Here is a 108070-nt window from a genome sequence, read left to right as displayed (position 1 = left end):
GTTTAGATTGGAGATTTGAAAGAGTTTTTTCACTGAGAGGGTTATTAGACACTGGCACAGGCTGCCCAGGGAGGTGGTGGAGTCACCATCCCTGATGGCATTTAAAAGATGCATAGATGAGGTGCTGAGGGACACAGTTTAGTGGTGGGCTTGGCAGTGTTAAGTTAGTGGTTGGACTTGGTGATCTTAAAGGTCTTCCAACCAAAACGATTTTATTAGGATTCTGTGATTTGGTTAATTGTCTCCTTCACTCTGTGTTTCACACTACCAGTCTTTTTCTCTGAATGTCCTAGTTTACGGGGACAGGCTGGTGGTTTCTTTTTTTGCTGTCTGTGTGGCAATGGCACAATAGTGCTGCTGCCCATGGAGCAGGGTGAAACATGCTGACAGTCCCAAGTTTATTACGACTGCCATGACCTCTGCATTAGGTGGGGAATGTGCTACCCAAATTGCTTAGTAGCATGGAGTTGCTGTTTAACTTTCTATCACATCCACAGCTCTCTCCATATCCACACCCAAACTTAAATATTCAGCCATGCACAACGAGATGTGAGGGAAATGGGGAGATCAGGAGGTGGCCCATGCTTTTGGGAGCCACATGCACTCATACGTGTGTGCAGACAGTGAGGCTGCTGCAACCCAGGCACACAGACCTGCTTCGCATGCCTTGCACGCTGACCTGTGCATCTACTGCATTTCCGTGACAACATTGGTGAGCTGGACCTGTCCATCTCTTCTCATTTACATCCATAAAACCACAGGGATGTGGGATAATGAATGCCAGGAGAGACCTCAGGAAGTTTCTGGTCCAGCCTCGTGTTACAGACTTCCATGTCCATGTTGCTCATGTCTGGAAGAAGGATAGCAATACTCCAGCAATTCACTTCTGTTCATCATGACTGGAGAAACTCAGCAAAAGGTAGGTGGCTCAGTGAGAGAAATAAAATCTTTTGGAACAGACGATGATGATTTTTTAAAGAACCCAGAAAATGTCTAAGAAATCAGTAAAAGCTGTAGTCTTACACTCAATCTCCAGTTTATCCCAATAACCATTTATATTATGAGCACAGACATTTTCCCTCAGTATTTAACATATCCCCATATCCTGGATCCAAAATACCCAAATAGGCAGAAGGAGGTAGCCTCAGTGACACCACCAGACAACCTCATGCATATACGGTGTTTGGAGGAATCACCTAGAGGAGCACCCGAGACACCAGCCACACTGCGAGCCTTCCACTCACTGGGACTCACTCAAGGAGACGCTGAGTGAGCAGCCACGTTAAGGCTTGTCTTTGGCATTTGTGCAAGGTCACTTCCCTTCGGAAGAGTCCCTCGCTCCTGCCCACTGTAAGAGGCAGTGGAGCATGATGTCTGCCGGCTAAGCAGAGCCTGACATGGACATGGAGGGAAAGGAGCCAGCTCCCTCGTTCACAGAAGCGCCTGCACCATTTCCTTTACTCTCAAGATTAGTTGCTAACATCTCTCTATTGAGGCCACTAATCGACCCACTAGTGTCAAAAAGGGGAAGACCCTTTGGTTAAAGGTGCTGAATATTTCTGTTAGGACATGGTTGCCACATAGGGCCTAAAGGTTTTGAGTGTCATTTGTGCTTAGAAATATGTGCAATATACTCTGTAATGATTTTTCCTTGATACTACGTTTGCTCCAGGCCTCATTCCATCTGGGTTTCATAGTGCCTTCACTGCAAATGTCAGCTGTTCCTCAAGGACAAGTTCTCTGGTAGCTGCTGCCAGTTGCATTAAGTTAAATATTTCAGAATTTAGCCGTTCTGTGACCCTACATGAGTGAGGTGTTCTGAAGACAGAAATTGCTTCTCTGCACTTGATTCTCTTGTCACGAACTATTTCTGTCAACCTACTACAGATCTGCTCTCAGACACACTGTAATTCTGATGTGACCATTAAAGGCATTGCTGTCCTATTCCTCCTCCTCCTGGGTATGGAGAGCTGCTGCAGGGTTTCCTGCTGCCCCAAGGGTTGGGATGGGCAGGGGATGAAAGAGACAGGGCTCTGATGTGCACAGCTGAGGCAACACATCTCAGCAGAGGGTTTAGGCAGTGAGTCCCCCCGGTACAGGCTGATGAAGTGAGGGATCTGTGGTGGGCGCCTGCTGGTGGCTAAAGCCCAGATTCTAGAGGAACTCTCAGGGACCAGAAGGCAATGCCAAGTGAGGGGTCCCAGTCATCCCTCCTGCACCAGGGAAGGCCCAATGCACTTCCTTGGGCCATTGGAGGAGGGTAGTCATTTCATGGCTCCTGGGCAAACCCCATGGAGGAGCCTGTGCAAACATCCCCTCATCAGGCTGACAGGGATGGGCATCTACAGGGATTGGGACTCACGGGATGCTGCAGGGGAAAAACATATGGGGACGTTGTACAGCTTCTGATGAGATGCTTTAAGGGGACTGTGGGAACATTAAAAACTTGTAATGGGATGTCTAGGGGAAGAATCAAAGGCAAGGAAAGCACGGGATCAAGATGGACTGGAGAGAAACCATGTGAGAAAACAGAAAGAAAAGAGGATAAAGGTGTTGGTCTGGGTAACAGCTGTCTGGTCTGTACGCTCGTCTGACCAAGCCCTGCACTCGATCACCGCAACCAGCCCTACAGTCTTATCAAAGAATTGTATGCAATGCTGTAATTAACTACTTACTATTAATACTAATTACTCTTACATTCTTCCCATCTGCCTTCTGTGTGGGCACAGCCTCCATTCTGAGCCTGTGTGAGAGACCACCTGTGACCTTCAAGCCAGAGTCTGCACAGCAGCATGAGAGCCAAGTGCCGGCAGCAGAGGGTCTGGGTGCCAGCACCGGGGGAATGGGGCCTGGGGCTGGCACTGGGGCAGGCTGAGGCCCTGGCAGCCACCAGAGAGACCCGTTTTCCATGTGTGGGTCTGTATTTCCCCAGCAGCGGTCCATCCCAGCCAGCCAAGAGGGACAGGACCTGCCGCCTGCACTGTCCAATGGTGTGTGAGTGGCTGCCTTACAGCTGAGTCAGCAAACAGTTTTGAACGAGAAGGGGGTTTGTTTTTTTTAAATGCCAAGTACCCCATTAGCAGCTTGCACAGAAGATGTAGTGTAAAATGTTTTGAAAAGATGTAGGTTAGGAGGGAGGTGATCGCACAAACTTGTTTATCTGAAACAACATTGAAAGTTCCCTGATCAGAGCTCGGGGTCTGCCTTGGTGGGGGTGGTAGAAAGGCGGCATGGCTGTATCCAGGTGCTTCATCAGTACATCTGCTTGGAAAGGGATGTCTGACACTATGTCCACAAATGCCTTCGATTCAAGGAATCTGAGGTGACCAGGGAGCCAAGGAAGTTCATGCCCAAAGTCACCATTTCAAGCAGGACCTGGTCTCCACGGATGGTTGTCACTGAAAAACACTCTTCATTTCTCAGGCCCATTTGAGCACTTCTGTGGCATTGCTATCCCTCTAACTAAATATCCAAATTATTGCAGAAATGTCCAGCATCTAAATGACATCATACTTCTCATGCAGAGGTAGCTTGAGTAGTCTGGAAGGTCAACTTCAGCAGAGTGCCTGGGCTTAAATGTGCAAATAGTCCCAGGGAAGCCAAATAAGATTGTTTACGTGCTTAAATTCCTTACTGGACTGGAGCCCATGTGCCTATTTTCTAAATAAATCAGAAATCGTACCAGATGTTCCTGCATTGCTGTAAAAATTGATCCCTGTCAAGTTGCCATTTTCAATTTAAATTTTATTACAGAGATTTATCCAGTATTTTATAAAGTTGAGACTTTGAAAATATTCTTTCACTGTGTAAGAGCTAAGAAAAAATATTGAGTGCTTATGCTGCTTGTCTACATTTGAAGAAAAACCAAAAAAAGAAGAATTTTTCCCATAAAATGTTTGGCAAAGCCAAGGTCTGATTTTTTTTGGCTTTTTTTTTACTGTGGGATATGAGTTTACAGTACACTTGTCTGAGGTGTGTAAATTCGACAGCATAATAATTGGTTTATATTACACAGAAACTGGAGGCTTCAAATTTGCCAAGAATTTTTGCTATGTAAATTCTTCACTTTTCTCACCTTCAAAAAGGCCATAAAAGCCCCAGTTCTATGAATGGGTCTCTGTGAACAAAATTCCAGTGCTACCTCATGTTCAGGAGACCCACACGATGCGGGTGCAGAGCAGGCCCCTTTGTAAAATGGCTTATTGGTCTGGACCCATCACTCCAAGGTATTTACAGCTTCCACATAGTCCTCGTGCTCAGCTTCCTGTTAGGAATGAGCAGGCTCTCATCTCATAAAGGGATGGATGTTCTCAAACCTGGTTTTCTTCTGAGAATGGTGCAGAATCAGGCCATGAAACCTATTTGTTCTAAAACACGTTTTGTTGAGGTCTGTTGCAATGAAGGGGAGAAGTTGCAATTGGTTTTTGAACTCCCAAACACAGGGGATAACACCTCTCTGCTCTTCAGATCTGTGTCCCTAACTGGGCTGGGAAATACCTCCTGAGAAGGGATAGGGAAAGGATGGCCCTCATGAACACAACATGGATAGACGTGGCCAGGGACACTTGGAGCCAGGTCTGGAATGAACACTAATCTGCTTCTGTATCCTTAAGGCATCCCAGGAGACCTTTTGCTATTTGTTTGCAAGACAAACGTTTCAAAATATTCTGTCCTAAACAGTTTTCTGAAAAAAGGAAATAATCTCACAGCAGGCAGCAGTTCCTGCAGGCCAGAGCATTTGACCAGGAGCTGGCACATGCGTGGACTGACCCTGCTGCAAGACCCTAGGTGCTCAATCCCCTTCCCTGGGCTGTTTCTTGGCTGCACTTCAGATACATGGTCCGTGCGGGGCTCAAGAAGGAACTGTTTTATGCGAACTGGTGACAATGGATGATGAGAAGGCTAAGGTTAGTCAACAACTTTTTTCCCTCAGTCTTCACTGGCAACCTCTCTTCTCACACATCCCAGGTGGATGGACTGCAAGACAGGTACTAGGGGAGCAAAATCCTTCCCGCTGTAAGAGAAAGCCAGGTTCATGACCACCTGAGGAACCTGAACATACATAAACCTATGGGACCTGATGAGATGCAAGTCAAAACAAAAATGCAAATGTCCCACATCCTATAAAAGTGACTTCAGGAATGGAGTACATTCAGTGGAGCACATTCAGTTCCTGCGATGGAGAAATCCAGCTCTTGCCCTCTCCTCAGCCTCATGTCCCTGCTGGACACCAGCCAAGGTGTCTGAGTGCTTTCTTAACTCAGTGCTTAGAGGGCAGTCAGGCAAGCACCCAACGAATTTGAAATAGCACCTCAGGTTTCAGGCAAGTGGCTGGATTGCTTTGATTTATTTTCCTCTCAGCAAATGTGATTACAAAATAGGTCAGCCCAACTGTTATGGATTCAACCTGTTCACTTTCTGATGCTTGATTTCAGCTTCTTTACGTGAATGTTATTGATTGCAAGGAACTGACAAAAACACGCACCTAAGATTTCTTCTTCTGTCAGCTTAGCTATTTCCAAAGGACAAAAAAAATGCATAGAATCATCTTTTCAGACAGAAAATCGAGCTTTTCTTACAAAGGTGACCTTATTCTTTGAAAGAAATAAGCAGACAAAACAAGAACAAAAATCAGCAAGGAAAAGTTTGTGCTAAAAGCTTGGAAATTTATGACTTTCAAACATGCATTATTTTACCATGAGACTTAAATGAGAGATTTAGTGACACATTGCTATGTGCCCAGCATTTTGGCTGTTGGCTGGGGAATATCTGTTCCCAGCCCAGGTCTAACATCCCCCATGGGGAGCTGTCCTTGAGAAGTTCCCCCAGTGGCCAGCAGATTTGGGTTGTCATTGCCTGTGAATGTACAGAAATACAACAAATACTAATGAAACTGATGTTTTTGACAAAAACGCACAGAACAGCAACTCTTTCTGGAGGGGGGAAGGTGAGGACAGGCCTGTATACCTGTGTGGTGATGAGACTATTCCTGAAGGAAGAGCCTCCCTGCAGCACCTGGACTGGAGCTGGAGCTGGATCTGATGCTGCTTCCCTGCTCCCTCCTCAGGGGTAGCCAGTGGGGATGTGGGAGAAGGTGACCAGCCACAGTGGCCTTTCCTTCCTTACATCAGTCACGTCTGATCATTTTTGTGTAGATGAATTAGGCAAAAAGCTTTTTGGGTCCACGTTAGTTTTTGTCATCTTGAACCTGCTGGCAGCAGTAAGTTCACTGGTGTGCTCTGGCCACACAAAAAAAGGCATCCTGGGGCTTGGTTTCAAACCTGTCACCCACAACAAGGTGCTGATGAAGGGCTGGATAACATTGCCACCCGAGTGTCCCCAGGCCCAGGGCATCTGAAAAGCCTTGGGATCCAGAAGCAAACAGGTGTCAACCTATGTACTGCAGGACCTTGTCCTCCTCAGAAGTCTGGGTCACATACAGCCTGCTGCTTTCTGAAACAATGGAGCTCATGCTCTCTTTCAGTAATTAAATCTCTCTGCTTTTCAACATAGAGCTTCTCACTGGTTGAGGGTGTAGGGGACAGGATTTATTTGACTGAATATCAGGAAGTGGATGTGTTTTGTAGGTAACATTGAGCCTTATACCAAAATTGGTCCAGAATGATGTAATTTGTATATCTTATTTGCAGGCTTTCCATACATAGGAGTCTGAGCACATATGAAAAGCTCCATACACATATGCACGTATGTGTATCCATCTATGTGCACAGATGAGGAACATGCTCAGCATTGCCTATTGCCTTCTCTCCCATTAAAAGGTTTGCTCAGACCATTAGCAAGAATCTGGAAGCTGTTGCTCTCCTCCTGCCACCCCCTCTCACAATCAACAAACCACACGACTAGCTGTGTGCTCTGGGTTGGTTGCCCAAATCATTGCAGAGACACTGCTGGATATGAAAAAAAAGGCATCAAAGAAAGCAGCCTGGGCTCATAAACACACACACACACACACACACACAAAAAAAGGACTGTATTCAGATAATTTATTTTCAATGAATAATTCAGCCAGCTTTTGGTGTGAAGCTGAATTAAATACAGAGCATTAGGCATACTGAGATCCCCGAATAAAGGGCACTATTCACTCCTAGCACAAAGGAATATTATTTACTATCATTAATTAACTTCCACACAAAGCCACAGCCGTTTCTTTAGGTTCTGAGAAAGAGTGAGGGCAGAACGTGAGCACACAGCTGCTATAATTTCCCTTCGTTTTTCTCCTTCTCCACAGACACACACTGGCTGCAGGCAGAGCTTGGCTCACAATGACATTTTTGGCAACACCGTGGCCATGCTGGAGCGCTGGCAGGTTGCTGACTGTAGAGGGGAGGGATGCATCCTTGCCCCTTGCAGCCAGGCTGTGCCCGGCGTCCAGCCACACGCTACCACGGTGCTGAGCTCCAAGAGTGATGGCCATGGGGCAGTGCCCAGGCCTCCTGGTACTCATACAAAAAACTGGTTGATGGTATAAACTGTCATTCCCTGAGCGAATGCAGCTGAAAGGATTCAGATTGCTCTGAAGAAAGGAGGCAGAGATGCATTTGCCTTTGGGAAATGGGTTAACGGCCTGAATGCTCCCTCTACCTAGTGAGAGCATTTTTTAGCATTTAATGAGCCTGTGTGCTAATTAGTTCTCTGAAGTCTGTCGTTTGAAATACCAAGCTTTAGGATAACCAGACATGCAAATTCTTTGCAATATCTGCAATTATTATTACTGCTGCAGTAGTGACTAGAAAGCAGCTCTTTGCGAACACAAAGGAAGATATGAGGTTTGTACCAGCTGCTTACAGAGCTTGCCTTCAGCAGATTCAATGTGCTGTTTGCAGGTGATATTGTAGATCACAAAAAAATAGCTGGCTGGAGATATCTGGTCAAAATAGTTTTCTTTTGGGAGATGAGGATGAGAGTTATATTGAAACATTTAATAAACACACATCAGTTTTGCATAATTCTTCCTGTTTAAAAAATGCTGAACCCCTGTACCCTTTATCCATGAAAGGCCACGTTTTCTTCTGGCATTTTAGATGAAAAAAGCAAAATTAAGTTTTACAGTGTAAAAAAAAAAAAAGCAAAAAGTTTTAAAAGGCCAAATGAAATTCTAAGATTCTACAGATCTTGCTTCAATTTATTACAAGCTTTCGGAGAAGTCAATAAAAACGTCAGAAATTTGATAGCTCAGGTTGGATTAAATTTGATTCCATGCGATTTCCTCTGTTTTCTGAGAAAAATTCAGAGCTTTGCAGCTTGAGCAATGTGCTAGGAGGAGGATGTGGGGTTGCTGAGCTGTTAGTGTTCACACAGTGCTGCATCAGCCAGACTGGTCTGCATCTGAAGAGCCACCCTGATGATGAGCAGGGCAGGGGAACATCAGGTGTCATTTTTAATTGAAAAAATATCTAGCTAGGATATAGTTGGAAATAAAGGCCTGGCTCTCTGCCCTGAGTCCAAGATGGTCAGATAGTCCTCCTACGCTGTGGTCCAGACAGCTATCCCACTCTGGATGTTCTACAGCCTCTCATGGCTGAACATCACCTTCCTGATGTCTTATTACTACTCCAGTGACATCAGGTCCTTTTGTATCTAGATTTTCCTGTTGGGACTGCTAGAATTTAGACCCCTAAATTCAGATGTCTACATGTGTGTCAGGCATTGCAGCTCCCACTACAGACTACAGTCAGTACAGTCAATAGAACGCAGATTGCAACTTGGTCAACAACTAACAGAATTTAGCTGTGTTAGCAGATGTGACATGCATCTATAACAAAAGCTGGAAGGAGGATCCTGGGAACTACAGGCCTGTCAGCCTGACCTCGGTGCCAGGGAAGGTTATGGAGCAGATCATGCTGAATGCCATCACACAGCACCTATGAGACACCAGGTGACCAGGCCCAGTCAGCATGGCTTTATGAAAGGCAGGTCCTGTTTAACTAACCTGATCTGCTTATGACAAGGTGACTGGCTTAGTAGATGAGGGAAAGTTTGTGGATGTGGTCTGTCTGAACTTTTGTAAAGCCTTTGACACTGCTTCCCACAGCATCCTCCTGGAGAAACTGACTGCTCATAACTTAGATGGACATATTCTGCCTCACATGGAAAACTATCTGGATGGCTGTGCCCAGAGAGTGCTAGAGAATGGATTTAAATCCAGTTGTTGGCCGGTCACCAGTGGTGTTCCCCAGGGCTCAGTGTTGGGGCCTATTCATCTTCATCTTCATCAATGATCTGGATAAGGGGATCAAGTGCATCTTCAGTAAATTTGCAGATGACACCAAGCTGAGTGGCAGTGAGGATCTACTTGAGTTCAGGAAGGCTCTTCAGAGAGTACTGGACAAGCTGGAGTGATGAGCCAAGGCCAATTGTATGAGGTTCAACAAGCCCAAGTGCCAGGCCCTGCACTTGGGCCACAAGAACCCCAGACAATGCTACAGGCTTGGGGCAGAGTGGCTGGAAAGCTGTCCAGAGGAAAGAACCTGGGGCTGTTGATTAACAGCTACCTCACCATTGAGCCAACAGTATGTTCAAGTGGCCAAGATGGCCAAGGGCATCCTGGATTGTATCAGAACTCGTGTGGCCAGCAGGACCAGGGGAGTGATTAGAATCATAGAATCATAGAATGGTAGGGGTTGGAAGGGACCTTGAGAGATCATCTAGTCCAACCCCCCTGCAGAAGCAGGGTCATCTAGATCAGGTCGCATAGGAACATGTCCAGGTGGGTCTTGAAGACCTCCAAGGAAGGAGACTCCACAACCCCTCTGGGCAGCCTGTGCCACTGCCCCGTCACTCTCACAGTGAAATAGATTTTTCTTATATTTAAGTGGAACTTTTTGTGTTCCAGCTTCATCCCATTACCCCTTGTCCTGTTGCTAGCTACTATAGAAAAAAGGGATGTCCCAAACTTCTGACACCCACCCTTTAGATATTTATAAATGTTAATAAGATCTCCCCTCAGTCTCCTCTTCTCCAGACTAAACAGCCCCAGTTCCCACAGCCTTTCCTCGTATGAAAGATGTTCTATACCCTTGATCATCTTGGTGGCCCTGCACTGGACTCTCTCCAGCAGTTCCCTGTCCCTCTTGAGGTGGGGAGCCCAGAACTGGACACAGGACTCCAGATGAGGCCTGATCAGGGCAGAGTAGAGAGGGAGAAGAACCTCCCTTGACCTGCTGGCCACACTCTTCTTGATGCATCCCAGGATGCCATTGGCCTTCTTGGCCACAAGGGCACATTGCTGGCTCATGGTTAGTTTATTATCAATCAGGACTCCCAGGTCTCTCTCTGCAGAGCTGCTCTTCAGCAGTTCGACCCCCAGCCTGTACTGGTACATGGGGTTGTTCCTTCCCAGATTCAGGACTCTGTACTTGCCCTTGTTGAACCTCATGAAGTTCCTCTCTGCCCAACTCTCAAGCCAGTCGAGATCCCGCTGAATGGCAGCACAGCCTCTGGGGAATCAGCCAGTCCTCCCAGTTTGGTGTCATCAGCCAACTTGCTGAGGGTACATTTTGTCTCTTCATCCTTTTATTTGGATGACTCTTAGGGTAAGAAATTAATGAGAAAGCAGAAGAGACAGATAAGGAATATTTTTTACAATAGATTTTTCTGAATCAAATAATTGTTTTCCCCATATTTCCGTTCGTGTTTGAATAAGGCAAAGTTTGAGCAGGAGAGACAAAAGCATCCAGCCTGCATGTGTGTGCATGTGGCGCAGGAGTGCTCAGTTGGGCTGGGCTGGAGAGAAACTGCTCCCAAAACCATCATTACTCTCTCCCTCACAGACATTACAGGGAACTTTTCACCACAATAGTGTCTCAGGCTTTATTAATTATTTCTGTCTAGTCAAATGAATTCTTCCTCCTTAATTAAGCTGGTGAGGAAATGCTTCAACAGTGACCATTAGTTTGCACCCTCGGCAGCCAATGATGCATTGAACAGCATCTAACAAGGCAAGAAGAGTGAACATCTCTCTGTCAGAGAAATGAGCCCAGACAAGGAGAATGAAGCAAATTCATCTCACAAAGCTCTAAAACAATAATGTCAGAACTCTCTATTCAGCAGCTTGAGGCAGTCACTCTCATTAACCATGAGGGATGGGTACCCACAGCCCAGGATATACCCCCCATGCCCCACTCATACACTGACCACATCTGTACACTGCTCTCATGGATACCCCCTGGGGGGGTCTTCAAGCCCCTCCATTGTTCCTGCATCCTTGTGCGCTCCCAGCAGGTTCCTGCTCCAGAGCAAGTGGTGTGAGAGGTCCTGCAGAGATGTAGGGCCTCTCAGGAATGATGTGTATGTCCCTGATTCGTGAGCTGGTTCAAGGCAAAGCTGCCTGGCAGCTGAAGGAGTTACAAGACTTGATCCAGTCCATGTTTTTCTCTAAAGTTATATTTACTTTAAAGCAGTTTGTTATACAGCTTTGAACTCCAGAATGGAGTGACAAAAATGAACACTTCACCATCCTGTGAGGCTGTGCTCAGACATCAGGGAGGGGGAACTGATGCTAACATACAGCAGAAACAGGGATGTTGCCTCTTCATACTCCTTGAGATGGTACACTCTTCTATTTCAGAGCATTTCTGCTTAGATATTGTTTAAGGGTGTCAGGAAGGTTGTTTCTATTTCAAGCTGTACCCAACAGATCCAGATCTGATTTGACCTGAGTGAGGGGATAGAGTGCACCCTTAGTAAGTTTGCAGATGACACCAAGCTGGGTGGAAGTGTTGGTCTGCTTGAGGGTAGGGAATCTCTACAGAGAGATCTAGATAGGCTGGATGGCTGGGCCAAGGCTAGTTCCATGAGTTTCAATAATTCCAAGTGCTGGGTCCTGCCCTTGGGCCACAACAACCCCCAGCAGCGCTACAGGCTTGGGGAGGAGTGGCTGGAAAGCTGCCAGGCAGAGACAGACCTGGGAATGTTGGTTGACAGCAGCTGAACATGAGCCAGCAGTGTGCCCAGGTGGCCAAGAAGGCCAATGGCATCCTGGCCTGGATCGGGAACAGTGTTGTCAGCAGGAGCAGGGAGGTGATCATTCCCCTGTACTTGGCTTTGGTGAGGCCACACCTTGAATACTGTGTCCAGGTTTGGGCCCCTCTCTACAAAGAGGACATTGAGGTGCTGGAGGAGGGCTGAGGATACAGAGGTGGGCTGCCAAGCTAGTAAAGGGTTTGGAGCACATCTCATGTGAGGAACGGCTGAGGGATCTGGGGCTGTTTAGCCTGGAGAAGGCTCAGGGGAGACCTTATTTCTGTCTATAACTACCTAAAAGGAAGTTGTAGCAAGGTGATGGTCAGTCTGTTCTGCCTGGTAACAATCAATAGAACGAGAGGAAACGGCCTCAAGTTGCACCAGGGGTGGTTCAGGCTGGATATGAGGAGGAATTTCTTTCCTGAAAGGGTTGTCAGGCATTGGAATGGGCTGCCCAGGGAGGTGGTGGAGTCGCTGTCCTTGGAGGTGTTTAAGAGACAGTTGGATGTTGCACTTAGGGAAATGGTCCAGTGGTTGATAGGGCTGGAACAAAGGCTGGACACAATGATCTTAAAGGTCTCTTCCAGTTGAAACAATCCTACAATTCTATGATTCTATGATTAACAGCTCCCCACGCAGGAATATGTGCTGTCTGGGGAAAGGGAAGGGAGGACATTCTGGCTCTACAGTTGACACACTGTGGCTATGTCTTTGGCTGCCAGTCTCGTTTTCTGAAAGAAGATAATTCCAGGGAAAGCACCAAGCACTCCCTTAACAGGCACTTAACTAACCATATTGATCCAATTTATTTACATTTCTCAGATCCTTCCCTCCAGAAAAACCACACTGGCTTCTGTCTGGAGAGTTAACCAAGTGAATCTCCATCTTTCTGTTTCTCTCTGCCATAGGCTAAAAGCAAATTGAGCTGCTATTCTTCCTTCATTTCACATTTCACTCTCTCAGGTTGGCCACAGGATTCTGTAACCCAAATGGTTTCTGTGCTTATTAAAACCCAGTGAAGCAACTCTCTGGACTGAGGTGAGCTTAGGTGAGAGAAGGCCACTCCCTTCCCCCAGAGCAGAACATTCTATCTTCACCCACTCCCAACTTTAGGCATGAGGAAACTGAAGTGCAGTCAAGGAGACATCTCCTCAAGTGGGTGCCACGCTGCATAGGACTAGACAGGAGTAGTGGTTTCCTAGGATTTAGGAGGAATTTAAGTGTCTTTAGGGGGAATTTAGGTTAAATCCTATTTTAGATGGGATTTGAAAGGACCTGCTCTAGCCATGGTTACCTCTGTTTAACTGAAGAACACTGAAAGGCACTGGGAGGACTTTTGTGCATTGCACATCCCAGAGGTTGCCTACAGGCAGAGACACCTTTGGCAGGAGCACTGTAGCCTATCCCTTGGCAATGGCAGCCATCAACAAACCACCTAAACCCTGTTTTGAACTGCTGAGGTGGGTATAGTCTGCACGGGTGCCCTTGGAATCCCTCAAGCTGCCTAGCTGGGAGTTTCTTTTTGTCTTTAGAAGTAAGGGCAAGGGGTGTATGTGTGAGGGGGGGAATTGGACAGGGAGAAACATGTCACAGAGCGAAGGTCAGGTGTTCTCATGTTCATCCTGTCTGACCCCATATAAGACCTCCGTCGTTGCACTGAGCTTCTGAGGCGGGGAACGAGATGTGATTTTCAAGAGTAATTGCCTGGAGGATATATGAATTCTATTTTTATCTTTTGCTGTAACAAGAGCTTTCCAATAATGTCCTCATTACTCTCAGCGTTACCCACTAAACACATTTAAATCACACAATTACTGTATTATCTTTTGTACTCCCTGCTTGCTGCTTGGTATTTGGCCCAATAAATAAATGTCAAGTTTGTCTTTGCAAATCTATCATATTTGTATGCTCTCAAGACACCTCCCAGAGACCATTTCCCAAGACGGTCTCTGCTGTGAAAGGGACTGTCCTAACCTGGAAAACAAAAAAGCAGCACATATCCACTCCTAAAATGCACAATGTACAAAACAAGAGATTATGGGTCAATCCCTCAATATGGGTGGAGTTTCAAATTCCATTTGAACACCATAGATTAAGCAGAGAGGATATATTAAGGATATATTTACATAGTCCTTGATAAAGATGGGATTAGTAAATATTTTGAGCAGAGGGATCCATCAAATATGAAATGTAAAACCACTATACACCACACCCAGGCACAGGAAACCCCCAGGGAGAAGAAAGATTCATTGTGAAGTACTGGTCTGGATCCGAGCTGACTATCATGCTTTGTTAATGCCCCACTCCCTCAATAAATACATTTTTTAAAAGGATCTTGCCAGAGATTACAGAGAAAGACATGAACTGTAAAGGCCCTTCAGATCACCCCTGCCCTGCATCACTCTCATGGACTCGGTCAGACAGAAGGTGCTGGAGCAACATATATACCATATGTTACCCTCCCCAACCTGTAGCCTCCCATGGCAAAAGGCAGGGCAGGCAGGGAGTAGGGAGCAGACGTGCACCCTATCAAACTCTCTACATGCAGACAACTAAAACAGCCCAAGGTCTGCAAATGGTCAACTCATCAGCAGTGGCAAATGGACCTAATAGCAGTTCCTTGTCCATGATGAAGATGAATCATGAAAAAAATATCCTTGGGTGCAGAGCCAGGGGTGATTAAAAATGTCTCTAATCCTCCCACTCCAATTTCCTTAATTTCCCAAGACAAACGATAGCATCTGAACATTGACATATTTCCTGTAGACTGACAGGAAAACACTAAGGCCCATCTTCCCACCCAAGATGATAAGTTTTCTCCTCCTTCCGGGTATATCTTGAAAAATCTTGGATAATTCCAACTTAACTGAAAGATCATACCTTGAAATAACTTTTCTTAGAACCACCCTTTTACCCTCTTTTCAGCCCTTCAGGCAGCTCCCACCCATTCCAGTCTCATCACCAGAAGCAAGATACTTCTTGTTAAACAACCAACCAAACGGAGACAGATCCTGACAGAGCACACACAAAACAGGCTGCTGCAGCTCTACAATGTGAGATAGAAACCCCAAAAGCCATGAACGATAGTCATGCTCAATCAACATGCTTTTGTGGAAATTATCTGGGTGAAAACTAAATGACCATTTGTTACCAAAATTGACTAACTGAGAGAGATGATAAAGACAGAAATACCTAGTTACCTGCAGGAGATGTGCACTTATAGCTATTTCTGGCTCTCAGCTTCTGATTCACAAGGGATACAATTGTCTTCCAAATGGGAAACTCAGAAGAGAAATTAGTAACTACTCCAGACACTAAATATCATGGACTCTGTGAACATGGCTGGTTTTCCAACAGAGTGGTTCCTGACAAACATTATTTCTTCTCCTCAGCCTTGATCTCTGAAGAGCTTTTTCAGGTTTTCTGTTCTTTCACAAGGACAACAGTTTTGCATGTCCCTGTGATGGCCACTCAGCTCACATCAGGGCAAGACACATTGGGTTTACATACATCACACTAGAAACTCTCCACTAAAACCAATCCTTGAACTAAGTCTTCAACTGAATCCTTTCTCCTGACAATTATATTTCTAAAAAGCAGCAACAAAACCACTTCCATAGCCCAAGATTCTCCAAGCTAACCAAGCAGCTGGGGACAAAATTACTCTTTATAGTTTTGGGGAAGTTTTAGACTTATTGGCACTTTGCCTTTCCATGAACAAACACTGTTGAGAATCAGCAATCCACGCTTAGTTGTCACTGGGCTTTTTTCTCTGCAAACTGCCTGAATGGCAGATGACTTTTGCCAGTAGACTTCAAACCAACAGCTCCTTCCTTTAAACCTATTCTTCCTGTTTCAATCTCTAATACTTTTTACTGCTTAACTGCTCAAGCCCTCTTGTACTCCAGCCACTTCCAGTCTACTGGTACCAACAAGTCCCTGAGGTGGCTCATGCCCTCAGAAGTGGTGAAGACACCATTCAACATGTTAAATCTTTCTGCTACCCTACAGGACAGTCAAGGGGTGTCTAGTGGTTGCTTGCTATGGGCTCATGACCACTCTATCCTGGATCTCCAGCTTCAAACAGCCCTTGGCCAGGAAGATGGGATCCATATCTCAAGTTCTTTTTGTTTTATTTGTTATACTTATTTTTTTAATGGAAAAAACAAGGTAGGTTTTTTCCCCGTACAGATCAAATTGAGAAAATGTCACATATGGGCAATACACCTGGTATAACACTAAAATTTAGCAACAAATGTTAACGACGACTGTTTTATAACGTGTCAGAAATTATTTAACAGATTAAAGTGATGAAGTCTGTGAAAGCACACCAGATTTCAATGCAATCAATTTCCTCAGAAAAGCTGGACAAGTTCTGCAATAAACTTATCAGATAGACCAGAAATTTTCCTCAATAAACTTATCAGATCCATAAAGTTTATGCAGTTGCCCAATCAAGTATGCAGTGACCTCTGAAGGACCCTTCCAACCCAAACTGTCCTCCAATTGTGTGGCTCCCCAGGCAAATCTTGGAAAACACTGTAATGTTGGAAAATATCTTTCAAGGCCTACACTATTCATGACAACTTCAGTAATTATCAGATTTGGAAAATGCTATGAACAAGCTTACCAGAATTAAAAGGTGGCACATTCAAACCAACAAGGTTTTTTTTTCTGCTGGTGCCTTTTAAATGAGCAGCTTTTGCTGTATGAAGAGCAACACAAACCCAAACATATTCAGATTTCACACTCTCTTCGAGAAGAAGTTTTATTCAGCAGTTTATTTCACATTTTCCATCAAAAAATAAAAGTAGCAGTTGTGAAAGTAGCCTCCAATTCAATTTGGAAGTCAAAAATCCCCTGGCAAGGACCTCGAGAAGTTATTGGCAATGGGGATTTTTTTTCCAAATCACTAATATCAAGGCTCTGAAATTAGAAAAAGAGCACATTGGCACTACAGTTGGTGTGAGAGCCACAGATAGCCTGGGATAGAATGTAGATGCAGGCTCATTCATCTCTTCAGAAATAATTCTGGTGTTTTTTTTTTTTAAAGAGGTTATCAAAGTTAATAGCAATGGAAGAGAGAGCCGTGCCTGACAGGGCTTATGAAGGACTCAGCTCTGGATGAAACTGGTCAGACACCAGGTTTCTGAGTAGTCACTGATTAAATTATCTTTTGATGTGTACCCTCAGCTGTCCAATACATCATCAGCACTTTGCAGGAGGAGCCTTGGCAAAAGCCACACAGCAGAAAGGTAAAAAGTACATTTTTGCAGGGTATATGATGTCTCTCTGACAAAGAAACACCATAAAAAAGAGGTAAATTGAGCAGAAAAAAACCAAAACCCACTGAGCAAGTGCAAGCCATGAGGAGCTGGAGGTGAGGGAGAAGGAGGGTAACAGTCAATAAATCAGGGGCTCTCTGGCAGGAGCAGCATAGGAAGTAAGAGAGGAGCGGGTTGGGAGCTCAGCACATGCACCAGCAGGGCCTGGCTAGGTGCTTTATTTTTATATCTAAATATTCAGTGTGCTCTGGAAGGAATATTGCTGTTTTCCTTCCGAAATAGTACTGTGACTCACATTAAATGTAACTTGGTTCAACATTTTTTGCTCAGCCAAAACATATTGATCTGTTTGTTTTGGAGAGGTGGGAAGCAAGTGGCAAGGATTGGCTAAAGGCTCTTTTTCTTCCCTCAGTGGATTTAGGTCAAGTGTTTATGGATTCAGATCTCTGTCAGGGCAGCATCCACCCAAATTTGCTGCCAGGAATGAGCTCCTTAAATAACACGGGCCTCCTCCCAGGCTTAAAGGTGACCCTGAGTTTTCAGCAAGAGGACCTTCTGGCATGTTTTTGACTGGGCTCCAGATTTGAAGAAGCGAAAAAAAGCCCTATTGGTCTGCTAAATGACATCTCATTGCAGAAACCATGAGCTGTGGACTGTATCTGCACCACGCAATATGGCAAGTGCTGGGGAAGTTGTGCCTGAACTGAGTGTACCGGAGCTCAAGCTCACTTTGGGCTCAGAGCTGGGATTCATTTTGAACTCAGTAGCAAAATGATTTGGGGAAATTATTTTGCCAGAGAGTAAGAATTTATGGCACCTAACCCTCAGAGGAAGGTCAATGTTACAAAATTCCTGGGATCTAGAGCCATTATAGAGGCTCTTCATCTGGAAGGAAGCAGAAATGGATTAAATGTATTATTTATGGTGAAGGTAGGACTTTATGGTACCCCAGTAGACCAGTGCTGGGCAGCTGACAGCACAGATTAATTGGTTATGTAAGGAATTAAATACCATAACAAATATCCTGCAGTTACTCTGTACTTTTATTCTAAGAACTAACTCCCATTCCCAGGTAACTGGTTTTCTCCCTTAATTTTTGTGTGCTGCTCTAAAGATCTCTGCTGTCATGTGCCTCATTTAGGCATTTTTACCTTCAAAAGGAAGTACTACAAACAAGCAAATCAGGAGCTGAACCTTTCCCATCCTTCTTATCCAGAGACAAATAATGAAATGCAAAAGTGGTAGAGAGTAAACACAGGCAACGAGGTCTTTAATTGAGGTCATTTTTAATGTGAAGCTCACATTCAGTGCTCAAACATGGGCTGTTTGAGTTGGAAATACAACATTTTCTGTATTCATCACTCAGCAGAGGGAGACTCCAGTCTCCTGAGCTTTCCTGCTAGGACAACATTCTCCCTCAGGGCAGCTCTGCTCCACCACACCTTTGCCTCAGAGGTTCCTGTGCTGCCCTTCTCCTCAAAGGACTGCCTCAGAAGGGCAGGAGACTCCAAGGCAAGGGACATTGATTGTTTTTTCTTCCCCATGCCAGGACAGAATGTATTTTTCCTAATATTCTGACAAAAATCCAACGTGTGATGATCATAACAACTCAATTAGGCTGCAAAAAAAAAAGAAGTGCTGAAATCTGAAGCAGACACTCTTTTTGCTCCGGTCATCCCCTGCTGTGCTCCCTCCTGACAGCCACCAGCCGCCTGGAACTGAACCACAGCCTGAACGAGCCTCCCTGTCACTCTGAGCTACCATATGCCTTGTCTCTGTGACACCATTTGTTTTCTTTTACAGCTACTTTCATCTATTGTTAAACATTCCTCTGAGATGAGACTTTCTACCTTTATCCCCAGCCAAAACCCATCGCTGGCTCCCTGGGTGGTATATGTCTGCCTCTCTCCTGGATCCAAGACCCTGCAGCTGCATCTCTGAACTTGTATGAGCTCTCCCTCTTTTTCTCTTTCTTGCCTCCAATCAGAGTTTTCTAGGAAGGCAATGCCCTTCCAAACCATTACCAAAGCCTGTGTGCTCACCAGATCAAAAGCTAGTGCTGGCTTACCAGTGCAATGTGGGGCTCTTGCTTGAGGAGGGGTGAGAAAGCTGCTAACCTTCCTGTGGACCTGCTCAGGTGCACTTGGGTGAGCTGAGAACATCCAACTTCTCTGGATATTTATTTGATACAAAACTGAATCATAGAACCATAGAATGGTAGGGGTTGGAAGGGACCTTTAGAAATCATCTAGTCCCACTCCCCCTGCAGAAGCAGGGTCACCTAGATCAGGTCACACAGGAACGTATTCAGGTGGATTTTGAAAACCTCCGGAGAAGGAGACTCCACACCCTCCCTGGGCAGCCTGTGCCAGGGCTCCCTCACCCTCACAGTGAAATAGTTCTTCCTTATGGTTAAATGGAACTTTTTGTGTTCCAGCCTTTTTCCACTACCCCTTGTCCTTTCACTGGATACAACAGAAAAAAGTGATGCCCCACCCTCCTGGCACCCACCATTTAGATATTTGTAAATAGTAATGAGATTCTCCTGCAATCTCCTCTAGATTAAACAGCCCCAGTTCCTGCAGCCTTTCCTCATAAGAAAGATGCTCCAGTCCCCTGATCATCTTGGTGGCCCTGTGCTGGACTCTCTCCAGAAGGTCCCTGTCCCTCTTGAGCTGAGGAGGCCAGAAACTGGACACAGGACTCCAGATGATGCCTCATCAGGGAGCCATTTTTCATCAAAGACAGCCTTAAAGCTATGGTCTGGCATTTCCTTCAGTGAGGCAGGACAGACTTATCCAAACCCAGAGCTTCCAGGCCACCAGCAGGCAGAGGCAGTTTCCTGTAAACAGGGAAAAAGTGACCTGTGTGTAGCTGTAGCCCTGTACAGCTGCCACAGGCACCTGCAGACTTCTCCAAAGTATCTGGAGTATCCAGTTCCTTACTTGGCACCTGTGTCATTATCCTTTCCTGTGTGTAATACATCCTCTGTCGCCAGCCACAGTGCTAGAGAAACCAGGAGCACAAATGTCCCACCCTGTCATTGAACAGTGCTCGGTCCTGTGACTGAGAAACCATCCCCGCACACATGAAGAAGCAGAGGCACAATGACAAGCAGAGGAACCCCCAGAACCTCACCAGAGCTGGTGGAGCCCCTGAGGGAACTGCTCCCAGGGCTGTCAATGGGCAAAGGTCCCATCAGCTCACAGATGGACAGGGTTGGTGTCAGCAGGGCCATGAGGCTCACAGGGCAGGTGGTTGATGCTGTGTTTTCAGTCAGCACTCACCAGCATAGCCGATTCACTGTCTGTGCCTCTACACATCTGTCTGTCTATAGGACTGCATGCTCAGCCTTGCCAACGGCTGGGCAGGGGTGCCTGAAGCCGTGGCAGACTGGCCTGATCTGCAATAGCTCTTCTCCCCTGTGACACTCAATCCACGTTTCTTTCACAGCTACAGACATCCAAGCCCCCAACTCCGTGTGAAATCTGTGGCCAAGCTGGGCTGACATGCACAGCTGCTTTAACGTGCTGTGCTCTTCCAGCACTCAAATGTTCTATCTCATTAGAGCTGCACTGCAGGGATTTACCACGTGGTGTCAGCACCAGCTGTGAGAATTTCAGACTAGCTCTTGTTTTCTAGCACAGACATGCTCCAGGTTTCCCAGAAATGGGCAAGCAAAGCTTTGTTGCACCTGAGCAGCCCTAAGGAAAGTTGTAACAAATTGTTCAAATTCCTTTTCATCCTTTCTCACCCCTAGAAGATGGAGAGATGCAGCCCAGTGTCCATCAGGGGAAGAAGGTGCTGTGCCACAGCAGGGGTTAGGCCCAAGGGCAGATCACAGAGGCCACAGAGTCCTTGCTAACAACAGAAACCTCAATGGATGTTTAAGAGGGTGGAGGGACAGGGACAGGACCCCAAGCCACAAGACAAGCTCCCTCCCTCTCAGAAAAACACAGGGGAATATAGGACTTTTCTGTTTGCCAGAGGATGCCTTTGGCTCAGTATCCTCACCAAAACCATCACATCCAAAGGACGTTTTTACTCCAGGAATCAGAAGGCATCATTCTCCCCCCTGCTAAGGTCTGCTTTTGCCCCAGATTGTTGAGAATGTTAGTTTAAAAGCAAAGGGAACAAAGCCAGTCCTGATTTTCTCATTTTTGAGAGGAGAGAGACAGAAGAGACCCACTGACTCCACAGAGAACAGAAATGCTTTTAGAAAGCAAGTTACCTGTAATTTTTATTTGGGCGAGGAACTCAACATATTATTTAATGAGTTTTGATGCTTTAATTGTGTGTCATTGCACAGTATTTCAAACTTACACTTGAATGTGCCTCACTAACTGTTAAGTCCCATTTTATGGCCAGAAACACATTCAATGGCTTCAAGAAAAAAAAAAACCAAAACAAAAGGAGAAAAATCAATACAAACAAGGTATGTCAAAGTGGTATAAAATGAGATTTATTTGCAAATCATTTTGACAATAAGGAAACAAGTATCTCTGAGCTGTGCATTTGGAGGACTACATGTCAGTCTTTCACCTTCTGAGATTTCTATTTGCATGCAATGTGGGATACCTCTAGAAGGTAAAATGAACTCTGAAGTGTCCCTTTTTTGCCTTGCTGTGCTAAATAATTCCTTCCCCAGGCACAATATAGGAGAGTCAAAGTCTTTGTCATGAGAAGCTGCCACAGGAAACACAATAAAACAACCTTGGCTTAAAAAGGAAATTGTTGCAGGAGAGTCGCTTGACATTTGTTTAACACAGTGTTAAGCATTTCAAGGCTCCCATGGGAAGTGCCTGGTGCTGTATGTAAAAAAACAAAAACCAAAACCACCAAACCAACAAACCCAAACAAAAACCCAACAAAACCCCAACACGCGCCACAAGCTACCCCTAAACTCCACAGCTGTACTGAAACCTCAGATTTCTTTACAATGTAGGAATGCATAGTACAGCTGGTTATTGCCTGAATTCCCTCTTGGAAGTTGAGGAGCTGTGTCATGTAAAAAACCGAAAGTTCAAGACTCAGTAATAATTACAGCATATAATAAATGAACTCAGGACAAAGGCAATACAAAAGGAGAATTGATTTACCTCAGTGCCTGGATGTGGGAGAGTAACCTCTAAGCTACGCTTAGAGTCATAGCAGCTGAAGAGGAAGACATTTCAACTCATTCCCGTCCTTCTCCCCAAGAAGCCAGGAAATCTCACCTCTGAAGTCAGGTTTTGCATGAGATGAGACAGGAAATGCATTCCAAAAACCCTGTATGATTAAGTTCAGAGCAGATCATACCAAGCGTTATCTCATCTTAGGGAAAAGTCCATAGGGGACACCCAGAAACAAAGTAATAGCTCAGAGAGGAAACCAAAGAATCTGAGCTTGATCTATTTTTAATACAGTTTTGGAAAAAAAATATTTATTTTTATAACAAAGAGAGACTTTTTTTTTCTTCTTGTCATGAAGCTCAAAGTGATCCCAAGATCAACACTGGAAAAATAATCATGTTTTCCCCCTTCTCCCATAAATACAATAATAAAAGAAAAGATATCTAGATGTCATTGCCACCAGTTCAAATAAGGCATTAATGAATACATGAGATCATTCAATTGTAAATTAGCATGTTATATGCATAAATACACCCAAAATATTAACACAACCTTATACGGGCAATGATTGTACTGGTGACAATCATTTCATATTTAGGCAACAAAAAATGGAAAGAACAAGACCCTTAGAGACAGTATTTTCTTTCTGTCTGCTTTAGAAAGACTACACCAAGATCCAACAGAAAGCTGTTCTTCATCAGGCCACGGGCTATCCCACTGTGGGGTCTCCCTGTCCCTAGTCCATCTTTAGGGAATAAATATACTTGGTCATTTTTCATCAACCATTACTGAACTGATCCTGAGAGCAGGGCCCAGATCCTGGGAATCTCTAAGCCCAAGGCCTTGGCTAACACCAGACTGCCTCCTGAACAGGCTCAAAGGGGGGAAAGGGAAGAAGGTTTCAGAACAAATCTTATGTTGACAAACTCCTCAATCCCAACTTGGCCACCTTCAGAGAACAGCAATAAATAAGGTTTCCCTCCAGTGGCGAGGCTCCACCATTCAACAGCTCCACAGTCCCTCCTCCCCTGCACCATCTGCATTTCCCATTTGGCATGTAGCGAAACAAATTCAGCAGAGGTTTGTTGACTTCCAATTTGGGCAGAGATGCACTGCAGCAATAAAGCTGCAGCTGCCAACATCCCCTATCAGTCCCTAAACACCTTGTCAGTTTAACAACATTTTTTTGCAAGACAAAAATTGCCATATCTCATTGGGATCTCAAAGTTTGGGAAATCCCTACCCTGAAAAACCACGACTGGTTGAGGAACCATCGTATTTACTGAGAACCTGAAGGAGCTCTGAGCATACCATCTTTAATGAAACACTTTCACAGACCCCATGCAGTCTTACAAGCTTTGTTCTCTTGCCTATCCCGGTCTGAAACCTAGAAATGCCCAGGGGGTTCTAAGGGAAGTCTTGTAGAAGTGATCCACTTTTCAAATGTCATTAAAGGCTTTGACAGAAAGATGTTGTAGGAAGTCTGCAATTTACTTGCTAATGTTTATAACCCAGTGATCACTTGTAAGAAGTATTATTGCGTTTTAAGCGTAAAAATATAGGAGGTTCTATAAAGAAAATTAAAATAGCATTAATCTAATATCGGTAGTCATATAAAATAACTCACAATTATGTAAGTTCCCGTATTTAATTACACATTTAAAAATAAGTTATAAAAATAATTAAGCTTCTTTAAAACCCCTAAGATCCTTTTTTTTTTAGGAGTTTTTACTCATATCTACTGATTGTCTAACATCAGCAACAGCTTCTGGTACTCGAACAGTCATATTATCCATCGATTTCTTCAAGCAGATTTGGCAGCCCAGACGCGATCTGTAAGGAAACACGACACCATCATTACCTCCAGCCAGTCACATATCTTATAGCACCTACCCCTGATGCCTCTGACGTTCAGCCATCCCAAAGACATTACAGTCTATAAAGAGCGACCCCTGTGCATAGTCTCAAGGGCAGTAGTGAAATGCCAGGACCAACGCAGAGATCTACTTGGCAATAATGATTTGCATTAAGTAACAGAGTTCAAGTACATTGGCAGTTCAGTTGTACATGGAATATTTCCCGCTTGCTGAGACAATGTATAATATAGGTGATCCTTTCATTTTCAATGGGTCACTAATAGTTCAGCACAGTGCAGGGAGTGATACTTGATCTCCTACGGGAGATTCAGCATCTCTGAAGAGATGAAGGCAATGAATCTGAATGAAAGCCTTGGAAAAAAACACAGTCTAACCTATCCAGGGCCCAATGTTTTCAAACTAAACAACTTGCGATTAGGCTGTTAAACCAGAGAGGTAGGGGTGAAGAGACAAGAAACACAGGAAAGAGAAGGATTAAATACCAATGGCACCTGAGGAGATGCACTCCATTTTTCTCCCTATCATTCAGCATGAAAAAGTGTTGTATGTAAGCAATTCAAATCAAAGGACTTAATACCACAATGAAATTCTGCAGACATTCCAAGCGACTTTTATTGACAGGGTATCTTTAGTTCCATGTCCATGCCTTGGTACTTCAGTATAGAATACTTCAACACCAGCAAGGACAGGCAGTGCTCTGTAGCACCAGTTGAATGGTGGGATCAGTATGGGAGTGTATGCAGAGATACTATGAAGATATCTCTCCAGAACTCATTGAAGCACAGAGTTACCAATTGCTGTTAAAGCTGTACTCTATCTGAAAGTAAAACCTTGATGTAAATTACTGCAGACACGAACCTCAAATTACCCGAGTGTATGCATAAATACATACATTACCAGATTTAGTCTCTTGAATATGCATCTGTAACAATAGCTTTGGAAATTAAATCTCCTGGAGAAATAGATGTGAATTCTGATATTTCTATGTAGCATCACCCATAAGGCTGTTTTTCACTGAAGACCAGTGTTAACTCTATGCACTCTGAGTGTGGCAAGAGGTACGTGTCATGTGAAGTAACACTGCCCTTTGTTTTCAGTCTACCACACAGCAGTACAAAGCTAGGCAGACTAAATAACACTGAAAGAAACAAACTACCTTCTCCTACTCAAACTCTTCCACAGTATTTACAATTTTACAGATATTTAACCAGATTCTCCCACTCCTTAAAGCTGAAGGAGCTTGGACCCCCTAAAAAATGACTTAAGTCAATCCCTGCATGAAAGCCATTTCCTCTTTAACCACCTCTACAGGCCTTCCCTTTATTTCCTTTCATTCTGTGACTTCACAAAAGGAAAAAATCCAACAAAACAGGAAGTCAGAGCCGCACAAGTACAGAGATAATGGTGAATCTCCATTTTGTCATGTAATGGTACTTTTCTGGTTTTCTACCTGTTCCTACCTAATATTGTCAGTGTTCTATTCACCTTTTTGAGAAGCTGGGTTTTTTTAGGGCTTCTCTTGGTGGGTTGGTTTTTTTGATTTTAAACACCAATACTTAAGCTGACATCTCCAGAAAGACAGTGACTAGCTGACAGCCTATTTCAGGTCACCACTGTCCTACCCACCTCTCCATACGCATTTATCTGCACCTCTTACACCAAACGTGGTTTCCCATCATTCCGGCACAAGGGTCTTGAACATGTCTTCAACAGTAGCTTTCGATTTTCTGGCACTGAGTAACACAGCACTTTATTCTTTGTATACACAAACCTTACTCATTCTCTTTTCCCAAGCCTTTCACAAGTATGCTTACTGCATAAAACCTAGCACTGATCACTTTCAGATCACATACTCTCACCAGACAGCAAGATAGTTGGCTACTTTGTTAAAAGACTTTTAACTACTTGTTCCTCACAGGGCCTTTGCTCTTATCCCATTGTAACTTAAAACATACTAAAGGATTTCTAGACCCAAGTAAACTACATTAACTGCAAAATCTTGCTCAGTGACTCCTCTGAAGAACTCCTGTATCCATTATATCCTTCTACAAAAGCCCTGTTGAATTCTTTTCTTACCATTACATAGTAGAAGCTATAAAAAAGCAACAGCCCACAGACACACAACTAATGTGTCTGGTACAGAATCAGACTCACTGCTCTCCAGTTCCAATGATCTCATTTTAGAAGTTGGCTAACTACCTTCCATTCCTTTGACATAGAAGTTCTAAACCAAGTAATTAAGCCTTACAGACAGAAACATCACATTGAATTCCTGCAGAACTCCTAGGTGAATGTTTCCCGGTCATTACCATTTATTACAACTCATTTTACTTATTTGCTGTAATACTACTTCTAAAGACACAGCAGTTTGAGACAGAGGAAGCCCTCAGCAAAGAACCCTTCCAGTGCATGGACATCCCCTGACATCTCTAAAGACAGTAGTGCAAAAGAAACTTTGGTTTTATGTCATCTTTTTGTATTTTAAGTGCACCCTCTACATCATAACATTGGTTCTTCCTGCAGACAAGTTTCTTGCTTCTGGTAAGTTAGAAACAAAAATATCTTTGGAGATATTTAGAGAGAGTCCAGCGCAGGGCCACCAAGATGATCAGGGGACTGGAACATCTTTCATACGAAGAAAGGCTGCAGGAACTGGGGCTGTTTAGTCTGGAGAAGAGGAGACTGAGGGGAGATCTTATTAACATTTATAAATATCTAAAGGGTGGGTGTCAGGAGGTTGGGACATCCCTTTTTTCTATAGTAGCTAGCAACAGGACAAGGGGTAATGGGATGAAGCTGGAACACAAAAAGTTCCACTTAAACATAAGAAAAAACTATTTTACTGTTCAGGTGAGGGAGCCCTGGCACAGGCTGCCCAGAGAGGTTGTGGAGTCTCTTTCCTTGGAGGTCTTTAAGACCCGCCTGGACACATTCCTATGTGACCTAATCTAGGTGAACCTGCTTTGGAAGGGGGCGTTGGACTAGATGATCTCTAAAGGTCCCTTCCAACCTTTATCATTCTATGATTCTATAATTCTATGATCTTTCTACTTAGCAAACTGTGTCTTGGCTTATTTTTTTCTTCAGTAGTCTTTTAAAATATTCAACGTGTAACTTGCCAGGGCTTGCATTCCTCTGTCTTTTAATAATCTCTGCAGTTAATGAAAACAATTTCATTTTAACCTAAGTAGTCCATTTTAAAAAAAAACAAGCTTTCATGGCAGCTGCAAGCTGAAACTTCCTCAAAGATTTGGCTGAAGTAAGAAAAAGTGGCAGTGCAGCCACTAGGAATGTGCCAATGATGAGGACATGACAGCCTAACTATAAGGCACATGATGGTGGGACAGGTGTAGAAGAGAGTCCCTTTAGACTGCCACTAGTCTAACCCTATGCATAGCAATGCCCACCAGCAGTTACAGAACACCTTAAGATTGGTTTCACTCAAAAGGGAATAATGCACCAGGGTACTCTGATACCAGTCAAAGCATGACAAGTGGGGACACTGCCATGTGGGACATCCTTTATCCCAGAGGAGGCTTGGGGGAAGGATTTTATCAATGTACATAAATAGCAGAGAGGTTGTGGAGTCTCCCTCCTTGGAGGTATTCAAAAGCCATCTGGACAGGATCCTGGACATTGGCTGCAGGTGGCCCTGCTTAAGCAGAGGGTTGGACCAGATGACCTCAACAGGTCCTCTCCAACCTCAACCCTTGTGTGATTCTGTGAAAAGAAGATCTGACCAAAACTAAAACACTAATGTAAGCACATCCAAAAAGTACAATAACTAGCTATAAACTACAGAGACAGAAAACAGATGGGAAGAGAAACAAGAGCAAGAAAATTCATGCAAGTGAGTGCCACAGCAAAGTTTTTTGTTGAAGGAACTGTGGTTTTGGTTATATTTCAGTATCTAACACTCCTGCAACAGACACCTGTGAAGAGCAAGTACTGGCAACTGCCACTCCTCAGTTACAGAAATATTACTGATATGTATCTTTAATATTAATTCAGATAAATAATATTTAAGCTTGGCAATCCCATTTGTGTAACAGAATCCAGCAATTTATTAAAAGCTGATTAAGGCATTCTGAGGATACTGCACTGCCCCACCTGCAAACCCTTCCTTCTGTTCTTTGACATAGCGAAGTGTTATGTTGCCTTACGTTTCTGTGAGGCCATATGCCAGATCCAGCATGTCCATCTCTTCATCAGTAATTGTATCTAGCTTCTCAAATATGTGGTCTTCAAAGATTAAATGACAAGTTGAACATGCTAGTGTTCCTTCACATGCACCTAAAGAACAAGTTAATAGAAAATCCAAGTTTCAAATTACATCAGAACTACAGCAGAATTTCAGAAGAAATCTTCCATATGTATTTATCCCATACAAGAAGCATCTCTGTTGATTAATAAAATGTAATAAAACATGTTCCACATATTGCCACATTCATATATCAACCCTGCATTAAATTGTCAATAGTTCCTACAATATTAAGATTTACTTAAATGCTGTAATTAACTAGAATACTTAACTAATCCCTTTCTATCATTTAAAGAGAGAAAAATTTCATACTATTAGAATTTCAAAGCAGACAACAGTGTCAATCAACACTACTTAGTTTATTTGCAAAGTTGATCTTTCTGTCCCTCTCTTGCTATGGTTTGACAGGCTTTTCAAGAAGTTCAACAACCACTATGCAAAAAATAAAATCCTCAGAAGTACAGGAAGAAGGGATTTTATAGTTGGTATTTCTCCTTACCCAACAGAACACACAAAAGGCAGTCAGGCTAGGGAGATGGTTTTCCCTGCATTAGAGGCCTACATAAACTACTCAACAACCTGTCCCGAGCCAAGGATATAGTACACATCAACTACAGTTACCAGCTTAAGCAACTGAGTCATCACAAGACAGTACACAAATATGAACACAAATCTGTCTCTACCACTGTATAAGGCTGGCACAGTCTTCTCCATGTCATTCAAAAATAAATAAGCAACTTGGAGAAGAGAAATCTTTATATGCATGTGATGATTGGGGTTGCGACACACAAACCCCCAGCTCTGATGAAAATTAGTGAGAGAAGGAGGTAACACATTAGCCAAATTTCATTTATTTACTCATTTCCAGGGAAAGCAGAACTAAGACTATTGTGGCCACATCACTTTTGTATGCATATGGAAACAAAAAGAAGGAAGGCTGCATGTATAGGCACTGCTATGAAAAGGAACAGCAGGATCCACCATCAGACCACAAGCACCATACAGACGGCACTACACTGTTGCATGTAGTAATGGTATCAAAAGCGTATAATCAAAGGCAGCATGACACTGTACTAGAAGACTTGATTTTAAAGACATAATGGATTTAAAGTACATACAAATGTATATGAAAAACAAAGTGCCAGATAATGTAAAATTTGTCATATTGGCAGCGTAAGTGAAGGGTGGGGGGAACAGGATGAACTATGATCAGTCTGTCTGAATGGCGGAAGGTCTTCTGCAGCTGTAAAGTCAGCAGTAGCAAACAAATCAAGTGCAGCTGAATCAGTCAGCAGTTTTTCAAGTCTTTAGACAAAGTTATTTCTATTACTGCACACAGGATGCCCTCTAGTGATGGAAATAAATAGGCAAAATCTACATTTTACATTTTTCCCCTCATTACGTTTTCTCCAAACATACATTTTCACATTGTTTTCACTGCATTATTTCTATGCCTTAGTATGAGGTTTCATTAGCATATGATTACTGAAAAGGCACTAGCATACATTATCATTAAAGACTGTTGCATTATCTCAAAATTTTTTGTTTGGCTTCCGGTTGTTGACAACATTATTTCCCCCCCCCCCCCCCCCCCGCCACATTTTACCACAATACTTTAACATGGCTGATACTGACACAGAGCAAATATTTACAGCAGAACATAAGTAGGCTAACCATAAGTCTATACAACACATTTAGTGATACATAAAGCCAGCTGTCTTAACACACTACAGATTTTGAAGAGACAATTCTTCCCCAGATGTTTGCAACTCTAGATACAAGGGTTCTCAGATATGTCTGAGGTTTAAAATCTTATCAAAGATTTTTATTATCAGCTGAGAAATTTATTTCCACTTCAGGTTTCAAACTGTGCTACAGCAGCCTACTCCATGCTATGCGTTCACTCATGAAAACAGTGCTTCTGCTTCAAAGCTGCTTTAGTCTGTACTGTTAATTCTTAAACTCAGGATCATGTAAGTGCCTGTCCCAAGGTATTTAATTACCATTACCAAATATCACTGCTTTGCATGGGTGGAATCCTACAACTTCAGTGGAAATATCTATGGAAAGGGCAACAGTTTGAAGGAAGAGGGATTTATCAGAACTGCTTCCTAGTTTAATTTTAAACAAGTTACAATTTCACTAGGACACTGGTCTCCTTTACCCCAGTCCTTTAATAATAATTAAACTATTTGCTCTTCCCTGCTAACTGACATGGATTTGGTTGCTTCTTTCTTTAGCACTCAAACACTATAGCAATTTGTGCTAAAAAAACCCTGATAAATTGAGATGGATGGCAATGTGGAAGTAACGGGACACAGTTAGAAATACACTTGTTCTGCATTGCATCCTGAACTCTGGAGCTCAGAAGCGTCTGTGGGTGGCTCTTTCAGATTCTACCTTCAGAGCACTCTGTCCACATTCCCGTCTAACATTAAAGTAAAGCTCATCCCAAGTAGTTTTCTAGAACTCAACCCAAAATATTCTATGCGCTTGGATGAAAAAAAGAAGATGGGGACAAAACCTGAAGTACAGATAGGTTTTATAAATACATTAATAAATAAATATCCATTTACAGTTGGACTCAATGATCTCAAGGGTGTTGAGATCAACCTAAATGATACTACAATTCTATACATATTTATGAATTAAATGGTAACATAATTTCTAGAGCCTGGATACAGTATCCAGGGAATCTACTTACCAAAACCATCTATGTCTAGATTATTATCAACAACAACATCCAGCAGTGAATCCCCAGGTTTTCCTTTGGCTGTTAGTTTGTCACCATCACGGTTAATGAAATGAACAGTTATTTTCTCTTCTGAGCTGGAAAAAGAAAAATATATAATAGAATTAAAGGAAGAATTCTAATAATTTTTAGATCTTTAAAATTGAGTACTAAACCAGTAATCACTATCCACTCTAAGAGCAGAGAGATTTAAGCTATTGACTTTTTAAAGCTGTAATAGGTACAGGCATTTACTGCTGTATGCTGAACAGAGGCCATGAAAAATAACAAAAAAATCTTTGGTTTGTGTTTCATCACTAGAAACTATATCGGAACCTGATGTTTTGCCTTGATCACCAAGTAGAGTCAGAGCTATTTTATTTTAGGCACAATGTTTATATTTTTATCCAATAAAATAGCTCATTTTAAATGTTTCTGTACATCTCTATACATCTTTGTGAAGACCCCTGCTTTGGATTTATGAAATTTTAATTGTTCTCATCATTATCATTTAGGACAAATTCTAAATTTCCCCATTTCTGCTTAGAGTTTAAGACATTTAGCTTTATCGGTTCATAAATCTAATTCTCCTCTCAAAAATTGAAAAATGCCAAAAGCATTCTGCTTTTTTTGAGCACAGATTCTCTTGGGATTCCACCTTGTAAATATTAATTCCAGTGAAATTAAAACTTTTGGCACTGGCTTCAAAGAAAGAAGGCTTTGTATTTTCCTGCTTTGCTTTTCTAACAATTATGTTTAAGAAAAAAATTCTCTTGCAGTCTGCATAAAAATATCTTAAGACTAAAGCTTTTAATACAGAAAAAAAGATTTTTTTGTGTTCCATATTATGTTATTTCAGGTGCAGGAAAAAAGAAAGCTTTTTAATACATCAACAAATAAAATACAGCTTGTTTGTTTTTAAAAACACTGTTTTCTTTCCTATAGCAAGTAAAACAAGAAAAACTTGTTGGATGGAGAGTGAAGAAATCTGTCAAAAGATGAGATACAGACAAAACAACTGACAGCTAATGCAAAAAAAAAAAAATTAAAAAATCTATGCTTCAATATGAAATGGGTTTAAGAACAGTATATTTAATATTACTTTTAATCTTTTTAGTAATTTTGTCTTAAGTGATCTATCAATCATATAGATAGCATACCAGCTTGAGAGTCAAGTCACCTCCTGGAAAACTCTCACCTATAGAGCTGAATATTAAAGCAAAAACCTGCAAATGGCCACATGGAAACATCAGTAAACAGATTATTTTTGGAACTTGCTGTAAAAGAAAATGTGTTTAACAATTGGAGCCCTAGCTTGCTTTGAAAAAATGTTTCTTTCTCTTGACTTAATACACTTGCCACAAGTGTAAGCTCAGTTGGCAGCAGTATGTGCTGTGATTCATTGTGATGTCATGTTCAATTCTTGTCATACCATCCCCCAGTCTGTTATCGTGGGGACAGCCACAAGCCACTATTAGCTGTAATTCATTCCAAATTAAAATCGATACCGAAGGATAGACTCTGCTCATCCGCAGAATGCAACTGAAGTACACACTACAATCAAATTCAGAAATCTTAATTACATTTTGTAAAGACAAATACTTCAACACAGTCACTTGTAATACCAAAGAAGCACCTACAATAAACTATTCTGTGAGGGTTTAAGTTACCAGTCTGCTCTTCTTTTTGCTCCTATGCATGCTAACACCTCCCACAGTACAACCAAGGAAACAAGCACCCACTTCTTAGACATACTGGTACAGAATTCACCATCTCGACCGGCAGTTTAAGACTTATGGGATTTAGATTGCACCTGCAAAAGGTTAGGTTCACATTCTGACAGCTAAAGTAGACCCCTGACAATGTAATTTTTAACTGCTTCAAAAAGCCCTTCCAGAGCTCACCAAAATACATTAATTTGTTGAAACATTTCTGCCAACATGATAAACACAACCCTGACAGGAGATATAATGCAAGGCGTACTTGCATTTATGGGCATCCTCTGCCTGAAGCACAGACATGGCAACTACTAAATATTTGTACAATATCCAAAATATACCATTTCCTCTATTACAGGATGAAGTCATCCACATAATGTGGACCAAACAGTAGATCACTGGAACCTTTGTAAAAGACAAGCCGTATCCCTTCCAGTTTTCAAAACACACCGGAAACTGGGATTATACTTTCACCAGGCATAACTCTGGTGTCACAAGAAAGGTCTTGCCCTCCTTCCTTTGCTGCTTCTACCTCTGGCGTTCACACTGTCAAGAAGGAAACTGGGTCTGGAAACAAAGGTGGCTGAAACCCAACCTTCACAGGTCAAGTGGTTGTTTGAATACCAGAACAGGTACATAGTCTAATCTGCCCCTTCTATAAAATTTACACATATTTAAAACTATCATGTTACTGCAACTCTATGATGCAAGAACTCAATCTAAGCTTCATAGTCACCTTAAACCAATCTCCTTCTAATACAAAAACGTGTTTTGGGGTGATTCCCACTCCAATTTCCCTGCCACTGTCCTCACACCAGTATTACTGCAAGTAAATTTGCTTTGCTAATCTGTCTGAAAGAACTATAAACCTAAAGTAGCCCCAGGTGGACCAGCAGGCAATGCTGACAGAAGTGCCTACCACAAAAAATGAAGAGAGTGGGATCATAGAATCTAAAGGGCTAGAAGTGACCTCAAAAGATCATCTAAATCCAACCTCCCTGCCAGAGCAGGATCACCTAGAGTAAGTCACACAGGAACTCATCCAGGTAGGTTTGGAATGTCTCCAGAGAAGGAGACACCACAACTCATCTACCAGTGCTGCGTCACCCTCACAGTGAAGAAATTCTTCCTTGTGTTTCTTTGGAACCTCTCATTTTCCAGCTTATACTCATTGCCCCTTGTGCTATCAATTGATATCATTGAGAAGAGCCTGGCACCATTCTCCTGACACCTGCCTTTTACATACTTGTAAATATTAATGAGGTCAACCCTCAGTCTCCTCCAACCTAAAGAGCCCCAGCTCCCTCAGCCTTTCATATGGCCATGTGCTGAACTCTCCAGTAGCTCCCTGTCTTTCTTGACCTGAGGGGCGCAGAACAGACACAATATTCCAGATGTGGTCTCATAAGGGCAGAGTAGAAGGGCAGGAGAACCTCTCTTGACCTAATCACCACACCCCCTGTAATACATCCTAGGATGCCACTGGCCTTCTTGGCCACGAGGGCACATTACTGGCTCATGCTCATCCTGCGGTCCACCAAGAAGCCCAGGTCCCTTTCCCTTACACTACTCTCTAAAAGTTCATTCCCCAACCTGTACTCGTACATGGGGTTCTTCTTTCCCAGATGCAAGACTCTACACTTGCCATTGTTGAATTTCATTAGATTTCTCTCTGCCCAACCCTTGAGCCTGTCCAGGTCTTGTTGAATGGCAGCACAGCCTTCCGGTGTGTCAGCCACTAGCCCCAGTTTAGTATCATCAGCAATCCCCTTTTCCATAGGAACAATCTCATATTAGCTTCAGCCAGGTGTGGAATTGCACCATGTCTGTGGGTGCTTAAGGGGTGCAGCATGCAGCAAAGGGACAAACCACAGCTCCACCACTGAGTCACTGGTTTCTGTTAAGAGATTGGTACAGTAATTAATCTTTTCTATGTGACTTGATCCATCCTGGTTGATAACTGAGGCTAAGATTTATTGATTTTTAATAAACTTAGAAATAGCCTACTTAAGACTTCCAGTAGGATCTTGTTTTCTGCTACTGTCATCTTTACCATTCTTCAGATAGCCAACACGTTTCATTTAAAACAAAAGTACTTTCAGAAGTACTTAATATTCAAACTAATAAAGACATCCAAAACATGCACTGTGTAGACCTTTTCAATGACTGCAAGATAATATTTAAAAAAATACATAATCCCATCTGTATGAAACAGTATTTAAGCTTTACACATTCAATTAACACGGCTTTTGTCCACCCAGACATTGTTTGCATGAGGGGAAAATATCCAACTGACCACCATCATGCTGTGAACTCGTCACAGGCAATTAACACGAAATATGTGCCAGGTCTATGAAAGTATAAATAGCCTCAGGATTAGCAGAAAAAAAAAAAAATCCCATATTTTGTGTAATCTGCATAGCACAAATCTCAGTTCACCCTGAGATGAGTCCATTTCCCTAGATGAAAAGATACAATAATTTCTTCATATGGTTGCCACAGCACCATCAGCTTTGTCACCAGGCTTCCCTCAGATACCCTAAATTAAGCATACTGCAACTGCATGATGAGCATCAGAGAACTGCACGTGCTGTTCATTGTCCCTTCTATGCAAAAAAGGAGAAAGTACTGCAAGAATCCTGACAGTTACCTCTTCCCCCTTAAAAGAAATATCCTTTTGAATCTCCAGCTATTACTTCCAAGTTAAGAATCACTTCTTACATTCCTCCAACAACACATGATGATAACTGTAGCCTGGTGTTGCACCTCACAAGCCCAACTGTATTATTTCCAGATCTTTTATGCTATGTCTAATAGCCCTATGTAACTGCCTGAAGAGTTTCACAAAGGAAATTATTATACAGGCCTAGAATAAAATATCTAAGTAATAAATCTGAATTAATCTTTACAACATGTAGGAACTATGTTGTATTGCAAAAATACGGGTATCTGAGCTGGTATAAAAGAATTCTGAGATAACTACTGTTCACCGTGAAATAAAGAGGAAAGAGAATGGCTAAAAATGGAAAAAGCAAAAAGAATGAAATGGAAATGAAAACATAATGCCTGATGCTTCACGGAAACCCTTGTGAGCTTCCACTCACAAGAATTACCTCAGGTGATGATTTTATACAGCTAGGTCTTCATTCTATGCACACAAATGCAGCTAATTTTACATACATAATGATGTATCTTTTTACTGGAACAACACTGACAGGCTACATAAAGTTCAGGAACTGGGTCACAGATTATATGACACCCAGAAATGGTAGAACCACAGATGACAATTTGCATGTAAATGGAGAAAACACACTATATATATGTATATATATGACAGACAAAGAAAACCCTCCTTCATCCCACCTCACTCAGCCAGGTTACAACATGGCATGTATATGCAATACATTTGAAATACTCGCTTGTGTGAGCTTCTGCTGCTGTGCTTGCTCAACAAATGTGAATAAACTCCAATCTGTATTCAGTCTGTTTGTGCAAAAACTGAGGTATTACAGGCCTTACATCACTAGGTTAGGAAATGTTTCCTAGTATTAATATTCTTTTTCCTCCCATTTTTACTCTGTGCAATAATTTTATTAACTTTTAAAAGCTTGACAACACTTCACAAATACCTTTTGGTTGTTTTGTTTTGGTTGTTTTGTTGTTTTAATTAAAACCTGTGAATCAGGGACCTCAAAATAACTGATTGTCAGGGTACTCACTCCGTGGAGAGACTTATTTTAAAGACATTCATCAGGGTCACTAAAATAAGAGATCTGAACTACCAACTTAGCCATTTCATACGGCAGTCCTAGAATAAAAAGGTAGTTTATCTCTCCGTATCTGCAGGAACAAAGTAAGAAATCACCTAAAGGAGATTTTAAAAGCAAACTATTGAAATATCTTTAACAGTGAGAGCACTACCCAATCCTCTGGAAAAAAGCCAGGCCATTGCCCAGCTGACTGCCAGTTCACAAGGGAAAAAACAAAACAAACAAATACTCTGGTAACCCAAGGAAATTAGGCTTTTAAAGCGTCTGTACCTTAAATACTGAAAGTTAACTGTAAAATCTGACCTATCTTTGAATATGCAACCTACAAGAAAGGAGGGCAGGCAAAAACAGTCTTTGACTACATGTACTTAGTTGCAAGTCTCTAGTTGTGGGCTGTGAAACAATAAACATCTACAAATGCAATGCACTTTGAAACACCTACTCATACATACTAGTGAGGAGCAGGGGGGTTCTAAACATTTAGAGGCACGAATGCTCTTCAATAAAGAAAAACTATACCAAAGGCAGAAGAGATGAACTGGGCACTCCCTGACACATGCTGTACTTCTACCACAAATCCAGCCAAACTTTCACAAAAAAAACCCAAAGCCAAATGCAAAAAAGCGCTATACTGATAACGTCACAACCTTTTAGAAAGGTAGTTTGAACATTAAAGAACCCTAGCTTAGCTTCCCACAATACTATAAGCTCTTTTAAGACGGTTCCGTATACTACAGGCCCTGTGGCTTAACCACGCCGCAGGGTCAGTGCGGTGCCTAACCCAGGCCGGGTTGATCAGCTCCGGCTAATGACTACAGCACAGTGCCGCGGGCGCCTGGCTGATACTCTGCAGGGAGGCCGTGGAAGGTCCCCTCACCCTGCACACTACCGTGTCACCGCCACAGCTGCCGCGGGCGGGACGGCGACCGCCGGGGCGAAGCGCAGAGCGGCCGTGCGGGAGCCGAGGAGGAGGCCGGGACCTGCGCCGAGCGGGCCGGGCAGCAGCAGGGCCGGGCCGGCGGGGCACCGAGCGCCGTGAGCGATCGGGGGAAGGTCACGCAGCGCCCGCCCGGCTCGGCCGCCCCGCCTGAGCCGCCTCTACCACAGGCGGTCGCTGGCCTCAGGTGCCCTCAGCGCTGAGGCCGAGGCAGCACTCGGCACGGCCCGGCGGGAAAGCGGCCGCCGCCCGCAAGAACCTGCCCAGCGCCTCAGGTCTCCGACCTCTTACCTGAGCACTGCCCGGGCAGAGAGGCTGAACAGCCGGGCTGCCCTCACGGCAGCGGCCGCGCTGCCGCAGGCTGGCCTCGTCCCGGCTGCTAGCGAGGCAGAGAAGAGCCAGCGGCGGGAGGAAGCGGCGGCAGCAGCCTGGAGGAGCCGGGCCGGCCCCGGGGCAGCCATGGCGGCTGCAGGACGAGAGCGCGCGATCTCCGCGCCGCTACCACCGGAGGCCCTGGAGCAAAGTCCTCCCCGCTTACGCCTCTAGCGCAGGCTGCGGCGATTCTCGCAGCCGTCTACGTCAGCGCCCTGCCCGCCCCCTTTTGACGGCGGTGAGCGGTGACCGCGCGACGAGAAGAGCGGGGTTACGCAAAGTGCGCAGCGATGGTGTGCGGGAAGCCGCGGGCCTTACGGAAAAGGCGCGGGCCGCCGCTAGTCCGCAGGGCTGCCGGAGAGGGCCGCCCCGCCGCCGCTCTCCCCACGGCGGCCTCGCCCTGCCTCCCTCGGAACACACGGTAGGCCGGCGAAAACTCTCTGGTTCTCAAGGCCAAGCAGTAGCCCTGGCCTTCCCGCCAAGGCGGTCCTGGGGCGTCCCACGCGGGGTGTTGCCGTGCCCCGCTGGTTCTGTGAGGCTTGTCGCGGCACGGGCCAGGGCCAGGGCTCAGCGCTGCCGGGCCCCCGCTGGGTTCCTGGCACAGGCTGTGGAGGTGGCACCCAAAGAGTCATCACTGCATCCCCAGTGCCCTTTGGGATCCTGGTGCCTTTTGGAGGAACCGGGCTCCTTAGCTGCAGGCAGGGAAAGAAGCACGATCGCAGGAAGGTGGAGCTGGTGGATCGGGGTCTCTGCTGACCGCCGGGCTGCCCAGGCAGGAATGTCGGAGACATTCCCAGTTTCTTAGGACGGAAAGACCCACTTCTAAAACCCAGGCATAAGCAAAGGGACAGCAACGCTATCAGCGGTTTTAAGAGGAGCTCAGCATTCATGCTGAATGTCTCACATATCAGTTTGTGCAACAGGAAATGTTGTGATTTCCTGAGCAATTACATACTGCACGTGTATTATTAATTTGACACTCTGCAAAGTACACGTTGCTTCACAGGTTTTGATTAGGTGGTTACGTAGATCCTCTTCACTCTACCACACCCAGGCTGGAGAGTGATGAGTGAGCAACAAATGCAGCATTTACTTTGAAATAATTAATTCAAACAGGAATAGAAATAAGTGGGAAAAAGGAGTAATGCACTTGAGGTAGCTAAGATTATTGAGGTAGCTGTGATGTGCTTCGAGGTAGCTAAGATTATCCCAAGTGCCTTATGATTTTAGGAGTGTATTTTTGTTGCATCAGAGTAAGATCAAAGAAAGAGATAATATACTATGTAACTTTAACTGGTGTATTTTTTTAAGGACAGAAGGTTGTTGAAATGTCAAGAGCCTCCAAACTGACCATAAACCAAGTGATTGGAATGTGTTAGTTGTTTCTGCTCAATATGTTTATTAAGTCATGTATTAATAGAAATGCAGTTAACATATGTAAATACATCATAGAGCAGTGACTGAAAGAAATGCTCTGAGAGCCAAATCCTCAGTTAGTATACTGGTATCCCCTCCCCCACAGTGAGCTCTTTTTCATTAGGTTTCATTCTTTTGCAATACAAGAGAATGTGTCCACAAATAAGAGTTTATATCAATATTGTCTCTACAGCTGAAGGTCATGCACTGCATACTCATAAGGCAGTACAGAGCTAAACACATACAGCTTCATGTGGACTTCTGATATGCTCTTTCGGCTTTACAGTATTAGATAATCTAGTCTGACTTTAACAAGAAGATTGCTTGTCAACAGTTATTGGTTAATGCTGGAACTAAGCCTGAAAGGGATACTCTGGACCTTCTAATGTAAACCTTTGCTGTCATGTGCAACTCAAGTAATTAAATATCAAAGTATTTATCCATATCTTAAAGTTTTCTTGCTCATATGAACTACTCTGAAAAACAGCCCCAAAATTTCACTCCTTGAGTAGACAGAAGGCCTAATTCTTCATTGATTTTCAAGTAATTTAGTAATTTAATTCATAGTGCAGGATTATTTATACCAATTTGTCTCTGGCCAGGGCTTCCCATGAAACACAGAATACACAGAATTTTAAGGGCTGGAAGAGACCATGAAAGATCATCTAGTCCAACCCCCCTGCCAGAGCAGGGCCACCTAGAGTAGGTCACACAGGAACTCGTGTGGGTTTTGAGTGTCTCCAGAGAAGGAGACTCTACAGCCCATCTGGGCAGCCTGTGCCAGTGCTCCCTCACCTAAACAGTGAAGAGGTTTTTCCTTATGTTTCTTTGGAACCTCTTATGTTCCAGCTTGTACCCTTTGCTGCCACTTGTCCTATCGTTGGACATCACTGAGAACAGCCTGACTTCATCCTTCTGACACCCGCCCTTTAGATATCTGTAAATATTAATGAGGTCATCCCTCAGTCTCCTCCAAGCTAAAGAGTCCCAGCTCCCTCAGCCTTTCTTCATAAAGGAGATACTCCATTCCATTGTCTTTGTGGCCCTGCCCTGAACTCTCTCCAGCAGCTCCCTATCCTTGAATTGAGGGGCCCAGAACTGGACACAATATTCCAGATGTTGTCTCACAGGGCAGAGTAGAGGGGGAGGAGAGTTGAAATGAGTTCATGAGTTGAAATGAGGAGAGTTCCCATGAGCTGAAATAGTTTTTGTTCTTTGTGATGTTCACCCATCATTTGTTGTACTCCAGCCCTTTTCTTTTAGCCTCTGTTGTTGCTAGTCTGCTTTCATAAGAGAAGAAACTCTTCCTATTCTCCTGATTATCCCACTGAGCCATTTGTGCATATGTTAGTTTGAATTCACCCTTGTTAAATATGGGCAACTAGTTAGTACATTCACTTCAGGTCTTGTACAGCACCTTTAATAGAAATTAGTAGCCTCAAAGCATTTTGTGATTAGTTAATAAGCCAGATGTCTATTGTTGCTTCCCATTAATGAAACCATCATTAACAGCAAGAGTTCTTGGTTTCCCCCAAATTGAACAGAGTAAGCTCTCTGAACTTTCCTTTGATCTACTTTCACATGGGATTTTCATTCACACACCATTTTAATGAAGAGGCCATTTCACTTAACCAGCTTTACCCCTGTGTTGGGCGTGTTCCATAGCTCTGTTCCAGCCCTCAGACTGCCATGACCCTGAGCACATTACCCCCTTGCAGAAGTTTAGTTGTCATAGTCCAAGGTCATCTCCTTCACTGATAAGAGCAGTTGTGAAAAAAGCTGGTGGCAAGGGCCTGCCTCTCCTTTCCCTGAAGAGCCACTGTTAAGCTGAGGCTTTGTGCTGGCCCTTGCCTGTGCCACAGTGCAGTGCAGCAGCTTTGTTTGTGCTGTCTCACATCTCCATGAGACTGGCCCTGATCTAGGTTTGCTGATTTGGCATCCTGGCTTGGCCTTAGACCTGCCTCATCACTGCAGCCCAACTGGGTAACAGCTGGACTGTGTCTGACCCTGGGTCTCTCAACCCAGTCTTGCCCCTAGCTTGCTGTTCCTCATCTGAGCTCTATGTTGGTGAGCTGTTTGCTTTCACCTGTGTTGGTAAGTACACTTAGCTCCCAGCACACCCTCCATTGCAGAGCGGCTCCCAAACACAGACCGCTCTGCATTCCTTCATCATTTCTATACAATGTACGCTTTTTGGTGGGCAAGCTTGAAGAAGATGGTGGAGCAAATTAGGTCAGGACACCTCAATGAAATACCAGTAACAGAGTGAAACAAAAGGAAGAAAAATGACAGCATGTCCCTAACATCTCTTTGAATCTCACCTAGGTCGTGTGCAAGATTTTGCTGCGTGTCTCAATGGCATCTTCATCCTAATGGCAGACGCTTTGTGAGAGGTGCTTCATCTTTCCTGTGTATTTGTATAGATTCTTGCAGATGGGGAATAGGTGTAATACAAACTTTTTATGATATGTTGCATTTCTTTACTACTTTTTAAGTTTGTATTTGTAGAAGGCCAACAAACCACTAGATGGCAAACAATTTCAGCAAGATAATACCCAGGTCTCTACACAATTTTCTGTTCTCAGCTTCATTGCTGAGGCCACAGAGCATACTCCCATGGCAATTTATAGAAGTCTGGGGTGAAGTTGATATGATCTTTCTCTTTCCTGCCTCTCCCTCCCTTTTGCCATTTTAGTGTTCATGAGCTAGGTGTGGGTGGATTTATAGAGGGGATCTATGCAAATGACTAACCTAGGGGGAAAAAAAAAAGGAAAGGAAAATGAAGAAAGTTAGTAATTTCCAGCCATTTCAGTTCCATCAGTCAGCCTACAGGTTCCCCATGCAAAACAAGATGTATTCTGGGAGAACAGCAGTCCCATGTTGGATATTTTCGTACTACCAAGCAAAGGTACCACATATTCTACTTGGAATAAAATTCCAAGGTTTGGGATGAAAAAATTACCTATGTATACCAAGGATCAGCACATAATTTCTGTGAGTTACTACAGATGACCTCTCTTGAGTCTTGGTTTTCTGTCAACAGGAGATATGACATTAATGCATATTTATAACATACAAATCCATCTGTTTTAAAGAGATTCTAAAAATAACAAGTCCATTGAGTAATAAGACTTCTAGTTGTGATTAGCTTTTCTGGTCATTATCAAAGTTCGATGTGAACATATATTTTAACCTGGATTTTCTTGGGAGCAAATTGGTGGCAAATTATCCTCTTTAATTGAAATACTCAAGGAGATACAGATAAAGCAAAGGATCTATGGTCCATGTGAAGCTTTCCTGGAGTTTTGATTGTCTCTGGTTAACTGGCAAGGGAGCACAAGTATCTCATCCAGTTTCTTCTCTAAGGTAGTGTGATTTGTGCTGTCTTAGGGTTCCTCTCTCTGTTTTTTGGCAGGACTATTTCTGTTAGGTCTTCTGGCTACAGTTTCTCATTTACAAGAGTGCAACTAAGTCCTCACAAAGAAGAACGAGAGAGCAGCAGGCCATGTTATTTTATCTTGGCAGCCTTCATGTGACTTGGGGCAGGAGTGGTCATGTGAGCTGCTGGCATTTTCTACATGTTTGTTTGTCCAAACTATGCTGTCTCTTCAACCTGATTTTTCTAACTCCGAGACCATGTAAATGACCATAATCTCTCACTCCATCTGTCCACAACAGTTTTAACTTGATCTATTTTTTTTAAGCAATCCAACTTAAATAAAACTTAGTATTGGTCATAGGAAGCTCCAACCAGTCAGAAAACAGTGAAGACTGAATCTCTAGCTCAATGAGTGGGACACACAGGATGGGCACTTTGTTGGACCTTCAGCCCAGGAGCACAGGACTTTGGAGTGGTGAGGTCTGACAGAACCCATGCTCAAAAGGAGGGAATGTGAAGGAGAGGTGATCAACCAGTAAAGGATTCATGGATAGCGAAAATGCCCGTGGGGCACTTGATTTTATTTTGGGAATTAAAGTGGTCCGTAAGCCTGTCTGTAAGAGGCAAGTAATCTGAGTACCATCAAATCATGTGTGTAGCTGCCAAGTGTTCCTGCAGCTGAAGGGAGATTTGGGAACTTCGGCACTTTGTCAGTGAGGATCTGGTAACTGTGTTGCAGCACGGCAGGAAGGTGTGTTGTTTGAGATTGCTTTGTCTTTCCTGGTTTCACTACAGCACCTGAAATACAGCAGGGAGGCAGATAGAAGTGTTTGGAGTTGTGTCATGCAAAGAGGTGGAGCCCTGGAAATCATCCCGAGACTGGTGCTATCCACTCAGAGAGAAAAGATGAGGTGGGTCTGTCTTATGACAGGAAGGTGAACTGCCATGGAATTCTGCTAAACTGAAGATAATTCATTGCTTCAAAGTCATGGTTCTGTCATACATAGGAGACCATGAAATCTGTGTGAGAATTTGCATCTCTGAGTAGGAGTTTTTAAATTTAGTTGTCTGAAAGTCTTGATACTCTTTAATAGAAAGTTTTGTGAGTTTTTTCACAGGAAAACTTTACTCTTGTGAATCTCTGAAATTCTACTACTTCATGTTATGTGTAACATTTTGTAGCAATGGGGAGTTCTTACTGGAGGATGTGAGTCGAGGAACAAAACCCACTACATCTTCCCTAGTGAATTTGGGCTGGGGGAATCTTTCTGACTACAACCAGTGTCCCAGCTCCAGATCAAGACAGTAATTAGCATCTCTAATTAAACAAAAAAGACATTTTCCACTGCACAATGAGCTACAGCCTGATGCCCACTCCTGTTGCCTACTGGTGCCCATTTCTCTTCTCTTGATAAGGTAGTTATGAATTATCACAGAACTACGCAGAATCACAGAGTGGCAGGGGTTGGAAGGGACCTCTAGAGATCTTTAACAGTAATTACCAGTAACACATTTTTACTGTCTTCCCAGGAATCTTTACAGTTCTTTTGAAGAACACCTGCAGCAAAGTGTAAGCAAAATCTCTCCATTAAGCAAGGATGGTGATTGCTGCAGGCACTGCAAGTCCTGTTGTCCTGTCAGTAGCAAGTGGAGTGAGTGATGTAGGTAGTCCTCCATGCTGGTTTTTGCTGCTTTGAAAAAGACATCTTTGTATAGCCCACAAGGAAGGAATGCATTCAGTTTTAGTGGTAGCCTATTGGTTTGTAATGAGAAGCAGTTGAATTACACCTGAATAAGTATAAGACTCTCAGAAAAAGTGTGATGCAGAAAGGTAGTGTATCAAGGCAAGAGGTTTGTGTTCCACCAGCAGGCATGGCAAGCCAGGGCTTCATTGTGCTCACAGACCTGAACATGCTGCATGTACTAGATGGAAGTTTTCCTTCAGAATTTTTGCATCCAGAAGTAAGAAATCGAAGGATTTCTAGGATAAAAATGAAAATGTGGAGAACTGGCAAGAAGATGAAGTAATAAAATACATATATGTCAAAGTATAGAAATGGACAACAGTAGAAATGTTTACTCTGGAGAAGAGGAGATTGAGGCGTGATCTTATTAACATTTATAAATATCTGAAGGGCAAGTGTCAGGAGGTTGGGACATCCCTCTTTTCTATAGTAGATAGTAACAGGACAAGGGGTAATGGGATGAAGCTGGAACACAAAAAGTTCGACTTAAACATAAGAAAAAACTATTTCACTGTTCAGGTGAGGGAGCCCTGGCACAGGCTGCCCGGAGGGGTTGTGGAGTCTCCTTCCTTGGAGGTCTTTAAGACCCACCTGAACATGTTCCTATGTGACCTGATCTAGGTGAACCTGCTTCTGCAGGGGTGTTGGACTAGATGGTCGCTAAAGGTCCCTTCCAACCCCTACCATTCTATGATTCTATGATTCTAAATGTTCTCTGGCCAAAAGCTGAGATTCCAAAATTCTACAGAAATGTTTTTGTTGTTGTTTGTAGTCATTGGAAGTCATAATTGATATGGCTAAAAATAAAAATCAGCTCAGTGTCTAAAGCAATACTGGGGCTCAGCTTCTTCAGGTGTACATCAGCAGTTGTGTAAGATGTGTTAGATACTGCCACATAAATGTGGAGAAGGACAAAGTTCTGGTGCTGCAGACATTTATGCATGTGAATGGTCATATCTATTTTATCTTAAAAACAGAAGTGATGAAACCAACCAAAGCTTACCAACAAGTACTTGCACATTTCAGAATCCAGGTTGTAATAAGCTTATCAGTTATGCTTCTCCTCCAACAGTGTAACTGCAGTGAGAAACAGTGATCCTTCTCTCTGACACCCTAGGAGCAGGAATGTGAACGGTGGTGTTTTCAAAGCTAAATTTGGGGGTTAGTAAAGTATTGTAATCAAAACCTTCTTTTCTGTCATTCCAAAATCAGGTAATCAGATAGGAACTGAAAATCTAAAACTGAGCAAATAAAAAGTTCTCTTCCCAGCCTTGAAGAGAAACCTGAATATAAGAGCAGAGAAAGAAAATAAAGAGAACCCCAAACTATTATTAAGGCCTCATGAGAGGGGTTTTTTTATGCCAGTCTCATGACTTTCTGGGAACTGATTTATTGAAAGCCTTGGCTTGGCAATTCTGTGCTTGGCTAGCTTGGGCTTGACCCAAGTGCCCTTTTTTCTTGGCAGCACTTAAAACAGTTGAGATGTAGCCTATCCTCCGTAATCCAAGACTGCTGTGTGCAGTCAAGAACCCCCAAGCATGGGAAATGTACAAAGTGGCCCAGAGCTGTGGGGCTGCGGTGAGGAGCCAGGGGCCCGCTCTGCCTCCCTGGGATGAGCTTCTGCGTGGGTTTAGCGCAGCCAACACACTCTGACTGATGTAGAAATGCTGGTTTCCTTTGAAATTGCACTAGTTTAGCTGGCAGTAATCCAACTGATGGAAACTTGGTTGCACAGAGAGAGAACTCCTCTGATATTTCCAGTTCTTCAGTGTTTACAGGAGCAGCTGCTGCTGCAGAGCAGACACAGCGTGGGGCCACTTCCTGCAGCGGGTCACGTCCTGACTGAGCCGTGCAGCGGCAGCGCCAGGCAGTTTCATGGCTGTTCAGCAATCTCAGTGCTAAGGCAGCAATAAAACAATGCTTCCAATGTATTGCCCTGGCTTTGCTTGCTGGCTCTTATTTCAAAGCAGAACACTCTGCTGGCCTATATATATATATATGTCTCATATAGCAGGTTTCTCTTGCACTGCTCCTCAGGCTCTTAGCCAAACTGCTGGCACAAGACTGGAGTTAGTAACCCGTAGCAGTGCCACCATCGTTCCAAACTGCTGAGGTAGCACTCTACCCTATTTCTTTTTTATACCCTTCTGTTTTCTACATAGAAACAAGGGTAACAGAATAATACAGCTCTTGGGTCTTAAACCAGTCCAAATTCTTTGTTTTAAATGGACACAGCTGTGAAGTTAGCAGAATCTTGATGTGTTACAGCAGCACAGAGCTGGGCTAACCATCACAATGCAGAGGCCGGTGCAAACACAAGTAATTAAATGTCTAGCTCCAGAGTTCGTGCCCAATGGGATTAAGCATGATACTTCTTTTAGTAACCTTAAAAGTTTCTTTCCAGGTTTTCTTGTAACATCCTGGTCTCATGGATTTGCCTGGCAGTAGGATTTCATGACTGGTGTTTGTTGCACTTGACAGCTTTTGTCGGTGAACTCAGGTCTTACTAAGGTGGAAGAAAGTCAAACTATTCAGTTATATAATGGAGAAGCAAATACTTCTCCAGAAATTACTGTTTGTTTGTGGAGGGAGGGTGGGGGTGTGGGGGCCATTTCCTGAGCCACCATTGTTGCAGTCATTGCAGATCTGCTTGTGTCTTTGCCATTCGCTAGCTGGGACATCTAATTAATTAGACTGAACTTGTTTCCTTTTGTATCTACCCATCCTGGGTTAATAGTTTAGAGGGTGTGTATGAAAGACTGAAGTTCCTGGCACTGCAAAGATGTGAATAGTTTTATTCAAAAGACTAGTCTCACTGCATGAAAGACCAAGATGTCATCACACAACAGCTAAAGCAAAAATACTTGGATTTTTACATCTGTGGTATTACAAAATACTGAAGCAAAATTCCTTCAGTTCACCAGAACTCCATACTTTTATTTGAGTATATTATAGATTAATAGAAGCACCACAGAAGTCAGCAGTTACAATAGCACATCCCTATACACTGGAGCATGGACTATGTCACAGTGTGCTTATCCCTGTGCAAGTGTCAGCCTCTCAGGCAGCCTCTGTGCCACCTGTAGAAATGCTCACATGGGCATCCTGTCTCTGCAATACCAATGCACTGGGGTGCCGAAAACTGAGCTGTACTTACTGTGACCTGACCTTGCTTGTTCTTGGATCCTCATGCTCTGTCAGGTGACTTGGTGTTGCACATCTGGGTTTATGCCTGACAATGTGCATCTCTTCTAGAGAAAAGTGTGGAGCATCCCTCAAAGAGCAGCTAATATACACCCACTCAGACCAAATACGAAACCAGAATTGCCTACAGCCTTTTCTGCAGTATGAATGTGTCAAGTGCATCTTCCTCTGCAAGGAGGAAGGGGGGATAATCTGTGTTCTCTCCCCGGCTTTTTGCTAGAACTCTGACATCTTCTGTAAAGACTATGATGGTCACAGCTTAGTTTAGCGTAAACAGTGCCTTGTAACACTTCTTTGCTTGATTTGCTGAATTACCGTTCTTGTTCCACAGATTTGTTAGTGGCTTTGCCTACTATATAGGAAAAATACCAGTGCAGTGGTTGACATTTCACTGAGTCTGGAAAATTTTAGATCCCTGGTTCTGCAAACCAAAATGCATAAGAGCAGTTCTTTGACTGAAATGATCAAGATTACTAATGAGACCCATAGATCCTGTGAGACTAACTTTACTCTGTATTTTAACTAACTGCAATAGAATGTAGTGAGCCTTTGTGTAATAGATTGTTAGGTACTACACAAATATTTCTGTATCTGATTTCTGAATATATGAAGATACAGATTAGCAGGTTGAGTATCTTAAACTGAAGAAAAATATTAGCAACTAAAAATCTCTTTCAAGGATTTTGAAAACGTGGCGAGAAGCAAATGACATCTAGTTATAATAAGATCTTGAAGGATGCCTGAACCTTCCATATAGCATTGCTCTGAAGGCTCTAGTCTTGATGAAGAAATTGCAGCAGCAGTTCTCATGTGGGAAGGTGAAGAAGCAAACACGGAATGCAGCTGCATCTGAGTCCAGGTGACAATGCATCTTCCTAGTTTTACTCACAATATCTGCATTAAAAGCCCCTGTACAGATTTCAGGCATATCTTTATTTTGCTTGTAAAACCACCTTAACAGTACAGACTACCTTGCAGTATTTTCCAGGATGTGGTGTTTTAGTGTTAATTTAAAACTACTAATGAAAAAGATACCTAAGCAAAAATGTTGTATTCTACTGTGCTACCATTACCAGGGGCAGTGTGACTATGTTACTGCTGAAAGATATGCAGGTTATGGTAAGAGCTGGATTCTCTTCTTCCATACAGAGTTGTATGGTAGGACTACTGCCATTAGATTTCATGTATGTGAGGAGTATCAAAACAAGCCTTTGCAAATACAGCAAACTTTAAAGAATCTTGGATAGAAATGTGACAGACCCTTCCACACAGAATGGTTGCACTTTCAAGGATCTTAATAGTTGACAATTGCATTTTAAGTTAGAAATTTTAATTGCTAAGCAGAACTATAAACATGAAGGTAACTCACCATTTTCATGGTCTGTTGCAGTTACAAACATAATTTTCTGAGCCCCAATAGCTGTAAAGTTACACCTGAAGTAGATCTCTGCATAAAGGAATTTCCTAAAAGCCTAGGTTGCCTAGAAGAACCGACTTCCTATAGCAACAAAGGATTTTCTGAGCAGTTGTGTAACATGTATTTCTTACATTCTCCTAAAGGGAACTAAAAATTGACCTTTTAGAAAGAGGGAATTTGGAGCAATTACTTGCTCTTCAGTAGTCTCTTTGAAACTTTGCTTTGCAGAATTAAACCTTAGAGATTCCTTCCCCTGTTTTTCCTCAAGGCATGTATGGTTTGATCACTGACATGCACTCTCTGTAGGCTAAACCTAGTTTTATTTCTAAGAAAATGTTGAGCTCACTGGAGCATATAACTTGCCATACCACATTGTGATCACTTAGCCCAGTCGTCTATCTAATTGTCAATTCCAAATGCTTCTGAGAAGATGCAAAACCAAAACAAACCACATAATTTATTTTCTACAGAATTGGGATGATGGACATCTCATCGTAAGACCCGCCTGGAGGTGTTCCTATGCAACCTGATCTAGGTTGGCCTGATTCTGCAGGAGGATTGGACTAGATGATCTCTAAAGGTCCCTTCCAACCCTACCATTCTATGATTCTATGATTCTAATTACTAACTTTTTTAAACTTTGTGTTTCAGCCTGTTTTTTTGGTTGGGTTTTTTTTCTGTTCAATATCTCTTACACAGATAACAAGAGTATCCAGAAAGACAGTAATTCAAGACAAGAGACTATTGCCCTCCATCTTAGACTCTTACTGTGTGTTTTTTCTTCAGCAACATCCTGGAGCAGTGAGTTTCACAGTCAATTTCGTTCTTTGATAAACAGACAACACTCAGGTTCAAATACATGAGTTGTCAGCTACATGGTCTGCCTCCTCTTGTACTACAAGACCAAGAAAATGAATGCTCACAAAACACATTCTCTATTTTTATGTTTGCAAGCCAGAATTTCTAGGCAATGTTTGAAAAAAAGTGACCTAAATAATACCATACTTCCCATTTACAAACAGCTTAACAAAACAGAACTTAGAAAGGGGGAAAGTAAAGGAAGGGAAATTGCGTCAGCAGCTGCACTTTCCCTAAAGAACAGTAGTTGTAAATTAGAGTTATTCTCTATTTCTTAGGGCAACTGACAGCAATTTACCTCCTTAAGGAGTACTTTATTTACTGGTACTTAGTGTGAAGTCCAGTGGATTGACCACCTGCCTCAGTTTAGGTGATTGCATGCCGAAGTGTCACCATGTCCTCTGGGTTAGTTGCTCCCAGTCACCTTTCTTACTGACCATCCTATGGTCATTTCTTTTTGTTAGTCACTCATTGGTGATTCTGTGCTTTTTCATAGGAGATCACATATAAAGACACAAATAATCTTCGTTGTCCCAGGAAGATTGTGTTTTACAGAGCTTCTTGTTCCCTGTCTAGGAGCTGCTGCAACCCCAGGCAGAAATGGGGGTTTTAGACTAGGATGATCACTAGCCCCAACATTTACATATGAGTTTGCCCAGGCTTTTCACACATTACTGTAATTACATCACTGTTTCAAATTTATCCCATGCTTTTTCTCAGTGTCTGACTTGTTAACAGAAATACAACAAAGCATAAACTTCCAACAGAAGGTTTCAAGCTGTTCAGCTCCTTCTCTATCCACAAGATGCCAACAGAGCACTCGTTCCCTCTTGGTTTTCCATTTATCTACAGTGCTCAGGAGAGCATTGCTGTTTGTTATTTTTCTCCTAAGCCTCAGGCTTGCATATTTACATCCCTTCTTATTTATTTCATTTCTTGGGCAAAAAGTTCTAATTCAGTTACAGGCCTTTTCTCATGCCCCTTCAGTGTACCCAGGCATCTCCTAATTCTGTAGTCTTCTAGGCTGCAACAATCAGAGCTGTAAACAGATTTCGGCTGAGGTTATATGATCTGTATATATTTGAATCGTAAACATTTTGTTGATCATAGCCACATGCTGTACTGTCTACATTAACAGCTCTGTCTTTTTCTGGAATCAATATTGTTAGCATATAATGTGCAAGATTAATTTTTTTCCTTCTCTACTTTGTGCAAATTTCATTTGCCATTGTGTTCCCTGTATGCCAGCACTGATGAAATTCACAGAATTTTTTGTATATTGACAATAGAAATGAAGTTTGCAGGGCTCATATAAAGCAATGAGGAAAAATAGTCTCAACTGTGTATATAAGATAGGAAATGATGTAAAGAAGCAAGAAAAGGCAGATCTTCAAGCTACCAAACCTCTGTTTCCATGCAAAGCCTCTGTGACTGGCTCCATATAGAAGGAACTCCATATAGAAGAAGATGAGTAATCCGTAGGGCAACTAGATGAGTAAACACTAAGGCAAACAGAGTGATTCTCCTCTTGATCTGTTAAGTGGTAACATATAAGAAATTTTGTTTCAAAAAAATTTTAAATGACCAAACCAGAGGTCTTAGCAGGAGGAATGCTTCATCTCATCTAATTAAACTCAAAAGATGAATGTCTGAGCTGCAGAGATGCATGCAGCAGACAGATATACAGACAACTCCCAGAATTCATTGGCTCCAGGATATAACAACATTTTGACTTTATAGATGGAAAAAGTAGTAACCAAACCTGCTGGTTTCAGTGTAGGCTGCAAGTAGCATTTCACACCAAATATTGAACTTAAAAATGCATTATTTACAGTCTAGTCTGAACATTAGTTCAGGATATAGGGAAAAAACTGTTTAACAAGGTAAAGGTATTTTTCTGCCCTTGTAGTGGATCTCAGTTTTACAACTATTTTCAAACTTTTTGTCATCGAGTTTGTTATAGAGTTGTTATTCAGTTTACTCAACTTTAAAACCTATTAGCCAACTTAAACCAAATGCAACAAAGGTAGGGTCCTTAGAAGAAATTAATATCCTACAGTTTCACTTAAATAGCCATCAGGAAAGAAGAAAAAGACCACTGAGGTACCTCCAGCTGGGAATGATTCACTGAGCAATCTCATCTTGGTCAGCAGGGAATCCACACCAGGCAGGTTCCTCAGGAACCTGAGAGAATGTTTCAGCTACACCAAGTCAGGCAGTTCCAGGGCTCTCGTTCCAAGCACACACAGCCTTGGTCAATCTAGTTTTATGGAGCAACGTATTTCTTTTGTAATTTCAACTTCAGTAGCATCTGAACTATCAAACTGTCCTTATGGGCTATCCTTTCAATCTCTATTCACCAGGGAACTTCATAAATAATATGTAATAGAAAACCATTAGCAGAATTTAGACCCTTAAGGAGACTAAGTCAAACTAATTCCCTATTTCAGTTTAACCATATTTCATTGCGTTGGTACTCTTGTAGCTAGCCCACTTGGTTCTTCAACTGCCTTTGAGATATCCTTAAGGATAGTCAAACACTGTGGCTTTTAATATTTTTCCTAAAAGCAAATAAATACTCTTAAATCCTTCAGACTTTGTTCATACACAGTGAAATGGAAAAAAGAGCAGCTGTTAAGAAAATACATGGGGACACGGCACACTGAAGTTCTTCGTACTCTAGAATTACCTTGCCTTTCGCCCTTTTCTGCCAAAGATTTCTTTTTGCTGGACTTCAATGGCAGGTGATTTCTTTGGATGAGGTTCCACTGCAACATACCAACTGCTCCAAGAGCAGGTGCTCTCTTAAGGCTAAATTACTTTCCCAGCTCAAAATTGCACTTTTGTAGGTGTGCTGATGGCAAAGCCTTGAGATTGATCTGGTTCTGCAAATGAAGTGCCTTGATACATTCCTTGCTTTGCTATGCTTGTGAGGTGAAAAAAAAGACAACAGAGGCAGGGGGGTGGTGTTGGGGAGTGGTGTTACCCACTGCAGCAACAGAGCTGTAGCTGGTTTTAATGACACATGCTTTTGCTAGTACTAGCTCAGCCTTTTTGTTCCTGAATGCATTCAGAAGCCCAAAATGTCTGCAGACTTATGCCCTTGTACTCAGTCCTGGTAGATTATCTCCGAAATAAGCCAGTGATTTCAGTGGAGGCATAACATTTGAAATGAGAGGAATTGTCTCCAGTCTCCGCTTATTTCCATAATGTTCACGCTAGTACTTTTTTTTTTGCCATTGGTAGTTTTTCAGCAGGTTCAGGATTAAGGGCTACACAGGGTTTAGCAGAAAACAATTTTGAAAAAAATTGCCATCAGTTTTCTTCTAACTGAAGCACTTTCTTAATACAAGTGGGTTGTTGTGGAATATCCCCTTTAAAGAGCTATGGGGCATGTCCTTCGGTTCTGCAGGCATTTTTTCACCTTTTGTGATCCTACTGGCATGCTATCAAGTGTCCCATAACTGGAAAACCCAGAACTGAGCAGTCTACTTCAATTTTCATTCTTAAAAAAAAAACAAAACAAAACATTGCAGCTCAAGGAAATTCCCATCTTAAAAAAGAAGTCTTTAGCCACTCTATTTGATTAGTGTTGAGGGGAGAGGTGGAATTCTATGTTCAGGTTTTGACATATCAGTTTTGGTAGAACAAGGGGAAGATACAAAGTCTTGAGAATGTATTTGGTCTGAAAAGTTGTAACTCTCCTTCCACGGTCTTGCTTATTTCTCTTGTTAATAAGGAAGCAAGTAAACACAGTAAAATTAGAAGGGGTCAGGACCTAAAAATACTTCAGTGACTGATTCCCAGTAAAAAGCTCTACTTTTTACTGGGATTTTGTTTATTCACAAAGGTATATGGCTGCATCTCAGAACAGTGTATGTGTGCCTTAGGAAATGAAAACCAAAGCATTTCCTTCGGTCTAACAGTTCTATGTATTGTTCCAAGGTTTCAAGTAGTTGAATCCAATTCTTTCGTAACCATATTCCCTATTTTGTTGGGGTTTTTTTTTTCCAATTTCATCCAAAAAGTTGTAGTCTGGATAGGTGCCTTTAACCATGCCTTGTACCTTGCATCCTATTTTATGTCATTATAAATACTTACCGTTGTTTTTCTGGAGTGAAAACCTCCATGATTACCAATGATTTTGATTTCCAACGCCATGGACACGACCCAGCTACAGCCAGGTTATAACTAAAATAAACACTGTAACTAAATAAACAATGCTGTCACTGCAGAACAACTTGCACTTGTCATAATAATTGTAACTATGAATGAGATAAAAACCATGAAGTGGCCAGAAGCAAGATCTGCCACTAAGTGTCAGCTGTTAGATGACAACCATATGTATCCCTGAAGGCATGTTTGGGTGACATGACACAGGAGCAGTGACACGAGGAGATAGGTTCCATCTTGGAGACAGGAAATCGGATAGCTCGCCCCAACCTTAATTGCAAGGCAGCTTAATTTGTTAACTTGTCTGTTGTGCAATTACCAACAGTTACACAAACAAATCATGACATGATAATGGTAGTTGAAATAATAGATGGAACATAAGGACAGCATAATAAATTCTTGGTGTACCAGAAATAAACTAGCAAATTTATTTCCACAGAGATGCAAATGCTGATTCACTAAAGAGTGAATTGTTAAGTTCCACATTTGATGCTGTTAAACACACCCCTCTACAAGTGAGGCTTGGGGAGGTGCTGTCAAGGGCAGGATCATGGCACCAAAGGATGCTCAGTTGAGCTTCACACGGCTGTGGTATTTCAGAAAGGGAAAGAACAAATCCCTCAAGAGTCACACCATATTTTGCTTTTTGAACTTGATCAAAGCTGAGACTATATAAATGCACATAATAAAGGAACTTGGAATACTCTGTGTTGCTACTGGAACCCTTACATTTGTATTGAAATCTAGTATTTTAATAAGACATGAAAAATACTTTTTGGAATGCCATACATTTAATTTTAAATGACAGAAAAAAATGACAACAGACATGAAAACTATTACTTCAGACATTTGTTGTAATTTCACCAAGTATTTAAAATATCTGTGAATTAGATTCATCTAATACCACAAAATTCTTGCAATTCCCTTTGTTGGTAGCAAAGACTTTAAAAGGCAATGTAACATACCTGCTAGAAAATAAACACAGCTAATGACCATTAAAGTAACATATTCTATTGTTGTTATTCAGATTCTAACAGAAGAATAAACAATTTGGTTTTATACTATCAATTAGTAAAATTCCCCTGCAATAATTTTAGACTATGTAAGGTCTGCTTCTGTAAACATTAATAGATGAGTATGTGTGTGTTGAGTCATATGTGTAAATATTCCCAGAGAGAGTGGCCAGCTTCCAGGCTTGTAGACTAAGTCCGTGTATAACTTTTCATTTAGAGGCATGGTATGGGCAGAACTACTTCTGTTCTGGCTGTTAGCCTACACCTTAGTTGAATCCAAGGCTGAGGTAAAGGTGTGTTGCATACTGTTGAAGAAGCCAAAAGAATTCAGAAATTCCTCAAGGTGATTTTTTTCTTAGTTTTCCTTTCCAAAGTGCCTTGTTTGGTAAATGGCCCTTGGGTTGTACATGTAGCTTTAATAAAATTCTAACACACATCTGGGCTTTAATAAAGCTTTAAGCCTTTGCAGGTACACTGAAAAATAAGAGAAGTCTTGGCCCAAAAATCTTTATTTTCAAATGTGGTTCAGGACTGATTCTTCAGATAGGGCAACACAAGTTTAAAATCTATTTTTTAATGAAGATACATATATTTGGTGTTACTGCTGGAGTACAAACCTTTATATCATCATGGCCTTATAATTATCTTTATAACCCACCTCTTAAAAGAGCTGATTCAAGTTGATATGGGTGATCTGAAAGCTCTCTTTATTGCCCGTAGTTGTCTCTGTAGTTTCAGTTTCATGGCTAAAAAGAATACACTCTCCAAGTACACTTTTGTTTTTACTGCCCCATTTTATCAGACAAACTGCAATTTTACACCTTGTTAAGGAAGCAAGGTGAGAAGAAAACCATATTATACTGTTGACAAGGAAGATAAGACTATTATTTCCCTTGACATTTTTGAGCAATAAAATTCTTCATGTAACAGGATAAGAGATAAACCATATCCTACAGTGATAATGCAGAAACTGAAAGGAACTTTGTTCCCCGTGCTATCAACACTGGTAAAGAAACCATGCCCTAGTGCAATAATCCTGCACTTGAGACAGGTTGCAATGGACTGGTCTGGAAGAGAAGCAAGCCTCTAATTCAGACAACTAAAGTAAACACATTTTATCTGTGCACTGCACAGAATCATAAACAATTTCTTTAGATGTCAGAATAAAACAAAGTTTGGTTTTCCTTTTTTTTTTCCCCCTCATTCTCCTTGGATCTTACTCTGACCTGCAAGAAAAGGCCCTCTGAACAGGCAATAGAATGCTGCATACTAATGGCAGCTGGTCAGTGGTTCGGTGTATCTGCAAAGGCTGCAGGACAGTTCAGAAGTTTAATATACTGCAAAATATTCCATTTCAAGGCAGGATGTTCTTCATAATGAAGAGTAACAACAGAGAGAAGGAAGAACTAGACACTGTCAATTCTTCCTTGGAGCAAAATGGTGTAACAAGGCTAGAACTGGAATTTTAGCCTATAGGAGGAAAATGAACATAGTTGTAATAGACCGATATGTTCAGGTTCTGTGGTGATGACTGTGAGAGAAACGCCTGCTTAAAATATACAAGGAAGTGCATAAAATCATCACAGGTTAAACACATTGAATCCCCCTAGAAGCAGCAATTAAACTCAAGCTTGTATAATTTTTCATCAGTTTGTATTATATAGTCATCTAGTTGTTTGGAATGTTCTTTAAATTTTGTCCAAATACATTTTTTAAAAGAATGATTTAGTGAGGCTCCCACATATTCTCTGGGAGATTATTCCTTGTGGTTTGCCACACTGCTCTCTTCTTCCCCTTCTCCCCACCAATTTGTCATAAAAATGTTCCTATTATTCTTTTTGAAGCAGTTTTAATTAAAACTTCCTCTTAGTTCTTCCCACAACCTTTCTTTATCAGACAGAGGGCGAGGTGTATTAATAGCAGCAGCATGACTCAAGAGTTGGTAGCTCAAGTGGATCCCTTTGCACTGAGCTTCACTGTGTGGCCTCCCTGGCTACAATGCCACAGAACTCAGGGAGCACCTTCACTTCCTTGCAAACAAAAATAAACTGCACCAGCACAGAGGGGGCTGTTGACTGCCTCAACCTCTCTGTCCTTCAGAAGGATTCTCCTTGATGATGTTTTCTTTCCCATCCCTAATGGCATCGTAGACAAAAAAAAAGTGTGATGCCATCCGCCACTGTGATTCTTTCCCCCAGCTGAGTGATGAAACAGGAGCGGGAGTCCCATCAGTGTGACAAGCTGGGAGAGAAGATCAGCGCTCTGCACTCAAACTACATTCCGTGCTCTTTTTCTGAAGGCTTCCTTTTACTGAAGAGCCACCACAGCTTGGGCCATCCCAGCTCACCGCTGCCCGAGCCCCCTCCTGCCGGCCGCATCCCCGCTGCTGGCACGGCCGGCTCCGTACCCGCCTATCTGCCGCGACACCTGGGCTGCTGCCGCGCCTATCGCACCCACACCCTCAGGGCCCCTGAAATGCGCGCCTTTTGCTGCTCAGACAAAAAAGGGCGCATTATTTCCTCACAGGGCTCCGAGTGGAACACATCCGTGCTGCCAACTGCCCGCTCCCTGACTCCAGCTTTACTAGCATTCTCTTTCCCCAGCTGTGTTACCGGAAGAGCTCTTTCTCATTATCTCCTCAATTAAGTGAGCAAAGTTTTCGAGGGCAGGTTTACTGCTGAGGGGCTGTCACAAGCAGACAGGCGCAGGCAGAGCTGGGCTCGGATAATTTCCGCGGGGCACTCGGAGAACCCTCCCGAGTGCGCAAAAGGCTGCGAAGCTCCGCGCAGAGGCCAACTCTGGCGGGTCTTGGGGCCGCCGTGCCCAGGGAACGGCCTCACTAGGAGGTTCTCGCCGCCATCCCCTCACAGGAGCCCCATCTCTCACCCTCATTATCCCCTCTCCACGGCAGCCCCGACCCCTCACCCTTCGTCTCTCCCCGACCGCCACCCCGTCACAGCCGCCGCTCCCCCCGCCCCTCACGGCCGTGCACAGCCCCTCCCGCGCCCGCGGGCCCCTCCATCAGCGCCAGCACTACGGGCAGCGGCTTCGCGCCGCCTCCGGCGCATGCCCGTCCGCCCCGCGCATGCCCAGTGCGGGCAGGGGAGCAACATCTGATAGGGGGGAAAATCTGAACGGCGGCGGCTGCCGCCATATTGCGGAGCTGTCAGCGGCAACCGCGCTTGGCGCCTCGTTCCCGGCGGCGCCGCGAGCAGCACGGGGCGGCCCCGCGGCGCCTCCTGCTCCGCTGCGAGCGGGGAGGTGCGCGGCGCGGCGGGGGGCACCGCACAGCCCTGCCCTACCGGAGTGAGAGCGCCGCGCCCACTCCGCTGCCCGGAGGTCTCGTCCGCCGCTCCGCACGACGCCGCGTTAGCGCCCACCTCGCTCGCGGGGGAGCGGAGCCCCAGGTGAGGCGGGGGCGCCGGGAACGGCCGCGCTGCCGCCCTGGCCGCGCTGGCCCCGCGGGGAGCTGAGGCGAGGGGAGCGCGGGCGGCTGTCAGCGGGGGCGGTGTCTCCCCCGCCGGCGTCCCGGAGGGCAGTGCGGGGGCGGCGGGCCGCAGCCGTGGGGGCTCGCAGCCCCGCCGCGCTGGCGGCGGCAGAGGGCGGGAGCCCGCCCGCAGCCCTCGGGGGGAGGCGACTTGTTGCGGCGGCGACGCGGCGTTGCGACGCGCTGCCGGTGTGAGGGGCGCAGCGCCGCCGCCGCCGGGGAGGGGGCCCGCGCCGCCGACCCCGCCGCCGCTGAGGGGGCGGTGGGCGGGCGGGTGCTTTGTTGGGGAAACCCCGGGAGCGCGCCCTCGGCGTGCCCGTGCCGCGCAGCCCCCTCTGCATTATTCATTGTCGTCGAGCGTCGTGGCTCTTGAGGTTACCGTAGACATGTGGCAGTCGGGTCGGCCAGCTGACTGTGGCCGTGTGGAAGAATAATAAGGAATTACTTCATAAACAAGTGCTGTGAAGCATCTGTTGCTGTCTATTGTTTTCAACAAATGCACATTTTTAGAGTCCTTCAATACTGACCGACGTAATGAGCGCAGCAGCCCTGAATGAGCCTTTGTGCATTGTTTTTTTGAATGGATTAATGTTTTGTGCAAGTCGTGGGTATTTGTAATTAACCTTGCCACTGAAAGTCTAGTGCAGATGAGGGGTTTTAGTTTCAACTTTGTGGAATTCATTTCTTTTTTGTCAGTTGCCTGAATTCTAACATGAAAAAAACCCAGTCTTTGGATTTTGTGCCAACACAAGTAATCACATTAGTTGTAAGGTGCTATTAAACTGTCTTTTCCAGTCTCTGTAACACCCTAGACAAGTATTTCGTGTTCCTCTTCCTGGTACAGGCTTTTAAAAAGATGCCTTTTTTTTCTAAGTGAGTTGTGGGAGTCGCAGTTCAGAGTTTTAATTAATTCTGTCTTTGTGAGTGGTTTGTGTCAGACCTCAGACACATCCCTGCATCTTACTCGGTTTTGTTTTCATCAGAGATGCTTGTCATCTTGTTTGTCACAGAAACAGTTTGAGGTTGCATTTTCCTGCACAAGAGTTTACATACTCAGCAGACTGTAGAAATACCATTGTTGCTGTCAGTTCTTATGTAGTACATTGGCACAATGCTGCTGGGCAACATGTGTTGCAAGGGAAGACGTGGAGTTGGTGTACAGTAACATTATGGCTACTGTCATGAGGTAGTTTTTTGATCGTTAAAGATAAGAGACAAGTAGTAACTGTTTATTGGATTATAAGACTTGCCTCTTGATCTATTGATTTAGCATAAAGCGGGCTGTGAGAAAAATAAACTACAAGTCAGTGCAATGTTCCCAGATAAGCAGCCTCTCAGCAAATGGCAACTGCAAGGCGGTGGCATATTTCCAAGCTTTGTGCTGAAGTGACACAATTCTCTCAGTTTGGAAGAAAAGAGAGCAAAAGTACAACAAACAGCTTTAGAAGAGCACAGAACATGACATGGCGTGGTGTATCAGGAGCTGTCCAGAGAATTTTGCTTGAGTGATGACTGAAAGAAATGATGTAAAAGTGTTTGTAGAGGTGACAAAAGGAATTCTGGTCTAACTATTTCTGCCATTGCAGTAAGGAGCGTTACAGGGCTTGATCGTAATAGAAGACCTAGTAAAAAGTTGGCTTACAGAAAATTAGGTAAAGCCATAAAAAGAGCAGAAATACGGATCTGTCTACAAGATGCAAACGTGAAGGTGAGAAATGTAGAAGTTATGATCTTAAAAGCAGTTCTGGGTAAAGAAAATTACTTTAGGCATTGCTGGGATAGGTGTGCAGCCTTTCTTCTCCAACAATCTTGCTCCACTTTTTGAAAAGGAGTTCTGTTGGCAGAGGCGAAGATGAAGGTTGTTTAAGGTATTACTTCTTTCCATTGGATGTGGTAAATACATCAAAGCTGTCCTATCACTTTGTATTCCATTGGGACTCTGTGGGAGTAGAGGAAAGGGAGGATTTTCAAGTCTGTAAGCGTAAACAAAGCTTTATACAGACTTCTGAAGAAAGTCCTGATTGTTGGAAGATACTGATCCATTAAAGCAGCACTCTGTATTTTGTACACTCAAGGACTTTACTCCAGAGCTGAAGAGGCCTAGGTAAACTCTTTCAGCACAGAAGGGCTACACCAGTGAGCTTATTCTAAGCAGTGCTTTGAATTTTAAAAACTTCTTTTGTTTCTGCTTTAGACATTTATTAATCACTCTGTGAAACAACACCTTCAAGTTATATAGTATAAGGAAAAATAAATGCTAAATTAGTCCAAAAAGCAAGTTGTTAGTCTTTACACTAGAACATCTTGGTTGAAGAAATTAGTGTCTACAGAGGCTGATATGGGTGGCTGGCTTATATTAGTAAGTTTCCTTTATATGGTGGAAGTAGTTCCAAGAGACTGAACAGCATCATTCAGAAAATATCATACCTGGTTTTGAGATGGGTTATACCCAGAATTTCTACTATGTCTAAATTTTGATAATTGCATATTTAGAGAAAGGTTTATTTCGCTTTGAAACAACAGACTGTGACCTGCATCAGTCACACTTCCATTTTTGCTTGTATACCAGGTGTACGTGGGAAGACTGGCCATCCCATTGTAGGACTCCTCAAAGTCTTAGAGCTGTATCAAGTAGTACAGTTGTGGGTACTTTGAAGCTCAAATTTGAAGTTAAGATTACTAAACTTAGTAATATTAGCTGTATTTAAATTGTATAGCACTTCTATAGCATACCAGTTTATTAACTGGTAAAACTACAAGTCTTGCACGAATATTCCTTGGCTGGGCTGAGTTGCTTTTTGTTTAACAACTGGGTTGGCAACTGCCATGTTCTCATTTGTACTTTTGAAGTTCTCAGGTACTCCAGTTTAGATGTTTAACTATAAATACCTTTAATGCATAACAATTTTACTGGTTATATTGCAGTTATTTTTCAGAGGGACAGCAAGCCTATCTCAAGTATTTCAGGGAAAGGGTAGTTGGGGGAAATGAGAAGGTTAAGAGAAAAAAATTGGTGTGTAAAACTACATCTGATATGTAGCACTGGTCAAATCACAATTACTACATGTTCATAGAATTCGGCTCTCTTTCTTATTTTCCTTTTCTTTGAGCTTGTTTTGCTTCCCCCTTGGCTGGTGTACATCACAAAGTTGTGTAGGCGACCTCTCTGTCCGTATGAAAAGAAAAAGATGTATGCGGAAGTGAAGTCTGTGGTGAGTGAACTTCTTCACTGGGCTGCAGCAAGTGTGTCATTAGGGAACTGTTAGTCTAAAAGATGACTGCCCTCCAGGCATTCACAGACTGCTCTGGAGCAGGGAGGCATTTTTTGAAGAAAGTTGAGACCAGTTAGTCAGGTACAGTTGCCTGGTGCTGCCATCCCGAAGATCTAAAACTTGTAGCTATCACAAAAAATGGAATGGTACAAGATTCTGAAAGTAAGTATTAAAATAAGTTCCTGTAAATATAAATGTGTTCTATTGCTGTGGCTAAAGTTTTGTGGTCCCTGCCATCTGTATGTAGGAAAACAGATGATGAAGCTCTTGCTAGAGCTTTGGAGGCATGCTGCTGAAGATACTGCTTCTGAGAGAAGGTCCTAAGCTGTCAGATGGGTATCTTGCTCTTGAGTGTAGATTCTTGGTCAGACAGGCATCTTGCTCAAGCCTTCTGCCTCCCATCCTCACCTGACCTCAGACTCATGGCTGTATGTATGAATGTTTCTTTTGAAAACAGCTGCTGCATAAATTATCTGACAGAATTTTGGCATCAAGCATTTCATGCACCATCGATTTCCAAAGAAAGCTTTCTTTGTCATCTTTCAACAATTGCTTTATTTGTTGGTTTCTGTGGCATAACTGGAAACATGGATGATACTGATTTAAAAATCCTTACTGCCTTTCAGCAAAATGAATTGAAACCATGGGTCTTCATTTCAAGAGAATTCTTGAAGTTCTGGATGATTTTTTGTTTGTTTGGAATGTGGAACCTGCTGACAATTTGGTGGTTTAGTCCAGAGTCTATACTGTGACAGTCTCAAGGGCTGGAGTGCTGTAGCAGTAGGAGCTCTGCAGAGTCACAACCCTGCTAATCCTGACTTGGAAGAGGCACCTTTGGGAATGGAAATATCAAATGGATGAGCCTTTATGCTTAGCAGGTCACAAGCTGGTTTCAGAATGCAGGAAGCAGCAGGGATATCATTCCAAATCCCAATTGTTTGGGTGTTTTTCCTCTTATTTGCAATGCCATTTCACATGGGTCTTAAGATAAATTAAATATAATTAAATATTTCAAAGATTAAAATTAGTCAAACTGATATGGTTGCATCAACTGAATATGTACTTGTTAGAAATGCCTAAGGAGCAGAGTTGAACTCCCACTCCAGTAATAATAGCGGACACACACAGTATTTTGCCTGGCAGTGATTGTTGGTTTCTTTTGGCCAAATACTTTTCTTACTTGCTTTGTTTTTAGTGTTAGCTGGTGCCACTAATTGGAAAAAATAGGATGTTATTTTTCTACTCGGTGCTTATTTGATTTCATAGTGTGGCACAGTTTTAGGATCTGTGAACATCTTGATTTTTATATACCTATAACAGTGGCAATGTCTTTGTGTAAATATACAGTTTTGAAATTGCATAGCATTTTGATTATGAAAGCATATAGACTGAAGCTGGCTTTTTGCATTATATATAAAATGGAAGCAATGGTCTATGAATTTAAGGTGTACACCCTATCAGATTTTTCTTTATAATATGGCACAAGGTCTTTTATGATGTGAAATAGAAACAGGTTCAGCATAGTTGGCTATAAATGTATTAAATGTCTTTCTTTTTTTAAAAAGAGAAATTATATATATTTTTTTTTACTCTAGTGAAAGATACAGTGAGAAATGCTTCAAGAAAAAATATCTGAGGTATTATTTGTTTTGCACAGATTTTTTTTCCTGTTGCTTGTATACTGTGATCATTTATCAGGACTATGAGATCTTAGAGGCAGACAGGGAGACTTCAATTTAATTGAGTTTTACATGAGAGGATTCTGACTTTTAGCTGATAGCTTGGTTTTATTGCATGCAAACAATGAATGTTAATTCTGTAAGCTCATTTACATTACACGTCTATAAAACTTTGCAGTCATGTTTCTGTAAGGTTTTAAGAGACGTAGATAATTTAGGGCTGGTTGACAGTAAAAAATGTCTAGGTAAAAATCAAAGGAAAGAGTTGGGATGTATTTGTGGAAGAATTTGCAATGATAAATGAATGAAGGTATGAGAGTCATTTTGAAAGTGGTCTCTTGTAGGAAGACCTGAGGAAGTGATCTTGGTTACACAGACCTCGGCCTCAGGCCACGTGTCCCATTTGTGTCCTGGAGACTGGATTTACTTAACGGTCATCTTACCGTGCCCCTTCTATTTAATGGTAGTATAATTATAGGTACATCAAAATAGTTGTGTTACTCTCTCGAGTCGGCATGCTTATAAAATGGTGGATGAGAATCTAATTTACCTTTTGCATCGTTAATTAACTGAGTTTAGGACTTCAGTTTGCTTTCAGTTTTGCAAGCAGTGAGCCTCTACTGTCAAAAAGATGAACACAGGGGTTTCGGCAGCTCAGAATCCTGCATACTGTTAGCAGATACTAGAGCCAAGCTTGTTGTGCTTTTTACTACTATTTTGAATTTTACTATTATTTTGAATTTTTCTGAGTACATGAGGGAAAGGAGAGAGAAGAGGGGGACAATCACTTCCTTGAACTGGACGTGTGCATTGATTTCTGTCAAAAGCCTGTGTTGTAAGCACCCAAAAAACCATTTAACTATTTGTTTTCCTCCCAAAAGCCTTTGTGGTTAAAAAAGGGAGGGATGGGGGGAGGAAACTGAGGAAGTGTATTCATATTTTTCAGGAATACATTGTTCAATGTCTTAGAATTATTAGTCCTATTCTAAAGTATTGGACAGTATCAATATCTTCAGTAATTAAAAAAACTGATCTATTGGAATGTGTCTTTATGCCAGGCAAACATAGTAGTATACCTTTATAACTGCTACATTAATTATATCATAGTGAATATAACTTAAAAGTACTGTTTAAATTGTTCGAGGCTCATATTTCATTAAACAATATTTGTTGCATATCTGCATTATACTGATAGATCTCTCTCTGTAATTTGTAGTCTTAACATTTGTTTTTCTTTACCAACCAATAACATTGATGCTTCTTAAATCTATTTATCCCTTTTTTCCACTCTCTCTCTTCAAACTTCTCTACAGATCAGAACAAAAAAAAAAAATTAAATGCTAGTGCACCTCAGGTTTCTCTACAAATGTTTCTGATATTTACTGCATTTTTTTATTGCCAAGAAGCAATGAAACATAACTTTTGTAAATATATATAGCAATACTTTATATCTACTTTTTTTCTTTCAGTGATAAATCATTTATACAAAAGTTTGCACTTAAAAAATGAATTTAAGCATTTTTTTCTCACTTTTTTCGGCACGTGAAAATTTTATTTGTTGCAGTTGTGGAGTTATAATACTTGAATCTCAGATTATTCTGAGTACCATGAGCTTTAATTTTTTTGTATATGAACTGAATTACATCTGTACTTATTTTTGAAGGCAATGCCACCTTTGTCCTCTGCAGACTAGCAGCAAGGCTGGTTCATTCAAGTCATTACCTTCGAAGTGTTCAAGAAGGTGACTTTCTGACTTAGAATAAATTGAAAAGGAGGCAGGATACTATCTACCAATAACATTGGAAACTTTTTTTTTTTTTTTTCAAGGCATAAAAACTTTTACCACATAGATATAACTTGACAGTGTTTCTGTGTTCGGGGGGGGAAAAAATGCTCTATTACTTCAAGCAGAGCAGATTTTGTTTCTTTTTTTACTGTGAAGGTGTACTTGTATTTTTCTTCAACTGGGAAAAATGACCAGATCATTCCTTCACCAAGATAAATCGATGCTTTTATAGATGTGAACTACAGTTTTGATCCTTTAAGATTATGTTAATGTTTCTTCTTTGTTTTCAGGATGTTTCAAGTTTGACTAGGATTGACAGATCAAATCGCATCTTTGGAGTTCATTGCACAAATTTTACTTTCTCATAGACAGTGTTAAAGATTTTTAATACTCCAAGATGACTGATACCAAAAGCTTTTAAAAGAATTTATAACACTTGGAACTGTTGTCTCTTTATTTTAACATTAGTGGATTAATATCCTACAAAAACTAGTAAGGAGATCACTGCTTTGAGACCTGCAGATTCTGATACTGGCTAACTTAGTTGCTTTTTAGTTATCTACTGAGAAGTGTATTTTGTACATGTAGAACATTTGTTTATCTGCTTTGGAATTTGTACTATTTGCTGTGATGTACGTGAACTCTGTTTTGATTAATTTGAAAACAGCCCTTTTAATTTATTTTTGACAGAAGGGGACAAAGAGTTTGTAGAAGACTGAAGTGAACAAGAGACCAAAGAAAACAGGAAAAATGCCGAAACCAGTAAGTAGCTATTTTCATACTCATTTAAAGTCTATCGGGGGTTTCCATGTTTTAGAGTGGTGATCTTAAAACAGCTCTAGTTGTTTTGACTCTGCCTTTCCTAGATTTCATAATATATGATATTGTGCAATTGAAGGTAGAGATAATTTAATACCTATATGTGAAAAAGACCAAGAAAGGTCACTACTGCAAATTACGTGAAGCACTCTTGGATGTGGGGGCAGTGCTTGTAAACCACAATGAACATAGAGCCCATTTGGCTGGCAGGATGAATGACTTCTCAGGGGTGGTTGACTTTGAGATGAGGTGACATAGAGGGGTTAATGGAGGCATAATTTGAACATGACTCAATATCTGTGGGAAGCAGTGGAAGGATTTGCTGTAGGGTTTGTCAGGGGAAGACAGAACATGTGTAAAGTGTCCATGACAGCAGCAGCACTGAGTTAGGTGGTAGTTTTACCATGGTAGAAGGTATAGCCTAGAAGCTAAATCTTGAAGGAAGGAAATAAGTAATGTTTGTGAACTCCAGTTCATCTCACTTCAGCAGAGATAAGGGTTCATCCTCTTTCTATCTAGGGGAAAAAAGAAAATCTCAAACTTCTGTTTTGATAATAATTCCAGAGTTCTTTGAGGAGATAATTATTCAGCAGCTTGATTCATTTACTGCTGATATAATATTGGTTGCTTAGAGTTTCATCTGCTGTGTGTTAAATAACTTTTCTGCTTTTATCCAGTGAGCAAAGCATTCGGAAAGGGGAACCGAATTCTTGGGGGAGAGTATTTCTGTTCAGCTCCATTGGTCTATGTAATAGCCTTCAGGCTTTCTTTACTGATGTTTCATTGAAGCAGTAGATTAGGAGCAGGGTAGATCTATTACTAAAAATAAATATATATGTGTCCATGTGGGTACACATATACCTCTACATAGATGTACAGAAGGTCATTCTATTAATCAGAAATTACCTCTGTAAATAGTCTCTATTGCATGCCAGTATTTGGAACTGGTACAGCTTAATGAATAGTTTGAGACTGTGCAGAAGCTCTGTCTGAGCTTTGCTGTTGATCTACTGTTGGACCAGCTGGCCATACCATAGAGTTTCTGTAGTTTCTTCACTTCCCCTGTGTGGATTTGGGGTACTGTCTTAGTACTTTCTGAGGTTGGAAGTAGTTACTTGTATCCTACCCCTTTCTTACAGAAAGCTGCACTATTAAGTGTGAGAAAATGAATTAGCAGCATACTGTTTTCTGATCTTTTTGAGTCCTGGCTATGATAATAGAGTAGTGTCTTTGATAGTGTTTCTCAACTGGAAAACTACATTTTAAGAGTAAGTCACTATGAGCTTGTGTAGTTCCTGAGGCCCCCAACCCCACACAGCAACCAAGTGGCAGAAGTGAGAACTAGAAAAAAGATAGCCTGAGTGAGGTTATTATTTTTGAATTATGGGATTGGAACTGTGAAATTTAAGCAGGCAGGGTTCACTCTATTTTAAGGACTTGAGAAAATCACAGAAAATACTGTTATAGGGTTGTTGACAAGAAAAGCAATATCCTTTGAACTGAAATTGCAGAGGTGTTGGAAGAGCTCATAATCCACCATAGGAATGGAAATTTGCTACCTGAGCTTAGGGAAGAAGCTGGACTCATGCCAAATATGAGATTTTTTTTTTTTTTCCCCCTTTTATGAGAGGTTTTGTATAAAGAGTTCTCGTTTTGGGATGTTCTCGTATGTCCCCTGACAATGTAGACACATGACATTAGAAGGAAGCCAAGTGAAGAGAGACATTAAAAAATTAAATGAATTACATTTCTCAGAATGTCATATGGATTTTTTTTTTTCCCCCCTGTAAACTACAGGTTGCTGTAATTATAATTGGTAATATGTGAATGAAGAAGTAGCACACGTGCCAAAGTAATTTTTACCTATAAAAATGAAACCTCAGATTTTGTTCTGGTTGCTTTTTAAATGGTAGATTGCTTTGGAGCTTTTCCCCCTTTGTCTTCTTTTTTTTTTCTTCTTTGAAGACTATAAAAGCTGAGTGATTGGTTATATTCAGTGAATCTGACATTGTTCTTTGAAGAGTCTTGCTGTTCTGCTAGAGCTTGATAGCACTGGACTGTGGAAGGTCTCTTACTTGGAGCATTCACTGCAACTCATGCCAGTTGTCTTTAAAGACAATCCACAATAACTGAATGTACTTCTAGTCCGGAAACTGTTTGTATTTCAACTCCTTGTTCTTTATTTTTGACAGCTGTTGCTGTAAGACAGTGTTCTGTAGCTTTATCATTGGAGGTCTTTTAATCTGAAAACTAATGAAATAATAATGGATAAGAACTAAGAAAATACAGTTAATGTAGCAGGTGAGAATTTTTCTATAGTTTTCTATATTACTGTGACCTACTTAAGTATTTTTTTTCTAAATTCTACTGTAATGATCCAATAATTTTTTCCCGAAAATTTGGTTGCCTTGTAAATATGTGAACCTGTGCAGTAGAACTATAAGTAAATTTTCTTCATATTTGTGGAATGAATTTTTAATTATGCATATAAAATAATAATGATATAATATTATGCATACAAAATAAATAATTAAGCTATAGATTGATTTAAACAAAATTAGTGAACAGTAAATCACAGGAAAAAAAAAAACTATGCAAAAGATTTCAAAGTTTCACTGTTTGCTTTCACATTGAAATTTATGTAGTATTCCAGAAAAAATTAAGTAAAGGAAGACTAGTAAAGTTGAATTTTAAAGCAAAAGTCTTTCATTTTTCGCAGAAGTCTCAGTCTGAAATAAGATTCATGCCACTGATTGGTGGTCTTATGCATGGTAGTAAGAGATCATTGGTCTTATGTGTTTGTGGGTTTTTTTTACCTCTTTTTTTACCTTTTGAAAGGGTAAAAGTGACTTTATAATAGGTTTTCCTGAGCTATAAAGGTAATATATATCTGAAAAATACACATTATTGAAACATTTTCTTGTTAGACTGTTCTACTGAAGCAATCAATCTGTTCAGTTTGGCTGTGTTTGTAACAAAGTGGTTTTCGATTCTTTCAAGCAATTCAGCCTTCATGTCCTCTGCTTCTAAACCAAAACAGTTCTGAGGCTTCATGTTCTTGCCCTGCCTAGAAATGCAAAGTTTTCATTTAGCTTCTGTTGTTATCCAACCAAAAAAAAAAACCCAGTGACTTCTTTGTTTAATTAGGTCTTTGCTGCTATAATCAAAATTGGAGCTGTTATTAGGGCTGGTTTCGATGTGCTGCTTTCTCTGCTTACTGATGAATAGAGTATTGTTGAATCTCATTTTCAGTGTTTTATTCCTAAAAGAACAGATGAAAAAAAGTTTCTCAGCTCTATGCCATTCTCCCAGAGTGTCACCAAAAATAGAAACGTAGAAACTAAAATTAGACATCATTAGTTACATAACTGTTAATCATTTCATAGGCTAAGACGATTAGGTTTAATTGACTGAAATATTAGTTACATTTATAGGGTGTAAGAGGAGTTAAAATTGTCAGCTGTTTTTGATGGTAGTTGGCAGCATTTTTGTATGAGACTGCAAAGTGAGAACGGGAAAGCATTATGCTGGGTAGCAACAGGAGTAGATGTTGAAGTTGCTAAGATTAAAAAAGAATTCCTTTTGAGACTTCTTCAATATTCTATGATATGTATTCAGGAGGAGTAGATATCAGATTCTGGAATAATGTGGATGTTTAAAACCTGAAAATATATTTACAAGACCAAGTTAATTTCCGAGAGTGATTGAATTGGAAAAGGGTATAAATTAATTTGACTAGAATGTTGCCATTTTACAGGAAAAATCTGAGATGTGCAGTATTTGAATTGTGGTTTGAATATATGATTTGTTTCTGCAGTATAAGTAGACAACTGATGTCAGTTTAGAGGACTGTTTTCTTTTGATTTGTCTTATTAGTAAAATCTATTTGCAGTTATTCCGTAGCCTTCTGTTCCGAATGCTGTTTCATCCTTATCTTTTTACCTTCATTAATTTTTCTTGTCAGCTTTGAGGTTGACAGGAGATGTATACCGGGTGTATTTGTACAGTGTGTAAAGCAATGGGACTGATACACTATGGCTTCTTAACACAAATAATTTAATATGCAGAGTGGATGTAGTAATTGACTGAACTAGTGTGAATAGACTCTTGGAAGAAACCTGTTTTGCTATATATGAGTCAGTCTGCTTTCTATGACTTTTATATGTGAAGTTCATATTGCTTTTATTAAAATAGAGCAGAAGCACTGGAAACCTTTTTCATGTAATTTTAAATGACTTTCTTACTAAACATTGGTACCTACTCGGTTTTAGGCTTCCTAATGAAAGCTGAAGCTCCGTGACTAATCTGCAAATTATGTTTGAAGTGCAGTAATAGGAAATATTACTGGTATTCTAGACAGATATTTAGTGCTCTGAAGTACAGCTTTCAGTATCATTTTCCTAAATGTCCAGCAGACATTTTTCTATGCTGTGTTAAGTAAGCTTCACTGTGTTCTTATACCCTCTTACAGCAGCCTTGTTTGTAAATTGCACTCTTAAAGGTAGCTAGCTGAGGAAAGCTTTGTGCTAAGCATTTTCTTCTTAGAATTTAAAAAAATAATACAGTAACTTGTTAACCTGCCCTTTTGTTTTTTCTATTATGGCTTCTTATAGTACAGCCCATGCTTGTCTAGATACTTGGTTAATGTAATTAACATATTTTTGCATAAAGGCAATATATTGCAGGTGAAATTCTACCAAAAAAGAGGCAAACCTTAAGGTGTTTGTATTTTGTCTATTGGTTGTGAAGTATTTTTTAAAATGCTGCCTTCTTCCCAGCACAAGAGTGCACTTTTTGTCCTAGCCGAATTGGAGACACGTCATTCTAGTCAGATATCTGAGATGGAAGCTGAGAACCTGGTTTATATCCTCTGCATCAAAACCATGTGTAGCTCTATGAGTTGGACGTTGGAAGCATTGTCTTTGGTTGTTGCATTTTGTTGTTGTTGTTGATTTGGTTTTAGAACTCTATGATTTGTTTGGGATTTTTTTCCTGTGTACATCTCGATGACCTAAGTCAGTGGTTTCTGGTGCAGGATATAGGAGGGCTGGTCTAGGACCACTGTGTGCTAGGAATGAGTCTATTTTGTCTGTCGTCATGGAGCTGCCCTTTAGGTATGACATTGTCTTATCTCTAGAGAAGAAGGAGGGGATTTCTCACCATCTGGACGAGTTCCTATGTGACCTACTCTAGGTGGTCCTGCTCTGGCAGGGGGGTTGGACTAGGCGATCTCTTGAGGTCCCTTCCAACCCTTAAGATTCTGTGATCTTGCCAATGAATTCCAAGTCCAACTTGCCTGTTTACGAAGCCTATGGTAGCATTCATAAGTATTTCCCAGACATGAACATTATGATATTTTGAGTATTTAATATTTTCATATAGACCTCTAAGTCAGTAATAAGTTACATAAGTTGCTAAATTGTGGTGGTAAAAATAATGTTTGTATATAGCCACATTTTAACCTTAAAAAAAAAAAAACCTGCTCAGGGATGCTCCTATGAATTGTGGAACCACCCAGAGACTTTGTTGAATAGTTGACCAGATCCTTAAAAGGCACCTACTAGGAGTTCAGCCAAAATTAAATATCAATATACCCAATGAGTAATTGCAGCTCTCACCTTGAGCCTGTGCACAGCAGAATGGGATTTGTATTGTTTCTGAAGTTTAAAAGAAGAGATGTCATCCTGGTGAGGGCAAGACTGAAAACTGGGCATTAAATGGGTCTTGTAGTACTAACAGTGGTAGCCTTCCAGCACTTACTACAGGAAAACCTCATGCATTTCTTTTGTCAGCATTGCAAGAGCTCCTTCCTGTTTCCATATTCGTGTGGTAAAGTCAGTTCAGAATAATTCTTTTCAGATTGATGTCTGTCTTCATAATTTGTGGTTCAGATAATTTCCTCTTGTCACTAATGTCACATTAGGACTGTTGCTTCAAAGTAGCAGGGTACCCAACATCAAATTACATAAGTGACAATCCATTGCTTGATTTACTGGACCTTCTTTTTCCGTCTGTTTTCTCAAGTCCCTGTCTTATTTATAATGTGGAAAGTTCCCCTGTGAGTCTTCTCGCTGCAGTTGGGTTAGCTTTGTTTTACAGACAACACAACTGACACCAGAGGTTTTATTTTGTTGAGACACTGCTGTGTGATCAAGGTTTGAATTAGCTAATAAGTAAACCTTCTGGACTCCGTCTGGGGTTTTGCCAAAAGTAACCTTCTTTTCCATCCTCAGAAATAACTAAAGTGAAGAAACAATGTTATAAGGTTTTGAGAGCTGAGTATTTGTATGCCAGAAAGTCGTAGTCAGTGCCAATGTCTTCAGAAGGAAAATTATGAGAAGGAAAATAATCAAGTGTAGTGTTAACTTTTAAAGTCTTTTCTTTTAACTCGTGTCATAAAAGGGACATTTTAATACTGTAATCGTTCAATTTGTGACTTAATAGAACTACAAGTATAAATTAGCAGTTGTGTGATCTGTTAATCAGAAGCTCAAAGAAAGAGAGAATTGCTGAAGATTTAAGTTACCATAGTGCATCTAGGTGACCAGGTTACTCCTAATTACTGTTTCTATCTATTGTGGATGTAGCAGCTATGCCTTCTTATAGCACTCAGCTTTTTTTTGTCAGTAACATCCAGAAGCAAACAGAATCTACAGGCTGCATCAAGTTTGCCACTATTAGATCTATTATTTTACTGTTTTGAGTATTTCGGTTTTGATGAGGGATATAGACTTCCAGGAAGTATTCTTTGCATTTGTTGAAGGTGACATTTGTTATAAGGATTTTTATGTAAGAAGTTTCTGCTGCAGCTCCTACCTAAGAAGCCTGCCGCAATTAGTTGAACTTACTGTGCTTTGTAGATCTTCTGTGATGTGTTGGCAATGGTGCTGTTACATAACTAAGTGCTCTGGCATTTAATAAGGCTGTGTTTTAACCTTACCCTTTGTAACATCCTTACTTGCAGCTACCCTGAAGTAGGCTTCATTTCTAAAATTGGAAAAGATACCTAAAACAAATTCTACTTCTTTTAAGAGGCAACCACCTCCTGACTTAAACCAGTGAACCTGGCATTGAGCTAGACCTACCATTTAAAATGGATTGTTCTGTTAGAGAGTAAGCAATTTTTTTCTTTCAATGGGCAGAGTGAGAGAATCTTTGGAAAACACCTCTTTTCCTTCCTGGCACATTCTATTTTTCTATTCTATTTCTATTTTTTTCTTGCAATAAAAGTTTACTTTCTTTTACTCCAAGGCCTTCAACTCTTGCTCTTTATCAGTGTTTGCACACACACAAAAAGTTGGCTAAGCCCCTGCAGGTCTATAACCTAGAGGTCCTCAGACTCACACTACTCTTGTGTAGCCAGCTCACACCTAAGGATATTTACCTTGACACTAAAGAAAGCAGTGAATGAGTTTAATCTGTTGCAGAAGGACATACTTCTTTCCAATTTTCTCTTTTGTACCTTAGATCTCCCTTCTTTGTTCTGTCTTTCAGAGACTTTTCTAGACTCTTGCTTCTCAAAGTATTCCACCTTGTGGCAAAATTAGGGAAATAATTAATGGACATGGTTTACACAGGCATAGATCAAGTAGTGCAAGAACCTGTAATACAAGTCCTGATGTATTCCTGTTCCATATTTCATAGTAGAGAGGGAGAGAAATTAGAATATATCAGTGTGCTTTGTTTTGTGTCTCTGGTTTTTGCATTTATTGCAAAGTAGATTTGATCTTTAACTGTTTATTTCCTATTCACTGAAGATAAATAGAATGTGATACCTTGGCAGTAAGAATGGAGGACCACTCTGAGACTGAGAAGACGGTACTGTGCATTTGGTGCTTTACTCTGTTCATGAAAATACTCAGTTCTGTTTGTACCAGTTGAAGAGAAACTGGAACAGACTGTTGTACTTCCATGAAAGGCTTCCAGATTTCTCCTGGAATATTTGACTACTTGTTTTAGAACAAATAAAAACAGTGACTGTCAGGAGTCGTCAGGAAAATGATCCTCTGTTTCAGGAGAAGGAAGAAACCCATTGAATAATGGGCAGTGGTTTTTTCAGTCGTGTAGTAAGGGAGTTGAACAGGATCAATATTACAAGGAGATAACTTCTATAGTTCCTCCCTCCACTGATGAAGAATCTACCACTAGTCTATCCTGAGGTATACTTTAAGATATCTGAACCTCTTAATTTTGGAATTGTCAGGTGAGGAAGCTGCTGGTCTTTTTATATTTCCAAGTATAAATACTTTAAAATGTTAGGTACATGACTAGAACTTCTGTGCACCTTTGGGAAGCCCACTGAAAGATAGTGCCCAGTAGCTGACTGTTCCCATGTTGTTTGAGTGGTCAGTAGTCATGTCAACCGTCCTTTTAAATTGATTTTGAAATTTGGTCCCTGCTTTGACCTTCAAACCTAGTGTTACATATCCTGATTACACTTTTCTGCTAAATAAAAGGTGAGATTTTTTTTTTTTCCAGATTCAGATTTTCCCTTTTTATGTCTGCTGTATTGTGTGTTGTGTACACAAGACCATTAGAATTGTTGAATTTACTTCCCATACATTGTTTCTTACAGGCCAGTCATGGTATATAGAAGCATCTCACTGTTACAATGTGATTTAAATATTTATTTATTTTCTGTAGATCAATGTCAGAGTAACCACAATGGATGCCGAGTTGGAATTTGCCATCCAGCCTAATACCACAGGCAAGCAGCTCTTTGATCAGGTAACTTACATGTGTCTCTGTGTGTATTTTATATGTATACAAACACACAAAACTCCTGTGCATGATAAGTTTGAGAAAGTGGAAGTATCCTCATGTATAGGTTATATTTTTCCTTACATTGACTAAAGCTACACTCTCAGTTTGAACTTCCTCATTGTTTCTTGTGAATGTATTAAATTCAAAGACAGGTCTATCTAAATGGACAAACAGTGAGACTTCAGTTGAGTCATGTTTAGAACTGCTTTGAAATTAATGGTATTTTTTATGTCTAATCATGTTATAGTTGAAGCTGCAATATAATTGTAAGAATTAGATGTATGAAAATACATAAATAGCCTTTATAGCTATTTAATATTGATTGTAACAATAAAAGTTCATTAAGGAAGGCTAACTATTGTTTTAGGGATGGAAGCTATAGATAGCTTTTCACTTCCCACGTGTTAGAACAGTAGTGTTGTCCTATGATCCATTTTGAAATTTAAAAAAACTCCTCAGAGCTAAGTGGAAAACTGAGAATGATGGCTTTAATTTGCTTGTGGATTGCAGATCCATCAGAGCTGCGAATTCTCACTTGATAGTGTCTGTTGTACACCAGTCAAATGGGCTAAAGAAATGATTCCTTAAAAAGGATTACTCTTATGTTCATTTCATGTCTTGTTAGTCATCAGAATCACTAAACATTTTTTTATCTACATTGTGGAGTGTTCTAGAAAATGTTAAGAATAGAAGCTTGATAATGTGTTTTGTTTTTTTCCTCAAGAAACCAGTAAGTGCATTATATTATTTAGATCCAAAATGTACTCATTTAGTTAAAAATGCTGAAAGATTTGAAATTACTCTTCACAAACAGTTTAACTACATAAACAATTACATCTAGCATAACTGTTGTTTCTGCCCCCTCTGCAATAGATGGTTGAAGTATGTAATGATGGTTATTGAGAGAAAGTCACACATGACAAAAGTTCTTTAAGAACTTTTAATTGACCTTTAAGAATCGGTTAAATATCTTACATAGTAAGTTGAATAGCTTTTCTTTGAGATGAATGGTATTTCATTTGTGATTTTGTTTGTTTGTTTTGAGGTTTTTTTGTTTGTTTGCTTGAAATGACTGATTATTTAAAGCTTCTGCTCCTTGCCCCTTTCACTAACATCAGTAGCAGTGTATCTTCAGCTTCTCCCCAGGAGTAGCCTTCATGACTCTTACAAAGACTTCTTGAAAGGAGCTGTTCTTTTTGACTAAGCAACACCATCATCAAACACAAAGTATGGTATTCTGTGGCACAGAAGCTTCCAGTTGTTACTTTTTTGCCAACCTTTGCTATCTTCTGCCATGCAATACTGGGTGGGGTGACATTCTGCTGTGTAACATCTTGTGCCCAGGTAATCAGATTCATCCAAATTGGGGCATTCCCGAACAGGGAACAAAGATAGAGCTCTGAAGTCTTTTTTGTGCTGCCTTCAACTTTGTTCCTTAATTCACAGTGTGGCATCTGACATCTCACCAGCTCTTACAATCAACTTCTGGAAATTTAAATTGAAAAACTATTAGGTCAAGCAAAATCAACCAGCATGGTTATCTGTGAGGCGAGAAGTGTTTTCAGCCTTACCTTAAATCCACACACAAGTTCCGCAGAATAACATCAAGAGCTGATCTATATTGCAAACTCATTGTGAAAATTTCAGAAGGAAGTTATGCTCTTTTATCGTAGAAAGAAAATTGAATCGCACTGTTATTGAGAGGACTTGCCTTGAAGGTTTATGCAGAAATGATGGACATGGCAGTAGACTTCTTGGTTGTTGCTTGAAGAAAACAATCTCTCTGTGAATTTAGCTGTTGTCTAGTGCTTTTCTATGTTTTTGATGAACAATTTGTCCGTTTTCTCAATCATTAGTTCTTTTAAGCTTTTAACTGGTATTTTCTGAAGCTGTTGATTTATTTTCCCATTCTGTATGTTTCTTCATCATCATCTGCTAACACACAGGAATTCAGTATTTGACATCTGTGACTTTCTCTTTTCTGTTGTGAAACTCAGTAAAGTTCTTATGGAAAAAACATATTTAAAAAAATATATATTTCAGAAGGTGTTATAAAATATTTCACTAACCCGTCCGACTATCCGATGAGTGATCAGACTGGGCAAGAGGGGTTCTGTCCCCCCTTATTCAACCAATTTAGCATCTATAACTTTCCTAGGAGAGGAAGAACCCTGTGGTGGTATGTTTCCACATACTGGTGGTAATAGTGGGAGTTGCTTTGTTTTGTTGAATGACACATCAGCACTGAGCATCAGTACCTCTGGTTTACTGTAGTTGCCATTCAGAAAGAATGGGAGAGTTGTCTCTTATTTCAAGTTAGACTCCACTGTCCTTTCCAGATATCTCAGAAGCTTCTCTTATGATCTTTTGGAAGCTGACTCAATGAAGTTCTTGCTAGGTTGTCTTTATGTGTATGTTTTGATTTGCCAAAGCATGTCTATTGCTCCAGTCTTTCTTTTCCAAGACGTTTTCTTCTTAGAGAAGTTTTTATTACCTATTAGTAGTCAAGTTGTAGGACACAATGGTGGATATATCTGTTTTACAGATGTGATGAAGACTTGCCTGAAGCCACTTAATAGATTTTTTGAGCCAGAATCAAAATCCCAAGTTTCTCATTCTGTGCTTACTTTTCATATTGCACTACTGTAGTGCATAAGTGTTTATATTTTATTTGAGATTTTTTTTTCCGTTCCTTTGAGCTGAGAGACAGTGACAGATGATGCTCTTTATCTGTGGGGTCTGAAGTAAAACAGGCCAAGGCATAACCTATTGTTAGTGTTGATTTACAAGCACATGTAGCTCTGCATTGTGGTATACAAGTTGTCAGTATTTAAATAATGTGCAGGTCAGTTGAAGGACTGTAGTTAGCAGATGAGAGCAAAATGTTTTGACGTGAGCATAAGCACTTGTCTCCTCCTGCCTATGGGCATAGCCGTTGCGCATCTATGGTTCTTTCTTTTGCAGCTCAAAGAGCTGATCGGGTGCAAAGACTCAACTTGAACAGCTGGAAAGTAAAGAGCATTCTGAGTCACCTGAGAGCTACGAGTAGTTTGATCAGTATCATATAGGAGATCTGTGCCAAAAGAAACAGCAGGTCTGAAATTTCTATGTTGAGATGCCAAATTTACTGTTACTTGGGACCATGTTAGTAGTATAAACTTGTTCTTACATTTCTTGTGTTCTAAAGCAAGTGATGCCAGAGCTCTAGAGAAAATTAACCGTGCTTGCTAAAGGAACCAGGCTGGATCCATGAATGTTGTCCATTCTGTGCTTTGGAGCTAGAAGGTGAAAAGGTAGAGGAGGACAAAAGTGCAAACTGGAGTGATTGTTAAGCGATATTGCAAATATTCAAGGGATCAGAAGTAGGTTTGCACAGCTATCTTGTGACATTTTCTAATTTTCAAAATCTTAATTTTGCAACCCGATAGTACTACTTTAAAATGGAGGAGGATCTATGTAAAATTCTATTTACTTCACATGCATCTGAATGCTTCCATAAAACAGCCTTCAGTAAACCAGCTTGCCAGCATGGTCCAACCTGAGAACATACGTAAGTACTGCCGTACTGGATCTTTTGGAACCAGAGTTTACAGTTCCTTAATAAGCTTTGCTGGACCTTTCTGATTAATTCCTCATTGAATCCACTTTTACTGTGCAAAAGATTTGTAAGATAGTTCTGCAGTTTCATTGTGCTCTGGGTAGTAAAAGTGCTTCTTTGTGTTTGCTTTGAACCTGCTATGTAATGATTTATGTTGATTCTTACAGTATGAGAAATAATGAGCAATCATTCTCTGTTTCCCTTCTACATGCCATGCAAGTTTTATAGGCCTGTATTGTATTTTTCATTCCCTCATTTCTCTGTCAGTAGCCTTAGTTCTCATCTTAGCTATGCAGAAAGTGTTCCGTGCCACTGATGATTGTTTTTAACGTTTCTGAAATATTTCCGGTGCTGCAGCATCCTTTTTTAAGTTGATGTGAGCAGTCTATGTGTAGTAGTAGACATTTGGGAAAACCATAAACATATAGAGTAGTAAAACAGCTTTGCTGCTTTTTCCCTTTATAAGAGATGTGTTCACATGATTAAAATTGTCTTTTATGCATTTTGTTTTTGTTAAATATTATCTTTTACCGAGGCTCATCTTTCTTTTTACTGTTCATTCGCAAATCTCTGTGGAAGGTTTTCGACAGCAGACTTTGTCGCATCAGTTTCATCCTTTTTTGAAAAGCACATATGAAGTCCTGTGGGACTTCCCTAGTGGCTACACTACAAGGCTGTTGGGAAAACCATTTGTGTATATTTTTTTCTTTCCATATCTAGACAAAGATCTTTCCTCTATTCTTTGGTAAGCCTCTGGTAATAGACCTGATCAGAAATCTTACAGGAAATCTAAATGTGGTTTGAGCTAGATCATCCTTAGCCCTTTATCATTAACTCTTAAAAGATCTAAAAAATATTTGAAGGAAAAAAAAGCTAAGGAAAATATTCATCCTTGTTACCTCATGCTTGTCCACAAGTATTATTCTATATTAGAGTTTCACCAGTTGTCTTCTGTTGAAGTGGACTTAATTGTCTATAGGTCTGCATATCACTTCCTGGACATGCTTTCAAGTGTCAAGGTCCTGTTTGGTACCTTGTATTCCTTAGGTGCTGAGTTAGATGCACACAGTAAGCTGCACCTTCCAGTTGGTAGTTTGGGAACGTGGTGTTTGAATTTTAGAGCTCTGAGGTGATTGCTTCCTTGAACCCCCTCTTTTGCTATTATTTAAATCTTTTTGTTGTTGTTCTTGTAAAACTTGATTACATTTCCATTTGAGATGGCTTCTGTAGCTTAATTACCATTTAAAAAAACAATCCTGTTGTAGTGATTTTTGTTGACTATGGATCATTTGTCTTTAGGTGGTGAAAACTGTTGGCCTTCGTGAAGTCTGGTTTTTTGGGCTACAGTATGTGGACAGCAAAGGCTACTCAACTTGGCTGAAGTTAAATAAAAAGGTAACAATTCCCTTATATTTGAGCAGATATACAGTTTGAAATATACTTTTATAAAGCTTGCTTCATGTAGTTATAGGTGAGGTATATCTGGCTTCAAGTTTAGCTGAAAAATTGCCTCTCATTTGCTCAAATGACAAAACACAGCATTATGTTTGGTTAGTTATAAAATAATATGCAGAGCTGCATCAACATTTAATTTGAGAAAGAAATAGCGTTTCCTGTATTTCCAGTGTCATGATGATGCATATATTAGGAAAAGTTAAATTCATAGGATTGTCCTGTTTTCATTTAGCAAAATAAAATAAATGTTTCATGGTTGGGAGGTGTGTGCAAAGTATTTGAGCTTCAGGAATTTGCTTGTGTACAGCTGTAGATCTTTAAACTTCTGTTTTTCCCCAACAGCATTGGGCATCTTGTTATCTCCCACCTAGTGAGAAACAGGTCATTTTACTTGTAATTATATTTATGAATTTGAACATCAGTTTTTATTTCTATATTGGCTGTGAGATTGTTAATGGCACAGTGTAGAGATTTTGTTGTTGTTCAACTTGTTAAAATTATCCTTTTTTTATCTTCAGTATTAGGAGGTAAACTGGGAGGTTTCTAGGAGCAAGTCCCATTGTCTGCATTTATATTACCTTTCTTCTCTGTGGTAAATCCAACAAGTTAAACATGCCAACCACCAAAGCTGTCTCCTAGAATTTCATATGTCTTTTTCTTGTAGGTGATGAACATTGTAGTGCTATAATGTTTTGTTAGCTCAAATGACTTGCCTCCAGTAGTGGGAGACCACAGGATTTGTTGTGGTGTTTGTAAAAAGTAGAGAAGACGCTGCTGTGTGAAAATCTTTAGCAAGTTAAATTGCTGATGCAGTTCAGCAAGGATGTGCTAATTTCTTTAACTTTGACTAAGGCAGTTTTCCATTTATTATTTTTTTTGAAAAAAGCTTATAACATTTGATTCTTAAATTTATCATCATAAACTGGTCCTAGCTTGTAAGTTGCTGTTTAATTGTTTGTGTTAAATACAGATAAGTTCTGATAAATTGCAGAATAAGTGTGCAAATAGGGTTTTAAAGAGCACAACCAGTTGTTCACTGGTGAGATTAAAGTGAAATACCGTGCACATAAATCAGACACAGATGGACAATGATGAAAAGTGAGCAAAAGTTTTAAAATTGCCATCTGCAATGTTAATATAGTACTTCTGCTAACTTACATATGTCATTAAATGGTTGCATTATATTTACAGGTCTTGTTATTTCCTAAGTCAAATAACAGATGCATCATTCCATGCCTAGTGAAGATGTCCTATGACTATTAGTGCACATAAAATTAAATGTGTAATAAAGCACCTGAGGAATTGGGTTGTATGATATTTATTCTACTATGAATGTGTCTTTTAACAATCACTGTAGTATTTGATGTTAAAATTACTTTGATTTTGAATGTTTTTACTTACAATCAATGCTGAAAGCGGAGCTTAAAGGAGATGGAAAATTCTACATAAAGATGAAGTTTTGTTTTTTGAAGTAGGCACTGACTTAAAATGTAAGGAAACTCCATCTGATCTCTCCACAGAGAGATCAGATAGGTAGGGCTTACCTATTCCACTAATGTGATTAGTGACATTTCTGGTTTTGGTACGGGAACAAAGTACTTGTATTTAGTTCAATGGTTCAGAGACTTTTAAAAGAATTTAACTTTACACCTGATGTTGGAAGAAATGTGCTGTAGCTCTTGCTAAAGAAACCTTGTTAGACCCTAATTTGTTACTTCCTGAAATTCCTCCTTGGATATAGTTTTGATTTTTGAAAAAAATATGTATTGCAGCTTCTTTTTTTCCAGGTCTCTATTATGATAAGTACAAATTCACACAAGCCTACAAAAACCTCAAACAGACTTTAAGCAGTATTTCAAGATTGTCTGGTTTATCCAAATTGGTCTACTTGATTCAGTGTCATGTGAACCTTTAGTAGTGAGTTCCATTTTATTCTTCTTTTCTTCCTCTCCCTCAGGTAACACAGCAAGATGTAAGGAAAGAAAATCCTCTGCAGTTTAAATTCAGGGCTAAGTTTTTCCCGGAGGATGTATCTGAAGAATTAATTCAGGAAATAACTCAGAGACTTTTCTTCCTACAAGTCAAAGAAGCAATCTTAAATGATGAAATATATTGCCCACCAGAAACTGCAGTTCTTCTGGCTTCTTATGCTGTCCAGTCCAAGTATGCAGATTACAGTAAGGAGATACATAAACTAGGCTACCTAGCAAATGACAGACTTCTCCCTCAGCGGTGAGTGAGACATTTTTGCATCATCTGCTGTGTATAAACTTGATTATAGCACATTTTTCTAAGTATTAAGTGATAACCTGAATTTAATGGTAGCTTTCTTGAGAACACATTTTGCTAGTAAAATGTCGACATCCTAATTTAGACTCTGAATAACTACAAATGTCACAACTGTGGGTTTCTTGAGACCTGTTTCCTGTCCTGTCCACAACCATCTGCACAGATTTAGTTGAGCAAACTTTGAAAGTGCAGATGACCAGATGTTCCTAGAGGCTTACTTCTAAATTAAAATAATATAGAAGTCACTAAGATTCATTTGTTACTCGTGGTTTTCCTTCACTTTTTCACGTGCTTGTACATTTAAATGATAATAACTTTATGAAAATAATTATAAAGTGTATTGCAAATAAAATAAAATTGCAGGAAAAATGCTGATCTGGCTAGAACTTAGAAACTAAATTCTTGCCATTGCTATTGAGTCTAAACTCTTTTGTATCAGTCACTCATCTAATTGGTTAGAAAAAGTAAGCACAAGGATCACAGAATCACAGAATGGTACAGGTTGGAAGGGACTTCTAGAGATGATCCAGTCCAAGCCCCTGCTAAAGCCAGTTCAGTTTGATCAGGTTGCACAGGAAAATGTTAAGGCAGGTTTTGAAAATCTCAAGAGAAGGAGACTCACAACCTTTATGGGCAGCCTGTGCTAGGGCTCACTCACCCTCACAGCAAAGAAGTGTGTCCTTGTGTTAAAGTGGAACTTGTGTTCCAGCTTTTGTCCGTTACCCCTTGCACTGACACTGAGCACTACAGAAAAAAGACTGGCCCCATCCTTTCAACACATACCCTTTAGATATTTCTAAGTATTGATAAGGTCACCCCTCAATCTTCTCTTCTCCAGGCTAAACAGCCTCAGGTCTCGCAGCTTTTCCTCTTGAGAAATGTTCCAGTCCCCTGATCATTTTGGTAGCCCTCTGCTAGGCTATCTCCAGAAGTTCTCTGTCTCTTTTTGAACTGGGGAGCTCTCAGCTGTATGCAGTACTCTAGATTATGGTTTTGTTTCTTTCTATAACTGGAACCATGCTCCAGGCATGTTTTGGCAGAAGGAGAAGCACTGAAACAAAAATGTACAAAATTGGACAGTTTTATTAGTGTAGATCAATCCATAGTGATGTATTGTGGACAAATGTGTGCTTGCTAAATATATAACATCCACGCATCTTCAACAAAATGAGAGCCATGGAATAATTCAAGGTTTCTTTAAAAGTCATATGTTTTATCTCTTTGGTTTGAAAGCTAAAGGTGGAAACCGACTTACTGTAACTGAGCTCAAATTTCTAACAAGCAAAAAGGGTGATGGTGAAGTATTGAAAGAGAAATTCCTGAAAATGTTCGTTTTTTAAAAATCTTGGCTAAGACTTTGGGTTTGGCTGTTTTCTTCCTTCTTATGACAGCAAAGTCTATACCTCTTCTGAAAAATACCCTTTGTTGGGACGGCAAGGAGATGTCAAAGCAGTTAAACTGTCATTGCTGAATATGTTAGTTCACAAATCCTGGTTTTTGTCAGTTATGATGACAGCCTGTGAACACTGGCATGTCTGTATGTGAAACAAATTCAAGTACTTAAGACGCTCCTTTTCAGTAGACCAGTGTTCAGATGACTTCTCAGCATATGCTTTCAACCAGTCATGTGCCAGTCTGCACTGAGCTCATAGCTTTTGTATTTGTTCTAACACAGTTATTCCCATTTTGCCTCCTGGCACCGGGAGATTTGCCAGAAATCTAACAAGTACATCATAAAAATACTGCAGAACAATATACAATGTCAAAAGTACTTACTTGCTACCCACAGTAGCAAGTAAGCCTAGCCTTGCTAAATTCTACTGAAAAGGTGAGAAAAGATTCGCAGTTCACTTTTATTACAGTGTCTTAATGTTCACCAGTCAAAACTACTGTGTATTTCCTTGCTCTAAACTGTGAGCAACAAGGCATCAAGTCTTTGCTGAGTTATGTGTTGATTATTGCTACAGAATATCTGCTAGTAGTGTCTTGTCAGTAGCATGCGAAGAGAGAATGGAGGGGACCAATTGATGCCAAAGACATTAGCAGCTTTCAGGGTGTCACAGAAACACGGAATCATTTGAGGCTGGAAGGAGAGCTCTGAAGATCTAGTTCAGTCCTCTTACTAAAGCAGAGTTGCCTAATGAGATGGTCAATGACCCATGCCTGTGGTGTTTTAAAAGGCGTTTGGACAATGCCCTTAATAACATGCTTTAACTTGTGGTCATACAGTTGCATTACATGATCGTTGTAGGTCCCTTCCAACTGAAATGTCCTGTTTTAATTACAGCAGATTGCTCAAGGCCTTTTCCACTTGGGTTTTGAGTATTTCCAAAGAGAAACACTCTGCAGCCTCTCTGGGCAATCTGTTCCAGTGTCTAACCACCTTCATAGTAAAGAACTAAAATAAAAAAATGTGTTCAAGTGTATTACACTTGTGCCCATTGCCTTGTGTCTTTCAGCTCAATTTGAAAAACATGAAAGTGCAAATAATTTCTGTAGAAGCAGAAATGTAAATTAATTTGGAAAGCTCAAGAAAGTGTGAGTCCCCTTGAGGCTGACTGAGAGCTGACACAGGTTGCCTGGAGGGCTTGTGGAGTCTCCCTCTTTATATACTCAAAAGCTGTCTAGACATGGTCCCAGGCAACTGGCTGTAGGTGACTCTGCTTGAGCAGAGGGATGGGCAAGGTGACCTCCCAAGGTACCGTCTGACCTCAGCTATACCGTGCCTCTGTGAAGAGGAGCAGCTTGGGAGCAGGGTTTTTTGTTTCAGATGTGCACGTGTGACATAATCCTGGGATAGTGTATTTTGCAGTATCCTATTTTGACCTTTATTTTTTGATACTGCTATGAAAGCTTTTGAACATTTTGTGAATAAGTAATGTTGGAAAGCAGCTCACAATGTAAGAATGAGGCCTGATTCGATTACAGAACTGCTTCAATAAATTAATGTCCTAGAAGTCTGGAATTAATTTTTTTAGTGTAATAAAAACTTGTGAATGATTGCCAGCATGCTTTTACATTTTTACAGCCAGTAAAAATGTAAATTTTTACAGGCAGTTCTACTTTGTGCATTGTGTAACAGACTTCTGTAGGTATTATATTTAGGGCTTGTACTTCTATTCTAGGGTAAAGATGACAAACAAAGAGAATGTCTTGTCATTGCTTGTTATTGCAGCTGTGAGCATGTCAGCTCTGTGCAGGTGCAAAAACTAAAAGCTTTGCCTCAGTTTTGAGGAAGAAAGCCTATTCCTAGGGATATACACTAAGAAAATCCAAATGTGATCTGACTGCTACTGAAAAGTGCATTTCACTAGATACGAGGCAGAGTAGCAAATCAAGTGACAGAAAGATCCTATGACAAAAGAAATACTGCATTAGTACCTTCTGTATTACTCAGGCTATTCCTTATTGTACTTTGCTAAAATTGTAGGGAAAAATAGTAAATCCTTAATTTCCTGAGTAAAGAGAAAGGAAGGAAAATTGTCTGACATCTTTTAGTAAGACTACCTTGCAGTGTCTGCTTTTTATAATTGTTCTTGGAAAAAAAATTCTGCAGGACTGCTTGAAATACTAGGGGCATGGAATAAAAGCATAATCAAGTTATATGCCTTTGATTTCTCACTGCAGTACAGTGAGGTCAAAATCTAGTTACGTTATTGCAGCTTGCAGTAGATAAACCTCAAATAGTTTTCTGAAACTCCTTCACTATTGATTTTGTGTTTAAAAATCCCTGAAAAGAAAAACCCAACTGCAAACTTTTGAACAACCTAAGCTGCTGACTTGCCTTAATGTGTTACTTTTTCTTTCAAAGAACAGCAGAATAGAAGTTTGAGTTAGAGATTTGCAGCGTTGTCATATGAGGATTTTATGGGTCTACATTTTCGGGTGTTCCAGACATTGCATTTTATGACTTCCAGTAAAGCTGAGATATGCTGTGGTGTGACTTTTATGATATTTTATACTTTTTCTAATATAAAAAATGTTTTCACACTGGTTTAAAAGTGCATTTGTTTAAATAAAAAAATTCTATCTGTGTTAAAAAGATGAGCAGTGTATAGGAGGTCATGTTTAGTTTATTCAATTAAGGCATATGTTATGCTGTATAACTAAGCTAATCCTTATAACTGTAAGAGGTTAAGTTGGTTGTCACTGTCATTTAATAGCAACAACTTCTATTCACAGGGTATTAGAACAGCACAAACTGACTAAAGAACAGTGGGAAGAAAGAATACAGAACTGGCATGAAGAGCACAGGGGAATGTTAAGGTAATTACCTAAAACAATGTTTCATGACTTCTAAGGTTTATTATTATTATTAGGATGTATTTTGGGAGGTGGCATGTTTGTTTAAAAACTGTTTTCCTTCTGACCAGTGTGTAGTTATCAGACACTTCCATGAAAGCTTCAGTGAGGCCTGAGTGTTACTGGTTTACCTGTGTGATTTCTGGTTAGGTTGTCAACTGCCTTCGACCACAATTTCCTGCCTCTAAAATAAATTCAGTGTTTCCTTAGCTCACAGGATGAAAAGACAAAGTGTGATGATTAAGCTGTACTTTGGTATTAGAGTGTAGAGTTATATAAGTATCTGAGTCTATATGCCTGTGAATTTCAAAGAGATTTAATTCCTAATTTTTTACACTAATTAGTTATTCTACAGTTTCCTTATTCTTACAATGTACCTTTGATTTGTCTACACCATGCCATTCTTTTCTTTCATCAGGGAAGATTCTATGATGGAATACCTCAAGATAGCACAAGACTTGGAAATGTATGGAGTCAACTATTTTGAAATAAAGAATAAAAAAGGAACTGAATTGTGGCTAGGAGTTGATGCTTTGGGTCTGAATATTTATGAGCATGATGATAAGTAAGTGACTAACACTCATTTTTCAGTTCTGTCCTAGGAGATCCTATCTAAGATTATACAAAACCCACCTTATTGTGTCTTCAGTAACATCTAGCAAAACAGCTTCTCAAAGGCATTCTAATATTTTACATAGAGATATTAACTACCTGAATGTTTGAATTTTAAAGATTAGGGTTGCAGAAAAAGGGAAAAGAGGAGTTCTGTGGAAACTTAAATTTACATTGCTTGGTATGGATATATGATAGCTGGACCATCGTGATATGATTACTTTCTGTCCTTGTCTCTCTCAAGGCTTCCTCTTCAGTCAGGATGAAAAGGACAGTCAGAAGCTGAGTCATATTTAATGAGAAATATTTTGTAAGAGCAGTGACTAGAATTACAACTGTTAGAGCATGAAATAATGTAGTATCTAAAAATGAAACCTTTTAGGCATCAAATAAAATAGATGAGTCTTGTGTCCTGATAAAGAGATCAAATATTCTGTCCAACTTGAAGAAGGATAAAACCGAAATGTACTAAATTAGAAGAATCTTAAAACAGAACAGACTTTATTCTTTTGTTTCTTTCCAAACACTTGTTAGTACTATCTGATGTCAACAGTCCTTTCACAGTGATTTGAAATTAAATGTGATGTGTCATACACCAGACAAGAGCCATCAGCTGAACTGAAACTTAATGCTCTTTGTATATACCCTGTAACAAAATTCTGTAAGCCTTATTTACCATTAGGTGGCAATATAACTCCTGAAAGAAGCAAATAGTAAAAATAGTTCAGATCAAATTGAACAATTAACCAATTTTTGGTATTCTTCAACTCCCGATAGTTAGCAATCAAACATTTTCTAGTGCTTGAAATTAAGGTAATACGAATTTTAAAAACACTGTATGTCCATAGAGAAAAATATTTGCAGTTATGTGTTTGGTGCATAACATTGTAGCAGTTCCCAAACTGAATTTGTTTTACTTAAAGTTGAAGGGAAATAAATGTAACTTGAACTAAGAATAGAAATCTTACATCTGAGTTAAACCAGAATACAATATTGCTGAAGGCTAATTTCATTTTGGTCTTTGAAATGTCAGACTTCTCTCAAATAGTTATTCTTTTCACTGAAAATAAAATGATCAACAGCTTACAAAGAATCAGTACACGATTGTGATGTTTAGCATCTGTTTAATTGCAGTAGAATATCACAAATAGAAATTCCTTCTGTTAGTGTCACATGGTTTATTCATTATGCAACTTATTCATTTGATAGAATAATGTGGGAAAAAAAAACTTACGAAAATACACTTGAACTGTTATGTTTCATAAATGTAACTGTGTTGATAGTGCAAATGGTATGGAGTTAAGACTTAGTGGACATAAATAGAATGCACATATTTGCTCTTAATGAGAACCCTTTCTCTTTGAAGGCTGACACCCAAGATTGGTTTTCCTTGGAGTGAAATAAGAAACATCTCTTTTAATGACAAGAAATTTGTCATAAAGCCAATTGACAAAAAGGCCCCTGTAAGTAGTATGTCAAATAGTATGCCTTTGTATAGGAAAAGATTTAAGCCTGCAGAGACTTGCTCTGGCATTATGGCACAGAGTATTTTATGAGATTTATTGTTCCTAATGGCAGAATAGACAGTAATCAAAAGGAAATTTTGATTCTGAATAACATAAGGAAAAACTTGTCACTGTGAGGTGATGGAGCCCTGGACCGGGCTTCTCTGGGGACATTCAATACCCATCTGGACGAGTTCCTGTGTGACCTACTCTGGGTGGTCTTGCTCTGGCAGGGGGGGTTGGACTGGATGATCTTTTGAGGTCCCTTCCAACCTTTAAGATTCTGTGATTCTGTCATTTCATTCTGGTCAATACTCTAAGATTTATCTTCTATTAAAAAAAAAATTAAGTCTACTAATATTTTGTGATGTGTTAGGTTCTAAATTCTATGCCCCCCACCCCCTACCCCTTGTTTTGCTTTTGTTGTATTACAGCAGCATATTTCACAGGACTTTCTGTGTCAAAACTCTTCAGAAATATAGGAGGGTCTTGCTTTTTAGAAGCTTAGATAAATAATTTTGTGTAAACAAGCTAACCTCTATGTGGAGGAATCCAGGTGTACTTTTGAATTTATCTTGGAAGTTCCTTACAGTAACTAGATTTCTAGATTATGGTGTTGGATTGCTCAGAGGATGAATGTCAGAATACTTGGATGTTTAAATTTAATAAATGCAAGCATGCAGTAATGCTTTAAGTCCTGTCACGACTGTATTTTGTATTAATGGATATACTGCAACTGTTCTTGTTAGGATTTTGTTTTTTATGCACCCCGTCTGAGAATTAACAAGCGAATTTTGGCACTGTGTATGGGAAATCATGAATTGTACATGAGGAGGAGGAAACCTGATACAATTGAAGTGCAACAGATGAAGGCCCAAGCTAGAGAGGAGAAACATCAGAAACAATTGGAAAGGTAATTAACAAACTTCCATGAAACAGAAAAAAAATTCTTCTACCCTTTTAAGACAACTAAGTCATAGAATGTCAGGCATCTTAGCGTTCTGAAAAGAGAGGTGCTGCTCGTGCTGTAATGGGTAGGCAGGTTTGTGGGTTCGCACGGCTCACCTATCTCAATAGAAAGCCGTTTCTCTTTCGAGTTTTCAGCATAGTAACAGCTGTACTGTTGTGTCTCTCTATTTTTGTGAAACAGTCTTAGCTCTCTGTTGCTTGATCCTTAGGGACTTTTATACTGTACAAGTAAACCTTTAAAGCAAGGTTCAGTGAAGAATGTCCTGGCTTGGCTTTTATATATTTAACAATTCTCTTGCCATTTCTAGCCCACATGAAACATTTGCCATGTCTAAGTAGCAGGTATAATTATAGACTTACCTGGTTGAACTAGAACTAAGATTGATAATCAGTTCTGTCCTTAAATCATTTTTCTGTGTGGTATTTTGAGACAGAAACTTGATGGGTTTTGTATTGTAAATTGCATTTGAAAAATTCAAATTTGGATTTGAAACGTGTAAAATTACGTGCTCCTCTGTTAGCTGAGTGAACTGAGAAATAGGCTACCAGCATCCTTAGAGCAGAATTTAACCTGGTTGAGGCTTAAAAAAACAACCCTTTTTTTTTTTTAGGGCACAGTTAGAAAATGAGAAGAAGAAAAGAGAGATAGCAGAAAAGGAAAAGGAAAGAATAGAGCGTGAGAAGGAAGAATTGATGGAACGCTTGAGGCAAATTGAGGAACAAACAATGAAGGCTCAGAAAGGTGAGCTCTTACTGGTCCTGGATTTCTTATATCTGATGGCAATGTTTAGTTTAGTTGGCTAGCTCAGTTCCACGGTTTCCTTGGTATATATGTGGGGGGTTTGTTGTTTTGGTTTGGTTTTAAAATATTTTACTGCTAACAAGAATGTAGTGGTGTATTACTTATTTTGAGGTTCTTTTTCCATGTGGAGAATTATGAGATGGTGTGAGTGCATGTGTGTATATCTGTAATATAAACTCAATACCTAGTATAGCAGAAGTTTCAAGTTTCTTTACTAAAAAGGAAATTAGTGTACACAGAATTCATCTTGGAATTAGGAAATGCTTGAAGTGCTGAAAACCTGCAGTTGAAGACAGCAGGGAAGTGAGAGGAAGATTAAAAGTATTTCCTCTAAGTTTTTGTCTAATGTAGTTTTTCATTTGCAGATTCCTTGTTCCTTCATTTTCCTATTCCCTTGTAAAATTTGAGACTTTTTAAATTTAAGTGTTCTCAGATTTCAGTGAGTAAGTGTAGTTTCACCAACCACAGTGGTGTTGAGCCACCTTGTACAGTTCCTGCCTTCACTACTTCCCAGTCCCTCCTCTCCATGTTCATTTTTTGGTTCACATTCATTAAAGTTTTGTTCCTCTTTTCTGTTCATAACTGTTGGTTTCAGGCACAATAGAGAATCACTGCCATCATCTGTGTAAATAAATGACACATGCCTGCCACTCCAGCTCTACCCCCTCATTTTTCAATCTCTCCATGCAGAATAGGTTGAACACATCTAGACAGGTAACACACAGATTGTCCCTTGGAATTCCTTAGGGAAGAGCTATTTATCCCAGGACAAAACAGTGTCAGGATGATTCTAAGGGTGTACATTTTCTGATAACTTTTGTAAGCAATATAGCCTAATTTCTCATGCAATACATAATATTCATGTGTTGCTGGTCTCTTTGGCTTTCTAGTCACACCTGAAAATGTGTTCAGATAAACGGTGTGTGCCTTCTGTAGTTGAGTTTGGTAGTTTTCTGTCTTCCTGGGAAGATTCTGTCCAAGTAGTATTTTTAAATATTCATATTATTCAATTTTATAAGTACTGCATTTGTGGAACTCCACATACTTGTAATGCTGTTCATTTATTTGTGTAAATAGAGTTGTAGGCCTAGGAAACCAACCGAAGAATGTTAATTACATGAGACCTAGTTAACATTACAAGTGCAAAGATTAAGCATGTGGCAGCATACCTAGGGAGATACTTCCTAAAAGCACGTGGTGACAGGTGGATGGATTGTTCCAATCACTGAGCTGGTGTTTATGTTTTTTGGTGAAGGATTCCATGGCATCTATGCCTAGACAAAAGTATAGTAGAAAACTTATCAGTAGAATCAGCAAGGAGCTCCAGGAATACTTTTTTCTCTTGGTCACTTCATTTTGCACATCAGAAGAATGTATTTTGCCTGTACAAATAGAGGTAGATTATTACTTCTTCCTATTTCACTTGCATTTCTGTGCTTTAGATTGCAGTATTTTGGTAACCAGGCAGCTAGATGACTAATATCCTTCCTTTGATTTAAACATTTTTATTTGCACCTTTTTGACTTTGTTCTGTGGAGATTTTTTCTGACCCTTTCCACAGATCTTAAGTCCTTTTGCTGGAGATGTGCACTTAAATTGTCTATTGCAGTATCATAGAATCATAGAATGGCAGGGGTTGGAAGAGACCTTTAGAGATCATCTAGTCCAACCCCCCTGCAGAAGCAGGGTCACCTAGATCAGGTCGCAATTCACTTAAGGAATCTTTGTCAGGCATTTCAGTGAATTAGTAGAGCTTTCTGCCTTTCTTTCTGTAAGAGTGTGATTCAATGTGTATAGAATCTTATGAGTAGCAAGAGTGAGGGTGTATGTTCATGTATACATACATATATTTGAGTGTTTAGTTTCATCACTGAGGTGTTTTCCAAAACACTGGGGTGTCAGAACTGTCAGGTGAGATGAAGTATATCCAAAGTATATTTTAAAAGGGGGGGGAAATCCAGACAAGAAACACAGCTTCAGGTAATGTGCTCAATGGGTCTTCTTAGCTTGAGACAGCCTTGTGAATCTGTCAGGTTTATAGGTTATTTTGAGTGCGTTAGATCTGGTATCTGTTACTTATGAGGAAGAGTTTGGTAGTGATACCTTGTCTGCAAACTTTCCTTTTGGCAGAGCTAGAGGAACAGACTAGAAGAGCTCTAGAACTGGATCAGGAACGAAAGCGTGCAAAAGAGGAAGCGGAGCGCCTAGAGAGAGAGCGTCGGGCAGCTGAAGAGGCTAAAGCTGCTCTAGCCAAGCAGGCAGCTGATCAAATGAAGAACCAGGAGCAGCTGGTAACATGCTTCAACTCTGTTTTGAAACATTGAAAAAGATAGTTTAACATTTATCCTTTAATTCTTAGTTACATCTCTCTTGTCAAATGGACAAATACATTAAAACACAGATAAAAATGGGAAATACCATTCGGCTCCTATGGAAACATTTTTAGAAAACTGCATTAGATTTGCCACTATTTGCAAGGGGAAAAACCCAACTCCTGAGCTGTAGGAAATGAAATTATGCAGTAGACATTTCAGACTGACAACACTCAGTACATTCTCTTCCTAATAGTTTGAGGCTTGTCCGGGTGATAACAAGAGTAGCTTCCTTCTACTGTCCACTGGGAAGCCTGTTCTCTGAAGCAGGCTGTTCTGAAGCTTGATGGTGATGGTGTGGGGTGTTGGTGACACCGTGATTTGTTGAGGTGTTTTGTTTGTGCTTTTTTTTTCTTTGTTTTCTTTCCTCCCCTCTGTTTCCAGTATTTACAGTATTTTGTGTGCTAGACTACTGATTCAAGATCTGTGCAGAAAAACTGAGAAAGGCACAAAAATAATAGAAGAAATGATTTCTCAACTGTAAAACAATTTTAGATCTTCTGTAAACTTAGCACCCAACTGCAGAGGCAAGGTTTAACTTAATAGTACTGAGATTATGATCCAGAATCACAATGTTACTGGTGGAACCATTACAGTATGAAACAGCCCCAAATGCTGATTTGTAACTACAGCTTGGTCTTTCCCAGCAAGCTTTGGAAGTGCAGAAGACTGGGGTTTTTTTCATGGACTTTTTTCCATCAGGCAAGGCTACTGATTCATTCCTTTTGTCATGTGGGCTTAAAATCTCTATTTTTAGCAGAGAAATTATGGATGGTAGCTGACTCTTTTCAAGCAGATCCCAGTAAAGGCTTTGCTTTCTTCCCCTGCAGAGCCAAAATGATACCGATTTAAAACTTCTTTCTGTTTGTTTGTTTCAGGCAGCAGAACTTGCTGAATTCACTGCCAAGATTGCACTTCTAGAGGAGGCCAAGAAAAAGAAAGAAGAGGAAGCCTCAGAATGGCAGCACAAAGTAATGAACTCATGCTATGTCAAGTCAGAATTTCAGAGAAGCTAAGGGAGATGAGTACAGAAGTGCCACTGGAAGTCCATAGGGTTGAATCGCTCTCTTAGGCTTCAGAGAGGTCTTTCTTCAGAGTTTTTGTTCTCCAGCCTACTGATATCAGCCTTTAACTCATGTCTTAATACTATAAATTCATCAAGGGGCACAAATTCTCATCTCAAAGATATGGTCACAGATTTGAAATTGCTTCTTTACATACAGTCGTGAAATAGCTTTGTGTTGGAAAGGAAAATGCCTCAGGAGGGAGGTGTATAAAGTCATCAGTGGTGGTGAAAAGATGACCCAGATCAGTAACAAATGCATATCAAATGCAACTAGACAGTAGTTTAAAACAAAATAGTGTTTCTTCACAGTATGTATAATTGACTGTGGGATGGAAATACTGATTGTGGGCACATATTGAGAAAGGATTGAACAAGTTCTTAAAAGTTTTGATTGGATATGAAATTTGAAGACATCACCTTTGATTTAGGAGGTTCATGAACCTCAAATTTCAGGAGGTTAGGAAAGTTGGAAAGCAATCAATGTGACTGCCCAGTTCACTCACATTTCTTCTTGCTGCTGGAAATAGCTGTACTCTGGTACAGTTGGGTTTGAGTAGTGTCTTTTTTACCCTGTATTCTTAATTGATAATTTTCAGTGTGTAAACTAGTCGTGTTATTTCTAAGAGACAGGTTCCATGTGTCTGAAAACATCTCACAACATTTATTTTTCTGACCTATTAATAAATAATTTTAAAAGATACTAAATACTGTTCACTATATTTAGGCTTTTGCAGCCCAAGAGGACTTGGAAAAGACCAAAGAAGAACTGAAATCTGTGATGTCTGCTCCTCCTCCGCCTCCTCCCCCACCAGTTATTCCTCCAACAGAGAATGAACACGATGAACATGATGAGAACAATGCTGAAGCCAGTGCAGAACTGTCTTCTGATGGCGTCATGAATCACAGGAGCGAGGAAGAACGGGTAACAGAAACACAGAAAAATGAACGTGTTAAGAAACAGCTCCAGGTAATGAAGATTCATAGTTACATCAACATTATTCAGGCTTTGTGTTTTCATTCCTTATTTGTCAATCTCATTGGATTTAGGGTATGTCAAAGAAACAGCCTTTTTGTTAGTTACTGGGCTTACTGCTAACTTACCAGTCATTATCATTCATAGTAGTTGGAAGTGGAACAGATAGAAAGGCTGGTTGTAAGATTGTGCTTCGTAGCTTCAGAGTATTAGAATGTTGTCACATTGGCCAGTAAATATTTCTAATAATTACATAACGTCCAGGACACTGAATGCTCAGGTGTAATGCCTTCACTTCTCCATACTGAAATCCATTAAATGGTATGAACAGATGCTTGCTTAATAGCATTCATGTTTGTTTGCAGTCATTCACAGACATTGTAACTGCAGAAACTGCAGAAATTGTGCTCATTTTGAACTAATGTTATTTCCCTGAAATGGAGCATTTCCTTCTGGACCAGTGTTACCCCTCAAAGTATAATGACTTCTGTTAGTGCGAACCATGTGCCTTACTATGAAAAGTCTGTTTGGGAAGGAAATAAAGGAAATGGAAGGCTGCTTCTTTTTCTGGCAGCGATATCTTAGTAGCCTGTACATGTAATTTCCTTTCTGCTTGGCCAATCACTGGATAGGATGAAATATAAACAAGAGGTGTCTATAGTCAAGCAGAAATTGAAAAATAAGCTCATTCTCTTGCTTTATCCTGCTAGTCCCTTTCTTCTTGGATGTTACAGTACAAGGCTTCTTTTCTTTTTCAGTTTGCCCACACTTATGTAAGGAAGGGATCCTGTGCTCTCCTCCTCTTTCCCTCTATAGTCTTTCTGAGAGACCTTGCAGCTTGACTTACTGAACAGCAACAAGCAGCGTTTCATAGGTTGGCACTGAAGAAATCCTTACCCAACTTGCAGGATAGCTGTTGTCAGAAATTCCAGAATCATTAAAAGATTAGTCAAAGCACTTAAATGCAAATATTTTATTCAACAGGCTTTAAGTTCTGAGTTGGCTCAAGCCAGAGATGAAACCAAGAAAACACAAAATGATGTCCTCCATGCTGAGAATGTTAAAGCAGGCCGTGATAAGTACAAGACTCTTCGGCAAATCCGACAAGGCAATACGAAGCAGCGTATTGATGAGTTTGAAGCAATGTGAGAGCTGTTACTTTGCATATGTTGTTCCTCGTAAAGCTGAACCACCAACAGAGAAAAAAGCAGGCCTTTGCAGATTTGATGGATTGCACCCCACTTTGCCAAAGCACTTAATACCAGGTTGACTAAAGTGGCTAGAAGACAAATTTAGGGGAAGCTATTCAACAGTAAGGCAGTCTGTCATCCCTAGGACGGGGGGTTTTGGGGGGGGTGTGGAGAACAACAGCAGTTTTTTCCCTTTTCATGTTTTCAGTTTCATTGTTGCATATATTTTTTTTCCTTGGAAACTGAGGTGAAGTATGTAATGACTGACAAGTGTATATATAGCTTAACCATTAAGAAATAGAAAGAAGAACGGAACTGAACCTAAACTGGATAGGTACTGTTTCAGTATGAAGTTGGAAATTACATTTTTCAAGGTAGCTACACCATTAAGAGTTTGATGTTGCTGACGTTTCGTTTTGGTGAGGTTTTTTTTTCTCCCAAGTGAAATTCTTTGGTGTTTCATGTCCTGTCATCATTGATGGTTTTCTTTGCCTACCTGTTCACAAAGGTCTGGATGGCAGGTGGTAGTTCCAGGAAATATTTTTTAAATGGAACACTACCTGTGGGCAGCAGGTGGCTGCTGATAGGCTTGAATAAGTGTTGCTTTTCCTAGGTGATTGCTCTTAGACACACACAATGTTCCAATGCAGCAAAGGGGGGGAAAAAAAAAGCGCAAAACCAAAAAAAAAAAAGCTTGATGTGCTATTTGCTTGTAATTATTTTATTTGCAGCAGGGAGACCTGGACCTTTCTGGCAAGGGAGCATATGAAAACATCAGTCCCAGGGAGGGGACAGTATCCTACCTCACTACTATGTACATGATGACTGGTCCTTCAAACACCATGAAAAAAAACTGTTTAAATTTACTATCACTTCACAGTGATACCATAGATGCTAGGAGCCCTTACTCCTAGGGTTTTCTTTAAGATGGATTTACAGTGCTAAGTGCTCTCTAACTGCCTTTTGTTGAGTTTGAATTGCAAAAACATCTTGGGTGTTTCAGAGCTGTAACCTGTCACTGGTATACTCTCTCCTGGGAGGGGTGTAGAATGTTTGTGTCAGTTTGCTTTTGGGTTTCCAAATAGAAAACAAAAGTACCAAGTTGGAGGAAAATTCTCTGTAGCTTCAGTTTTCAGTGAAGCTGGTATTGTAATTGTCACATCTGATGTCAGATCATTAAGTCCTTTCCCTCATGAAAAGGAGACCCCTGCTTTCTTGAGAAATTTGCTTAGGAAGTGAACTTTAGAACTAACTTTACAGTTAATGCAGACTGCAGTTATTCCTTCTGTTGCAGTACCCTAGTAAATATCTCCAGTGGAAGAGCCCTGCTTTCTCTGAGGATGGTTCAGCTCTCTTCTGTTTGATATTATGCACTCATAAATTACACTTATCTATTAAAATTTGCCATTTTATTAAACATTTTTTTTCATGCACAATAGGTTTAAATTTCTTATGAACAGTCCAACTAAGGGTTTTTTTAATTATTTTTTGGAGTTAAAGGTTGGCTATGTGGGGTGACATCATGAAAATAAAATAAAGATACTTTAATATATTTTTGGTTTGTGGGGCTGAACATATCTGGTTGGCCTTGAAGGCTGATGTGCAGACGGTGTGCACGTGCTTCAAGCTGCTGCCTGGTGGAAGTTGGTGTTTCTACTTGCAGTGCATTGTAAGAACAGTTTTTGCTTCATACAGTGAAGCCTGAGCAATTTGTGAAGTATAGTAACAGTCTGCCAGAGCAGGTGAAACGCTGTGCTTCCACTGAGTCTTCATTTGTCTCTGGAGAATGTGCACTAACACTGAGACATCAGTTTCAGTGTTGGGGGAAAAAATACCAGTAAAGTTTGCTGTTCATAAATCTACAGTATATAGAGTAGGGCTAAATGGATTAGATCCATTTATAAAGCTGTGTGGGTTTTTTTTTTCTAAACAACCAGGAACAACCATTTGTAATACAGATTTCACAATGAACAAAGTGATAATAGCTGCTGTCACCAGCAGTTGGGAACACTTACTGGTGCGGAAATACTAAGAATACATTTAATGATTACTTGATGAAGTAATTTTCCACATGCTTTTTTTCCTTTAGCATCATGTTTTGTGTTGTACAATTAAGCTACAATTACATCTACTATTTTGGATAACATTCATTGGTTAACAATAAAGAGATACAGTTAATTTCTCTGAGGTCCATTGTTGTTATTTAATGCCCTTTGTTTCTGACAGCTTTACAAAACACTGTAACAGCCTTTTTCCAGAGCAGAGTATGAATTTTGATCATCTTTTGTTTCACACTCTGGTCAAAATGAAATAAATACATTGCAAATTATACTCCTAGAGGATGGTGCTCTGCTTAAGAAATTGCCACATAATGCTGGGAAGAGGCACTGGTAATTGTCAATTTGGAACAGGCTGAGTGTCAGTAGAGCAGATTGGCCCTCCTGAGAGCAGAGGGTGATCTGGCCACATAACGGCTCTGGGTAATGCAAGAACTTTCAATCACTGCCTACATAGTGCTTAGCCCCAGGTTAAGTGAAATTTAGTTTAGTAGGACAGTGTCTCGAGGAACTTTGATGTGATTTTTTGATACGCACGTTACAGGGGACAATGCTATCAAAGGTATACACCGCCATGTGTTCTACATAATGGCAAGTTTATGGGCTTTTTCACCTGTCTAGTACACTTGGAGAAGACAGGAACAGTCCTGTATAAGTAGGGACACAAATTCATCTGCTAAGCAACTCTCACTCCTCTCAGGTGACATTCTGTTGTCTTATATTTTTTGGCCTCACAGTCGGTACAAGCATATGACCTTTGTTGGGAGTCCATATGCTGAAGCCTTAGATCTGAGGTTTCTCACTTACTAGAGAGCCTCTGCATAGGTATGTAACTGCAGAATATTGTGCCTAAAAGAGGAGGTAAGTGCTTTGAAAGGTGGCTAATTTTTATGTGTGCTCTTGAGACAGAAAAAGGATGCAAGACAGTGCTGATATTTACAGAGCAGACAAATGCAACCACCCAGAATGCTTTGTTGCAAAAGAAGATACTCTGTCTTCTGGAAGTAGTCCCCTCTGCACATCAGAGCCTACGTTCTTGTGTTGGTTGTACTCTTCGAGTACACATTTCTTGTGCACTGTTTGTTTTGTCCAGAATGGAACAAAATTCTCATCTGCCTTTTTAAACCGAGTTTGAAACACATCATAGTGCTTCTGCCTCTTTCATAAAATATGTTCTCTTGGGCTGTTCAGTTACCTGCTGAAGCACCTCTGAGGAAACAGGAGGTTTGTTCCAAATGAAATATTTCAGATGTCTGAGGAAAAAGTACCTCAAGTATGTTTTCTTCATTTATTTTAAAAGAAAGTTGAGATTAAAATGATTAGTTAAAACCTTTTGCTGTTATAAAGGAACTTTTAATCTAGAAAAGAGGAGACTGAGGGGAGATCTTATTAACATTTACAAATATCTAAAGGGTGGGTGTCAGGAGGTTGGGACATCCCTTTTTTCTATAGTAGCTAGCAAGAGGACAAGGGGTAATGAGATGAAGCTGGAACACAAAAAGTTCCACTTAAACATAAGACAAAACTATTTCACTGTTCAGGTGAGGGAGCCCTGGCACAGGCTGCCCAGGGAGGGTGTGGAGTCTCCTTCCTTGTAGTCTTCAAGACCCACCTGGACATGTTCCTATGTGACCTGATCTAGGTGAACCTGCTTCTGCAGGGGGGTTGGACTAGATGGTCTCTAAAGGTCCCTTCCAACCCCTACCATTCTATGATTTTTCCATCTCCATTCACATGTGGATAATCTGAAAAGTTGTTCTGCCAGAGACATCAGCTTAGCTTCAAGAACAGGGAGTTTTAACAAAGATGATGTATCCCAGCAGGATGTGGTTGCTGATGCTGGTGTTCAGAAATGTACTTTCTTGGTAAAAATCTCAACACTAGAACTGAAAGCTTCCTTACACAAGAGCAAAGTTCACTCATTACAGAAGTTGTCTCACATGTAACTGAATGTATCTTGACTGAGTGATAAGGTATTCCTGGAAAACATAGTGGATCAGCACACAGACTGTGGTAATTCCTGGGACTCCTGAGAGCATATCCTGTTGCTTGTGCTTAAAGGTGGGGAGTCCCTCTCTCCCAGCAGAGGTGACTGCTGGGTGCACCTTTCCTCCCCAGCCCGCTGGTCTGCAGGCATATCAGTTTTACACAGCTGGTCTTTTTCCCAGTTTGAGGACTTGGTCAACAGGAAGGAGCAGCTCGGGGCTGGAAGGGATGGCGGAGTGGGGATGAGTAAAGGGCTAAAAGGAAAAACAAACCACTCCACCACAAACATGGTAAGCTGTGCTGAGGCCTCCTCAGTGTACTATTGCAGCATCAGTGAATTCACTATGTGTAACCAATTGTTTGTGTGGCAAATTCAGCAACCAGTTTGTTGGAAGGAGTTTTACGTTGCTGAGCTGAGCCCTGATGTGTAGATGTTATCTGATTTTTGGGTTGATTCATGGAGCCTGTCACTTGTGTTCACTTTATCTGCAGACTCTGAGTTGATAAACTGCTCCTTTGGAGAGCAGAGAAAGTTCAATTTGTTTTGCTTTTTCTCTCTTCCATGCAAAGAAGTTGCAAATGTGTATCTCTTTTAATGTGAATGAAGTCAAGTCACCAAAGCCCAAAAAGCCTCACCCCCAAACCTCCATCCTAAACTATCAAATTTCTCCACAAGAAGAGACCACAGTATTTGCAGCAGTGCCTGCGATGTTCTTGACATTCAGAAGAGAGAGATTGTGCTCACATAGCTCATAGTTTATAGGGAAAGGCAAAGTGAGCAAAGGGAAATGGAGCGCTTTGAATTGCTGGGATTCCATTAGGTGTTTATGTTGGCTTCTGTAAATAACACATCAGAGTGTTTCTGTTCACAGCAGTAGGCTTTAGGCAGCAGGAGGAACGAGGGGAGATGGAAATGCACATCAAAGGAGGCGGCCTTGGCAGTGCAGATTCCTAATGCACGAGTGTGTAAGAGTTAATGTTCCCTGTTCTCTGGATAAGTGGATCAGGTGACGAGAGATCGAGCTCAGAGGTAGGACAAATGTATTGCTTTATTTTTTTCCTGTTTAGATTGGGAGTTTTTGTTTGTTTGCTTTTAAACTGCTTTATTTAAATGAGAGGATTTGCCACGATCTGACTGTTGGGCTGAAGACTTTTAGGAAGCCTCTGGCCCAGCACTGAAATCTCTTGGAGTTCTTAAGGCCATTTGTACCCATCCTGGCCTCTGGGAGTGGTTTTCAGCAGCAGATATGCTCTCCAGTCTGTTTCCATTTAGCGTAGAGCATTTCTGCACTGACCAGAGTTGTGTACACACAGGGTCCTGGCCGCCCCACCGCTTGTTTCAGCAAGGCAAAGCCCACGTGGAGCAGTAATTCCATGACGGGCTGCGTGGCCGCAGGCGCCCAGCACTGCGGGATCATGTGTCAAGTCTGCAGCTCTCTGTGGCCTCAGCTTTCACGCTGCTTATTCACCCTGGTTTCCTTTGTTGCACTTGGTACAGTATTTAACTTCTTAATCTATGACTTCAGTAACATTCTACTAACCTGAGCTTCCACTTAGCAGTTGACTGCTGTGTCAAAGGGTTTCTGAAAAGGCCTTACACACACATTTATTTAAGCAGCATTTTTTACTAATGAATATGGTAATTGCAGTTGTATTACCAGAAAGAGATTCATTTGTATCAGGGCTGAAAACTTCTCTGCCAGGTACACTTCAATCTTCAACAAAGTAAGGTGAGAAAGTGGAGGTAACATCCAGAACACACAGAGCGGGTGATCCCACCACCACCAATTCTCACCTGTACTGCTGGGAACAAATTCATTTCTGTTTGAGTGAGCAGTGTCTGTGTTTGGGGATTTGGGATGGAACAGAAGGTTGTTCACACATCAGAAGAGTTTCTAAAGGTGATTAGAAAACTTTATATCAGTAATCAGAACTTCTGTTGTATGTTTCCTGTCCTTGATAGCTTTTCTTCAGTTTACTTCACATTTTGACTTCTTGGATCTCTTCTCTTGCAAACAGGGTTTGGGGCATCCATCCATCTCGCTGCTCAGTGCCAGCCATTGTGCTCTGTACCATGTGCAAACACAGCTCCTCCTCTTTCTTCTTTTGTGTTTGGGATCTTACAGCATTGTTTTCAACATAGCCAGCAAATTCATCACATTTAAATTTAGAACTCTTACTGCTACCTCTTGGCGTGATCCTTGGATTAGCTTTGGCTGTGTGTTCTCTTATCAGGCTTGCATAGGATGTGCCACCTTACAGAACAAATACCGCTGCTGGCTAGTTAATAATGGCTAACAGCATTCTGGAGAACAGAAAAGGTCAGAACACCAGTATATTTATTACTCGGGGACTGGAGGATCTTTCTTATGAGGAAAGGCTGCAGGAACTGGGACTGTTCAGCCTGGAGAAGAAGAGACTGAGGGAGGGACCTCAACACTTACTAGTAGTTAAAAGGTGCATGTCGAGAGGATAGGACAACTCTTTTTTTCTGTAATGTCCAGTGATGGGACTAGGGGTAATGGACAAAAGCTGGAACACTAAAAAGTTTCACTTAAGGAAAAAAACTACTCATGGAGAGCTGGTAAAGGTCTGGACGGTAGCATTTATGCCCATAAAACCGCCCTTGGATCCTGACCAGAGTCAGGTACACCAGGGGCAGGCAGCAGGGGAGTCCTCTGCTTTCCTGTGTCACTGGTCACTCTAGCTGCCTGGTGCCAAAGCAGTTCAGGAAGAGGGAGCTTGTGCCCACTCAAACAGCGGAGCAGTTGGGCACAAATGCTGTGGCTTTGCTTTTCTGCACAGCAGTGGTCGTGGATGCAAGAATACTGAACATTAAACAGCTTACTTTTTCCCCTGGGGACTCTTGTTTAAAGAAAGAGTTATGGTTATATTCCTGCCTGGCTTCTGCAGGTCACCCTGGTAAAAGCTGGATTCCTCTGTAGTGTCAGAGTGGCTCTTTGGCCCACCTGGACTTTAAGAAACAAGGTCAGCTGTAAGGGGGAAAAGATCTCATACCTGACTCTTCGTTTTAATACAAGGCCATGAAAATAAATCCTAGAGCACCTTCTTTCCTTTCTAGTGGTGGCTTCTGTGTGCTTTGGGTGACTCGTCTCATAGCTGTTTCTCCCAGTCTTTGAGCAGGTTATTACTCCTCACTTTCCTTTGCTGCTGTGGGGATGGTTTTTTTGACCCTGCTAGCATGTCATGCCATTTATTTTATCTGAAGAATAGATTTCAGTTTAGGTCTAGATGATCTCTAAAGGTCCCTTCCAACCTCTACCATTCTATGATTCTATGATCCTTGGGAGCTTTAGCACAATTAACTAACTTTCGGTATGAGAAAGTTTGAGTTTCAGTATGAGAATGCAAATTAAGACCAGGAAGGAAGATGTTGCTTAATTATTAGTTTAGAAACATTGTGGAGGGGGGAATAAAGTTTAAGCCTTACCAAAAGAAATACATTTTATTAGCTTATGACAGACCACAGGGTGAAAACAAGAGGCAGGCCCCTATGTGTGGCAAGGCAGACTTTTTCTCAAACTAAAATGATGGCAGCAAAGTACTTTTTTTTAGAAAATCATCAGGCTTCTTATTTATTGCCATTTGCCAGATTCTTTAGGGGGCACTGGGGAGGAGAATAACATATATATCTTCAGTCCTATTTTGTTTAATTACTTCTTTTGCAACTTTTTCTATCAGTTTAAGAATAAAAATGTCTTTTCCCTTCCCCAGTGATTTTGTCAAATTGTGTTTTGCTTGTGACACTGCAGCTGGCTTTGCAATCTGGAGCTTAATGGATGAAGGTGTTTTGAGGGAAAGGCAGTATTATTTGCTTTGTCTTTAACTGAGCTTGGTAACTTACATATACACAGATATTTTTAAAAAGCTAAATGTAGGAGGGTTGAACTGGAGATTTGTAATGCAGTATGTGGTATCAGGCCGTGTAATAGCTGTCTTGGAGAAGAACACAAGTTTGCCACCTTTTTTATATTAACTTTGATCTTGAGTAGGTTTAGAAATCAGGCTTTTAAAAGCTAACTGCTTCAAAAGTGATCTAAACAATATTACAGCATGTAGTGTGAGTGTGGTTCAGCTTTGTCCTTGATATCGAAATCAGATCTCTTTACCTGCATGGCTTGGTTTGGTTTTTTATCCTCCTGCATAAACTAGTTGTTTCTGGGGATCTCTCAGTAGCAGGAAGCATTTAACTGGTTTCGGTGGTACCTTCCCTGTCCACAGTTTCGCTCACGGCCCGGGAATTGATGTCAGACCTTTAAAACACCCGAGTGGTTTTTAGTACTTCTCAATCTTAACCACAGGTCTTATTTGCTTAATGCTCAAGCCCTGGAAGTTCCCACTGACTTTCTGTACCAGGAAATGATTTGTGTGGGAAGCAGGCTGTGGTGCAGACTGTGACGTGACATTCCCGCACGCTGCAGCGGCACTCGCAAGCGTGAAGTGCCACTGAGGGCTGCTTGCTTTGCTTACTTTTGAACAGCAGCTAGTTCTCTGTGCTTATTGAATGACAAAGGGAATCTGGTAATTAAGTCTTTTTCCTCATTCCTTTTGAATAAAATGCTGATTTATTAATGCTTGGAGCCGAAGCGCTTCTCTAGAACGATCAGAATGAGAGGTGTGTGCTATAGGAAGGCTGATTTTTAAAATACTGTCCATTCAAAATGTAATATAATTAAGTCATTCTCTGAAAGCAAAACATGTTCCAAGCCACTTCAACAGTGACATTTCATAAAAATCAGCATGGAAAACACACATTTTTGAAATGTATCACTTCACTCAAGTAACTTTTGACTAATTGTAAAGATTTCCCCCAGAGAACTTTAGCAGAGAAATAAATTTGAGAGAGATTCTTTTTGCTGTCCTCACTTTTTCTCCCAAAGGCTCATGCAAGGCAACAAAGTGAATAAAGGAAACGCCAGAGCTTATACAGCAAACGCCACATGACCTGTGCTAAAAGGAAGGGATGTTTGAAATCGTATTGGCTGTGATTGAATGTTCTACAAGCATGTCCTATATGGGATGTATTTGTTATGCACAAGGCATCTTATTTCAGCCACCTTTGGGAGCAGTTTTAACACAGACTTACCTGCCTTGCACTCAGCTGTAGTTTGTGTTGCCTACACTGGCAAATTAGTCCTTTAAAACTACTCCCTGGGTGGATTTTAGGTTAGGTCCTTTATAATGCTGGAATTTGCCATCAAAACTGTACTGGTGCATGCAAGAACTGGACTCTGGCAGAGAGGAGGACTTAGAGAGCTGCTTTTCAAGCTGGAAGTCAGTGAAGATGAGTTCTGGGTGTCACTGGGGGCCTTGGGCACAAGAACCATGTGTTTCTTATATCATTCTTTTCCTGATACTCTCATTCTGCTGACAGCTTGGAAACAAAATTCAGTCAGAAATGAAATTCAGAGCAGTTACAGAGAGTGAAGTATAGCTCTTGGGATATCACTGCATATTTCTGTTTATTGTTTCTGTTCAGTATCCTTTTGCTAAACCTACTTGGTCTCTCTGTGTCTTTTTGTGCAGGTTACAAAAGTACGATCTCTTACAGCCCTTAGGATAGGAACAAGGTAAAGACCAGCAGAAGACCTGAGGTCTGCCAAGGCCTGCTGTTGCACTCCTGTAAATCTGGACAGTTTACAGCGCTTTAAATTAGCTGCTGCCAGGTCCACGAAGAGTTTTTTGGAAGGACTAGAAAGTGCTGTTATGACAATTCATTAATGTTTGGTTCTCTCATGCTCTAAGTCTTTCCTTTGTTGTCTTTTTCCAGGAAAAAAAAATCCAGGAAATCATGCTTATATGTTTAATCTTTAACATGTAATGGGATGTGCTAGAGTGAACAGTGATGTGACTCCTCAAGGTGCTTGGGGGATCCTGTAGGCTTTGCCCACAAGTGATGTAGTGTGGGAAGCCTGACTCTATCCAGCCTGGGTAAACTGAAGTAAGAGTAGATACTTTCCAAGTTTTATTGGTTTTCTATACGATTTCTAAGAGCCTTGGTGATAGCTGAATAGTGTCAGATAATTTTCTAATGTAAAACTCCTGACTTAATATGCCTGTACATAGGTTTCCAGTGTAAGCACCTGTTGCTGCTTGCCTTTTTGTACGCTGTTAGGACGTGCGTACTGTGTATACGTAACTGCCTTGAACCGTGCACCCTGCACAACAGCCTGAATAAATGGGTTTTAACATCAATCCGAGGAATCACTGTTCTTTTGATGATCAGCGTGGCTTACTGCTCGTGAAAATTGGTTTCCCTTTTCTGAAGTGAATGCATTTTGTGATACCAGTCCAAAGTGGAGTTTCCAGGTAAACATCTTGTGGTGTGCTCAGATAAGCCATGGGAGGCTGGATTTGCAAAGGACGGATCCCTTGTGAAGGAAAAGATGAGAGCTGGTAAATGAAGATGCTGGTAGCTGAGTAGGTAAACACATGTATTATTCCCAAATTCAGCTGTCATCCCCTGGGAATACACCAAACCTTTGAAACACTTGTGTTCCTTGCAGCACCTTCCTGTGCAAGGGCCTCCAGCAGTGTGAACTGTGTGGCTGCCAAAGCCTGGCAGCAGGCGTCTGGAATTGTCAGCTGCCCATGGAGGACCTGCCTCTGTTCCGAGGCACTCTGCCTCCTAGAAGCAGCCATGGCCTTGGTGTCCATCACTCTCCCCCCTGTGAGGTGCCATGGCCTCAATGCTGCTCACTCTGCCTCCTGAGAGGTGCCATGGCTTCAACGCTGATCACTCTTGCTCCTGTGAGGTGCCATGGCCTCACTGCCAGTCACTCTCCCTCCTGTGAGTGGCCACGGCCTCGGTGCTGGCCACTTTCCCTCCTGCGAGCAGCCACTCGCATTTGTGCTGGCCGCTCCACCTCCTGCAAGCAGCCACAGCCCACGGAGCAGCCCTCTGCCCTAGATGATGGAGGGGGGCCACAGGCAGGGCTCAGGTGTGGATTTGAAAGGTGCTGGGGTCAGACAGATGTGCGCGTGGCCATCCTGGGCCTGTGACCATCTTGGGCCTGCAGCTCAGCTGCCCCCACTGCCAGGGCAAGGTCATAAACCTACAAACACTTTGGCTTTTTTTGGCATGATGGAAGTTCTGCTGCTGCTTTGCTTTCCTATAGTTGTGTGTTGCTAAGTTGGTGAGTGAAAGCCAGCCTGCCTTCCTCGCAAGCCCAGCAGCAGTGCCTGTTGTCCCTCATGTTGAGGTGGTAGCCCACTAAATTAGTTTTAAAGGTTGAAAGAAAAGGCTGTGGTGAACAAGTTAAATTTCATTAAAAGTCTGATCCAGGTTCAGAATAAGGCTGCAGCCCACTTCCTGGCAGCACGTGGCAGGCTAACACTTTCCCTTTTTATCACCCTGACGTTTTCCTTTCTCTGAAATAACTCCCCAGCTGTGGCCATGCCAGCCACAAGCAGCCCTGTATGCCCTGTGTGCACGCAGTTTCAGCCTGAATTAAATCACTTTGTTGCGGAAGGACCCAAGGGAAACTCATTTTTTCTTGTACAAAATCAAGCAGTATACAGGCATATCCTCATTTCTCTCTACAGTTCCAGCCTCTCCTTGGCCACAGTGACTGTGACAAGACTGGGGCAGAGCCTCTGCCTGTGAGCAGTGTGGACAGGTTAGTGCTGAGGGCCACTGTGGTATGTACCCCCCCAAAAACCCCCATTTAACTGGGCCTGGGTCTCAGCAGTCCAGTGGTGACAGGTCCGTGACTCATGCCAGAGTCACTGGCAACTGCAGGAGCAGCAAGATGTGCTGCTGCAGTGTGTGGGGTGGCTGCAGTGGGGGCAGGCAGGGAAACACACAGGGAGGTTTGC

The 108070-nt window shown here is 41.1% G+C and overlaps 2 protein-coding genes across 4 annotated transcripts; one reads left to right on the top strand and one right to left on the bottom strand.

The window, feature by feature from the left end:
* Window positions 1-21707: 21707 nt before the first annotated feature.
* Window positions 21708-38242, bottom strand: FDX1 (ferredoxin 1). The gene is made up of 4 exons (XM_061992157.1): window positions 37964-38242; window positions 31221-31345; window positions 28419-28548; window positions 21708-24211 (listed from the first exon to the last, which is right to left on the bottom strand). Exons 1-4 carry the CDS (start codon window positions 38131-38133, stop codon window positions 24097-24099), a joined length of 540 nt encoding a protein of 179 aa, XP_061848141.1. The 5' UTR covers window positions 38134-38242; the 3' UTR covers window positions 21708-24096.
* Window positions 38243-38379: 137 nt separating this feature from the next.
* Window positions 38380-98366, top strand: RDX (radixin). Of its 3 annotated transcripts, none has more exons than XM_061992133.1 (14): window positions 38380-38465; window positions 66164-66235; window positions 74936-75019; window positions 79953-80048; window positions 82066-82340; window positions 86580-86663; window positions 87118-87264; window positions 88678-88774; window positions 89566-89729; window positions 90397-90527; window positions 92718-92878; window positions 93838-93930; window positions 94750-94992; window positions 95983-98366. In XM_061992133.1, the coding sequence occupies exons 2-14, from the start codon at window positions 66224-66226 to the stop codon at window positions 96145-96147; spliced, it is 1752 nt and encodes a 583-aa protein (XP_061848117.1). In that variant the 5' UTR covers window positions 38380-38465; window positions 66164-66223; the 3' UTR covers window positions 96148-98366. The 3 variants fall into 3 exon arrangements, with proteins under 3 accessions (XP_061848117.1, XP_061848109.1, XP_061848126.1); XM_061992125.1 differs by lacking the exon at window positions 38380-38465 and adding an exon at window positions 58378-58656; XM_061992142.1 differs by lacking the exons at window positions 38380-38465; window positions 66164-66235 and adding an exon at window positions 68511-68593.
* The last annotated feature ends 9704 nt before the right edge of the window (window positions 98367-108070 follow it).

Source organism: Colius striatus, chromosome 1, assembly GCF_028858725.1.
Source record: "Colius striatus isolate bColStr4 chromosome 1, bColStr4.1.hap1, whole genome shotgun sequence".
Classification (NCBI taxonomy): domain Eukaryota; kingdom Metazoa; phylum Chordata; class Aves; order Coliiformes; family Coliidae; genus Colius; species Colius striatus.
Note: the sequence above shows the minus strand (reverse complement) of the source record. Positions and strands in the feature narration are given on the sequence as shown.

What these genes read in the sequence shown, in the direction of transcription:
- FDX1 (XM_061992157.1), bottom strand. Translation starts at nt 38,133, where the DNA reads ATGGCTGCCCCGGGGCCGGCCCGGCTCCTCCAGGCTGCTGCCGCCGCT. An exon ending in TCTGCCCGGGCAGTGCTCAG is followed by an intron (nt 31,346 to 37,963) that starts GTAAGAGGTCGG and finishes TTCTTTTTCCAG; the next exon opens with CTCAGAAGAGAAAATAACTG. An exon ending in GCATATGGCCTCACAGAAAC is followed by an intron (nt 24,212 to 28,418) that starts GTAAGGCAACAT and finishes GTTTCCTTACAG; the next exon opens with ATCGCGTCTGGGCTGCCAAA.
- RDX (XM_061992133.1), top strand. An exon ending in GACAGACTTCTCCCTCAGCG is followed by an intron (nt 82,341 to 86,579) that starts GTGAGTGAGACA and finishes TTCTATTCACAG; the next exon opens with GGTATTAGAACAGCACAAAC. An exon ending in TGAAGAACCAGGAGCAGCTG is followed by an intron (nt 92,879 to 93,837) that starts GTAACATGCTTC and finishes TGTTTGTTTCAG; the next exon opens with GCAGCAGAACTTGCTGAATT.